General features: G+C 40.6%; 3 protein-coding genes and 2 pseudogenes across 3 annotated transcripts; 1 reads left to right on the top strand and 4 right to left on the bottom strand.

Moving 5' to 3' along the window:
- The first annotated feature begins 44,794 nt into the window (after positions 1–44,794).
- LOC137273572 (folylpolyglutamate synthase, mitochondrial-like) lies at positions 44,795–61,196 on the top strand. Its single transcript, XM_067806322.1, has 13 exons — positions 44,795–44,890; positions 48,977–49,075; positions 49,288–49,406; positions 50,255–50,369; positions 50,711–50,950; positions 51,401–51,478; positions 52,463–52,607; positions 53,076–53,168; positions 53,773–53,870; positions 54,223–54,275; positions 55,237–55,312; positions 56,052–56,118; positions 60,550–61,196. Exons 1-13 carry the CDS (start codon positions 44,795–44,797, stop codon positions 60,987–60,989), a joined length of 1,719 nt encoding a protein of 572 aa, XP_067662423.1. The 3' UTR covers positions 60,990–61,196.
- A 5,864-nt stretch (positions 61,197–67,060) lies between these two features.
- LOC137272467 (folylpolyglutamate synthase, mitochondrial-like) lies at positions 67,061–83,862 on the bottom strand (annotated as a pseudogene).
- A 7,796-nt stretch (positions 83,863–91,658) lies between these two features.
- LOC137272466 (carbohydrate sulfotransferase 11-like) lies at positions 91,659–96,662 on the bottom strand. The gene is made up of 4 exons (XM_067804845.1): positions 96,500–96,662; positions 94,857–95,068; positions 94,361–94,401; positions 91,659–92,761 (listed from the first exon to the last, which is right to left on the bottom strand). Exons 2-4 carry the CDS (start codon positions 94,930–94,932, stop codon positions 91,676–91,678), a joined length of 1,203 nt encoding a protein of 400 aa, XP_067660946.1. The 5' UTR covers positions 94,933–95,068; positions 96,500–96,662; the 3' UTR covers positions 91,659–91,675.
- A 4,860-nt stretch (positions 96,663–101,522) lies between these two features.
- Positions 101,523–103,524, bottom strand: LOC137272465 (phospholipase A and acyltransferase 3-like; annotated as a pseudogene).
- Positions 103,525–115,039: 11,515 nt separating this feature from the next.
- On the bottom strand, positions 115,040–121,568 carry LOC137272464 (phospholipase A and acyltransferase 3-like). Its single transcript, XM_067804843.1, has 4 exons — positions 121,428–121,568; positions 121,101–121,268; positions 120,697–120,826; positions 115,040–115,153 (listed from the first exon to the last, which is right to left on the bottom strand). Exons 1-4 carry the CDS (start codon positions 121,541–121,543, stop codon positions 115,040–115,042), a joined length of 528 nt encoding a protein of 175 aa, XP_067660944.1. The 5' UTR covers positions 121,544–121,568.
- Between the last annotated feature and the right edge of the window lie 22,611 nt (positions 121,569–144,179).

Here is a 144,179-nt window from a genome sequence, read left to right as displayed (position 1 = left end):
TTTCCTATTGTGACAAACAACCACTTTTTCGAAATTCAAGTGGTCTTTGCCGTCCACGAATTCCGCTTTTGTGTTTACCGACTTATGTCGTAGGTACACAGACGAATCGGATGTCAGGATCATTAACAATAACATGGCTGTCGCACAGAGCAAAGATGAAAATGTTGGACTTCCTTGTTACCGAAAACGAAATGAAACGATCATGATTTGCAAGTATCACAGATTCAAGACAGATAAGGTTGAAATACACTGATTTACATGGTGCTTCGAGCCATGTATGTATAGTATAAATTATCTATAAGGAAGCGCACAAAAAATGCATTACTATCAAAAAGTCTATTAGCAGTGCTAACGGAACTTTTGAGCCCGATGCCTGAATGTTATTATTGCAGTTTGAGTGGGATAGGATTGACATTTGCCACTTTGCTGTCATAATATTATTGATGTGATTCAAAATCACAATGTCTCGCCTTTTCGACAATAGCTTTCCCAGCACTTTATATATTGGAGGCATATGTCCTTACTTTAACTTCCTATTGATGCAGTAAAAGACTTATTATCCCTTACGATTTGTCAGAAATCGAAAATTGAAGCTTCCAGGGGAACAGCTTCCTAACAGACAACACTTGGAGTGTAAACAATTGCTCCGTACATCAAACACTGTCCCACGCGATGTTTTCGGCATTTGCCGAGCTAGGTTGATTCCCAAAATGTGCGATGCATATTTGTTAAGAGCGCTAAGGGGATATAACTCTATGGGAAATAATGATCGGCCGGTAGAGGGCATGAGAATCGATTTAGTGCAACGTTGCATTGAGTCATTCGAACGTTTTCATTTAACATTGTGATCTAAGTGCGTTCTGACATGGCAGCTTCCTTGGGGGCTGATTAGTATTTTTGAGAGAAATGTATTATTTATTTTTAACGAAACATGGTGTGATGCATTGCAAAGTTCTTTGTATCCAGTTAGGGTCCACGCAGCAAGCAAATGTACTGTAAGTTGTTGGTGATGTATAGCCCGTAAGTATATTGTTCTCTCCAAATAGTGATATTAGTTTCAACTGTCCACACTAGTTTTAATTGTAACTGTGATATTCTAGTTGTTTTACTGCCCCTTGACGACAGGTGTTTATGATGCATACATATTTCATTTCAATATCAAACGTGTTCCTGTCACGATATGGCTGAAATATTGTCGATGTGACGTTAAATATTAACTCACCCACACATTGCAAGCATTTGTTTTCTGTAAAGGGCTCTAGTCTGAATTCGAACCCACGTATCTCACAGAATGAAACTTGTCACTGTTTCAAGCTCAATTACTGAACGTTTTGAACAATTAGTGAGACACATGGTGTATGTTCTTCGCCCCCATGCTCTTTTGCAGGTGGAGATATGGATAGCATAACAAAGAAGGACTATTCACAGGTGAAACTGTTCGTGTTTTTAGCACAAGCGTAGGATGCGCTCGTAAAATATTGGAGACTGATTCCTTTCTGATACAAAACGTGCAGGAAGCACTTGCTGGGAAGAAGTCATGTTTAAGGCACAATGAGCTTAATATTACGGGCTATGATATATGGTTTACGTACAAAGGCTAATTTTGTCATATTTGCCAACATTTGAATGGACGATGTAAACCCACCTATGGTCCATGCACGTAGAGAAATAACGTAAAGCTTCATGGAGGTAATCTACCTTCAACTGTCGGCGACCTTTTCTGCTTATTTCTCGAGTGGATGAGTCTAGTTTACGCTGCTTTCAGGAATGTTCCCGCAATAATGCCTGTAATGGGCTTCATACATTATACCCATGTATGATACCGAACCTGGGTCTTCGACGTGATGAGCGAACGCTTCAACCACGAGGCTGAATTACAAAGTTTGATGTACCCGAGATACGTATGGAATACGTATAAGATGAGAGTCTCTCATTATTGCAAAAACAGTATGTAACACCGCTTCTGTGAAGACTTCTTTGAATCATAACTGAACACCAAATACCACACCAGGGGTATTTAAAACACGTTTGCCTAAAAGCAAACAAACAATCAAACAAAAAACAAACGAAAAAACAAAGACAGGCAATCTGCAGTACCAAATGATTCCTATGCATCAGTCGTCAGGACACCCTCCGAGATCTTGTCAAAACTAAATTCGGTAATATCCCATTTTTACCACTGAGTGTGGAATCAAACAGATTTGACTTGGGTTACACACGATACCCCTCAAGTTCTTATACCCGAAGAACAGTCTACTCAGACTTCAGAGTCATGTGTAAACAGTCAGATGTTAACCAAAGTTTAGAATGAAGTACAATCAGAATCACAGTCTACTCAGAAGACCCGTTCAGAAACAGCTTCCAAGACAGTGGTAAAATATACAGTCAAACCAAGGACGGAAAATGTGAAAAGAGGTGGCGGAACCTCTTAGGGGTCAAGAAAACCGAATACAGTTATCTAACAAATATGGTTCACTCGCGTTTTTGTATGTGTCAGAAAACATCCATCTCAGGGCACATTGTCTCCCTCGAAGAAATTGAGGGGCAGATCCCCAATGAACCGCCTAACAGATAGGTCATTTAGTAATATCGTGAGGTGCAACTGTAGAGGTCTCAGAACAAATTTTAATGAATTACGGCTTTTGGTCCATGATCTAACACCATCGGCGTTCCGTCTGCAAGAAACGTATCTGAAACAGACAGATAATTTCAGTTTACGTCAGTTTGAAGCGTATCATTATTTTGCCGCACCAGGTGATAGGGCCACTGGAGGTTCTACTATCCTTATACAAGGGGCAGTTATTCACAGCCCTATTACACTTAACACTAATCTCCCAGCTGTTGCAATGCGAATGACTCTGGAAGTAGCATTTGCATTATGCTCTCTGTTATTCCGATTTCTTTAACACTTCAACGGACAGAACTCAAATCACTCTGTGATCAACTGCCGAAGCCCTGTGTTTTGGGGTGACTTAAACGGCCACAACCCACTGTGGGGCAGTATTGCACTAATGCCGAAGGCAAAATACTCGAAGATTTTATTTCCAATAACGACCTGTGCATATTTAATGATGATATTCAAGCAGCTATCTGAATTCTGCAACTCGCACTTATTCGTCTCTAGATTTGTCTCTTGCTGATTCTAAACTCATGAGTGAATTTGACTGTTCTGTTCGTAATGGCCTTTGTGGAAGTGACCACTTGCCAACCATCCTTTTAGAAATTACTTCATCCAATTCTCCATCGTTCATCAGGAGGAACATTTCGAAGGCTGACTGGTCTTCAAACTATTTGTACATCAAACTGCGTCCTGAGTGTTTCAATTATATAACTGATCACATTAAAACTTCTGCTAACGTTTTAAATGGAATAGCTGATGAGTGTATACCAAAGTCCTCTACGAGTCCACATGTACGAAAACCATGGTTTATTGCAGATTGCAGACGGCCAGAAAAGCGAGGAAAAAGGGCAGAGCAATAATCCAACTGCCCGTAACATCAATAAATTTAAAATACTCAATGCAAAGGCCCGCAAACAAAACAAACGACAATCTTGGAGAAATTATGTCTCCAAAATTAATTCACGCACCCCGATGTCCAATGTATGGAACAAAGAATTAAAGGTAAAGATTCATAATCTGTCGTTCGCCATCTCAAAGATGGTAATAATAAATCTAAAAAAGCAAGTAATATTGGCGATACTCTTGCCGAAAATTCATCATCGGCAAATTATGTCCCTGAGTTTCAGACTTATCCGGAACAAGAGGAAAAAACAAAACTTAATTTCGAATCAAATAATGATGAAGATTATAATGAAGTATTTTCACTGCATGAGCTACGCACTGCTCTTGAGCAAGCTGATGACTCTGCAACGGGTGAGGATGATATACATTACCAGCTTCTGAAACACTTATGGCACTTTTAAATATATTTGACCAAATATGAACTTCTAGAAAATTTCCTCCATGGCGTAATGCCATTGTAGTTCCAATACCAAAACCTGGTAAGGATCATATACATCCGTCGAATTATAGACCGATATCTCTCGCCAGCTGTGTCTGTAAAACCATGGAACGTATGGTGAATAATAGATTGACATGGTATGTTCAAACCGGTAACCTTATAACAAATATCCTAAGTTGTTTCAGGAAAAATCGTAGTACCATTGATCATTTACGTTTAGAATCCTTTGTTTAAAATGCTTTAGTAAATAAACGACTTGCTCTATCGATCTTCTTTGGACTTGAGAAAGCTTATGATACGACCTGGAAGCATGACATTTTCAAGTATTTACATGAATTGGGTTTGAAAGGCCGTTTGCCTCTTTTTTATTGCACAGGTTTTGAAAGACAGGCAGTTTCAAGTCCGAGTGGGTTCAACCCTATCTGATCTTTACAATCAGGATCAGTGTGTCCCTCAAGGCAGTAGTTTGTCTGGCACTTTATTTAGTATTAATATCAACAGTTTATCCAAGATTGATTCAATCGACGGATCACTTTTTGTAGACGATTTAAGTATTTCCTGTCGTGATAAAAATGTGCGTACTATAAGTTGTGTTTACATAAAACAAATAAATGGTGTCTTGAAAACGGCCTTACATTCTCTAAGTCAAAATTACACTTTTGTAGAAACTATAAGCCACATACTGACCCTGAACTGACTTTAAACGGCAGCCCCATCAAAGTTTGTAAAGGAGGCCAATTATTCTTTAATTTTCGATTCTCATTTAAACGTCTTATCACACATTAAGTCGCATAAACTAAATGCCTGAAGGAACTAGATTTGTTAAAGGTTGTTTCAAATGCAAGTGGGCAGGGGTTCAAACTACCCTCCTTCACTTGAACAGATCATTGATACGAAGTTGCTTATGACTCCATTGCATATGGTGGAGCCTGCAAAATCAACGTTAAACTTTTAGAATCTGTCCACCACCAAGGTCGAAGACTTTGTCATGGCTCCTTTCGAACTTCACCTGTTGACAGTCTGTACGTATACGTCGAGGCTAAACCATCTCTAGCGCCGTATAAAATTAGCTTTACAATACCAAACAAAACTGTATTCCGATGAGTCAAACCTTGCATATAACTGTGTCTTCAATCCCCTTTTTGGGGATTTATACAACAAGAAATCTTCTCTTATTCCCCGTTTTGGGCCGTTTTCTTCAGTCGGCATTGAGCTGGAAAATATATCTTTTCGTCATCTTCTTTCTTCTCTTTGGCAATTGGTTAGGCCACAATTTGACCTAACATAACAACATTTTAAAAGTCAGAAACTAATGAATTACGATATAAACAAGAATATAATCAATTAAAAAGTAAATATAGCAATTACAAATCCTTATTTACAGATGGTTCCAAGAACGGTGGTGCAGTGCCTTGCATTGTGCTACCGTCATTGGATCCAGAACGATATCTTGTAGATTACCGGATAACGCCATACTAACGGCTCTGTAATATATTCAAGGACAGCTGGACATAACAGTATATAATCTGTTCAGACTCTCGTTCTTCCCTTCAAGCTATAAAAAGACTTATAATGTAAACATCCACTTTTCACAGAAATTATTGAATTGTATAATGATCTTGCTACTCGCCAGTGGTCTTTTGTTGGTTACCCAGCCACGTCATGTTAAACAATGGCTGATTTTGCTACTAAGGCAGCGCTCAACTAATCTGTGACACCACTTTTTGTTCCATACACAGGTTATAAAACTACAATTAGATCTTGTATCTGAAACAAAAGAAGTGGGACTCTCAAGTAGGTATTAACAAATTACATGCTATAAAACCCTATATTGGCTACACATACTTGGGTTGTCAGTCCAGATACAAAGAGATCATCATCCGACGATGGTACACACGTGAATATTTTCCTTAAAGGTGGAGATCCTCCTTTTTGTGTCCCTGATGATGACATAATAACGGTCACGCATGTCCTGCTTGACTGCATTGAATATTCCATCTCAAGGGATAACTATTTCAAATCACGAACATTGAAGGATCTTTTAAGTAATAACAGTTCTCATTTAATTATTGCATTTTTAAGAGAATTAAATTTGTTGAATGAATTCTAAATAGACATAATACTTAATGTTAGGAAAGTTTATAGTATATAGAAGTGACCATAGAGGGAGTGCCTAATCAGTTATTTAGCCATGGAATGACAGCATGCCAGCAGTGGTATAAAGAAGTAAACAGCAAAGCTGCCAGCGATCAAACAAAACTCAATAGTCGACAACGTGGTTAGTGACATGGATCTATACTCCGTTAATATCGGCGATTACTTATACACAAAGTACGCGTTATGGTCGGATTTGAGATCGACGGATGATAACACCTTACACGGTCGTCGCATTGAAAATGAAAGCGAGGGTATAACAATTCAAATAACGAAGAAGGCTCAACATTCTGGTAAATTAAAATTATATTTATGGACTCGCAACTTAATATAGACAATGGAAGATTCATGCAAGCTATCTACTGACCTGCGGTCGGTTTTTTAACAAAACTTCAGTTGGGGTATTCCCCACTATTAATTTACCATCTACTCCACACTGCGCTATAATATGTGGGCAGACAGGTTGTGGTAAGACAGTTTTCGTACTGGATTTGTTGGAGGGGTACTATAAATGCATATTTGATAAAATAGTTATATTATAGTCGACTATAAACATGGACAAGACTTACAAGAATAGATCTTGGGTAATGACAGACACAGACGTGCATAAAGTCGACCCGGGTCACAAGAGTGTTTAAAATTTGTTCACAACTAAGTTAAAGGAATACCGACGTTGTTCATACTGGATGACTGTAGCACTAAAAGAGAGATACCAAAAAAGAGAGACATGCTATCGTACCTTGCATTTTCAGGCCGACATGCAAATCACAATATCTGGGTGCTGGCACAAAAATTCAACTCGGTGTTGAAAGATTTGAGGGAGCAGGCGCGATGGGTAGCATTATTTCACTGCAAGGACAGGGATTTGTTCGAGGAGTGTTTGAGAGAGAACGATGTGATGAGTAAAACAGAACGGGAACGGGTGAAGAAACAGCTCACTGAAAGTAAACACGCCAAGCTAGTGTTGAAAACCGACCAACCAGTGGATTACCAAGTAATTGCCTGGCGGTGACATGTGGTTAGTTTCGTTTAGTAAATTTTAGTAATGCTTTAGTAAATTTTAGTAATGCCCGGCCTTTATTTAGATTTATAAGATTTTAGTAAATGTTAGTAAAGGCCTGCAGCCGGCCTTTCCTTTTTAATAATACTTTAGTAATTTTTAGTACTTTTTAGTAATTTTTAGTAATGTTTTAGTAATTTATAGTAATGTTTTAGCAAATTTTAGTAACGTTGTAGTAAATTTTAGTAACTTCTAGTATACATGTCGGTTTTTGAAGTTCTAGTCGCATGTAACCTAACCTTTATCTCTGTGTATTAAGTGTATGTTGGTTATTATTTTATGAAAATAAAAACTAGATTACTATATTATGAAATGGAGTGTGATGAATTACTAGAACAGATGTTAGTTTCAGATGGACAAAAGAACAACAAACAGCGAGACAGACTGGTAACACTAGTCGTGGGTTTTAAGGGAAAACAATATTTAGGTGACAACATCACTGCTGATAAAATTCAGAAAATGTCAGATGAGGAAATCAATAAATTATACACTAGGTATTTGGCGCAACTCGGGGCCGAGATGACAAAGGTTATAGGTTCTACTATTACCCGGATATATACCGGCATAGCGTCACACTTTTTACCAATCCCACCAGAATGTCAACTAAATTGTGGGAGGACTTAGAGAAGGACCCGTTTATCGATAATGCCTTGAGCTCTATCAGTTGTGTTTTGTATCACAAATATGGTATGTATCTAGCCCCGATGACTGCAGCAATCATCACGGCAAAACATTGTAAGTGTAATAGGATCAATTTCTTGTACAGAAAATGATTTTGGAAGAGGCTAAAACCTATCACCGCAACCTCTCCATGTGCTGGATAGACTACAAAAAGGCATACGACTCTGTCCCTCACGAATGGATTCTGAAGTCTCTTCAGTGTATTGACCTCCCTGAGCGACTACTTGATTTACTCAAGTCTTTAATGAGTTGCTGGTCGACTCAACTTGAGATGTACTCGCAAGGAGAGGTGCAGACATCGGAATCTATTCCAATCAGAAGGGGAATATTTCAGGGGGATTCCTTCAGTCCATTGCTTTTTTGTCTGTCTCTAAATCCTTTGAGTTTCCTGCTCAACGGGGAGGAAGGGTACCATCCCGGACCTCCTCAGCACAGATCCCCAACACCTCTCACTCATCTCCTCTATATGGATGACATCGAGCTCCTTGCCAAAGGAGAGACCAATTTGAAAGAACAGGTTCTCCTTGTCGAGTCCTTCTCTAATGATATTGGCATGGCATTTGGACTCGACAAATGTAATACTCTTCATCTGAAACGTGGCAAGGTAACTAATGATGGATCGGTCAAGGTACAAGGGGGAGGAGTTATTGAGCATCTTGTGGAAGATCAGGCCTATACCTATCTTGGAATGCAAGTTCGAGACAAGCTCCAGAATGCCCTGATTCAAGACAAACTTCGGGCCGAGTATAAATCTCGTTTAAAGAAAATCTGGAGTTCAGAGCTAAATGCTCGAAACAAAGTCAAAGCCACCAAAACTTTTGCTGTGCCAGTCCTCTCCTACTCCTTTGGAGTAGTTGATTGGACAAAACAAGACATCCAGAGTCTTGACCACCTGACCAGAAGGATCGTGTCTGATAACAGAGCACACCACCCTCGTTCCTCTCTTAATCGTTTATATATGCCAATCAATTCGTGATGTGGAAGCTCTTCATGACAGAATTTTGTTGTGTACTTTTGCACATATTTATTTGTCAGATGATTCTCTGGTGATGCACGTCAAGATTCATGATGAAAGCAAGGAATTCCACAGCTACTTTAAGCGTGCCAAGGTTGTTGGACACAATTTGAAATTTGAAGTTGATTTTGTTGATGGTGATGTACTGCTGGACGGTACAGTGATGGGAGTAAACCAAGTGAAGTCTTTCACCAAGTCTGCCCAGAGTCGGTCCTTTGTGGAGAAGCTGTCTGAGAAGCCATTGCATCGTGTGTATATGCAGTGTGTGGAACAGAACAGCAATCCATGCGACTCCTTCGCCTGGATGAAGTCGGCTGGTCTTAAATGTGAAACTGAGGGCTTCCTTTTTGCTGCTCAGGACCAGTCACTTCCCACTCGCAATCGCCAGAATGTGATTCTTAAAGAAAATATCAATATGAAATGTCGTCTTTGCAATCACTTTACAGAGACTGTCCAACACCTTGTCAGTGGATGCCCTTCCTTGGCACAAACAGCATATCTTAAAAGACATGATGGCATGGCTCGCTGCTTTTATTATCGTCTCTGCCATGCCTGTGGCTTTGACTCTGAGGTCCATCCATGGTACGACCCTGAACATGTCCAGGGCGTCCTGGAAAATGATGCTTTCAAACTTCTATGGAATAGGCCAATATACAGCCTGAGACGAATTCCAGCAAACAAACCTGATCTTGTCCTTTTTGATAAAGCCAATGAAATTATTTATATCATAGAATTTTCTGTCCCTTTTGACAGCAATGTGATAGGCAAGATTCAGGAAAAGCATGATAAATATGCGGACCTCGCCTTTGAAATGTCTCGATTGCATTCCAAGTACACTGTCGTCAGGCTCCCCATTGTTCTCGGTGCCCTTGGTTTGGTACCTCCTGATCTGTTAGCACAGATGAGGAGAGTGCCCGGGTTCTCCACCGGGAGCACAGCCCTTCTGACAATCTGGGTAATGCAGAAGGCTGCAGTGTTGGGGAGCCTTCATATTCTCCGAAAAGTTCTTGGTGGGTTCGACTAGACAGTGTTTCCTAGGAGAAGTCCCATTCGCTGTCTGGGCTGCGTGTAGAGGGGGCGAGGGCCCTGAGCTGATGATGAGCTTGACCAGCCTGACTGTGCCAGGATCACCCGAACCCTCTCTGCTGCATTTCAATTTTTAATCTGTAAAAAAATAATAATAAGGGACTGATGATGTACGCCTCTCCGTGGTGGGCCTAGATAGGGGAATTTTATTCCCTGAACTGAACGTACATCACCCAGTTAGGGCTGACCCCCCGAAGCTGGTTTTCTTACTGGGTTACAGGAAGACAAGAAGAATTCAATCTGTCACTTCCGCAGCCCAGTCAGCCTTCCTCCGGTAATGCCACAAACCATACTGGAGATGGGACTTGCCCCAGGGGAAGGCACAGAACCCGACCAAGAATATCTTGGTCAAACCATCTTAAATCCACACTACTAGAGTGTGCGACAGCGACAGGATGGCCTGAAAATCCACGAATTAACGGCAAGTCGCTGAAGCTGCATTGGGACAATGCCATGCCCATGTATGCTTACCTGACTGAGCAAAATCTCCGAGATCAACTCCGGCGGCTAAAACATCTTATGCCCCGTGAGCCAGTTCAACCCACAACTGGTGCCCGTCAGGAACCTTTGCAAGAGCAAAATGCTCAAGTGGCAGCAGACCCAAAACTTCTGATGGACGTCCGCGTCAACCTCTTTCCTCTTCCTGGTGGAAACTCTTCCGAGAAAGAGCCAATTGGCCCCGAAAGTTTGGACCCTCACTCTTCCTCTTCTTCAGTTGCAGACCTTACCGAAAATTCTGTGTACATTTTGTTTACATCTATTTATGAGGAAATTTGTGATTTACCTTTAGAGAAACGGAGGCCAGTTAAACAACTAAACGTGTCTTTTCCCAAAAATGAAATTGATTTACTAAATGAAATTATCTCTTCAAAACTTCCTGCGGACTGTTCATTACATGAAGTAAATTGTTGTGTCTATGCTGCCGCTCGAACCTTGGAGGAACTTCACACAGTTTCCAAAGAAAAGTCCTCTAATACTAAAATCAATAAACCAAGAAAAAACCGGTTGCAAGTCAAGTTAACAGAAACTAGGAAATATATTTCCTGGATAGAGCTGTGCCTGAAATTAAGGTCATCAGGGAATCCCATGTCTAAACGACAAAAGGCAAATTGGCGAAAAATAAAATTACAGTACAAGACAACAAAAGAAAAGGTACTTCTCCAAATAGTCGATTCCCTTAAGGCAAAAATAAAAATTTGGACTGAAAGAAAGAAAAAATGGGAAAAGAGAAACAAATTTATCAAACAAAATAAGCTTTTCAAAAATAATGAAAAGCAATTTTACAGGCAACTCAAGACAAGTGGTGTTGATGAGCATGATAAACGGCCTCCCATGGCTGCCAGTGAAAGGTTCTGGAAACAGTTGTGGTCTGTACCCGGCAACTGTAACCTGGAGGCACCATGGGTCAGTGATTATGACCACGCAATGCATGAGAAAGTAACTAGGTCATTTGTCTGTTACATCTCACCAGATTGCCTGAAGACTGTTATAAAGAAGTCCAAATCTAATACAGCTCCAGGGCCTGATGGCATTCGAAACCGGTATTAGAAACTGTTTCCCTGTGTCCAAGCACCACTCCTTCACTGCTTCAATTCTCTTGTGGATACAGGTGATGTTCCTCCATGGTTCTGCAAAGGTCGCACAATACTCCTTCCCAAAAAAGGAGACTTGACTGATCCCAAAAACTTCCGCCCTATCACATGTCTAAATACTCAATATAAATTATTCACAGGGTGTTTGTCAAACCTCGTGTCATGTTACTGCTCTTCCAATCAGATAATTTACAGAGAGCAGAAGGGGCGAGAAAGGGATGTTGGGGGTGCAAGGATCAACTTCTTGTACAGAAAATGATTTTGGAAGAGGCTAAAACATACCACCGCAACCTCTCCATGTGCTGGATAGACTACAAAAAGGCATACGACTCTGTCCCTCACGAATGGATTCTGAAGTCTCTTCAGTGTATTGACCTCCCTGAGCGACTACTTGATTTTTTCAAGTCTTTAATGAGTTGCTGGTCGACTCAACTTGAGATGTACTCGCAAGGAGAGGTGCAGACATCGGAATCTATTCCAATCAGAAGGGGAATATTTCAGGGGGATTCCTTCAGTCCATTGCTTTTTTGTCTGTCTCTAAATCCTTTGAGTTTCCTGCTCAACGGGGAGGAAGGGTACCATCCCGGACCTCATCAGCACAGATCCCCAACACCTCTCACTCATCTCCTCTATATGGATGACATCGAGCTCCTTGCCAAAGGAGAGACCAATTTGAAAGAACAGGTACTCCTTGTCGAGTCCTTCTCTAATGATATTGGCATGACATTTGGACTCGACAAATGTAATACTCTTCATCTGAAACGTGGCAAGGTAACTAATGATGGATCGGTCAAGGTACAAGGGGGAGGAGTTATTGAGCATCTTGTGGAAGATCAGGCCTATACCTATCTTGGAATGCAAGTTCGAGACAAGCTCCAGAATGCCCTGATTCAAGATAAACTTCGGGCCGAGTATAAATCTCGTTTAAAGAAAATCTGGAGTTCAGAGCTAAATGCTCGAAACAAAGTCAAAGCCACCAAAACTTTTGCTGTGCCAGTCCTCTCCTACTCCTTTGGCGTAGTTGATTGGACAAAACAAGACATCCAGAGTCTTGACCACCTGACCAGAAGGATCGTGTCTGATAACAGAGTACACCACCCTCGTTCCTCTCTTAATCGTTTATATATGCCAATCAATTCGGGATGTGGAAGCTCTTCATGACAGAATTTTGTTGTGTACTTTTGCACATATTTATTTGTCAGATGATTCTCTGGTGATGCACGTCAAGATTCATGATGAAAGCAAGGAATTCCACAGCTACTTTAAGCGTGCCAAGGTTGTTGGACACAATTTGAAATTTGAAGTTGATTTTGTTGATGGTGATGTACTGCTGGACGGTACAGTGATGGGAGTAAACCAGGTGAAGTCTTTCACCAAGTCTGCCCAGAGTCGGTCCTTTGTGGAGAAGCTGTCTGAGAAGCCATTGCATCGTGTGTAGATGCAGTGTGTGGAACAGAACAGCAATCCAAGCGACTCCTTCGCCTGGATGAAGTCGGCTGGTCTTAAATGTGAAACTGAGGGCTTCCTTTTTGCTGCTCAGGACCAGTCACTTCCCACTCGCAATCGCCAGAATGTGATTCTTAAAGAAAATATCAATATGAAATGTCGTCTTTGCAATCACTTTACAGAGACTGTCCAACACCTTGTCAGTGGATGCCCTTCCTTGGCACAAACAGCATATCTTAAAAGACATGATGGCATGGCTCGCTGCTTTTATTATCGTCTCTGCCATGCCTGTGGCTTTGACTCTGAGGTCCATCCATGGTACGACCCTGAACATGTCCAGGGCGTCCTGGAAAATGATGCTTTCAAACTTCTCTGGAATAGGCCAATATACAGCCTGAGACGAATTCCAGCAAACAAACCTGATCTTGTCCTTTTTGATAAAGCCAATGAAATTATTTATATCATAGAATTTTCTGTCCCTTTTGACAGCAATGTGATTGGCAAGATTCAGGAAAAGCATGATAAATATGCGGACCTTGCCTTTGAAATGTCTCGATTGCATTCCAAGTACTCTGTCGTCAGGCTCCCCATTGTTCTCGGTGCCCTTGGTTTGGTACCTCCTGATCTGTTAGCGCAGATGAGGAGAGTGCCCGGGTTCTCCACCGGGAGCACAGCACTTCTGACAATCTGGGTAATGCAGAAGGCTGCAGTGTTGGGGAGCCTTCATATTCTCCGAAAAGTTCTTGGTGGGTTCGACTAGACAGTGTTTCCTAGGAGAAGTCCCATTCGCTGTCTGGGCTGCGTGTAGAGGGGGTGAGGGCCCTGAGCTGATGATGAGCTTGACCAGCCTGACTGTGCCAGGATCACCCAAACCCTCTCTGCTGCATTTCAGTCTTACTCTGTAAAATAATAATAATATACAAGAGATAACCAAAGAAGAAACGCCGAAACCGAGTCCTGTGGACAGTCCCCAGGAACCAGTGACACAAGTCACCAAGAAGAAGAGTAGTATAGGGAATGGGGGTTCTGGACCACTTTCACAAAAAGTCTCTACAACGCCTTATTTAGTAAATAAGGCGTTGGTGGGGCCCTTAGCTCTTGTTATTATTACCCCTACTACAAAAAAGTTGGCGGTAATTACTGTGCCTTGGTAGGAGGTAACACTGTGCCGTACGGTACGATCAATAATTCTTCTCTTACAAACCCCCTACCCGGCCCATCCCTCAAGTAGTATAAGTTAGGTTCGTCGGCTTTCATATCCACTTTATCTATGTTGTAAGTTTTGACTGACCATATAGGATCGGTGGCCCGCTTACGGCTATCACCCTCGTGTTGCCCCGGCTGGTATAGATACCTCACTAGAGCCCTATCTGGTATCTGTTTCTCCTTCCCACGCAATGGAGCGGCCGACTCTGCAACTATTGATTTTAGTTTGATAGCGTCTGCCGGTTTCTTACCGGTGAGACGGGTGACTTCATGGTTGATTGCCGACACCACCTTGGGTAACCTCGTGACCCATTCAGTCGATCGTTTTCCAGGGGTGGTCATCTCCCTAGCATACTGATAGCCGAACAAGCGCTCAGCCAAAGTCCTATTAAATCTCTCAACTATGGCTTGGCTGCGATGGGCTCCGGCCGTGCCACGCCTGACCTTTGTATCGTGTTTGGTTAGCAGTTGTGACACGGCACCCATGAACTCCCGTCCGGGGTCAACTTGCAGCTCTGTTGGCCACGTCAGTGGGCTGCGTTTGTATATGAGTTCAAATCCTCTGGCTACCTGGGCCGAATCTTTCGTGGTCAAGGGTTCGACTTCCTTGTAACGACTGGCTACGTCCACTACGGTTAAGGCATACTTGTACCTCTTATCGTGGGGTAGGGAACAGTAGGTCTGCCTGGTGAACGCTATTAGGTATGTTAATACCGAACCTCCTTCTAGGCACGTAGCGTGGTGCCGGTAAATAGATCTGCCACAGGGCTTGTTTTTCAAGCCACGCTTTGGCTTCCTCCGGGGGTACTCGCGCTAGTTTAGCTAGCTTATCTACTGCGTTAGCTCCTTTCCAGTACCCACGCGGGCTGTAGTAAATAGCCTCAAATTTTTTCATGTCCATACGCGTATGTGTTTATCCCATCAATAGCTATCCAACGTTTCGTGTCCATAGGCGACAGGGACGTCTTGTTTATAGTCAGTCCGTATATCTTATGCCCATCACTTCTAAGTGTGTTCATTTTATGTCTAAAGGTACAGGTCTTGAACAGGGCTTCCTTGAATCTGGCGTGTTTGATGTGTTGTTTCACCACATACTTCTTAACCCCCTTAGCCTTCCGGATCTCACTATTGTCGGCTTTCAGTATGGAGTACATCTTAGGTCTCAAACCTATGTACTCGGCTATGGGCGTGCCAGCACACTCGTCCTTCATCTTACCTAGGACCTTTTTATTTACCGTGCTGTGTAGGGTATGGGTCTTAGGGTAGTCGCTGGTGTCGTATAAATCGAGGTGTTTTTTCATGTCCTCGTACACGTCCTCGGTTCGAATCTCCATCAGCAGGGAATCCGTGTCAGTGTACAGTACTTCACACCTGTCGCCGTACTGTTTCTTGAGCTCGTTGTAGTAAAAGTCGTACATCAGGTGTTTGGATAAATCGAGGATGCTCATCCCCACGTAAACAGGCCGGTTGAATTTTATGTGGCTTTTCTTCATGTGTATGGCAACCAGGTTGTCTGTAAATATTTTATTACGGTTGAATGCCGGACTGGCTATCAATTTCCTGAGCTTGTCTTCCTCACTAGATCGAACCAGCTTCACGGTCACGCGTTTCCTCAGGTTTTCCATAGTCTTACCAAACACCGAGTTATTCATGAGCTTGTAGAGATTTTTCTCAAAATCACTGGTGGCTTTTTTTCGTAGGTCTGTGTTCATTCTGATGTAGGGCTCCATCCATGGGCTCTGGTCGAACATGAGCACCCTGTGTATTTTGGTCAGCCTCATACCCAACGACAGGTACAGCTGTAGGTTGCGATAGTGAACGATGTACTTGGTCTTATTCATTAAGTTAGGCACGAGTTTTTCAACGTCTGTCACACGCCCACCTGACAAGTTATGTTGGTACTCAGACATCCAGTCTGTGTTAACCCTCATACGTTCGGGTGCAAGGGGATAGCTGTTGTGCGATGTGTGTAATTCATTGGGATACTCTAAGTCAACTTCGAGGATATACCCTTTGTTCGAATCTGGTGCAACCTCCATAACATCAACGTGGGGTACCCATTCGAATCCCCCTGTAGGTAGATACTGACTCATGGCCCAGCCGTACAGGTTGTTTGCGTCGAGGTAGAGAATGTGATTGGTTGGTTTGTTAGGATCGTAACCTTTCACGTATTGATTATTTGCTTTCGCGTATCGTTTGGATGCCATGGAAATCCCACCTCGCAAGCCTTTCTCAATGAATAGGTGTATGTCGTAATCTGTTAGCAATTCCAAATTAACTCCGGTCTTTTTAAGCAAGGCGTCCCACGACAGACCTGGGCTGGTGTAATACCATGCAGGGTCGAGTTTATACTGCTTTAAACACGTCCGCCTAAACGTTTCAAACACGTCGGCTAACAGTAGTACATCTGTCCTCAAGTACAGGTCGTGATAATCACCCAGGTTCTTACAACCCAGTTTATTCCATACGTTAGTCGCGTGTGAGTAATCATCTCGTGAGACGGACGCCTCATTCAGCTTGCTATAAAAGCAGTCAATAGGGGGTAGTCTGGTCTCGGTGAACTTGGCCCAACTATCCATGTACTCATAGGGGTACACACCCTTCCTCATAAGCAGGGGTCTAGTCTCGGCGTCTGTGTATCGATCGGTGATAGGGAAGGTATTGTTGGCCTTGACCAGACTGTCGAGTGATGATAGGAGGAACTGAAACGAGTCAATGAACCTAAGTCCGTTTAAGCTGAAGGAGATGTATCTCTCCATGTTGTTGGGGATGCACGTTATATTACCATCGATTTTCGCGATGGCCTGCATAATCAAGTGTGAGTCGTACCCTCTCAAGTTGTGAAAGACAACGGGGATGTTTATTGTCTTAGGGTTGATTTTAAGCTTGAGGTTGCACGCGCTGTGAGCGGCGCCTCTATACTTACCAGTTACGTGGCAGTGATCTCTCACCGAATCACCGTTAAGTGGTGAGTCGGACACGTGACAGTTAGTGCTACTAGCGTGAGCTAGCCTGTCGACTCGGGTCATACGCATGGGAGCGATTCTATACAATGCATTCCTAATAATTTTTTCTTCCTCCTGCAAACACTTTAGAAACCTTTCAGCCGCGTCAGGGCCCCTATACACTACCGGAGCTTTCGTTTCCCCGTCACAACGGACGACAATGTATCCAAACGAACAGGCTTTATGCTCTTGTGTCTTGTGGGTGAAGCTACCACTGGGGGAATCCCCACCCACAACTAAGGCTTCGAAGTCGGCGTATATGATATAAGGCACAGACATTTGGTTCTTGTGGTTACTGAATTTTAGGATATTTTCACCTTCCTTAGGCATGTCGACTCGTATGGCCGTCTGCCCCACACCTTGACAATCATCCCGGTGGGATTCTAATAAATCAGCTCGGGTGAAGCCATGTAGGCATCGTTCACAGAAGTGGGTCTTTTCTCTGTGTGCCGATTGGTCTCACAACAGCCTGCTAAAGTGTTTTATCCACGTGTAGTGATACTTATCACCTCGCTGGATCATGAATATATTGATAACTTGGCAATCCTTCACCGGGCTGACCCTGTGTACTATTGTTGTGTTACCTTCGTGCCCAAAGACATTTATAGCCAGATTATTCTGTTTTTCTACTTTAGTGATCTGGGATATGGGGGTGGGTTCATCTATACCATCCCAGTTGAGCCCATCGTCTTGGGGATAGCTAGAAAGCCTATCTGAATGAGTGTCAGCTGGAAATAAGGCTGACCTGATAGCTAACCTCAGGCAATCGTTTCCTCTATTCTTAACGTTTACTATGGCATGTTTGTTCCTATAGTAGGGAGGCAAGGCTAGGTATGACCCGCCTCTGAACGGCACGTAGTTAGCTATGTCTAGATAGACATTATCGATTTTATCTACAGCCCACCCGGACCCCAAGTGTGTGTAGCGTTCTAGGTATTCTCGTATCTGCTGAAAACTGGTATCGATTGATGCGTCAATGGTCTCTGCATGTGTGATGACCTCTTGTTTACCTCGGAAGTAAGGCTGAACATACTCATCCTGCTTATCGAGCGACATTTTCACTGTGATCTGAAACTTGATACTTCCTAGGTTATTTAGTTCCTGGTTGACCTTATCAGCTATCAGAGGCTTGATATCTGTAATGTCTATGTTTCTATCAACGCGCATGCGCCAACCTCTCAAATAATTGCCTACGGCGTGCTCAGTGCGCACGAACTGTAGGTCAATAGCTCTATTCTGTCGTAATAATTCTAAAAGCTGTGGTTTCCTCATACGGGAATACCCGCCTAAACCCAAATCGTGTGCCTCGGCTTTCAATTGTTTTACAGTGGGACGTGCTACGGGGGCATGTGATAACAATGCGGTTAACCCGGCTCTCCCCAGGTTTGAATAACCCGTGTGTCCAAGCTGTTTTGCTTGAGCTTTTAATTGTTTTACCGTAGGAGGGGCTTCTAAACCTAGTAATCTCAACAATGCTGACTTCCGCATTCGAGAATACCCGATGACACCTCTTTGTTTTGCGACCCTCTTCAGCTCGCATACAGTAGTCATTGTGTTTACACCTAAGAGAACTAATGTCTAATTGGTTCACAGTAACCTTATTAAAAAAATATTTCAATCCAGAAGAGGCCAAACTCGGGCAGCCGGGTCCAATTCTAGTAATTCTGTCAAATCGTCCCACGTACCTGGTAAAATATATAGTGTGGCTGTTTCAATCCAGCACTCGCCTTGGTTATAGTATTCACTTAGACTTGAAAAACGTTCTATATGGTATTGAGTCGCGATATCCCGCTCCCATTCGAAGGGGCGAGTATACTTTAATCCATACCACGTCCAATATTATCTTAAATCTGAAGCTTCCCCATAAGGCCAGTTCATATTTGAATATGTTTTTAACTAGAGATGCGATCACACTTTCCGCAGACATAGCTATACGTAGGTGTGTATAATCTCTAATTGGATTTTATCTTGAGCAGTCGCCTACGTTCTTTTATGTAGCCTTTTTTATTCTCGTAGATGAGTTGATGTCTGACTACGTTCGCTCCGTGAGCTTTACATAGACAGTAGTGCCCTTTAACCCCGATACCACACACAGAACACGTGTAGTTAGGACTTCCCATATGGAAACAACAGAACCCCTGATTCCTGCATTTCCTACCACAGGCCTCGGTCTTCCCCATAAGTATGTATTCGCATCGGTATGGAGCGGGTCTCATGTTTACTTATATAGGTATTTTAGTTTAATTGCTTCGCAACCAACGCAGTAGTTGCTATACCCAACACTATGAAGACCAGTTCACGATTCATTTGCCCCTTGGATGGTGTGTAGTACTGAGCGAGTGTGGGTTTATTGAGCGGTTCCAATCATTTACCAGTTAGTAGGTAGTATTCTTTCATTGCTTCATCGACATCGTTGAATGTTTGAACGGCATGGTTTTCACGCGTGAGTTGTTCGTTAATAAAATCGATCCTCTGGAGACGTTTTTTAGAGTACTCGGCCTGTGCTCTTTGTAATTTCTCAGTAGCGAGATCGTGCCGCTTCCTTTCTTCCTGTATTGCGTGATCATCTCGTAGTTTCGAGAAGAGGAAATTACTCCCGGAAAATGCCAGGGCATTCACTAACGCCCCACCGGCCATCATAGCTATCGTGGCCATCCCTATATTTATTTCATTATATTATCAGGTATTATTCCTTGTTTTACTAGGATGTCTTTTGTGGCCATCGCCATACCAAGGTTCATTATGAGCATACCCATATCCTGCAGGTTGAAATCTAGCTTGATAGTTGGTTGTTTAAGCACCATTTTAGTCAACCGAGCGTACCCTACGGCTAGACTGGCGACCACTGTGGCGTGGTATGCGTCGTTGACGAACGTTTTCCCCTCAGACATTATGTATATGATATAAAAATATTTAAATTATAACATGATATGCGGGTCTACCGTGGGGGTGGGGGGCTCACTGTTGGGTGGTGGCTCACTGTGGGAGGGTACCCCCATGTATAACCACGAGATAGCCAAGGCAGCAGTTACGCCTACAGCCAACAACAGTCGGGTTGGGTTGGTCACTTTATGTTGGTTACACCACCGTTTTTTACCGGCAGCTACTCTCTTAGGATTCTTCTGCCTGGTTACTATTGGGGGTACCCCCACTGGGGTCACTTCCCTCACTGGTTCCTGTGAAGGGGTCTCCACCGTCACCTCGGGACTCACTGTTTCCACTGGGGTTTCCTGTGCAGCATCCATCTATACTATTATTATTATTCTTTCTCTCAAATTGACAATGTTTTGCCGTGATAATCGCCGCCGTCACTGGAGCCAACAACATGCCATATTTGTGGTACAGCTCGCAGCTGATAGAGCTCACGGCGTGTTCGATAAAAGGGTCTTTATCTAGGTCCTCCCACAGGTAAAGTCGGCGCTCTGGTGGAATGGGAAGGAAGTATGACACAATACCGGTGTATATCTGGGTCATAGCCGATCCTATTGTCTTTGTCATTTCTGCTCCGAGCCGGGACTCGTATCTAGCGTACAGCTTATCGATTTCTTCGGCTGACATTTTATGAATTTTATCCGGAGTGTAGTCTCCAAAGTAATGTTTGGCTTTGCCACCAACAGCCAACGCCACCAGTTTCTCTCGCTTGGGGGAATCCCCCACAGTGGGGGTACCCCCCAACTGTTCGAGCAATTCCTCACACTCCATCTTATAATATAATAAGTAAGATTTAGCTTTAACTATATAATACCCGATGCAGACAAAACACAGAGAAATGAAGGTTAAGTTGCACACGACAAATACTTCGAATATCATAGCTATATGCTTAGCTTTGCTTAGCTTTGCTTAGCTTTGCTTAGCTTTGCTTAGCTTTAGCATACTATATATGCTACTGGTTGGTCGGTTTTTAGTACGAGCTTAGCGTGTTTAGTTTCAGCGAGCTGTTTCTTGACCCGTTCCCGTTCTAATTTGCTCATCACATCGTTCTCTCTCAAACACTCCTCGAACGAATCCCTGTCCTTACAGTGAAATAAGGCCACCCATCGCGTCTGCTCCCTGAGGTCTTTCAACACCGAGTTGAACTTCTGCGTTAGCACCCAGACGCTGTGATTTGCATGCCGGCCGGAGAAGGCCAGGTACGATAGCATGTCTCTCTTTTTTGTTATCTCGCGATTAGCGCTGCAGTCGTCCAGTATGAACAGCGTCGGTTCCCCTTTAAATTTCTCGTGAAGAGCTTTCAACCAGTCCTGCAGGCGTGTTCCAGGGTCGATTTTGTGTACGTCCGGGTCCGTCATCACCCAAGGTCGCGCGTACGTTTTATTCATGCTCAGAGTAGGGCACATGATAACGATGTTATCGAACACATCCTTGTAGTAACCCTCCAACATATCCAACACGAAAACGGTCTTCCCACAGCCAGTCTGCCCGCATATGATAGCGCAGTGTGGGTCAGTGGGTAACCCCAGGGGGGTGTGGGGGTCTCCCCCATCAGTAGATGGCTTGCACGAATCTCCCATTGTCTATATTAAGTTGCGCGTCCATAATAACGTACAGATATAATTTCAACTTACCAGCGGTTTGAGCCTTCTTAGTAATCTGGATGGTTATCCCTTCGCTGCCGTTATCTATACGGTGCCCGCTGCCGTGCAGTTTATCATCATCCGTGGATCGCATGTCCAACCATAGGGCGTACTTGGTGGTCAGGTATTCACCGATCTGCACGGAGCCGAGGTCCAGGTCCTTTGTTATATAATTCCCCACTGGTAGCTTTTTTATCTCATCCCACTGCTGGTGTGGTCTCATACCATGACTGAACAGCTGGTTGGGCACGCCCTCGATGGTCACTTCCACCTTTTCAATCTCGGGGTTGAAAAACTTCTCGCTGTCCCTCCGGAATGGCTCGTAATCCTCCACGGGGACGACCAGGATACCTTTCATCGATCGCGCCGGCACGTTCAGGTTGATATTTCACACAGTGTCGCTCTTATCTCGCACGACTGATCTATGCCTCATTACGCGATCGTACAGGATAGCCATCTTCCCAGAGTACTGGCTTCGAACCTGCCTGGCCAGCTCCGGGCTAGTGACCATGTCGAACTCCAGAGAGATGTTGTCTGTGGCATAACTGGCCTCATCACCGTTCGGCGTACGCACTACTTTGCTATAGTCGTTAAACGTGAGCTCGTATTCGAGCCTATCACCCAGCGCGGCCTGGTAAAACGGCGCGTGTCCCGTGAGCAACTCGAAGTCGAGCGGCACGCAGAATCGATTCCCGTATGCTAGAGCGATGGCCTTTTCACCGTCCGATAACTTGTCTTGCTGGTCTTGCGTGAAGACATACCCTATGCGCGCCCGGGTTGATTTGCTGATACCCTGGTACACATCATTGACTCGTTCTCCCTCGCTTTTCCAGAGATCCCTGTAGCAGTGAAACACGTCGCTGTCGTCGATGCTCAGCACCTCGTTACCGCTGATCTTGACGGTCGTTTTCTTGATGATGGCTCGACCCACGTTCCGCACTAGCTCGCGTTTGTCGTTGTCGGAGGTCAACGTGATATTGAACGCCAGTCGAACAGTGCCTGGTACAATGAGGTCATTCTCACCAAGGTTTGGAAATCTAACCAGCAGAGTTTTATTCTGGTCTATCTTGCTGGGATTGTTGGTGATGGTCACCGACTGACGCACGGCTCTGGCTCCTAATGGCTCTCTCAATCTTCTGAAAGGATCTAATTTTCTGCCGTACATTGTTATACATAAATAAAATATATTTTAATACTAAATAATGGATGAAGACATACCTATGAATGAGATGTGGGACGATAGTGCCCAGGCATCCGATGTGCAGGAGACCTCATTTACTAGTTCGCCATTGAGCCAAGAACTTTTGGAAACAACTGTAAATGATTATTACGAAAGTTTAAGAAGAGATAAAAACTACGTTGAACCACAGGGTCGAGACTATAATAATTTTTTGATTGATAAAAAGGGTGTTCTACGCCTTAAGTCTAACAAAAAGATTGACATCTTTAACACGCGCACTAAAGAACCACTGGCCTTGTCAACTCTAGCCAGACGCTATGGTGTCAAATTTATCCGTGAAGATCTAAACATGCATAATTACGGTGGTGCAATACCTAAGGCCGTTGTTGAAGATCTGCAAGCTACCAGATCCCACCTCACCACTAGAGATGAAATGACACCACAGCGTGCTACAGAAGCCTCGGACAGCATAGAAAAACTTTTGAGCACCTACTGGGACAAACCGTTACCGGGATTTGACTTTCCGGTAAGGGAACTGCGCGGCTTAGACGAAGCCGTGAAACGCGTGCGTGGAGAACTCGTGAACAACATGGGGAAACTGAAATCGACGAGCACATCGCTAGGGAAAAAACCAAACTCAACGAAACTGAAAACGATGATATGAAGCGTCGTATCAATGAACGACTACGCGACTTAGAAGACGAGAGACGTACACGATTGGAATCCGCTTCCTCGAATCGTGAACAGCTTCGATCACAGATCAGTCGCATTCGGGAAACAATCGATAGAATACTGAACGAGGATACAACTTTAGCCAACAGGATTCGGATATTGTTCCGGGAGCAAGGGATCACCATCGCCAGCATTCTGACTGCATTGGGTTTCATCATATCAACCCTGGTGGTGTCACTAACGGGGGGAACCCCTGTGGGGCCTGCCGGCGGCGGAACTCCAAGTGGCGGTGGTGGTGTTAAAGACTGGATAAAAAAACTCGGGGAAGGCCTAGCTAAACTGGCTGGTAAAGCCGCCGAAGCCCTTCCCGGCATCCTGGGTAGCATCGTCTCATGGTTGTTGAGCGCTCTGTCTAAAACTGCCATGTGGCTCAGTCAAAACCTGTGGGCAGCCATCGTCGCCGTGGCGGGTCTGGTGTACGTAGCGGCTAAAAAATCTTTAACCAAATAAGTCCCAAAGCTACCCCACCAACCACCAGGGCCGTTTTACTATCAATATGCTGCTGAGCCTGAATATGAGAGTGTGTGGGGGGTACCTCCACATGAACTTTAGACTCCGGGGGTGACGTCACTATACCCGTTTCACGTGGTGGGATGTGTGGGATATAGGTGGTGTTAATATCGGGGTTGATACCCAACTTTTGATCCTTCGTGGCTATGACTATTTTGTTGTTATAACCCACCACTTTTTTTACTCTCAGTTGCATATCACTCGGAGCCATGTACAACCCCACGCCGAACACGTAATTGACTTTCGATCTGGCGTATTCTAACACGTTTTGGTAGCGTTCGATGGCCCGCGGGAGATCAACTGGAGAATTGATAGCATCCTCAACGTTGGAAACGAACTGTAACTGAGCGTCGTAAGCAGTTCCCTTACCGAGGATGTTGGAACGCGTCATAGACTGCGCACCCAATAGCGCCCACACGTACATTCGAATCGAGTCGTTCAACCTGACTACCCCGGCACGAGTGAATCCTTTCGACTTGTCCAACATAAACATTTTCCACCCGTCTGCGGTTGACTGCTCCACTTTCTGGATTGTGAAAGCAACACCACCTTCAAAGTCCATACGATCATCCCTCCATTCATTACTCGACAAAGCAAAGTCCTGCCTAAGTATACCTCGTTTCACTAAATCATCACTTGCATCTTTCACTGGTTTCGGTCCATATTTGGTAGGTTTAGGAACAATATCATCTAATGCATGGAAAAAATTCTCAGTACTAAACATTTTTCGTTTCATAAAGTTTGTTAGTAAATCTTTCTTAAATGCTTTTACTGAGAGCCCATCGCTGTAAGGAATACCCAACCCGTGGTTCAGCCCCGGTAAACGCCAATCCGTCTTAGGGTTTATTTCGAATTCATTGCAAATACGTTCGTAGACCCGTCTATCATATGGGTTCTTTGTTGCGTCCCACGCTTTGTCCTGTGGGAGGGGGGCACTGATCTCTTTAAGGATACGTCTGACCTGGTAGTACACGTGGAACTTGAACACAGACTGACTCAGCGGTCCACGTCGAGTGTCGGTCAATGTCACACCACACCCAGTTGTAGCGCACCACACAGCAAAGTTTAATTGATTCTGCCAGAACTGCATAGGGTTGTTGAACCAAGCGTGGACTGCCTTGATGTTAGTCACCGAAAGCTTATACTTATCGAACACATCTAAAAGCTGGGCATTGAAATACAACTCAGGAGCAACCACGATCTTCATCGGGCAGAAATCTACGTCCAGTTTAGGGTAAAATAACATTTTAAAACTCTTATATAATAAGTATATATACTCTAACCTGTACATAACACTTCCAGGAATAACGAGCGGTGAGGCCGTTCAGCTGACGCACGCGATCGATAACACGTCAGGTCAACTCGAAGTCGCACTCTGCGATATCACCTACCTACCGCAATGGACTAACATCAACGTCAGCAACAATAAGCTGTTCGTCAGTGGAACTCGCAGCCAGATAACTGACGGCTACTACAGCGTGTGCTCTCTAAACGACGAGGTCTTCAAACCCCTTGGAGCCGAACTCAAGATGAACGACTCAAACGGTACAGTGGTGTTAATCAACAATGGAAGAAACCCCTTGAGGCTCGGCCGACCATTAGCGAGGATACTCGGTATGTCTCCTGACGAGATAAAACCAACAACAACCGTCACAGGCACGAAGTTACCCGACCTAGTACCGTACCGAGAGCTGTACATTCATCTCGGTCAGGTGAGCACAACGTACAACATTCAAGGAGGTCACCCTTCCACTATACTGAGAGCAGTGCCGGTGAAAACTGAGAAATACAACGACGGTAGAACCGAGTCGTTTTCACCACGGCAGTATATGAAATTAATCCAGGGCAACATACCTGAGCTGACAATATCGGTGTTAGATATAAATCATAATCCTGTAAATATAGGATACCTCAGCTTAACGCTTCATGTAAAATGACCAGCGCACAAGGACCAGGAGTGAAAAAATGCGTCAATATCGGGATCTCCGACCTAGGAGACACACGCGGTTTCGATGCTCCCGGAGTAGATGGTACATCGTACGCCTTGCAACTGAAAAACAACATTTACAAACACGTTGAAATCCCCTCCGGTGGAGCCCTAAGTGATATGATAGATACCACAAGAGCAACAGTAAACACTAAGTACTCCCTTGTCAACACCGGTGATAATAACTGGATAATATACCCATCGTTCGGGGGTAAACTGTTCGACTTAGACGATGTTGAGAGCACTACCATCGCCCGAAACAAGCCATATATGCTCGTCTTCACCGAAGATGACAAGTGGGTGTTGTTACCCGATAACGATGACTGGTTTCTCAATATTAGACTCGTCTCTCCCTACGTATTCACGGATAACAAAGACAACCACCTAAACAAAGTCGTGAACAATGGAACCATACTCGTGGCTTACGTCCCAACTCAGAGACGTAGCATAGTCATCAGCCCACTCGACACTATGGCAGCTCATATGCTATCGAGTAAACCAATCATACAAAACGTGAAATTGCAGTTGGTGTCTGAATTCGGAGGCGTGGTCAGTATACTAGAGAGTCTGCCGGCAAACTCAACACTGATCATCAAAGTCTACCTAGGGGAACCATCGGGGAATAATATCGAGATCGTGAAGGGGATCAAACTCGGGTGGATGAAACGACACCAGTATCAAGTTTGTAACGTTTACGTGCGGGTGGGTACCGACTCCAACACCAGTCTGCAGGGGGTCAACGTGATCGTGGAAAACAAGATATCACTAACCAATATCTTCCTACCTGCCAACATACACTTCATGGGTATGAAGTTCACCCCTGAATTATTATCAAAAAACCAGTTGGAAATTATATCGTAATAGTATAATAATGACCAGTCATCGCCCCAACACCACGCTTAACGACCTGGGAGATACAGAGGGATTCGATCAGCCTGGTGAGGAAGATGAATTATACATCCTACACTTCAAAGACAACGTGTACAGACGGGTGCCGTTACCAGATTTAAAAGAGCCCAAATGGCTGATCAACATAACACTCGCCTCACCTTATGTCACAATAGGTGAAAATGGGTATGTCACTAAGATTAGTAACAACGGCATCTTGCCTGGGGATTTCATTCCAGAGGATCATCACTTTGGATCTCCGATACGTTTTATTACCGAAAAAAAATGGTTACGTTCTATATTTGGTAATAAATTAACATTTAGCAGTAATTACGGCTTAATCCAGGCGTCTCTTGATAGAATATACTCCCCTTTCATACTCATCATAGAAGTCGTCTTTACGTATTTTGACCAGGTAAACTCCTCAAAAGGACGCCAAATTTTACCCGGGTTGGTAATACACTGGTATACCGAACACTTAGACCAATATTGTCGTATTGTTATACAACAGGATTCCCCCACGGGTTCTATAAACCGCTTAATAAGCCTCAGTGGGGTTTTTATTACAACAGAAAAGTCTATTAGCCTCTCACATATTATCATTGGTAATGATCTATCCCTTGTAGGCTTAAAATACATTGATAGACTTTTAACTGAAACCCAATTAAAATATCTTTCATAATATATATTATAGGATGGGTCTGTACCCAGTCGTAGAGGAAGTAGCGAAGACGTTGGAAACCGTAGATGGGTTCCGCTTGAGGCAGTTATGCGATGTGAAACGGCAACTAGAACAAGACCGTGACACGCGGAAAGCACTATGTAAGAAGTACAATAGAGCTTTCAATATCGTAGACGGGGCTGACACTGCCCTTATGGCAACCAGCATGGGACTAGGGGCTGCAGACGTTGGGTTGTTAACCACCATCGTGGCTGCACCTATAGTGCTAGGTTTTGAAATAACAGCTGGGATAGCGGGGGTGTTAGGGTTGGCGCTTAAGTTGGTATCACGCAGACTGCATCGTAAGGCATTGAAACACGACGAGATCAGGGTTCTGGCCGAAGCAAAGCTGAACACAGTGAGTGAGCTTATTTCCACGGCACTCTCTGATAGTAAGATCTCAGAAGAGGAGTTTAGTTCAATCCTCTCTGAACTCAAAAAATATAATGGAATGAAACAAGATATTCGATCCAAGTCTCGTAAGTCTGCTATCAGCGAGGACGAGAAAAAAAAGTACATAGCACAGGGAATACAAAAAGCCCAGCAAGCCTTTATTATGAACACCAAAGAGATCGTAGGCGGTTCACGTTAAACTGCTTCATTGATATAAACGTGTATTGATCGTACCGTACGGCACAGTAATTACCGCCAACTTTTTTGTAGTAGGGGTAATAGTAGCAAGAGCTAAGGGGCCCACCAACGTCTTATTTAGTAAATAAGGCGTTGTAGAGACTTTTTGTGAAAGTGGTCCAGAACCCCCATTCCCTATACTACTAGAAGAACCAGAAAAGAGTTGAAGCTGGTAGGACAAAATGGCTTAGCAAGGCATAATAAACAAAATTCCACGTGGAGTCCTGCGGAGTAGGGATACCCCACATCCCTGTGGATAGCCGTAGGTGCCGTAGTAGCCACTGCTACTGTTTCATTATATATGTGGTGGGGAAAACCTCACCCACCACAACCAGTTGCGGACAAGCCGAGGGGTTGTGGGGTCCTGCGGACAGCCGACAGCAAGTCCCTCAATCGACCCTCATATTATGTCATAATTAAAATTATATATTTTTCTTAATACATATTATGTCTGAGGGAAAAACATTCGTTATCGATGCATACCACGCATTAGTGGTTTCTGGTTTAACAGTAGGATACGTTCGGTTGACTAAAATGATCATAAAACAACTGACTATAAAGCTCGACTTCGACTTACAAGATATTTTTATGCTTACTATGAATATTGATATGGCTATGGCCATCAAGGACGTTTTGGTAAAGCAAGGTATTATACCTGAAAATATTTTGAAGTAATATATATCATATGGCTTCGGTAGCAATGATAGCTGGTGGGGCCTTCGTGAATGCACTAGCATTTCCTGGAGTAATTTTCAAAATTTGGAGGGTCAAACGTGGCTGAGGTAGAAGCGGAACAAAAACGACACAATATAACCATAGAAAAACCACAGGCCTCACAGGCTGAATACGCTATGAGACGAATGAAGAGACTAGATTTTATCAGTACTCAAATGCAACGCGAAAAACACTCCGTTAGAACTTTCAAGGACGTTGATGAAGCTATGAAAGAATACTACGTGTTAACTGGTAATAACCCAATGATTTCTCAGCATTACACTCCTTCAAAGGGGCAGAAAGATTGTGAGTTGGTATTCGTGCTACTGTAGGGTAGGAGCTACAGTGATAATCGTTAAACAATTAGACCAATTACACAAAATATTATACATAAAAATGAGGACAGCACCGTATACTTGTCAGTGGGTACTTATGGGGAAAACTGATATTTGTGGTGAAGGAAACAAAGTTGAGGGTTGTTGTTTCCATCGTAAGGGTTATACTAACTATACGTTTTCTGTGGGTGGTATAGGAGTTAAAGGTCATTACCGATTATGTAAAGCTCATTGCGCGGATAAGAAACGATTTCAGCTTATTTATGAGAAGAAAAATGACTACATCAGCGAAATTAAATGTTGGTTAAAGATAAATGCATATTTTTTCATCCCTGTGGTATAATTTGTAATTCCTCTTGGACGAATCGTCTGCGTGGTCCATTTTGTAAGAAGTCCAGTTTAGGTTCCCTGTCTTTGATATCCACTCTATCGATATTGCACGAATTCATAGACCATATAGGATCTGTAGCACGTTTACGGGTGCCTCCCTCGTATTCACCTAAATATCTAAATATCTAACAATCACGCGATTTGGAATTTTGTTTTCTTTGTGGGGGGAGCCCCGATGGGGTGCTGCTTCCTCTGATATAATGGATTTCATACGGATTGCGTCTACAGGTCTCTTATCAAGTAGTCTAGTTACTTCATGATTCATAAAGTCAACACGAGGAAGTCGTACTACCCATTCGGTGTTTCTATGTTGGGGATCCTCTAAATCATGTGAATATTGATGTGCAAACAATCGATAATTTTTTAATAGCGTCTGCTCCTTTCCAATACCCTCACGGGCTGTAGTAAATTTTCTCCATTGTATATATGTTTTTTTTAAATATTTAGTGGGGATACACCCCCAGAGATCAAGGAGTGGTCATAAGCGTAGGTATTAATACCATCAGAAGCTATCCATCGTTTTGTATCCATTGGTGATAGAGACGTCCTGTTTAAAGTTAATCCGTATATCGTATGCCCATCACTACGAAGTGTATTCATTTGCTGTTTAAACGTTTTCTTCTCAAAAAGAACCTGTTTGTATAAGGTATGCTTAATATGTCGGGTTTTTTTCTTTTTCACACCTTTAGCCTGCCTTATTTCAGCATCGTCTGCTTTCTTGATAGAATACATTTTAGGTCTCAATCCCACGTATTCAGTGATTGGTGTGCTCGCACATTCATCCTTCATCTTTCCTAAAAGCTTTTTGTTGACTTGACTGTACATAGGATGGTCTCTCGGGTAGTCACTGGTATCATACAGGTTTATATTGGTATTCATATCCTCATACATAGCCTCTGTTTGAATCTCCATTAATAATGAATTGGTATCCATGTACAACACTTCACATCTGTTTCCACACTGCTTCTTTAGCATGTTATAGGAAAAGTCGTACATCATACGTTTAGATAAGTCTAGAATACTCATACCTATGTAAACAGGGCGATTAAGTTTTATATGGCTCTTTTTCATATGTACAGCTGCCAAGTCATCATCAAAAATAGTACTTCTGTTGTATGCAGGGCTGGCTATCAGTTTCCTGAGCTTGTCTTCCTCACTTGCTCGGACTAGATTGACATTAACTCGTTTTCTTAAATTCTCCATTGTTTTTCCAAATACAGAGTTGTTCATGAGTTTGTATAGGTTTTTCTCAAAGTAGCTATCTTTCTCAGATCTCTGTTCATTCTAATACAGGGTTCCGTCCATGGGCTCTGATCAAACTTAAGTACCCTATGTACTTTAGTAAGCTTCATACCAAGTGATAAATGCAGTTGTAAGCTATGGTAGTGAACAATATACTTTGTTTTTTTCATCAAATTAGGTACACGTTTTTCTACATTTGCTAGTGGACCATTCATCAAGTTATGTTGATACTCAGACATCCAGTCTTGGTTAACTCTCAACCTTTCAGAAGCTAGGGGGTAGCTGTTGTGAGATCTATGTAGTTCCTCCAGGTATTCTAAGTCCACTTCGAGTATATAACCCTTGTTCGAATCTGGTGTAATGCTCATGACATCCATCTGCTGGTCAGTCAACCATTCAAATCCACCTGTACGTAGATATTGACTCATAGACCAGCCATAGAGGTTGTTCGCATCGAGGTATAGAAGGTGGTTTGAAGGTTTATTAGGGTTGTATCCTGTTACATACTTGTTATCAGCTTTAGGATAACGTTTTGATACCATGGAAATACCACCACGTAATCCTTTCTCAATAAACAGATGCATGTCGTAATCAGTAAATAATTCTAATTCAATACCGGTTTTCTTCAGTAAAGCATCCCACGAGAGTCCTGGACTTGAATAATACCATGATGGATCCAGCTCATATTGTTTCAAACACATTTTTCTAAATATCTCAAAAACATCAGCTAACAATAACACATCTGTTTTCAAATATAAATCATGGTAATCACCCATATTTTTACAGTTTAGTTTTTCCTATACCTTTTTGGCGTGTTCATAATCATCTTGTGAAACAGACGCATCAGAAAGCTTACTGTAGAATGGGTGAATCGGAGGTAATTAAACTTAAAATTTCATTAAACTTAGACCAGTCATCCATGTATTCATATGGGTATATCCCCTTACATAACAGCAAAGCTCTAGTTTCCTCCCCTGTGTACCAATTAGTTATAGCCAAGTCGGTAGGGTTATTTGCCTTAACCAAACTGTCTAGAGAAGACAACAGAAACTGAACACTATCTACGAATCTCAGCCTGTTTAGTGAAAAGGATATATATCTTTCCTAGTTGTTTGGAATACATGATATGTTACCTTTGACTTTTGAAATGGCTTGCATAATCAAATGTGAATCATACCCATGTAAATTGTGGAATACCACTGGAATGTGAATAAGTTTCGGACTATTCTTAGCTTCAAATTACATTCATTGTGAGCAGCACCTCTGTATTTACCAGTAATGTGACAGTGATCTGTAACCGACTTCCCATTCAGAGGTTTACAACATACATGACAATGTGTGCTTTCATTGTGTGTTTTCCTATCTTCTTGTGTCATACGCATTGGAATTTTGTTGTATAATATTTTCGTGATCTTTTTCTCTTCTTGCTGTAAACATTTCAGAAATTCTTCACCTGCACCAGGGCCTCTATAAATAATGGGAGGATTAGTTTGGCCATTGCAATGAACGACCACATAACCGAATGGACATGCTTCTTGCACCTGTACACTTTGTGTGAAACTTTGATCAGGGGATTGGGCAACCATATCAGTTGGTTTAATGATAGCTTCGAAGTCAGGATAAATAATATACGGTACTGGCATTTTATTTTTGTTGTTAGTAAATTATTATTTTCTTTTGGCATATCTACCTGTATGGCTGTCTCCCCTAAACCTAAGCAACCATCCCTGTGTGAATCGAGTAGATCTGACCTAGAAAACCTGTGAAGGCACCTTTCACAAAAGTGTTTCTTTCCTTCTTGTTTCGACTGATTATACAACAATTGGCTAAAATTCTTTATCCATGCATAGTGATATTTTTCACCTTCTTGTACCATAAATATGTTAATTATTTTACAATCATCCTTATACATTAAAGGACTTATCCTGTGTACTACTACGTTTTTACCTTCGTGTCCGAATATGTTTATAGCTAAGTCTGGATTTTGTTTTTCTATTTTTAGGACCTGAGAGATAGGGGTTGGTTCATCCATACCTTCCCAACTGACACCATCATCTTCTGGGTAACTAGAAAGTCTGTCAGAATTTTGGGGGGCTGGAAATTTAGCAGATCTTATAGCTGTCCTCATACAATTATCACCAGGGTTTTTAACGTTAACCATAGCATGTTTTTTCTTGAAATACTCAGGCAATGGTAAGTAGTTTCCACCTCTCAATGGTACATGGTTTGCTATATCCAGGTAAACCATGTTAATCTTATCAACAACCCAACCAGACCCCCAGTTAGTATGACATTCTAGTGTTTCTCGAATGTTTTCAAATGATCTGTCTATAGAAGAGTTGATAGTGTCAGGTTGAGTTGACACTTCTTGATTGTCTCTGAAATAAACATTCGTGTGTTCAGTTGCTTCATTTGCCTGTTGTTTTTCAAGTGCCATCTTTAATGTGAGTTGAAATTTAATTCCTCTTAAATCTTTTCATTTCTTTACTTTTTCAAATACCAATTGTTTTAAATCTTCAACATCTATATTTTGAATTTCCATCTTCCAAACTCTCAAATATTTTTCTACAGCATGCTCAGTAGGCGTGAATTGTAATTCTATAGGTTTTTGCTCCAGCAGTAATTCAATGAGCTCAGATTTCCTCATACGAGAATAACCCCACATTCCTTGTTCACGAGCTTGTTTTATGAGCTCTTTCACAGTAGTTGTTTTTTGATACTTTAAACCTAACAAATCTAATAACTTATTCTCATGCGAGAATATCCTTTAAGGCCACGTTCACGTGCTTGTTTTTTTTTCAATTCATTCACTATAAACGTTGCATGCACAGTGATTATATTATATGTGAATCAGTTCTCTAAATGGTTGATTGTGTAATCGGATACTATAAGCTTGTAGGTCTCAGCGCACACAGTTCAGCTGTGTATTGTTCGTAACCTATACATTCACATTTAGACTTTTATGTTTTTAATTAGTACACCAAGACAACACATGTAGACGATTTTATTACCGCATGTGAAAAAGCAATTGAAAATCATACTTTATCCGACTTGTTAACGTTTGATGGGATAGGACAATAACAAGGAATGATACAATTTATGTAAAAAATTATTTTAACAAGAAACTACTCAGACTTAGGTTAAAAAATGAAATTCAAGCAAACAGAATTGTACCTAAAAAATGGCAGGCCTTGTGGTTTGACTATTTCAATAACACAAACACACACAATTCCAGATTCAGATGAAAACCCACAAGAATCTTCATTATTTAAAGCTATTTAATATATTTCTAGGGTAATTAAAAAAGAAATTACAAAAACGTGATAGATAAAACTTTATATCTTCCACACAAAGAAAAAGATACTGATTTACCACAGAATGGAATAAAAATTTATAATTTACAACTTTTCACACAAATTCAAACAACTGTTAAAAATGGCACCCCTTTAGATACTCCTATTTTAAGAATTAAAATACATGAATTACATAATTCATCTCAATTTCCTGATGGGTAAAATTATAAGATAAAAGTAAACCAATCATTATAAATAATAAAATATCTGGTTATTATCCATTAAGGGAAAATTACAAAGACCCTGATCAGAATAATATTCATAGACTTCTTGTTGAAGGGTCAAAATATTCAGGGGTGGCTGATGTTAGCTCTTTATGTGTTAATGGTACTGGTACTTCACTTACATTACGTTAAATTACAAACTGCGATTGTAGAAAAGGGTAAAGATAAACATAAAGATAATTTAGATGAATTACTAAATGATGTAACAGAAGAGAAGGTCACTGATAATGAATATTTAAATTGATCTTATATACATTATGTGTTATGTGGTTTGGTCCAGAACCACTCATAGTGTGTTTTTATCACTAATCGTAAACTTTTACATGGAAGATGAAAAGTGGTTGTGTTATGGTGTTTATAAATTAATATGGGTGAGGGAAGGATAGGTTATTATATTATGGATAATATAGGTTGAGCCAGAACAACCATTGTGTATACTTCTACTTTTAATAGAAATTATTGAGCTTTCTATTGACCTCGTCTTCTGTTTGTTACCAAGCCATGTTGGTATCTCTGGTAACACTCTGTCTGACCTTGCTGCGAAAGCAGCACTCAATAAATATGTGACACCACTTCTTATTCCCTACACTGATTATAAAGCTACCATTAGATCTTACATCCGTGATCTGATGCAGATGAAGTGGGACACCCAGGTAGGTATCAATAAATTACATGCAATAAAACCATATGTCGGTTACACCTACGTGGGTTATTGGTCCAGATATGAACCTGTCATTATATGATGGTGTCGTATTGACCACACCAGATGTACGCATGAATATGTTTTGAAAGGCGAGGATCCTCTGTTCTGCATGCCTTGTGATCAACTAATCACGGCCAAGCACGTCTTGCTTGACTGTGTTGAATATTCCATCACAAGTTACAAGTATTTCAAATCAAGAACTATGAAGGACGTTTATAGTAACGTAAGTTCATATTTAATTATTGCATTTTTTAAAAAGAATTAGATTTGTTGTCTGACTTATAAATAAGTATTTTATGATTGGAAGTTGAATTAGTAACTAAGATTGTTAGTGGCTGTATCCTCGAAGGGGGTTTGAAGTACCGTAAAATTATTGTCCTCCTGAGAGGGTAACTAAGTCCCAAAACATTTGAGGTCAAATTTATTCTTCCATTTTTTGTAGCCGTAGTATTTCTGTCATTTTAATTTGTGTCCAATCTTGCATACAATCACCAGCAGCTGAGGGGATGGTGTAAATCCAGTTAGGGATCATGCAGGTAGCAGAAGTAGCTAAGTCCCCACGGCCTCTAGTATGGTGATCTACCTTCAGTTGTTGGCGATCTATAGCCGGTTTTTATATTGTATTGTCTGAATAGTGATGTTAGTTTGAACTTTTCACGCAAGTGTTATTTTTTATTGTTATATTCTAATTGTTTTATTGTCCTTTTTCGACAGGTTTTTATCATATACATCAATTCCTTTTTTCAAGAATTTTCTCGTCACGATAGGGCTGCAATATCGCCGATGTGACGTTAAATATTAATTCACTCACTCTGTCCACAAATGACACACAATACCGTGACTGGTCTGAAAAGACATGATTACGGATAAGAAGTGGCTGTTTTGGAGGTGACGATGCTGAAGCACAGGGCCACGGTATGGACGTTGACAGTTCAGTCCGATGTCGAATGATGTGTGGATCCTTCTTCCATGGCTATGAATCGTTGCTGCTGTCGCTGTTGCTGTTGCCGTTCTGAAGCAATCTGGAAGGTGCGCCAGTCTCATCTGTCGATCTTGTGTGGCCGTTGTAGCAGCACTTCGTCCTGGCCGAAGTCGGTCGGCAACCCTCCCTGTAATCTGGTGACGAATGACAAGACCACTCATGGTGGACTGGACCACATTAAGGCGCCTAGCAACAGCATGTTGTGAAATACCGTCTCCAATGATTCCCAGAGCATTGCGATTGGCTGCAGATTCAGCCGAAGTGCACGTGCATTTACATTATCAGCATTGTCTTGCGCTGTTTAACGAATGATCAAAAAAGAGTTTTACTGTTTCTGGAACCATGCAGTGGACTTGCACTGGAACAACTGTTCCTAATCAAGTCTTGAACAATCATCTGCATTATTAGTACTTCTCACTTATGTTACAAAAATGACCGAAAAGAGAACAGTGTGCGTTTTCATTTCTGGTCAATATAGTTCAATAAAAAAAACAATGTAATGATTCCACTTATAGATTACATTATACACGAACCGCCACTTTCACAGGGATGCACCTTTCCTGTCTGTTCCTCAAGCCTGCAGAGTTTATTCACATATTGTCTTACGTAAGACAACGGTTGAAGTCTGTTTGTGACTGACAGAGAGTCATCAGTTTTCTACATTAATGTGCACATCACAATCGTCATCAAAATAATCATGCACATTGACTAAATTGTCTTCTTCTGTTTTTGTACAGAATACGTGTGTTAAGCATTCTGTATGGGGCTTTATACTATCAATTTGTATGGGTTCCATTTCGTGAGGTAATGATGTTGTGTCTAGGAATCACTGCCAGGTAATCGCTAAAATGTTATGTAGACTGGAGAACTGCACATGATGCACACAAATTAATTCGTTATGAATATTTAGTTCCAAGGTTGTTAATCTTGATATTTTACTCATATTTGTCTATAAAATGACTTTCATTGCAAATGATATCTATGCTATTGGTATGTTTATTGAAATAAATTCTAAAGTTGTAACATGATATGTGTTGATTTAGAAAATTAGAGTGTTTAATACCGCAAACTAAACATGTAATTCCCATTTCATCGTTTTATAACACGTATCATTGCTGAAACAAATCACAGACTCAAAAGCCATAACGTTTCTCAGAAGCCATAAAGTTTATATATATATATCCCTTGAAAGTAAGCATTGGCGCATGCATTGCGAATATAGGTGTAGATGTTAAGATGTTAATCTGCTGTCCGACAAGAGGAAGAACAGATATCCATGTGTTTCCCTGTGATTCAAAGCAAATTGTTTTGGGATTATTTTTCAAGCAATTATCAAACCGATTGTTCTGACAACCTGACCATCCGATTCTGATGGGCTGCTACAGACCATTTAAGGAGACAAGTGAGACAATATGTATATATATACTCGCCCGTTGAAGATTACACTGTTTGATAAATCTACAATGTGAAAACTTAATGTGTAATAACTAGTTAATGTGTAATAACTGTGCCCTCATATCACAAAGGTATTAGACCTTGCTTGTCACGTGGAACGTGAGAGTTTTCACACTGGAGGCAGTTTGTGTTGGAGAGTAATACATAGAATACTAAACTTGCTTCCATGAAATACCCTTTTTGAAAAACCTTTAAAGATTTAGCACGGCGTACTGAAGATCAGTTCGATCCCGGATCGTCATGGGCCAGACACAATATAAAAACCGGCTGTAGATCGCCAGCAACTGAAGGTAAATCACAACACAAAAGACTAGAGGAGAAGAATTTTACACCCGGCCTAAACTGTAACTGCTTTCACACTCACTTTTGGTTTTTGTATGAACGATTTCCCCATTTCGAAAATGAATACTGTTAAAATACGAACGTTTGTCAAAAGCATTTTAAGAACATAGACCATTATGTAAAATATGTACAATGTTATTGGTGTCTTAAATGTTACCTTTTTAATATTTTCATACGGTTCAAAGCTGACGAGAGTTAGCTAACAAGATCACTAGAGAGTGAATGAGAGAGAGCAAAATAGAGACATAAAGAGATTCATATTAATATATTAATGCATATACCAATAAGCAATAGTCTCCATGTAAATATTTGAATATAATTTATTGAGCATATATGTGCCATATGTTCTATATTAATGCATATGATTGGTGTTTGAATAAGGTTTCAAATTACCGTCACACGTGGGCATTACAAACAAACACTTTTCTGCATTACCGTAACCTCAAAACATGATATACAGAGATTATATATCCCTGTGGGGATAACCTCAATACATGATATATAGAGATTATATATCCCGGTAGGGATTTAGGGTTGGAAAGGATTTCCAGACGCCTGTATTAGTCGTAAAATGCGATCTAAGCAATACGGTGGAGTGACTGAGTGAGTTAGGTTTCACACCATTGTGGCAATATTCCAGCAATACCCTGGCTGGGGACACATATTATGGGGAATCGAACCCGTGACGCTTTAACCGTTAGACTAAATCACCGCCCTAATCCGATTGAGAGCTAAATGGGTGAAATCACAGCGCGTCATGTAGTGTGTTACTGTGTTTTTGAAGCTAGCATCCTGGAAAGTGTTTGCGTGTTGCTTGTTCGTTGCTCAACACCGCTCTGTTCCAGCTCTTTAGCGGATTATGGAACAAACACTGATATACATGATGAGCACATTGTTTACTCACTTGACCTAACACTGACCACACGCAAGTAATAAAAAGTTTTAAAAAAAAGTTTTAAAGACAGTTTAATACAATCCATTCAAATTTATATTTACAGATGAATTCCTATGATGGTGCATTTGCTGGTTCTACTTCATCAGATACAGTCCAATATCTTCTCGATTAACAAATAATGGCTGCATTTTCACAGCCGAAACAACCGCCATATGAACAGCGCTTACATATGTGACTATATATAAGCAAAATATGGGGCGGCGGGGTAACCTAATGGTTAAAACGTTGGCACGTCATGCCGAAGGTCCAGTAGTACAATGCGTGAAGACCAGTTCTGCTGTCCCCTGGCGTGGTATTGCTGGAATAATGCTAAAAACGGCGTTCACCCAACCCACTCACTCACTAACTATAAACCATTATGATCAACCATTGTGAGGGCGGTCAGTAATTAATCGATCTTAGCAACTGAGATACGATGGCATATGTCAGTCAAATGACCGATCCTGATCACCCGATCCCGTTTGTCGCCCCTTGCGAGAAGCATGGAGAGCAATTCTAACCCAGATCTTCATGGTTTGGTAGACTGTTTTTATGGCGGCAGTATGAGCAATGTTCTATTCAACACGGCTACGATGACATATGTCAACCAAATCAGCGAGCTTAATCACCCGAAGCAGTTATTCGCCTGTTGCAAACATGGGTTGCTACAGACCAGTTCGAACCCACATCTAAAGGTGTAACATTTCACTGTATGAGATAGACGTGTATAACGATATATCATGTTCAATGTCACATGTTGCAGGGGAAGAGGACCACGTTGCGGAATCTGATCCCATGAGTCGGAACAGGATTTCAAGATTCAACACATTCCAATCGAAAATACATTATGTGGCTTGTTCATCCGCCTCAAATACCCCATCATAATAATACATTGTTTATACAAATACGCAATCTGTGATTGCATTCTAATGTAGTTTATGACGTATGTACATAGAACTTGTTCTTGTATAAATGCATATTATTGGTGTTTCAATAACGTATCAAATTACCTCTACCACACGTGTGCAATACAGTTGTGTTTGTTCTGTTTGTTGAGTCACGCCACACTCGGCAATATTCCACCTATACGATTTCATGATAGTGCGTTAATGTACCCTATAGTTTCCGTGTGTGCAATTGGTCTTCGACAATCCATGCTTATCGTAAAAGCGACAAACAGGGTCGAGTGGTCAGACTCGCTGACTTGGCTGACAACCAGTCATCCCATTTGTGTAGATGGATGCTCATACTGTTGATCACTGGATTGTTTGGTCCATTCTTGATTATGTACTGTCGCAATGCTGAGATTCACTTTGTGCATGCTCTTGTCATGTATTACTCTTGTCGGCTACCAGAGAATGAAGTGTTCAGATATTTATGATCCTAGTGTAATTTAAAGCAGCTCGAAATACAGACTTTAATTTATGTAAGGTGTTAAGTTCTGATTTTAGTATGTATGACCAAATCAATAGAGGCTACACATGCCACTAGTGGTTGCTGACGTTGGAGCTTAGAAAGATTAATAGTTGTCAACTTATTCGGTGAAGATGCCTTGTTGTAATTGTGGGGCGAGGTTCTGACTCTTGTTCCTCCAAGCGTACACACAGCGTGCTAGCTGTCAAATAACCAGCAACTGAAAGACTGTAAATTAAATAGAATGATTAATAGTTGTCAAGGTATTCGGTGAAGATGCCTTGTTGTAATTGTGGGGCGAGGTTCTGGCTCTTGTTCCCCCAAGCTGTTAAATAACCAGCAACTGAAAGACTGTAACATAAATAGACTGATGATGGTTTAACCTAGCATGTAAATAAATGTAAAACTGTTTAATCTACAAAGACAATACCGTAAATCAGGCTATAGGTCGCCAACAACTGAAGGTAGATCACCTTACAAGGGACTTATATTGATGATTCTTTGGGCTGAATTTATATTGATAAATGCTCGTTTTATCTATTGGTATATTTTGAGAATATGAACAGATATACACAAAGACAACAAAGGTTGTTATATCAGACAACAAACACGTGTCCTTGCAACATTCCGTCACCTTTTGAGTGAGTGAGGAAGTATGATTGTACGCCACTTTAGCAATATCAGCAATATCATGGCGGGGCACACCAGAAATGGGCATCACACATTGTTCCCATGTGGGGAATCGAACCAGGATCTTCGACTTGACGAGCGAACGCTTTAACCACAAGGCTTTCCCATTCAATTTGACCATCACATTTCGAGGGAGGTAGGCTAGTCTAATGGTTAATGTGTCCGTTCGTCTCGCCGAAGACACGGGTTCGATTCCTCACATGGGAACAATGTGTGAAGCCCATTTCTGGTGTCCCCACCGTGACATTGCTGGCATATTACCCCAGCGACATAAAACCGTCACTCATACCAATACACCATATCTAGAGTAAGCAAATGCGATGCCATGACATATGTCAACCAAGTCAGATAGCCTGGCTACCGATCTTGTTAGTTGCCTCTTCCAACAAGCATGGGTTGCTGAGGGCCAATAGTAACCCGGATCTTGTTAATGAGTTACTACCTAGGTAATGTCTCTTTTAACAATATGATTAAAACGTTTTAGATGCACAGGAGACCAAATGCAAATGAGTAGTGTTAAACAGTGCCATAATGACAGCAGACTATTGGTTTACTGGTTTTATGTATTATATTTATGAGCAGAATTAAAGAGAGGTAGGTCATGCTTGTGTTTGTGAAGTGGAGTTGTGGAGGCCTTGGAGTTTAAACCGTGAATGGTAATTATTTTTTGTTATTATTTTATATATACATTGAATTTATATGGGCAGTTACAGAGATTGCCATGTCCCAAGTAACATTGTCCACAGCATCATGCAGAATCCTACATGCCTTAGTCAAGTACCTTTTGAGAAAGAATCGTGTGACATGTACAACAGCTTCGTCGAAAGACAATTTGAGAACGTACCACAGTGGCAGGTTGAAGACTGACAGTGATCCTGAAGTTTCAATCTCTAATTCGCGCTCATTAAAAACACATACCGTGACTTTCAAATGTCTGGTAATGGTCAGGCCAGAGATTTGTAGATGCCCGGGCAAAAGTCTTTGGCATCCTCAGCGGTCAATGCCTGGAACAGACAACCACCAGACCTCCGTGACTTGGGAGAGCTTTCTGCGTTCTGCTCAGATTTCAAAACCCACCTCTTCAGACTCAGTTTCGCCAAATGATCTTTTATTGTAATGCTCTTTGAGCATGCACAATGACTTCATATATGCGCCATATAAATAACTATAATTATTATCAGGATGTACTTTTATCAGATTTCACATAATATCAAGAACAATATATTAGGTTCTAAGTATGTCCGCACACACACACAGCTGCTGCAGTTATAGGATTTCACTTGGTCCGGTCTACAAGAAGGCGCAGTTTGCAAATAGAACTGGTTTGTGTATGTGCGCTAGTCGCCGGAAATCTGGTACCAGAAGTAAACTGGGCCCTGTCTCGCATATCGCATATAGTACCAGCAGTAGCCCCTGACGAGATTTTACATGCTCTACTGGCTTGACTAATGGATACTTATGTAAACCTGTAATACATTTCAGAGCAACAGAATGGTTTATTAACTATGCTCCATATCATGTTTGCCTGCTTAGTTCTGATGAAATATAAACTTGAAAAAAGGATGGTGTAGTATATTTCAGGAATTATGTCGTCTAATGATAAATCCCATTAGCATGAAGTCAGAGTACTGGGGAATGTATGTGGTATGGCAGTTTGCCCACTGACATGCATGGAAGGGTATACGTAGTCTCAGAGGCAACTAGAATTGGCGATGTTAAGGCTGTTGAACCCTTACATGTGAACCCTTTATGAGCAACCTTCGGTGTAAACACTTGGCTGTGTCCCATACAATGTTAACCTTGCAATACATACGGATCTTACTGAAATTAGCCACTATATCAATGTAACACATGTCAACCACCTATAATATGATATATGTTCATTAAAACCTAATGGAATCAGAACGGAATCACTACACGATAGGCTAAGGAGGAAGTAATCTGTAAAGAGAGCAATGGACACTGATACACTCATATCACAGCCGGTCCTGTACATATGTCACGATGGAGTGCTAATGTGGGGGGTTCCTGTTTCAGAACATAACACTTTACCAATGAGATCAAGTAGTGACGACGCGTAAGATATCCTACCACTGTGTAAAACATGACAGAGAATGCTACAGATGTGTACAAATGCGCTGGTGAAACATGTTTAGTTTGTGTGACTGTTGTTTAACGCCGCTCTCAGCAACATCCCAGCTGTGTGACGGTGGTCTGGAAACATTTCTGTCTGGACTTGAGAATGGAGTGACTTATACCATGAACAGTGATCCAGCGATCAAACAGCATGAGCACCGAACTGCGATGGGATACGATGGCATGTCAGCAAACACGTCCGCGAGCATGACAACCGCTCCTGTTATCCGCCTCTTATGACATCCATGGGTTGCTCAGATTAGTCTTGAGCGTGTTTTGAGCCATGTGTGCGAGTTGCATGTGTGAAATTGAAAGTTCACAACAGACGCTTGAAGATTACCTGGATGTTCAACCAAGGAGTGGTCCCTTCTCGTAAAAAACGCGAAAAGTGACAACACAATAATGATCGTTTGTGAAAGAGCTTATTTTGTCCGGGTGTCCAAAATTACGTGAAAAATTATCAGAGTTGGTCAGTTTCATGTGACTGTCCAAAAATTTGGTTTTATTGCCTTTAATAGATTTTGTGTTAGTGAGTAATTCATCAGTTTCAAGAGAAATCAAGTTCAAACCTTTCCAAAACGTACGCGTACCAATTCCGAGTATGAAGTTTTCAACCTGTACTGTGACTTATTTCAACTGTGCGGGTCAGTTAGTTATATATAAAGGACACTTCCTGCCATAGATTCTGTATTTTACAGACCACAGTCTTACACAGTCGTCTGCATGCATAAAGTATTTGGTCAAATGGTTCGTGGGGATTTTAGTATCAGTAAAAATCCATGGTCATGGTTGTGGGCTCGTTTGGGGGCAGTCGTAATTAAGGATTTAAAATAAAAGGCTATATACATTTCATCATGAAAATCATACGAGCAAATGGGCACAAATACATGCAAAGGCAAGTGACCATATCATCTCAGTGCTATATGTGTATAACATAAGGAATAATCAACAACCACATAAAGCTTGTCACTGATGTGTCAGTATTCTCAGTTTAACGCTTTTCTAATTTTGAAACCCTTAGAAATTTTATCATTGTAACATAGTCGTCATCATTCCACTGGCTACGTGTAACCAGTGTTTTGGTCATTTGGGACTGTTCTTGTCATACAATAAGTTACCCCTGTCTCGAAAACATAGTTTATGGTTCGGACTGAAACACGAACTAACAATTTGATACGGCCCAATCACGAGCCCTCTTCTTATTCATAATAAAAAATAATAACATTTATTACACAAGTGGCATGAAAACCTTACACCAACCATACAAATATAGTTGAAATGTCACACTAACTTAACCGTCTCCACTGAGCTATATCGTTTCCTTCCCAGCTCATTTCCTATTGATCATGACTTAAGTCCATTTCCATTTATAAATGTGTCATACAGTATAAAATGATGACAGTTTATCCTACAGACCTTCAGAAGCTGTGAGCTTAGGACGAAGAAAGGACGATGATCAGAACTCCGATGTGTAGGAGATGGATTGAAGCATGTGCAGTATGGACGAAACCTGGAAAACAGATTAGACATTATTCAGCGTCATACGAAGTGAGTCACTGAATTAAGCCTCGCTCACACATCATCCTTGTTTTTTCTTGTTGTGTCTTTTTTTTCCTCTTTAGGTTTATATGTACCATGTCACATTAACGCACTGCATTGCACTATATGCACGATTAAGTGGTTTTCAGGGAAAGGGAATCAGAACTGAGCGTGTTCCAGTCATTGTCAAGCCCATATTCTTCCATTGTAAGTTGTTTGATTACTTTAGGGGTACATAAGTCTTGATAACACTGTCAGTATACTTAAACTAATTTTATTGGAGAGTGGATATATGATATTTTAGTGTATGTCTAGATTTGTCTGAATTGCTGACAGCTTCAGGGATGATGTAAATCCAGCAAGGGTTCATGCAGGAAGCAAATGTTGCCATGGGTTCTGGTATGGTGACCCAAGTTCAGGTGTTACCTGCCTGTAGCCTGTTTGTACATTGTACTGTCATCTGTTGTCTTAATGTTTTAGTTTTGATAAGTATTAAAATCATATATGTGATAAAACTATTTTTTACTGTTCCTCGTTGAGAGGTTTTTCGAGTTCACCTTTAATTACTATGAATCTATAACCTGATATAGTCATAGTATGCCCAGTATGCTCAAAAATACTGCTTATGTGACTTGAAATTTTAACTTACTAACGCCGAAAACAACACGTGCGTTAAAAGTCAGTTTCTGTATAAAGTTGCATTTAAGTTCGTGTCGTGCACCACGCCTACGCAAAAGAGGATGGCGTATATTGCGATGCAACACATCGTTTCATTGTGACACATTACGTATTTGGCAACATTTGTCGAATTTATTTCATGAAAATAGGGACAACAGTGAAAAAGTGACAATTTACGACCGAATAACTCTTAGTTACTAATGCCCAGCTAACGATAAAGATATAATTTATTTCTTCATTTTTTCGACATTCTTTCGAAATGTATGGGCCGCTGAGGAGCAATTCTAAATAAGATCTATTTCCGGGTTTAGCCAGGTTGAATCCATGAGCATACCGGTTGGAACTGGTATCCGAAACAGCAGACTAACGAGATCTGGTGGTCAGGTTCGCTGACTTGGTTGACACATGCCATCGTATCGCATTTGCGTAGACGGGTACTCATGCTGTTGATCATCTGATCGTCTGGTCCAGACTTGATCATTTACATACCGCCGCCATATAGCTGGGATATTGCTGAGTGTGACGTAAACGACAATCAACCCACGAAACGAATGTGGTATTGACCGAGATACTTGATTCTATATGAAAGTGATACTGTAGCAAGCAAACTAGCAGAAAGTTAACAAATATACTCAATGCGTACTAATACATGAAACGTTTTACAGTGTGATAGTATATTTATTGCTACAATGTAGGGTTGTAATTGAACAGCAAATTACCAACAGATGTCATCTGTATAAATGCATTCACGAACAGCGAATCATTACTTGTCATTGTACTGTACGTCAGATTTCAGAGAACAAACATAATATAACATACCTCGGATCCAGTGATAGTGTCAAAAGACTAAACGTCAAACTATGACTACTGTTATTGTGTGCTGTTTCCGTACATAGTAAGCTCTTTCGTTTTAGCTTAGGGTAAATCGCGTGCCTTCCAGTGGTTACTTGAAGGGGAGGAGAGTGTGTGTGTGTGTGTGTGTGTGTGTGTGTGTGGGGGGGGGGGGGGGGGGGGGTTGTAGCGTAGTGGTTAAAACGTTCGCGCGTTACGCCGAAGACCCAGGTTCGATGCCCCACATGGGTACAATATGTGAAGCCCATGGAAAGATGTGTGAGACCAAACTCACTCACTGACTCGTTCTTTTTCACTTACCTTTGTGTTTCGCTACTTTCAGTTATATTGTTATTAGATTTGGACTTGGTCTGTGATCCACACTGGTCGTAAACAGTCACTGGGCAAACGTTTACGATTTTGCCCTTATTATTACTATTTCGGCCTGAACAATACAATGAAACGAACTCGCTACATATCGACAGAAACTGAAGGCTGACCACAATACTAGAAACCATGAAGACTTTCAGTACTTTGGCTAACTGCAAATCACAAATATTCTACGATTAGATTCTGACAGACTTTAACATAACCTGAATCTTTACACATAAGGTGTAATTATGGTGGTTTCATAATCAGTGAATAGTATCAGAATGGTGTCATTGACTTGCATCAGAAACGGCCATTGCGTTACCAGAAATTCCAACATGGCTAGGTAATCACCACAGGACATTGTTGTGTTGGTCACGAGCATGATTACTATTGGTACGGTTAATACACTGGGCAAAAGGCATACGGAATTCCCCTTGGAACAATCAAATATAACACAGACACTTCTACAATATTCAATAATATAGTGAGGAAACAATGACCAAGTTAAATTAATAACAATACATATTTCTAGTACAACGCAACTGATTCACAAATCTAAGGTAATGGATCACAAATATGAAATATAAACTCACGAGAGTGTTGCCATTTACAATGAAAGCTTGTTTACAAAGTCAGTGGTCAGGCAGACTGTGTGAAATGATGATGATGCACTGATGTAGACGAAGGCAGATAAACGAAGTAGGCCGACGACGAGGCATATGTGCACAATTCCATTATATTCTGAGTGAAGTCCCTGTGTTAGTCCATGTCGCTGAACACAACAACTAGCCTTTATATATAAGACACGCAGTCTAGAACACTCGAGAGAAATAAGACTGCAGCCATTCCTTTAGAACTTTCTTGAACAGGCGGTAAACAATGACATCTCATAAAGCAAGGGTTCAGTTTTTTGTGACAAGAATAATAGTGTTACGTTTCTTTTGCTGCTCAGTATATATCTAAATTACTTCGATTACAAGTAGATATTTACGGTTACGTTTTGGATGGGTACATATTTAACAACGTGTTCGTAATAAGGCGGCAGCTTTACCCGTGAAATAGTTCTGGTAATCGAGAAGACATTGTTCTGGATCCAGCGACAGAGGCGCAAGTAAACAGCGCCACCATCCTTATACCCATCTGTAAGTGAAGATATATATGTGCTATATTTACTCTATATTTACATTTTTGTTCATACGGTAATGCAGGGGATTCTGACTCCTGGAATGAGGTTATTGTTGGATCTACCCGTGGAAGAACTTGGAGTAGAGAACCTGCGAGAAGGAGGCATATTTGCAATATAATAGCATACTCAAAAGAAAGAAATTATACATGTTGTTTTGAAGCGTATTTACTCAGTCCATATAACTGGTCCACCATACAGTGTGACTAGCATGATCATTGGTAACGACTTGGAAACGGCGACCCATGGGAAAGGAGATGCCGAAATCTGACATGAGGAATGTTTTGATACTCTTGCTGAAGTGCTGTGTGCAGTTCTTGTAGTGTCTGAGGTAGCAGATTACGACGGCGCAAGCGTTGAACAAGAGTACTCCATAGATGTCCAATGGGGGACAAATCGGATGATCGCTCAAGGTAACACCTGACCGTTGTTATGCTGGAGGCAGTCCTGTCAAACACGTCCAACATGATGTCGAGCATTGCCATGCTCCCAAGACCAAACCGTTGACGTTGATAAAGGGAAAAAGTGACGTCGAACTGGTCTTCTGGCAAAAAATGTCTGGCCTCCCACAGTTTAAGTTATATTTGTCGGTCGCGCCATTTGGAACCACAACTGGTTATACGCTTTCCACTGGTAATCTGGTACCTTAAATACGTCGTGACAACGTATCGCAAAGGGAGCTGGGAACCAGCTTCAAGCTGTTATCATTGGAAATCTAAATAGCTCACATATCCACACAACTCTAGGCGTTGGCATTTTACCTAGGCGTTGGTATTTGTTAAAACTGTTTAATTTGCAGAGGGTGCTAGAGGTCTCGGATTAAGTCATTCAAACGTACAGGTAATACTTGGTTAGTTTCTACTCGGTCTCCGAACCATAATTCCCTTCTCTTTTTAGCAACTTAAAGGGAAGGCGCATTAAAGATGGTGTTAAAGATTAAATAGATTTCTACTAACTGCATCGGAATGAATGAGAAATGAATGCCTGAATCTGTGAATAATTTATACTTGGTCGGGTGGATGACATTTCAGGAAACCATGAAAACTTGGCATGGTCTGCATACACCAGGCTTCAACTACCTAGCAAACATCCGTCACATGAAGAGGTATATGAAGCGGATGGGACACAACGTAAGAAGTTTTATTTATAAACTATACCACTCGGATACTGCTGGGCTGGTTTCTAATGATCTCCTTATGCAGAAGATACGTAACGAGGTCAAATTTATCCTTTAAATCTAATAAACGTTGACAGAGGTAGCGGTGTCCACCCTCAGATCTATATTACTGCATATTTCACAAATGAATAGAACTGGTGATGGTCTGGTCTTACCTTCCAACAGATATCCGATCTTTCCAAACTGAACGTACTACACATCACTGGCACAAAAGGCAAAGGTTCAACAAGCGCATTTTGTGAAAACATTCTTCGTCGGCACGGCTACAAAACTGGCGTATATAGGTAAGAGTAACTCAGATCATGACAAATAAGTGTTTCACAAGAAACCGTTTAATGACTATCATAATTTTCACTGTTGCATCATTAGTGGTTGGCCATTACACGAACTGGGGGCAGCTTATACTTTGTCGTTTTGTTGGTTTTTTTTACCAATATATTAAATTTTAATTGACGACCTGGTGAACCGAAGAACTGATCTAGTCCGGCCATCTTTGCTATGATTTCAGTGGACAAATTTTGAGCATTTCATCAGTAATACTAATAACAGACTTCGTATCTACTACGTTACAAAGGCATACCGAATCTCTGGGGTTTTGTTTTTGATATTCGTGATACTGTTTTACTTTAAACATTAACCTTAAAGTTGATTTATATGTACGTGCACCATTGTATTGTAACCTTTTTGCCTGAAAGGGACTTTACACATTCTGCCAATGTGGGTGATCGAACCCGGACCTTCAGCATCAAACATTGAAGAGGTCTCCTTAAAGGGTGCTACGTATTTGTCTAAAACATCTTTGGTAGGTAAGCAGCTTGTCGAAAGAGGCTGATCCTTCAATTTCAACCTAGCAGTTCAGGCGTGGATCTACCTACAATAGTGTCAAGACGGCTGCACAGATGTTGGTAGTCAGGATCCAATGAAGGTATGCTGATGCCTATGGTGGTCAAGCATCAAATGGTTGAAAGAAATTAAGGCAGTCCTTACAAATACAAATCAATGAATGATCCCTTCTATATTAGGATGGATTATCGCATTATGTCAAAAGAGTGGAAGCCTGTGAGGTGAGATACGTGAGGTAAGAAACATGCTGCGGTCTTGAAACACTATTTTTATCTTCTCTCATTCACAGTTCTCCTCATCTGATCAGCATCACTGAGAGGTTCCTGTGTGACGGAAAACCTATCGAGACGAACCTGTTCAAGGACCACTTCTGGGACATCTACAACAAACTCTTCAGATTAAGGGTACATATAATCTATAAACAGAGAACGTTTGTTACCAGCAACTGGGATTTTGACACGGGGGCAAGAACTTACGTATACCAAGACTATCTTTCTGTAATAGTTTAACAAATGTCCTGCTCTTCGCAGACCTGGACTCCCCTTGCATCTGGTTCAAATTAAACGACCTTTACGGAATTGATGTTGATTTTGTTGTGAACTGCAACCAATTGTTTCGTTTACACTCTATATACTCGTGTTCATTATTACTTTTGACGGAATGATACCGCGTTAATTGTAGGCAACCCATGATGATCTGAAAATAATCCACGAGAATATCACAAAAGCCAGTGCATTTTTTACAGGACTCAGAAGACGATATGCCACATGCATTTGCATTTCTGACTCTGCTGGCTTTCGATCTCTTCCTTGCACAAGGAGTTGATGCTCTGATTCTTGAAGTTGGAATAGGAGGTCAATATGACTGCACCAACATTGTTGAAAGACCAGCTGTGTGCGGAATTACCTCGCTGCATGTGGACCATGTCGAATACCTGGGAAACACTTTAGAATCCGTGGCGTGGCACAAGGGAGGTGTGTTTAAAGTAAGTTTCTGAATTGAAAAGATTAAATTCATTCGTGGGATTTGAATAATCAATGACCAATTGTAAAATATATTTGAATGAATGTCTCAAATCAGAATGACTTTTGTTTCACCACTGTCTGGAAAAATACTGTTGTTGCGTTTGATGAGGCAAATCACTGCAGCTAGTTAATTTTAATTTTGTTGCCTGAGGGTGGCGTAGTCTAGTGGCACATGCGTTCGCTCGTCACGCAGAATGTCCTTGTTCTATTCTCATGTGAGGCTAATTCCTGGTCAAGAAGTATTGCTAAGAGTGCATAAAGCGAACCAAATATACTCTCTCATTTTGTCGACTCACAACTATCGATTCCAATGTCATGCTTTTCAAAAGCATTGTCTCATGAGCTTTTGTTCAAACCATTAAACTGGTTATTGTAAGTGATTGTCAAGGCTATGATTAAGTATATTTCAGCCAGGAGCACCTGCAGTGACAGTTCTTCAAGACCCATTTGTGATGAAAGTCCTAGAAAACAGAGCTGAAGAAATAGGGGTAATACATGCAAAATGTTAAACATTTTGAGTGGATGAAGAGTGAAAAAGTATTTTTCCCCAATTTGCGAATGATGGTGGGGTAGCCTAGTGGCAAAATTGTTCGCTTGTCACGGCAAGACCCGGTATGCCTTCCCAACACGTGTACAATGTGGAAAGCTCATTTCTGGTGTGTCCCCGTCGTAATATCGCTGTTGGATGTATTTGCCAAAAGCGTTGTACGCCTCAGACTTAGACTGGATCAACAGTACAGGTAATATATGCTCAATAGTTCGGTAATGATATTTAAGATTATTTCTCCTTCATCCGATGGTAACGTTGATAGTGTGTATTTCATAAGAAAATGGTGTCCATTTTTGGCATGGCGTCATATACGGTGATCGAAGTCTCTGTAAATTCGGACAAGACCAAGCAACACACACATTCACATGGTGAAGGAAATAATCAATCGTTAGACCACTATCACCTCCACTAAAATCCACCCAGAACGGAAGACATATAGTGAAAGTGGTTTCCTGTAAATGAGCTTTTTGTGTTTAGTGTTTAGGTTATAAAGTCATTGCCACGTTTACCATACATGTCATAATGTTCAACATTTTCATACAGTGTTAATTACCACCAGTAACCGTCAGATATACCTAATTTCGCAGGTGAACTTAAAAGTAAGGAGACATGTAAGACCGCGTCAACTGCTTCATATTTAGATCTATGCCTAAACATTCAAAGGGACAAAAAGACAATGTTGCATGACAAAATTGACAACTTTCCAAGATTCCACTTCCTTTTCATTCCGACCAATACTCCAGTAGCTCATACACAGTACACGTGATACACAACACACGTGATACACAATGCACATGATACACAATACACGTGAATCTGAATCGTAATTCTACTCTGCTTTCAGTATAGCTTCCGTACGAAGTTTGAAAGGCTTTTGTCGCCCCTATATGCATCATATCACCCGTTTCGTTTCATAAACTAGACTACATTATATGAAGCTCCGCCACTAGCTGCCTATGATGGTGGACTTGAACCAATCAGATTGGGGATTCCTGGTCACGTGCAGCAGGTCAACGCCTCCCTGGCACTACAGATGTGTAACATATGGCTGGAGGCTCAAAGGAACGGTAATATGATGTACAAGAATGTGCTGGAACGTACTCCGTCGAGCTGCTATGAAGAAATGGGCCATTTAATACTCGAATGTTATTATGATTGAGACTTTTGTTGCCGCTTAAAGACAAACATTATTAATTCAATGGGGAGATAATCAATATTGACTTTAAGCATGAAACTGATTTTGAAAGACGTTAGTCTTTTCCACTTTGTGCGCTACGTCCTACAGCCATATTTAAGTAAGGTGATGTTTGCAGTGACGAAATATGTTTACTCGCATATGTGTTGTGGAAAGTATACCCACAGACAATGCTTTCAGGAACATACAAAACAACCTTCATGGTATATTTTACATTATTGTGAACCCGGTTTCAGACGTTGGTAGATATTTTCAGAGCTATTTCGATGCATTAACTGTATCATATTTGTTTTGATATTCCTGGGTTTGGAATTAATGTTGGTGTGTGGTTCATACACAGGGTTTCGCAGGACAGCAGTGGATGAAACATCGACCATTAAGAGCCAAAGTGCAAAGGCACAGGGATTCACCTTGACTGACGGCATGAAGAATGATAAGAATATTTACTGTTTTTGTTTCGTTCTCTCATGAATGTTAGTAAATTGTATATACAGAAACTTACATGCAAGGAGATACGAACAAACCAGAAAAATATGACGTCCATATTTGATGTATTGACGTACATGAGAGGTTAGAGCATTCAATCGTCACGCCGAAGACCACGTTTCGATTTTCCATGTGATTACAGTGTGTGGAAGCTGCCGTGATATTGCTGGAATGTTGCCACGAAACATACATGGATACAAAATCATGTTGCGGTAGATTCTCTGAATACTAGACTGTGTAACTAATGGTTAATAACTCAGTCCACCTCAATTAATCACTACTTACAAAAAAGAGAACTGCATACAACAATTCAACAATTGAACGCAATGAATGGAAACCTATCCTAATATCGACCAATAAAGAAACATTTCTCGGCCAGTAGTATAAATTCATTGCATTTGTTAAAACATATTTTCTGTAGGATATCTATTCACTTGCAAAATGTGAGTATGATAGTATGCGAAAATATTTAAACAGATACTGTTTTTGAAGGCATACAGTCATTTTAGTATGACATTTTTAATACATGAGCCATTTTGTTTTCTTATCAAGTTTGGCCCAAACAAGTCTTCCTGGACGGGCCCATGTAATCTCCCGGCCCGGAGTGACCTACTACATGGACACGGCCCACACTGACCTCAGCATCCAGGTATTCATGCAGCCAACTCTCTGTCCGTCATAAACACACGTTAAGATACGGGTATATTTTCCAAATGTAAAAACTAACTACTCACTGAAACTTGATATACAAGAATTTCCTTCCTCAACCGTGATTCTTCTTGAACACCACCCTCAGTTATATTCTAACTTAAGTCGGAAAAAGATCAGTCTGGACCAAATAATCTGGCGTCTGACATCATGAGCATTGACGTGCACAAATGAGATATGATATGAATCAACAAAGTCATCGAAAAGGGCCACCCGATCCCTTTACTCACCTTTTTTGCATAGGTTGCTGAAAATCAGTTCTAACTTACGTTATTTCCATTCCTTCATGACAGCATTTGGCTGAGTGGTTCAACCGAAAGGCTGACGAAGAACTGTTAACACTGAAGTAAGTTACATGTACCTGTACTGTTTATTTGTAGTGTCTTTTTGAAGAAATTAGTACAGTGTCGATAATTGTCATCATGACGTAATGTGACATAGTCATATTCAAAAGGATTTTATAACACTATATAAAAATAAAGGCACAATGCCAGACTTTTCGACAAAGTTTTGATCTATACTATATGTACTGGAGCACATACACTGACTATAGCTTCCTAGTGGTGCACCCAAAAGACTTATTATCCCTTACGACTTTCCTGAAATCTTTAATCGAGACTTCGGGGCGAATAGCTTCAAAACGGAGAATACTTAGCATCTATGGAATGTAATAGATTGCTCCGTACATCGAACACTGTCGCTGAAATGAAAACTGAAGGGTGAGTTATAGGGTACTCGTAAAGAAGGTTCCAGGAACTCTATGGGGATCACTGGAAATATTTTTGGTCTGTAGAGGAAGCGACAGTCGTTTTAATGCTACGTTAATGTATTCGAAATTTCAAAGCTTATATTGTAAACTTCATGCGTAATCGTTATTCAGTACATTATAGTTAAAATGCTAGCTTCCCCTGAAAGCTGGTAGCTATTGTCATTGACAGATATGTAATATTGACTTTTTGAGAAATGTGGTGTCATAGTGTGTCTTACATACGTTATCCTCACTCGATATAGTGTTTGTGGGAGTGTTCCGCCTCCGCCCACCATGTTTCAAGTTCAAATTCACAACTCATTCAATACTTTTTGGCTATTCAGGTCCATTTGTAGAATGTGTAATGAAATACATAACGTATTTCTGTTTGTTATTCGAAACGGAAATATATGAAAGGGCAGAGAATTTATGTCTTATTTTTAATGTTGATATCTTTTGGTGTTATAAGTGCATTTGTTTTCATGGTACATTCATATATGGGCGGAGATTTTCAATAAATATTTACAAAAATTAATGCAAAACCCGTTAATGATCACAGAGGACGTGTTGCACGACTCTTGATTTACTATGGATCGGAAGGAAGGGATCAATGCAAGCATTTATCAATATTGCAGGTAAGTGAATGCTTTTTAGTCACAGAATTCCAAACGGCCGTACACTGTCCAGGTGGGATATACATCTTTGCGAGGGAGAATATATCATTTCTACCCCGCCCCGTGGAAAAAGCATGCACGGCAGTCTGTGAACCCTGAAGCAGTAGTTCGAATCGACTAGTCAATACCATGTTGGTAACATATTTGATTGAGTTTCAATTTGTTTTATTTTTTATTTACATAATGGGGAATTTAAATATTCTGAAATCAATAGTAGGTCTTGCATTAGGATTCGGGGTATATGGGGTTTTATGCGTCCCTCGTTAGAATTTATCTAACAGGGGACGGATAAAAGCCCGTATACAGCTCATCACAAGACCACAACAACTTAAATTTGTAAAATATAAATAAACTTAAAATCAGTATATAAAAAGGAGAAAAGACAGCACAATCAACCAGAACAACACTGATATAAACTAGCTTGTAATTCTGAAACAATATAATTATCAGTCTTATCACCATACGGATAACCATGAGAATATCACTTCAGCCTTTGGGATATTGTTATTTAAAAACAACTTTATCCAAACTTTTGTAATAATTCTATTACTTTTACAAAAAGTTCATAAATGACAGAAATGTCTCCATAAAGCCATCTGCAGTTCAGAAATAGTCAGTCTTTACGAACTAAGTCAATTTCAATTTCTAAGCAGTGTTAAAACTGACATACTTACTGACATTGTATTTTCTTGTTTTCCAGAAAAGACTCCGACTGGATGCTGTTATCTTTTCGGCCTACGCCAGTCCCACTGAAGACTGCTCTATAGGTACTATTCATCTTACAAACAGACACATTATTCGCATTTTACATCGCACAAACTTTCAAACTGCCTGTTTGTGGTGGCTGAATGTGATGACTTTTGGATTTTTTTGATACCCTGATTCCCCATCCCTGTTCCCCCAACATGCGCTATGAAGTTGTATGCTTCATTAATCACCCAGGTACTTCTTGCGCCTCACCAACCTCTAAAGCATTTACGTCTATGTCGAATCTAGATCACTAACCTCCAGAAGATGGAGGGACATGGTGGGCGAGCTGGCTAAGGCGCCACTCTAGTCATCCAGCGAGGTTTCGGTTTCGGGATCGAGCCCATCTGTGACCGGGTGTAACAACCTTGGAGTCAACTTTGTGTGAGGACTCTTTCAGTGTTGTCACAACCCCTAGTGTACAGTACACAGCCCTGTGCACCTAAATGAACCCACGAATCTGTTGGTATATGACCAGATGGTGGCCACATGAACACGTGCATACACCTAGTTGCGGGTACAGCAACGTGCAGTAAACTTGGACAAAGTGCTGTGACTATGTGTCCCAGTCCACCCAGCTGTCAATTTGGAACCTCGTTAGGATGAGAGAGCTACAATAAACTCGGTGAGCCTGGTGGCAGTAAGAGTTGTATACTCCCCATGCAAGTTGAGATTGAAATACGATGTGCTGTTGAGATTGGCATCCAGTGATCGAGGGAAAAATACCAGCGCCTTGAGCATGCACTAGTGCGTGGATATGTGCGCTATATAAATATCCTATCTATCTATCTATCTATCTATCTATCTATCTATCTATCTATCTAAGATCCGGATTGGAATTGGTCTTCAGTAACGCATGCTTGCTGTAAGAGGTAACTAACGGGATCGGGTGGTCAGGCTTGGTGCGTGGTTATCCCAGGTGTGAAGATCGATGTTCGTGATATTGATTAGTGGATTGTCTGGCCCAGACTCGATTATTTACAAGCCGCCGTCAAATATCTGGTATATTTCCAACACCGACGTAAGACTAAACTAAGTTACTCGAGATCAAAATATTTAAAACACAATATCTTTCATCTAAAGCAGTGTGCGACATATATTTACCGAATTTTGCTAACTAGCTATGCCTGACTAGCCCACAAAAGAGTTCACTAGCCCAAATGTTGAATGTAGAAACTAAGCAAAGGATTTAAACATACCATAATTTATCAGACAAACATTTTGAAATTCAATGATTTAAAAGTGACTTATCAAGTCCGAGAGAGATATATATTTTAAAGAATTGTCCCCTGAAACTGCACTAACGCATCGGGCTAGTGACTGTGGAGCTTTACTGGTCGGAATGGATTTTTACTAGCCACGGTCCAGCGGGCCAATAGCTACTTCAGACACTGATCTGAAGTGAGTACCCATAGTAAAGACATACATCTTAACAGTACATTCATTTGTATAAAACAGAAGTGGCCTAAATAAGGACTGGCACAAGCTTTGAAGTGATAACAAAAAACATTTGAGAAAAAGTTTCGCGTCACTGGCAAAATACCAAAACGGTGTATAGATATTTAAACACACATGGTTCCTAGAAAACACCACAAAACTGAAACATATATACTTGAGTTTTGTTGCGTTGGACAGGACATTGCTCTTCAAGGCTCCATGTGGTTTCGTCACTATTTGTAAGGCATTTTACATGATAATTGTTATCTTACCAGGTGGAACAGAAAGGTGTTCAGTTTTTTAGAAAAAGAGAGCAAAGGTAGCAAACCGATTTACAAGGTGTTGGATTATATGAACCGTACACCCTCTGCTCTCCGCAGATTGAAAATCCGCGGATTGAAAAAGAACATTGTCCTAAAAATTGTGAGAAATAAACCAACAACCAATAAGCAAAACCTTGCACAAAAAGGTAGACATCCAATGTTTGACATTCTTTTGACATCAGAGTCATCAGAGTCATCAGAGATGTTATTCGCCGGCTATTTGCTAGAAATGAACACCTGTCCAGAAGAAAGTTAAAACCAATCCTTGCAGGGGATCACGACATTAATTTTTCTAGGTTTATGCTAAGCAAACTACTGCTCAAATGTGGATGCAAGTACAAGAAGGAAGGAAAGCAGAAACTTGTAATATGTGAGAGTTCTGATATTGTGCAGATAAGGTGCAACTATCTGAGAGACATTAAGCACGCAAGAGAGGATGGGTTCGAAACTATATATCTGGATGAGACCTGGGTCATTGTAAACCATACTGCTGCCAGACAGTGGCTAGCCACTGATCCCAGTAATGGTAAGAAAATACCAACAGGCAGAGGTGAACGTTTAATCGTTCTTCATGCTGGTTCCCACCGTGGATTCCCACCTGAGTGTGATCTGGTATTGAGATCAAAGAGCACAGATTGTAGGGACTATCATACAGAAATGAACTCAACGGTGTTCACACAGTATGTTGAGGAACAATTGTTACCAGCTCTACCTCACAAAAGTCTTTATGGCATGGACAATGCTCCGTATCAAAACGTTCGAGATCCAAACTTCAAATACAAAGACGTCAGATATGCAGCAATGGCTAACAAATAACAATATACAGTTTTCAACTAAGGCCTCTAAACCACAGTTCTACTCTTTGATTAACACTAACAAACCTCCACCCACATATATACACGGCGTCTTGAGATTACCACCGTGCCACTGTGATCTCAACCCAATCTCAACTTATCTGGGGAGACCTTAAAATCAATTATTCAAGTTGAATGATATTAAGCACATTGTCAACACTGCTATATATGACATTGACACTGCACGTTGGATGTGTTGAACATGTCAAGAAGGTGGAGAAAGAGTACTGGCTCAAATATGGCTTGAAGGAGTTATCATTCGTCTGGACATCGGTGACTCCTCTTTGGAAGAATTGGATAAACTTGATGAAGTTTAATTCTGTTATTATATTTACAGATAATGATAGTATCCAGTCAGATATGCTCACAGAAATATACATTCTTTTACCAATGACAGCGCTGACTAATTCCAACGGCCTATAGTGTAACCATTCTCTTCCCACAGAGGTTACTTGTCATATCTTATATACTTGAACCTCTGTTCTAATACGGCTCTGTCATGGCGCGAGTGTTCAAGTTTCGTGATTGGTTGCCATCTGATTTAGTTGTGCAATCAGCGACGTTCTTTCAAAAGTAATCATTCGTAAGGCCTCGGTAATTTCCTTATGCATCGGGAAAACTAGAACCTCTTCCGAAAACACGAGGCGCAAATGCTTCTTCCAGACAGAGCACATCCATGAAATGGCGATTCAATGGCGTCTCCATCGCTCTCGTTGACAACAGACAAGCTAGCTATTAAACTTGTGTGCCACATCAACACAATTCGCCAACTTGCTTAGGTTAGTCGAGCTGGATGTAAGTCGATGTATCACGCATTCTGAGTGGATAGAAAGAAGAGACATACTTCGAGTTGCGATTATTTGCCCCTAGAGGATTTGATGAGAACCAGCAAATATGGCTGTTTTAGAACAGAGATACGTGGGAAGATATGACAAGTAACCACTGTGGGAAGACAATGAAGTGTAAGAATGAAACACTCAGTTCACATAGAATTATCAGGAAAATATAGATATTAATTATCTATATGCTTAAAGCTACTAGAAATGCATTACTTCATTTGGAATGCGAACGACATCAAAACATAACACTTTTGTATTCGTTATATATTTTCTTCAATGAGTGTGCATAATTGTGTCCGAGGAAACGGGGCTTCAAAAGTTGTTGAGTTCTAACCATAGGGTGTCCGATTGATGATGTAGTGTAAATATACTATCTGTGTGCTTTAGGTGCATTGCCACTTAGGTACTGCATAAACTAGTGACATTAAACATTACAAATTTAAAGATTTTAACCTAAAGGATAATTCTCACTTATGGGTTTTGTGGTTCATGTAGAACAACTCAGAGAAACAACCTCCGTATGATGGTTAACAGTTGGCACCGACCTTACCCTATTCACGACCTGTTACACCTTTGCATACCTGTCACTTGCAGAGCTGACCTACACTGACAAACGTTGACCTTTCTCACCCAACACTGCCGCTGTTACAGGTCATTGGCTCCCCTCCTCTGCAAGCTGTCTGCTCTCTGCTGTTTATTTTGTTGACAGTTAGGTAGACACATTCGTTCATACAAATGCATAAAATAGGCGATTTACAATGTGATTAGGTTGTCTGGCAAAACATCCACTTGCAAAGTTTGAGATCGATTGGATCATTGGATGAAGAGTTATTTACAACAAAAACCCGAGTTCACACGAATTTCATTCCAAACTTATGGTCGGGATTGGGTACTCGGTTGTCAGCGAATTTTAAGAAATCATGGTGTCAATCACTGGAGCCTGTGCTCCATTCTATTTACAGATAACAACTCGGTGTCACTGCATTGTGTCATTTCAGATTACATCTATAATAATGTCTCCAAAGAAGAGCAGTTTCAGAGCGTTCTATCTCTCAAGAAATTCTGGGACGGCTCCAATTCTTCCACAAAAGACAACATGCCAACAGAAGGTAAACAGGCTGGTCATTCATGTGCGTCATTTACAGCAAGAAGTTTCCCAGAGGCTCTCATAGCAGCAACAGGTGGGCGTGACCTCAGCATACGTGGCATACGTGATTATATCTCTCAGCAACAATCTGGCAAATATCGCATGACGTCTTCCGGCGATCACTACAGAGATGAGAGTGCCACGTGGGTATCAACGAAAGATGGTGTGTGTCTTGATTATCCAAAATTACCAGAACATGTTAATGATGCTGATCATGTTCAGATTTTGCTTGCTGGGGGTTTCAAGATAATTGGACATGGTCTGTGGTATCTTCAAGCCGATCTGTTCTGAACGAAAAAGAACATTGTGTGATAGAATCTCCGCCTGTCACTGTAAATAATTAACTTGTGACGTCTTAGATTACCACGTTCTGTTTACCTAAGAGAATAAGGAACAATGCTGAAACACCTTGACAATACATTCCCTATATGTTATGGGCTTAAACCTGTATCCAGGTGGTCATATCTTTAATGTAATACAAACTTGTTTTTCTCGCCATTTTTTGTTACGTGTCCTGCTTTGGAAAAAAATGCAAACATTTTGGGATTCCTGTTAAAAGTGGGTCAGCGGTAACGCATGCGTCGCGTTCCACGATGAAGATAGAGTTTGGGGGACGAGTTCATTGAGTTCTGGCGTCCCATCGGCAATGTGTCAGCCGTATCATGACTAAAACTAGCTCTAAATTCAAAATAAGAATATGTCATTTTTAAAACTCTGTCCACGAAAATACAGTACAATTACTAGATTTGTTCAAACTAGAACAATGACAAATAGACGATAAGCGATAAAAAGTGGCAAGTGGTCACCAGCAGCGGAAATTAGGTACCATTCCACTAGGAGCCGAAGAGACAGCAAATGATATTGACTATGTATCTAAATGCTATGAACATTTCACGAATTAATACAATGGTACCTATGGAAATTCTGTGATTGAAGTGGCTTACATATCCTCTCAAGGGGACAGTAATTTCACAGTACTTCGATCCCTGTCAAGGGTACCCCCATTAGAGATCACAGTAGATGTTCACGAGTTACCTGTCTATAAAATATCGCTATGTACATCAAAACGTATTATTCAAATCAGTTTCTTTTCAACAAAGAAAACAATAACTGATGATGTTTAACAGATCATTCATAGTGATTTGAAATAGCTATCTCTTGAGATGTACAAATTATTACAGTTGTAGTTGTGCACGATGGCATTGCCCAGCTCGCTGCTGTATAAAAAAGAACATATAACCATTGATTTTCCCCATTTACTCATTCTGACCTGATATTATTTAATTTTCGGACATTCACTTCAAGCCAACTTCGTGTGTCACTCATTGTTTACTAACCACTACGAATGGATAGTGTGGACAGTGAAGTGAGTGAGGTACAAAGTGAATTGGTTAATATTTCACATCACATCCGCAGTATTTCATCCATTCGATGATGAGAACAATCTACCAATTAAACCGCAAGAAATATATACCATATAAACCTGTCGTCGAAGGACAGTAAAATACAAGAATATCAAAGATTTGGCTTAAAAGTTGTATGTTGTGATACAATTTATTACTGATCGCCGGAAGATCGTTATACCAAGGTGAGATTGAAAGTTATGAGAAGTATCGACAATAAAACCTAAAACAAAACAAAGTGTTTTATAACCAGTAAAACATGCATACAGTATCGAAGTAAAACAGTAAATGAACAGCGGTGGATATTAAATTATAATATCCAAAACCGGTACCTTAATTCTGTGCATTGATTGATCTAAACTTCAACGCATTGTTCGAAGATAATAAAGTTTGTGATAAGTAACGTTTTAAAAAATTACTTTTTTAGTATTGGAAGATTATAAATACCGTAACATTTGATATGCAGTCAATATAGCAATTTGATGTTTTCAAGTTTGCATTTAACGTTGCATGGTGAGTGAGTTAATATTTAACGTCACATCAGCAATATCTCAGCCATATCTTGACGAGAACATTTACCATTTAAATGGAATGTATGCATATGTTAAAATCTGTCGACAAAGATATACATGTAAAACATTTTAGCTAGAAGGGACGGCACAATATAAAAAAGACTATAGACCGCCATCATCTGAAGGTAGATCGCCACACTAGGGACCATGGGGACTTACAGTGCCTTTGCTACCTGCATGGACCCCAGTTGTATTTACACCATCCCTTCAGTCGCTGACGATTGTAAGAACCTTTAGCGAAAATTAAAATAACAAAAATATTACGTTTAAAAATCCTGGTAAGTTTAAATTTACCTTGAATGTTTCAGAACGTACCACCTAACGTTACAGGGAATATCGATGACTAATCTCCATGATAGGATCTTGGTGAGAATTAGTCGATATTAACCAATACGTATCGTAGGCGATTAAAGGGGTCGGGTGGTCAGGCTACGTTTCCAATTTCGTAGTTCGATGGTCATGATGTTGATCACTAGGTTATCTTCTTTAGACTCGATTATTTACTGGCCGGAAGATGGAATATCGCTGTGTGTGGTGTTAAACGACAGCAGCACCTAAACTGACCACGTAAATGTCCATTACAATCAGTGATGTGATCTACCTCTAGTTGCCCGTGTCTTACAGCCTTTCTTTTATGTTATGAAAAGGAATTCTTCATTTTTGCTTTTTAACCATCCTCCATAATCCACAGGGAACACCTTCCGAAAAATCCCACTACAAGTGGAGATCTATCGAAAGGTATGCCGTGGCGGTTATCTGGGATGTGTTTAATTTGGTTTTTAATTTGATGAACTTGTGTAAGTAAAATGCTTGGTCTCATTGCAACATTGTGCAAAATGGAGTTAACAATTCTGTGATAAAATTATACAAACATGAATTGCGCAACCAATGTCACTCATAAGGGATAAAACCATTTCTGTTATTGAGACGTGCATATATTCTTCGAGGGGACATTCTCAGACAGCCATACAGCGCGCAACTGTAAGTTCTAGACCATGCTTCAGCCTGCTAATAGTGGAGTGCGGGAGTATGACGTTACTCCTCTTTTAGCACTATTCCAGCAATCTCACTGCGGGGTCTAATACTGAAGATTTATTGGAGCATATACTCTTGTGATTAGCACGGATGTTTTTACCTTGACTTATAGTTTGAGTAAACTTGTGTATGACTATACAACTTGATCTCGTTGCAACATTGTTGAATAAATACCTATGTACATTCTCAAACGGCATGGTCTTATGTAGAGTTCCTTTTTGGATGTTCTGATCTGTCTCCATGGCCACCAGGCTAGTCAGAACACAACAAATTACATCATGCCTGTTGTGAGAGCTGATTTAATTCAGCTGGAATCCGTTGGTCAAGCTTGGTCAATAAGAAGAGAATGTGTGCATGTCAAACTAGACTTCACAGCGTGGAACTGAATAAAGAAGACACAGGTATAACTTACCCAGAATGGATTATTACAGAACACCATGATTTGAAATACACGTGTGGAATTATCTTTCGTGTTAAATGACAAATTAACAAATCAGCAGAAACCTACAAACAAGACAACGGTCTGCCTACAGAGTATTCTTTGTGGCTGGCATAACGCGCAGCTGGGGTTTAGGTTTGACTGTAATGACCGCAGGTAGAAACAAGATCCAGATTTGGAAACTTGTGCACTGTATGGTAAACTGAGAATGATCCCTCAAAGAATTCCCGCACATCTCTAGCCTCAAATTGTGTTTTATTTTAATTCTTTCATAAATGAAAAAATATATCTAGATTTCATGTGAACTTCGATTTTGAGATCGAACAACCTGTTTAATGTTCGAGTCAAAACATTGATTACACAACAGTCGCTTCCTGTTGACTGGGTTTCGTCCTATTGCGCAACTTTCTACAATAACCAGTCCAGAATTTTGAAAGTGCTTCAACTGGATATATAAATATTAATCAGCATTTGATATACATAATCACTTTTATATTGCATCACTACGCTCCATCAAATCCTTGCAAACGAGCGCTCTATCATACAGCGTGCTCTGAGAAACGGAAATCATTGAAATGTCCAAAAGAGGCACGCCCACTTGATATTATATCAGTCACATTGTATCTTACACAAATACACGAGATAAGCACAAAGAACAAATTCCCCTTACAGCAAGCACATACAAACGATCGAAAGTATGAGAACGATAATCTGAGGTGACAAGGTGTGTGTTTACGACCTCATCATATAAGGTCAAGTGCGGTGGGGTAGCCTAGTGGTTAAAGCGTTCGCCCGCCACGCAGAAGACCCGGGTTCGATTCCCCACATGGGTACAATGTATGAAGCCCATTATCTGGTGTCCCCAGCCGTGATATTGCTGGAATATTGCTAAAAAGCGGCGTAAAACTACACTCACTCACTCACTCAATAAGGTCAATCTGTGCCCTCTCAGTTAAGGGCGTGATGTCTAAACCTCACCATAAAATACAGAGTATGATTTTTAGACATTTCAATTACAATGTAACCAAGAATATAAGCAACTAAAACTGTCTATAATGCAAATAAGTCCTCATGTACTGTCACTGGGCCCAGAACAATATCTTCTGGATTGCTTGAACACAGCTCAATTTTCATGAGCCATATTTACATCCTTAAACTATATTATTAAACATTCAAGATATAAACATCATATAATTCATTCCGACTCCCGTTCGTACCTTCTATTATTAATCTCTATTGGCAACATCGAACATTTATATCGCAATAGTTGAATAATACCGTGAGCTTGGTACTGACCCAAACGGCATCGTCCTCTCTGGTACTTCAGTGGCAAAAAATAATAATCAGTTGTAAATATCATTTTCGTATGAAACAACGAAAAATGTGTAACCATAGTTGATGGCTGAACCTGTTTGTATTGGCTGAAACGTAGATCATTGTCTGAACTGGTTCATGAGACTCATGCTTCGGTTTGATGGCACTGACGTGGTAAGTCCAAATATTATTGGACAGACGTCAATCAACAGTGTCACCGCGTACAAAATGTATATGTTCACTGAGAACAACAAGAATATGCAAATGACAGACAGCGCCACGTTAAACAACTACTTATCTGAGGCATGCAGGCAGCCTTGGTGTTGTGGCTACCTCGAGTTATACCTAACTGGGGTGTGCAAATAGCCCTAGTGTGTTGGCAACCTCTTGCTGAGTTCTACCGAACAGATGCACACAAAGGCGGAAGCCGATAGTTGTAATCTTGGCACCTATGATAGCCTAACTCGCAGTATAAGATCCCACTATATCCTTACTTATTACAGCAAATGGTCGAACCTTGCAAAAATGAAACTACTGTTTTCCTTAGAGGATTATTAAATTATTAAGAATATTTCAACATTTATAAGAACTATCAATAACACCATAAATGGATAACACACTAACATACTCATTGTTGCCAAGATCATAACAATTTATCATTTATATGATGACTTTATTTGTACTGTTCCTGTACCACCAATAGTGATCTGTCGGAATAAACATTGAATTGAATTGAAATGCTAACTGATGTGTGCAAATAACCATAATGTGATGCCTAGCCGCTGCTAGTTCTCTCTAACTCCAGCATGCAAAAGCCCTGATCTGTTGGAAAGACCTACTGACGTCTACTTATCTGAAATATGCACAAAGCCATCTTGGTTGCCTAATGCTGAGTTCTACTTAACTGAAACTTGCAAATTCTCCTTATAGTGTCTGTTGCTTTACAGATACAACGATCGAAAGTATTAGAACGATAACCTGAGGTGAGAAGTAGTGGTAAAACTGTACTATTCTTTCTGTCTGTTGTTTACATCGTGCAGGTCATCCACTAAAAGTTGACACCCTTTGATTCGTTTTGGCATAAAGATTGCTCACAACGGTTTTGAACCACAAAATATAATATGACGAGATATGTGTTTGAAGACTGTTTTGCACCACATTTTCTTCATGAAGTTTTTGACAAAGTTCTGAGCGATCTTCATGCTTATACGAATCAAAGGGTGTCAACTTTTAGTGGATGAACTGCACGAAGTTTTCAGCAGTTACCACTGGTGAAATCAGACTTTGCACCAATGCCTCCCTTTTACAAATACTGGATCTTATCCCAGGATGTAATTTGGTCTACATGCATCGTCAGTAAAGTGACAAGTGCAAACCATCACCACTCCAATTGCTTTATAAGCAAGACAGGGTTGTGTGATTGCCTAATGGTTTAAGATTCACGTGGACACAATGTGTGAAGCCATGATACTACGGGACTGGTGCTAAAAGCGGCATAAACCTATATACGATCAATCACTCGCTTACTATAAGCAAAAAATGTGTTAATTAAAATTAATTTTAGGCATGACACTTAGCAATGATAGCAAGAACTTGGAATGGTATCCCCACGGGGATATGTCAACTGGAATGCGTTTATGCATCGTACCACCATACAGATTAAAGTGAAGGTGCTGCAAAGGTTTTTTTATGCAATGTTTCTTGTTTACGCCCACAATGCAGGTACATAGTTGGTATTCCAGAACAGAGGCACATACTTCAATCGCTTTTCACCATTTTTCAATCAGAACAGATCGGCTTGAAGATACCACAGACCATGTCCAATTATCTTGAAACCTCCAGCAAGCAGAATCTGAACGTGATCAGCGTTTTTGACCTGTTTTGGTAATTTTGGAATATCAAGACACACACCATCTTTCGTTGATACCCACGTGACACTCTCATCTCTGTAGTGATCGCCAGAAGACGTCATGCGATATTTGCCAGATTGTTGCTGAGAGATATAATCACGTATGCCACGTATGCTGAGGTCACGCCCACCTGTTGCTGCTATGAGAGCCTCTGGGAAACTTCTTGCCGTAAATGACGCACATGAATGACCAGCCTGTTTACCTTCTGTTGGCACGTTGTCTTCTTCTGTATCGGAGTTCTCCCAGAATTTCTTGAGAGATAGAACGCTCTGAAACTGTTTCTCTTTGGAGATATTATCATAGATGTAATCTGAAAAGACATCATTCAATGACATAATCCAGTAATTCGAATGACCTTGTTACAGCTAAGTTATTTAAGGATTTCTTAAAATGACTCACCAGATTAGTAATCTGTTCATGCAGTAGTTAATACATGTTTGTTGTAGTGATTTTACGGACCGAATGAAAGTATTTGTTACAAATGTTTCACGACATATCATGCTCTGCGTTGTATAATCCGCCGTTCATAACCTCAACAACTGTATCTCAAGGTATCTGCATGCCTACATATTTATCTTACCGATAGAGCAGTCTTCAGTTGGGCTGGCGAACGGCGTAAAGATAACAGCATCCAGTGAGAGTCTATTCTAATAGAATATCAGTGAGTATGTTAGTTATATGTATGTATAGTGAGTGCATTCTGTCATGTAAATTGCTAAGCGTTAGCTTATCATGGCACAGGTCACACGTGTTGAAAGCCAAACGTACTGTCATGGTCCAGGATCCGAATCAGCCTGAAGTTTGGGATTCGATCCTTGTCGAACAGTCCTTACGTACACATCAGGCGTTCTTCTGTCATGTTAACTGATGAACGCATCGATGATCTTATAGTTTATCACTTCAGGAACATTGTATGATATAGGTTCCATGCCATTTGTCAACCCACTGCTATAACTGAGTTAAGAGAGTCTCGGCTGATTAAGTGAAAGTGTGCCATGTCCACCTGTGCACACGGATTCGGGGGTTTATCGGAACTGTGGACATGCATGCGTGGATGATTGTTTGAACCAGATTCGATTCTTTACAGATCAATGTCATGTACATTATAAATAACACGATATGTATAGTACAATTCGCACGATTCACATAATGTGGCGTACATGTTATGTAATAACAAAACACTTTTCTCATTCGTCTGATTAATGTTCCTTCATCAGAAATATTTGGACAAATGGTACCAGGAGACTAAACGACACATTCCTGTTGATAGTTAACAATTTCCTCATTCGACGTGACAGTTCTTAGCGTTGGTAGAAACCATACAATGCCGACACACTGATTATGTCAGAGATTATGTCAGAACGGCCATGTTGTGCTGCCTCGAAACGTGAAAACGTCCATGGACGACATTATTTTCTGAAATATGTATATGATTTTGAACGTGTCGTAATAACCTTCACCGTGTAAAACGCCTTAAAGAATAATAAGTTTCGTTCACCCATAACTTGTGATACCGCACCACGCCATCCCTGCGTCTCCCCGACGTTGAATAACGTAAGCGTCGTTAAGAACCCTCTCGTCTTTAATGCCGGCGTTCTTATCTGCCTGTGGTTGTATATATGCAGGCTTACCTTCAATATTGACAAATGTTTGCATTGATCCCTTCCGTTAGCTCCGTAGAACATCATGACTCTAGCAACGCTTCCTCTGCAATGCGAATTGATAATCTGTGATGTGCGACTGAAGGATCTAAGCATATATGCACGCGCATATGACATGAATACATTGTATACTATTCAAAAAAAGAAACGCATAGGCAGTATGTTTTATTTCAAAAGAAAGTGTGTACTGTCCGTATCATAATATTGACAAAATATCCTTCAATATTTGATACTGGTACATCTAGTGTACATTTGACATCCATGAGCAGGACATCAGTAAAAAATGTTGACTTTAATCAACTGTTTTTGGAAAAATCAGGAAAACATCGGCGCAACGCAACATGGGCGTTTTTGCACGTGCATGTTGAGCATGGAAATCACACTCTAAACGGCTATAAAACGACAGAGGCTTTTGGAAAATGACATTCGTTTAGAAGACTTTGGAAGAACTTTCAACATGCCACGTCTTGATGCTGCAAGCAGAAACATCGCCATCGGACGACTGCAGGCCGGAGAGTCACAATCTTCTGTTGGCAGATGTCTGAACGTTAGTCAGAGCACCATTTCACGGCTTGTCACCCGATTCTACCAGACTGGTTCAGCGAATGACCGTCGGCGATCAGGTAGACCACGAGTGACCACATCAGCTCAGGATCGCTACATCCGGGTCCTTCACTTACGTGATCGCACATCTACGGGTGAAGGCACTGCAGCCAGGATACCAGGACTGAGGAGGATATCGGGACAAACGGTGCGGAACAGGTGGAGGGAACATGAACTTCGAGCCAGAAGATCAGGCAACGTCCTACGCGGTGTTCACCGCGCCAATCGACTCCGTTGGTGTAACAACGTAATGAGGTGGGACTTACGCAACTGGCGCAGAGTTTGGTTCAGCGATGAGTCCATGTTCTTGCTGCTGCGGGAGAAACAGAGTTTACAGGCGTGTCAATGAACGTTATGCTCCCAGCTGCGTACGTCAAGTGGACCGATTTGCCGTGGGAGGCGTCATGATGTGGGCAGAGATATCCTACACTGATCGTACGGATCTGGTCCATGTTCAGGAGAATTTGACAGCAGTTCGCTAAAGAGACACAATCCTGCAACCACACCTCCTGCCTGCCATTAACGTCCAACGTGAATTTTTTTCAGCGGGATAACGCCTACCCGCATACTGCACGTGTTACGAGGGATTTTTTTGCAGCCAACAATGTGAATGTGCTCCCTTGGCCCTCTCGATCACCTGATCTCAACCCTATTGAGCACCTATGGGATGAGCTGGATCGACGTCTCCGTCAGCGTCAACAACAACCTCAAACGTTGCAAGCACTTGCTGCATGTCTGCAGGAGGAGTGGCAAAGGATCCCCCAGACGGTTATCCAAAGACTCATTCAGTCCAAGACTCGGTGTGTGAGAATTGTCATTCGTGCACGTGGTGGCCATAACAGATACTGACTTTCCCTTTAACACCGACGAATAACGTAAAGGCCTAAACACATCTTCTTGATCGCTTTTTCTAAACAATGAACACCCCGATGCAAGTGTAAAAACTATTTCTTGAAAGATCCTTTTTCACATTGTTATTTATGATTGAATACACAACATTTTCTTTCTTTTTTTTTCTTTTTTTTTTTTCTTTTTTTTTAATAGTATACTTTTCAAAAACAACCGACCTTATTTTCCACTTTGTTTCGGTAAATCTGGATTTAAACACCATTGGGGACAAGTTACATACTTACACATCTCCTGTCCTTTGAGACGTATTTGATGTATCACAGATAAAACATTCCCATAGATTTCATTACACCACTTATAAATATACACTCACTATAGACAGAGGTGAATAACAATTCCTTAATGGCGACAAAACACACTGCTGGAATACTTTTGGCATTTCTATACAAACTTCATAACAGGATTGTTCAGTGGTTTGTGAACGAGACTAAATGATACGTGGATGGCTGGCATCAAAGTCAGATGAACAAATAATCTGTACACCCATATTCGGTGGCATTGTCCAGCAGGTGACTTACTTCAGATTTGACTGTTCTTCAGCAGCTTTTTGGCTGAACCACTCCGCAAGGCGCTGTAATAAATTAATAGAAATACACCAGAGAGTGAGTTCGGTTTTACGCCGCACTGGTACGCACGTGAACAGGTATAAAGTTAATCATGTCCTACCAACACTCTGCAAGAAGATGCGGGTTGGGCAAGGTCTTCAGCAATTGGAGCTTGACATAAGACACGACCAACAGGATCGGGTCGTTAGGCATGATAATTTGGTTGATACATGCCATAGTACTCTAGTTGTGTACACTGATGCGCATGTTGTCAAAAACTGGACTGTATGAACTAGGTTTGATTACTTACAGTTATATGACTGGAGTATTTGCTGAGTGCAGCATTGAACATTAAACAAACATACGTTCGCAAAGTTATTTGTCTTTCGACAGACCTCTAGATAAGGCGCGTATTAGCGTATTTTACTCAATAAAAACACATTTACTCAAATAATTACAAATCTGTGAGTACAAAAAAACGCATAAATCACTCAAAACCCATTAGGTCTATAATACTTTGTATATTTTACTCAATTAATTAATTTGGATTGCGTATGATAATTCGTCGTCCTGCCCAAACTCTACAACAGTAAATGTAAAGCGATGCCTATATATACACACACTATCATAGCGGTAGCCACTGTCCTGAGTTTACTAGAGTAGTAACATGACTTACATGTTGCGTGTATATAGGTGAGAGAATTTATTTATGTATTTATAAGTCCTAATTACCAGATAAAGAGAAGGAGTTCTGTGTAAAAGTTCTCAATTCCATAAACAAGTGGGAGTATGCAAAATGCTAGGTACTCCTAAAAATAGCATTTAATCATACTTAAACAGACGTGGGAGTAAATACCCAATTACCTGAAAAATATCTGGAGCGCCGTTTCGAAACCTCAAAACTCTGAATAATTATTTTGTAGCGATTAAGCTGCAATTTCCTACAACTTTCAACCATAACCAGGCAGTAGCTAGGTGCCATACTTGCCATGCAGGTTAATGGATAATGAATATGTATCATGCATTTGGTACTAAATATTTATCTCAATATTTATTTATAAGGATTCAAAGGTAGGAAATGCTGGGATGTAAATGAGGATTAATAGACTATTATGTGATGCCAGAGTATTTGGCATCCTATTTGAATATGACTGCCCAGGTTTGCCTTCTCGACGTCAACAAGTAAACACCACACTTACAATGATTCAGTTACACAGACCAACTGAAGGCTGCACTTATCCAGAGTTTTTAAACGTCGAAGAGCAAACACCCCACGAGCACCAAACGCCCAACCACACGCTTTATGAAGAGGACACGTAAAAACCCAGAGTCAGATCACATGATCGGGTGATCACTTTGAGCGTCGATCTATGCAGCTGGGATACGATGATGTCGACCGAACTACCCGATCCTATTGGTCACCTTCTACGACAATCTTGGGTTGCTGAAGATCAACGCATGTAACCTGCATTTTACGGGGTGGTAATACAATTGTTTATCTGCCAGTTAACCAGAACGTATAATCAGTATTCGCTCTCAGTTATTGCACCCAACATCCAAAAGACCGACCAACATCATAACCAACAATTGTTTAACACAACCCGAAACAAAACTATGAGAAACGAGCTAGTCTGCTTAGCGCGCGATACAAAGCAATTAAACAAGAAATTAACATTTGATCCAAAGCACCTCTCACAACCATCTTCTAACCATGTATCACCACCGCAGTTTGTTGCATTACATAATCTCTTCAGTTAACCACAACGTATACTCGGAATTGTCTCTAATGAAACAAATAATTATTAATGAACAAATAATGACGAAGGCTGCATGCATACCTGGATGCTGAGGTCAGTGTGGGCCGTGTCCAGGTAGTAGGTCACTCCAGGTCGGGAGATCACATGTGCCCTTCCGGGGAGATTCGTCTGGGCCAAACTTAGAAAAGGAAGCAAATATCAGGTGCACACACACAAGTTGATTTGGCATTAAAATGACTGAGTGCACCTAACGCTTTAGGTTATGATGCCTACAACTACTTCTGTTGGTATGAAATCTTTATTCTAGTATTAATGGTATTTGATTGGCTGATCAGAAAATACGTCCTTGTGTTGGCGTTTTCAAGGTGCACTTTGTTCTGTGACTGTAGCCGAATGGTGTCGTTTGTATACCTATATACCTATGGTGTTAATGAGTACATGATCAGTCTGTGGAATATGGAATATGAGACTGTTAAGAAAAAGCAATAAAAAGATCTTATTTTAGTGTTTGTCTGTTATGTACAAAATGTTGAAGCCAATTAGAGTTTTGTGTAGTTTGTAAGCATGATGACCCGTGAAGGTCCCGAGGTAGAACAGGCCTTCAGCAACCTATGCTGAAGCGACTAACGGGATCGGGTGGTCAGGCTCGCTGACTTGGTTGACACATGTCATCGGTTCCCAGTTGTGCTGATCGATGGCCATGTTGTTGATCACTGGATTGTCTGGTCCAGATTCGATTATGTACAGACCGACGCCATATAGCTGGAATATTGCTGAGTGTGGCGTAAAAATAAACTCACTCACTCACTCACTTATAAGCATGATACAAGCTCTCCAACTGATAACATGTATAGATGACAAAAATATTTCTACTTATCATTTATCATGCTGTCAGTCAGTTTAAATCCTTGAGCCTTTTGTGACCTTTCTCGCCCTTTCTCCATGGCAGAGGAGTTGGCTTCATCGCTAGATGGCTTTTCCACCCCTGTTACATGACGTACATGCCATTATTGAAGCATGCAAAAACATTTTTGTTGGGTTACTAGATTATGAAAGTATTATGTCTAATTAGGTCTAAAACGTGTTTGCAGACCCGTGAAAATCCGAGTGATCTTCAGTAACCTATCGCAAAACCTATCGTATCCCAATTGCGTTGATCATTGGATTGTGTTATCCAAACTCGATTTACATTCTGCCGCTATATAGCTGGAATACTGAACATCGAGTGCGGCGTGAGACTTAACTCACTCAGAAAACGTTTTGCACATTGATTTTGCTACTGTAAAATGGAGTCCATCTTAAAGCTCCCGTAACATGAATGTGTGACTACAACATAGAACCTTACAAAGAATGTTCTTACAGTAATTATTTCTGTTATTTAATGAAACACCATGCCCTTGCCTCGTGACGTTTATCCAATCATATATGGGATGGTGGTACAAACAATTATGATTAATCAATTCATCATACTGAAGTTTTGAAATAGACATAAAATGAACGCTTACCTTTAATGAGAAGCTTGCATTTCTATTGCTGTTATTGAATTGTAAGGCTAAATAAAGGAGTGAAATGTTTCTCGGGCATCTGAGTTCTGTAAGAACGAGTGTGACTGAATTCATCAACACATTCTAAACTTCCAAAGCTGTATCTCTGAGAGATATCCCTCGTCACACTTTTGGCTATCAAAATTAAGATACGTTTCTACCACCCTAAAAAAAATAAGCCCGAGGAAGATTTATTTTTTTTATGCGGCCTAATCAGTTTGCATTGACAGACAAAATCCGCCTGCTTCGTCCACAACAGATTTAGAGTATCTAACTGACCAACCTGACTAACTGAGACAACTTCATAAATTATTCAAATTAAGTTACACCTTATTACCTCGCCCTCGACCTTCCAGCCATATGTTACACATCTGAAGAGCAAGGGACGCATTGACCTGCTGCACGTGACCAGGAATGCCTAACCTGATTGGCTCAGGTCCGCCATCGTATGCAGCCAATGGCGGGGCTTCATATAAGTTAGTCTAGTTAATAAAACAAAAGGGCTGATATAATGCAAATACAATTCTGGAAACACTGAAAGCGAGTGTTTGTAAATGCAAGAGAGAAAAGGGACAATCTTTTGAACGGACAGGGACTTTTTACATTCACATACTGATTAAAAACATCTGAGAAAATACACATTTTGTGTTCACTATTTGTGTACCACTCAGCTTAAAGGAAATATGAAGATGAGGGTGAGTGAGTTTTACGCCGATTTTAGCACTATTTGAGTAATATCAGGGAGGAGAACACCTCAAATGAGTTTCACACATTGTACCCATGTGGGGAATCTAACCTGGGTCATAGGCATGGCAAGCGAACACTTTCACCGCTTGCTTATCCCATCATCCCCTGTCAGTAAGGAAAACAGATGCATTACCCCTATTTCTTCAGCTCTGTCTTCAAGAACTTTCATTACACGTGGGTCTTGAGGCACTGTCACTGCTGGTGCTCCTGGCTGAAATTATGACGCCGGCAGTTATGTAATGGGTCCTAGTGAAAATGGCCACACGTCAAAATGGCCACAAAACTTCCAAGTCAAAATGGTCACAGAAAAGTCAAAATTGCCACAAACCCATAGTCAAAATGGCCGTACCAAAAAGTCAAAATGGCCACAAAATTCCAAGTCAAAATGATCACAGAAAAGTCAAAATGACCACAAACCCCTAGACAAAATGACCATACCTAAACGTCAGAATGGCCACACACTATTTTTTTTGTTTTTCAATGCTCATGACGTTTGTATGTATACAGTAATAAAGAACTACTACAATAAATTGCCATTATTTACTACATGATATATATTATCATTTCATATATTTGAGAACAGGAGAATACCTTTTGGACATAGGTTTATCCATTAGACTCATCAGTAGAGGTTTCCCCTTCTGTGAGCCTGTCTCTTCCACCGCAGTCTCAAAGTATCAATTATACATATGGAAATTAATTAAGCAACACCAAATTCAAAGACACATAAAAACTTAACAAAGTTTAACGAAGTAATTTTGATGATTGATTATTCAATTTTGATGTATTGACATACAGCATGAGCTTTTCATGGGTTGATATGACGCGCGTGAAGCTTGCACAGCGCACGTGCATTGCTTTAACCTCAACTTTCGAAAAATGCACTTTTTCCCTGGGGTGTTTACAAGCGCAGGTTGTCGATTGCATTCGGTTTTTCATTCATTTCAATGTCATGGCACGTAGGAAATTATCAGAGGCCACTCGTTGGCAAATAATCGGCATGAGGAATGCTGGTATGTCTCTAAGACAAATCGGGACTCAAATCGGACGACATCATTCCATAATTTCAAAACTTTTGAAAAAATACCGGGCCACTAATGAAGTTAAAGACCTGCCTAGACCAGGAAGACCCAGGAAGACCACATTCCGGGAGGACAGAGCTTTACTGAGACTTGTACGGCGCAGGTCCTTCGACTCGAGCTCTCGGTTGAGACAGGAGTGGCTTCCAGGGAGACCCATCTCGAACAGGACTGTTCGGAATCGTCTGAAAGCTGCAGGATACCGGGCAAGGAGGCCAATCAAGCGACCCAGACTGTCTCCAGCCCATAAGGCAGCCCGACTGGCCTGGTGTAATGACCGTTTGCACTGGAACATTGCCTCTTGGAGGAAGGTCCATTTCTCAGATGAGAGCCGGTTCTTGCTGCACATGGTGGACGGTCGTACTCGGGTCTGGAGGCAGAGGAACACAGCAATGGCTCCACGGAACATCCAGGAGACTGTGGCCTTTGGGGGAGGTTCCGTTATGGTATGGGGGTGCATTTCCATGAACTGCAAGTTGGATATCATTACCATCCGTGGCAACCTTAACGGTGTTCGTTACCAACAGGAGGTTCTTGACAGGGCTGTGGTACCTCATTTTGAGAACCATCCTCTGGCAACGAGACCCATATTTATGGACGACAATGCTAGACCTCACAGGGCGCATGCTGTAAATGATTTTTTGCGGCAAAATGCAATTGACAGAATTCCATGGCCTGCCATGAGCCCTGACCTCAACCCCATTGAACATTTGTGGGACTTTATTGGCCGTCGTGTGAGGCAGAGAGACCCACCAGTCCATAATCTCAACGAATTGACGGCTGCCCTGCATGAGGAGTGGAACAGGATCCCCCAGAATCAAATCCGGAGACTCATCCAAGGAATGAGGAGGCGTCTGGAATCGGTGGTGCGTGCGCAGGGAGGACACACTAGATATTGATGAAAGTCGGTGTGCAGACTCTCAGATGACTGTTCTTTCTTTCCATGTGACATTTGTGTTAATACACCTGACAACAACGTCTGTGGATGAATAGTAAATTGTGTCCATTTTTTCATGAATTTAAGACAGTTTTAAGAATTTGGATTTCGTTGCAATAAAGCAAAGTCTTGATACTTTTTCCCTTTAAGTTGTTTGTCAGAGATCGTCTGTTGAATAAAAAAGTGTCAAACTATATCAACCCGGCATATTTTGATTGTCAGAACACTTCAAAGTTGCTCCAATAGAAAAAATTGGGGTGTTGCTTGATTAATTTCCAGGTGTATAGAAAAGTACCTCAATAATAAACACCTAGTTTTGTGTGACATAACTTCTTTTGTCAGTTTTACACTTTGATGTCAAATAATACAGATGATATGGGTATTGAAAAATAATAAAATAATATGTGGCCAATTTTTACCTTTTTCTGTGGCCATTTTGACTTTTTGGTATGGCTATTTTGACTAGGGGTTGTGGCCATTTTGACTTTTTTGTGTGGTCATTTTGACTAGGGTCAGTGTGGCCATTTTGTCGTGTGGCCATTTTGACCTATTCCCTGTGTAATTATGTCTTTTCATAGTATAAACATACCTTTATTGATTTACCTTTGACGAATCAATGGCTTTGCAAGTCCATTCATCTGGAATGGCCTGTCTGTTTATCTACTAAAATAATGTGGTGGTATTTTCTTTGCCTTTTGTGTATTCCAGATACTAGTATATAACAGCAGTTATAGCTGGAATACTGCTGACTGAAGCGTTACACCGCACACAAATACTAAAGTGGACTTACCAACAGATTTTTTTTTATTTGCAAATATAAGCAGTTTCAGTTACCAAAATTTAATTATATTCCAATCAGAACTTTAAACACGCCTTAATTGTGTCAGGCCACGGATTCTGAAGTGTTCTATACTGAAATATACCACATAGTAGCCTTGCCAATCAGTTATACTAGCCAGTTTAATGGTTTGAGCAAAGATTATTTATTTGTGCTTTGCTAACGATACAATGTTTCTGAAAAGCCTGACATTGGAATTGACAGTTGTGAGTCGCTTTGCACATGTCATCACCCTCACGTGCCAAAAGACCCAGGATCTTCCACGTGACGGGCGAACGCTCAAACCAATAGTCAGCCTAACTCCTTCTCGAAAGAAAAAGCTGGGCTGGTTTGAATGATGTGCCTCGTCAAATACAAAAACAAAATATTTAACAGACAGTCGTGAAACCAAAGACATGTACATTTGGGATATCCAAGCACATTTCACAATTGGTCACTGATTATTCAAATATATGATCCGTCATTTCCTCGGATGTATTCAATCCTTTAAATTCAGAAACTTACTTTAAACACACCTCCCTTGTGCCAGGCCACGGATTCTAAAGTGTTTCCCAGGTATTCGACATGGTCCACGTGCAGCGAGGTAATTCCGCACACAACTGGTCTTTCAACAATGTTGTGCAGTCGTATTGACCTCCTATTCCAACTTCAAGAATCAGAGCATCAACTCCTTGTGCAAGGAAGAGATCGAAAGCCAGCAGAGTCAGAAATGCAAATGCATGTGGCATATCGTCTTCTGAGTCCTGTAAAAATGAACTGGTTTTCGTGATATTATGTATTTCTCGTGGATTATTTCCAGACCATCATGGGTTGCCTGCAATGAACACGGTATCATTCCTTGAAAAGTACTAATCAACACGCATATATAGAGGCCCGAAACCAGCAGAGTCAGAAAGGCAACTGCATCTGGCATATCATCTCCTTAGTCCTGTGAAGAGGGAAATAATCTGACAGTAAGTAAATATTTCATTGGAGCTCTACGTTGAGCTTGATTATTTGCAGACCACCGTGACGTGTCTACAATGAATGTAGAATCATTCCATTTTTCATGATATCTTTCTGAGTAATACAATGAAGAAATATCAATATACCCTTAATTTGTCGAGTTTGTTGTAGATGTCCCAGAAGTGGTCCTTGAATACGTTGGTCCCAATAGGTTTGCCGTCACACAGAAATCTTTCAGTGATGCTTACCAGATGAGGGGAACTATGTGGGACAAAAGACAAATATTGAACAATGCAAAAATACACACACCCATCCTCCTGCATCCGTGGTTTTGTTCATAGTTGCCGAAAGAGCTCTTGGTAACCTAAAGGTTAAAGCGTCGAATCGTCACGAGTAAGGCAGGGGTCCCATCCTGCAAATGGGTACAATGAACATTTTCTGGTGTCCTCCGCCATGATGTTGCTGGAATATTGCTAGGGCGGTGTAAAACTAAAGTCACTCACTCTTATGGGCAGAAACGATCTTGATGGCAAACGTTAAGGTATATTGCTGGAATGTTGTTGATCTCCACGCATGTTCCGGGGCAGAATATGCCTTTTTCCGTAAAGGGAGCGCTCACTTGGCTTACACATGTTATCGTACCCCAGTAGCACAGAACGATCCTAATGATGTTGGTCATTTGATCATTAGATTCTCTGGAGATATATATGTATACACACACACATACGCACGCACGCACACAAACAAACACACACACACACACACATACATACATACATACATACAACTTACCTGTATACGCCAGTCTTGTAACCATTGTGACGAAGAATGTTTTCACAAAACGCGCTTGTTGACCCTTTTCCTTTTGTGCCAGTGATGTGGAGGACGTTTAGTTTAGAAAGGTCAGACCCCTATAGGAAGCCAGACCAGACCCCTTAATATCAACCACTTTCATTCGTATCAGATCAGTAACAATCATTGCAATCACTAAACAGTGGTGGGAAGACACAATTCAGAAAACATGTTCACTTTAATCAGTCGTGGTTCAGATGAATACATATTTTCAAGCAAGCATATGCAACAGCCACATGCATGCTGGCTATGATATCCGTCAGGATTCGAGCTGGATCGTAAGAAGTGCTGATTTGATTGATACATGTCATCGTATCCCAGTTGTGCAGCTCGAAGTTCATGCTTCGAATCACTGGACTGCCTGGTTGAGACGTTATGATTTAGAGACCGCCGCTACATACCAGCAGTATTACCGAGTCCGGCGCAAATACATGAAACCAACCAAAATACATCAGTATCATGATTTCAACAAATGTCCATCCCAATCCCCTTTGAACTTCCTTGGCAGACGTGATCATGTCTCGCGACGACATTTTAAAAAGCGTCAGTCTGAGACAGATTTTGCAGACACCCACATCATATTGTACAAGGAAGAGTCACGGGGTAGTACTTCCGGGTCAACATACTGACACCCTTTGTTGTCTCGTTGGCAAAGCGAGTGGGTGGACGTTTGGTTTCTAATTTCCAAATACGTTTATGATTATCACACATCTATAACTGGTAACTAATATATTTTACAGTTTTGGAAATTTTAGTAGTTGTATTTTAGTAGTGTCCTTATTGAATATATTTCTTTGATATGAACTCTTTCGACATGAACGTAGTAGTATGTGTGTCATTTGATGAAAAATAGATATCTTACATTGTGTCCCATCCGCTTCAGGTACTTATTCATGTGACGGATGTTTGCGAGGTAGTTGAAGCTTGGTGTATGCAGACCATGCCAAGTTTTCATGGTTTCCTGAAACATAAACAAACAAGCCATGTATGATCCTTTCTCAGACATTCGTAGGTTTCTTATGTATTTGGACAGCTTATCAATTCTAGTCCAGAGTGATTTAATCATTCGCCATTTTTTAATCTTTATTAAAAGTTCGTTCTTCGTTTTTAGTGGGGGGCTGGGTAGCCTAGGCCGGGATGAAAGCGTTCGCTCTTCACGTCAATGGCCAGGATTCGATTCCTCGCATGGGTACAATGTGTGAAGCCCATTTACGGTGTCCATCATCGTGACATTTCCGGAATATTTTGAAAGCGGCATAAAAATCAACTCACTCACTCATTTCCTTAAAGGACGGTCTCTTTTCCTATAAATACCAATGGAACATTTAACCATAAGGCTGGGATATAATGGGAATTATGTGCAATAAGGCACTAAAAACAAACTGTGCAACACAGATTGGACCTGTCAGTTTCGTTTTCGGATCATGTTTTATTCGTCTGTTTGTTTAAAACCGCATTCAGCAATACTTCGTTTGCCCTTTTTTTTGTTGAGACAACGAGGTGTAAAGGTCAAGGATAGAAACAGAAAATGACACGTAATACGACATTATGAGAATCTGAAAAAACTCACATCGTATGATACAGAGTGATGTCGGATCTGTTGTCCTAGTGCATCCCCAAGAGCACGCGTTTTAAACCATGGAGCATGCATCAACGTTCTCATCATTTTCTCTCTTCGTCGTTACCTCCCACCTAATGACTGTTTTAGGGATAAACAATCATCATTTTATAATGTTCATGGGATGTTTACAAATGTTTTTTTTAGATTTGATTAATTAATTAAAACTTACAAGGCACGAAATAATGGGACCTATCGACAATAATTTAGTTACTGCGGGAAAAAGATATTTGATTACTGGGTATCAAATTCTAATTACCCTAGCGTTATGATTATTATGGTTGCTAATCATAAAATATTTTTACAATCATGTGTGAAGGTGTGTTTCTTGATCAAATTACTAATTCACTTCAGCTGATGTTTTACATACCCCAGCGAAAAAAAACACAGCACAGAAATGCTTTTGTTTCCAGAAGAGGGCAATATGTGAGAACATTTACCAGCGATCCCGACCACCAGTGTAATTTGACATCAAAGCCACAGGCCGAGTTGCGGTTTGATTGGTTTGTCGGTTGTTGTTTAACACCGCACTCAGCAATATTGCAGCAATATGGCGGCAGTCTGGCGAAACGAAACAATTCACTGATCAACAGCATGAGCATCGATATGCGCAGTGGGGATACGGTGACAGGTGTCCACCAAGTCAGCGAACTCCAATGCTGTTAGTCTTCTTTTATGACAAGTATGGTTCGCTTAAATCTTACTTTTATATGTGAAGTTGAATGTGAGTATCTGCATTTGGGGAGTCTTGGCTTTGAGCCTTTTCATATTTAGAAAGTTCACTCGTGAGCTTTATAGATTCATCGCACATAAAAACGGTATTCCAAGGACTCGGACGATGAGCGCCTTGCACCATACATACATTCCGTCATCTATCTTGCACAATGCATACATTCCCAATCTACCTTAATCAATACATATATTCCGCTATCTTCCTTGCACCAAACATACATTTCGTCATCTGTCTTACACCAAACATACATTTCACCATTTTCCTTACACAATACATACATTCCTCCATCTATCTTGCACAATGCATACATTCTCCCATCTACCCTAAGCTTACATAATACATAGTACATTCCGCCATCTATCTTATACAATACAGGCATTCCGCCATCTATCTTGCACAATGCATACATTCTCCCATCTACCTTACAGAATACATACATTCCGCCATCTACCTTACACCAAACATACATTCCGCCATCTACTTTACACCAAACATAATTTCCACCATCTACTTTACACCAAACATACATTCTACAATCTATCCTACACAATACATACATTCCGCCATCTACCTTATACAATATATACATTCCGCCATCAATCTTTCACAATACATACATTCCGCCATCTACCTTACACAATACATGCATTCCGCCATCTACCTTATACAATATATACATTCCGTCATCTATCTTGCACAATACATACATTCCGCCATCTACCTTACACAATATATACATTCTGTCATCTACCTTACACAATACATACTTTCCCCATCTACCTTAACCTTACATGATACATACATTCCGTCATCTACCTTACACAATACATACATTCCGCCATCTATCTTGTACAATACATACATTCCGCCATCAACCTTACACATTTCATACATTTCGCCACGTATCTTGCGAAACTTCCCTTTTCAAACGATTTCAGAAAATGCATGAAACTTCGAATGAAGTTGAAATGTTTATGTTAGGCTATACCTCCTACATATGTATTTATTATAAATATTCAAATTAGATCTCTTTGTTCAAAACATATTTCTTCTTTTGAAACTGAAAATGCATGTTCTGTTGGAGACAGCCGCTTGTAATGTTATAAAGAGCTGTCATTATGTTGCATGATAAATTTTAAACTACAACACCAACGCAAATGCCAGGTCCTGAATGGAATTAATCTGAGAACTTCTGACACCACAGAATATGGCCCGATCACAGCTAATTCCCACTATTGAAGTAAGTGAGTTTAGTTTTATGCCAGTTTTAGCAATATTTCAGCAATATCACAGCTTGCGACACCGGAAATTGGCTTCACACATTTTATCCTTGTGTGGAATCGAACCCGGGCCAAGGGAGAGCAAACGTCTTAACCACTGGGCTGCACCACCGCCCACTGTGAGAAAACAATGGATGTAATGCCATGGTCAGGTGTTTCTGCAAGCTGGTCAACAACAGACCAAGAAGGGATGAGATAGATTGACAGCTACAACAGGACCAGAATCTACTGGTAACGCAAGTTCAACTGGAAACAAGTTTTGCAATTAGTGTGTCGGCATTGTCTTGCCTGTATCAACGAACGCTTTAACCATTAGGCAACCCCTCCATCCCTTATTACTTAGAAACAGTCAACATATTACTTGGATGGCATACCTCATCCTAACCTGCCTTCCGATATGTGTAGAACGTCTTCCTCGTTACACAATCTCCTTCCAGTAGAGTCACAGTCAGCCGAGAGCTATCTACGTGAAGTATGCAATGATGTGCCATATGATATTGCATAATTATGTAAAACTCCCTAGTGCAGTATGTTTTACTGAATACATATCAACTCAGCATCATCGTTGCGTCTGTGGTTGCGGTGTTACATGTGGATCTTCACTATGGCCATTGAACAGTTTCTGTTTGTTGGTTGGATGGTTGTTTAACGCCGCAGCAATGTTTCACATTATTTATTCGGAAATACCTCCCCATACATAACAATGACATGAGTTTATTTATATTGTACAACTTTAAATATTTCGACATTGTTTGTCAATACAATGACGACGAAGTCGTAAACATGCTGCCCTACAGAAAGTGTCTGATTTTTTTCGTTCCTCTGGAATAATCGTCGTCCTTGTGACATTGCCTCATTTTTGTTGTTTGTTAAATTATCGCAGCACTCAGCAATTGTTCAGCTGTTATATGCCCGTCTGTAAATAATCGAGTCTGGACCAGACAATGCAGGGATTTACATCATGTGCATTGATCTAGGCAGTTAGGATACGATGACATTTGTCACCCAGTCCTGTTAGTCGGCTCTGAGGACAAGCATGGGCTACTGAAGCCAACTTTAGTCGAGATGTTAATATATACATCGAAACGTAGCATATTGCAACGAAGAACATAAATGTTTTCCTCTTCTAAATGCTTGCAACGAAAACACAAGCGGATCTCAATGGGAAAACACAAGCAACATACATCACAGTAAAAATTTCTAAATCGAGAATTGACACGGTAATAAAGACAATAACAACTTTGCGATGCGGGATAACAGATAGCATTTACCTCTTCATGTTAAGGATAACAATTTTCGAGAATTACGTGAATTGTATAATTCGGGAAAGCTAATCTGTCATCAGCACTCGTTAGTTATTGTCTAAATATTGTGTAACAATGTTTCATATTGTATCATATTTACACTTGTACTAGACTACTATTTTTTTCTTTTTCATTACTTTGAATTTGTATGATTACCCTTGATTGTACTGCCACCATGTACCTGGAATGTTGCTGAGAGCTGTGATAAACAACACACGCACACACACACACACACACACACACACACACACACACACACACTTCCTTTAATGGACTGATTTAACGCCCACAGGTCCAACTCTTGTCTTGGATCTGCTACATGCCATTGTAATGGTTATAGCCACAAAAATACGAACTGTGACAATGAGCTTAAGTGCGCATAGTTTTCTGGACCACATGTTGCTACATTGCAAAAAATGAATTAAGAGATGAAACTGCCAATTAAGACGTACTCTGCTGCAGTAACTCGCTCCATAGTGACACCTCCTCTGACGTATCAGACTGAAGAAAAAATATTATTGAGTCAGCTACAGTTGTACAACCGACTTTTCCTGTAACTCAGTTTATATCTTGATGTCAGACCGAGAAACAGCCTGAGCCAAAATCACAAACGACTGACAAACATCTTGCCAGTCAATCGACAAATATGAAAAGAAAACAATTTGATAGAAAATCAACTCCGACCTTCAACTCCAGAGGTTCCTCTAGAAAACTCTTTCGGACCTTTAATCGTGAAGGTTGCCTTGTCCTCACAGAAAATCAGGACTTTATCCTCTACACATTTACCTGAAAGAACTGAAGATCATTGAAGAGTAACATCAATTGATCAACCTATTTCCACAGGATTTTAAATCAGCATTATGTCTTTGAGACAAATTTGAAAAATTAGGTACCTTAATCCGAGACAGTACCGTGATTACCACTCCTCTTCTTATCCACGACATAATACTTCCATTTTGGTACGATGGGGTATATTACGTAGCAATCTTCAGACCTTTCGCCTGACCCTGCACGTTGCGTTGACACTGTGCAGCTTCCATATCCTTCACTCCTCTGATGTTCGACAGTCATATCGTCAAAACCTTTATACACGACTTTCAAAACCCTGGGCGAAATCAACGGGACAAAATTCACTTTGGGGAAGTGTCCACACTAATAAGTTAACAAAGGTGAAATCCCCGAGGAATTCATTTCCGATAATAATTGTCACCTCACACATAAATGTCGTTTCCTGGCAAAGCGTTCTTCTGTTATTTTCAAGGTACCCCTCCTACAAGGGAAGTACATTGCAACGTACCCCGCTGCCAATGGCGACTCATTCGGTACTTCGTGCTAGTACTTCTCGAATAACATTGAAGCACGGAAATTACCGATACTTAGCGAGTGCAAATCAATTGAAGGCAGAAACACCAAAATTTGTTTTTCTTGTGTCGATTGCAAAATCGGAAAGATTCGCCTTGCATTCCAATCAATGAATTGTGACAAAACGTTCAAATGTAGTCCTTGTGAATATCAAGCACTGGAATTACACCGCGGCGATTTTACCTTTTCCGCGGGAGAAACTGCGAAGTGCAAGATTTGAATCGTTTGATTCACACAAGTTTGCTGAAGTGTACGACATGATACCCATGCTTCAAACAGTTCAAAATTACCATTGAGGTTTTTGGTAAATTAAATACGTTGATCGTAGGTCTTTCGTGGGCCATGGGTTGATGTACCTTTGATGTTTGTGTATGTTCGAGCTCAACACATTACCCCCGCGCCAAAACAACCAACCAAGTAACTGAGTAACAGTAGTAACTGAGATTGTTAATGGCTGTATACTCAAAGTGAGCGAGTGAGTGAGTGAGTGAGTGAGTTAATATTTAACGTCACATCGGCAATATCTGTCATATCGTGACGAGAATATTGAAATGAAATATATGCATGTGGTAAAATCTCTCAACGAAGGACAGTAAAACAACTAGAATATCACAATTTCAATTAAAATTAGCATGGAAAGTTAAAACTAATATCACTATTTAGACAATACAATATAAAAACAGACTATAGATCGCCAACAATAGAAGGTAGGTCATCACACTAGGGACCATGGGGACATACAGTACCTCTGCTACCTACATGGACCCTAGTTGGATTTACACCATCCCTTCAGCTGCTGGCGATTTTACGAAATTAAAATCACACGAATACTACGATTAAACTCCTGGTAGACTTAAATTTACTGTGAATGTTTGCGGACTTACCTACCCTCTGAGGAGGACAATAATTTTACTATATTTCAACCCCCTTTGAGGGTACAGCCACCAACAATTCAAGTTACTAATTCAAACTACCAATCATTAAAATACATCTATTTACAGATCATACTATTCAAAATTCAACCAAAACATTATTTTCTTTTAAAAAACCTATAATTAAATGAAAATCTCATGTAATTTATCCACCTGGGTGTCCCACTTCTTTTACATCAGATCACGGATATAAGATCGAATGGTGGCTTTGTAATCACTATAAGGAATATGAAGTGGTGTCAAAGATTTGTTGAGTGCTGCTTTAGCAGCAAGGTCAGCCAGTGTGTTACCAGAGATTCCTACATGGCTGGGTAACCAACAGAAGACGATGGCATATTGGCCAGTGGCAAGATCATTATACAATTCAATAATTTCTATTAAAAGTGGATGTTTACAAGAAATAGTTTTAATAACCTGAAGGCAAGAAAGAGAGTCGGAATAGATTATTATTGTTTACGTTTAGGGTGTCTTTCGATATATTTAAGAGCTGTTAATATGGCGTTAGCTTCAGCTGTAAAAATAGAAGTATTATCGGGTAATCTAAAAGATATTGTTCTGGATCCAATGACAGTGGCGCCACCGTCCTTGCACCCATCTGTAAATAAGGATTTATAATTGCTATATTTATGTTTCAATTGATTATATTCTTGTTTATACTATAATTCATTCGTTTCTGATTTTTTAAAAGTAGCTAATGTTAGGTCAGCTTGTGGCCTAACCATCTGCCAAGGAGGAGAGGAAAGAAGACGGAAAGGAGCTATATTGTCCAGCTCAATACCACGAGCAGCAGCAATAAATGGCTTAATTTTGAGACCAAGAGACTGGACAAGGGAAGACCTTTTGTTATACAAATCCTCATAGAGAGGATTAAAGACACAATTAAATGCTGGATTAGACTCATTAGAAGCTAATTTTGCAATGTATTGTAAAGATAGTTTTATACACCGTTGGTTGAGAGAAAGCTCGTCAGCTTCAACGTATAGACTGTCGATAGGAGAGGTTCTAAAAGAACCGAGACAAAGTCTTAGACCTTGATGATGAACAGAATCTAATACCTTTAAGTTGCTGTTGCAGGCTCCACCATATACGATGGAGCCATAATCAAGTTTAGAACGGACAAATGATCGATATAGATGGAGGAGGGCAGCTTGATCACCTTCCCATTTAGAATTTGATACCACTTTCAACAGATCAAGTGTTTTCAGGCATTTAGTTTTCAGAGTTTTAATATGACGCAGAAACGTTAGGTTTGAGTCAAAAATTAATCCCGAGAATTTGGCTTCCTTGACAACTTTAATGGGAGTGCCATCTAGAGATAGTCCAGGGTCTTTATGTGGTTTGTATTTACGACAAAAATGTGTGCAATTAGTTTTCGATGTAGAAAATTTAAAGCCGTTTTCAAGACACCATTTATTTATTTTGTTTAAACACAACTGCAACTGCCGCTCTATGGTGTTCATATTTTTACCACGACAAGAAATATTAAAATCATCCACAAATAACGATCCATCAATTGAATCTTTTAAAACTTTTGATAAACTATTTATTTTATACTTAAAAGTGTGACTGACAAAATACTGCCTTTTGATCCTGATTGTAATGATCAGACACTGTAGAACCCATGCGGACGTGAAATTGTCTGTTATTTAAAAATTTGCCTATGAATTCAGGCAAACGACCTCGTAAACCGAAATCATGGAAATCTCTCAAAATGCCATATTTCCAGGTTGTGTCGTATGCCTTCTCGAGATCAAAAAAGATAGACACAGCGTGTTGTTTATTAATCAGCGCGTTTTTCACAAATGATTCCAAACGCACTAAGTGATCGACAGTACTTCTGTTTTAACAGAATCATAACATATATACAATGTGGTTTCTGTAGCATAACTTTCTGAAAGTTCAGATCTCTTTACCAGTTTTTTGGCCTCAGAAAAAGAGATATTTTGTGTGAATTTTATTTTATTGATCTCCATTTGCTCTTTCCAAATTGGACACTGTTCAAAAAATGAAGAATGGTCGCCTGAGCAATTGGTGCATTTTTTATAATCACTGTCACAATCTTCTGTTGTGTGTGTCTTCTCACCACAGTAAGCACACACAACAGACAATGTGCAAGTATTCACACCGTGTCCATATTTCTGACATTTGAAACACTTTAGCGGGTTGGGGATGTAGGTATCAACTGGAATGTTACAGTAGCCTGCCTACACTGATTTGGGAGCATTAGGACATGAAAAAGTAAACAGATAGGTGTTCGTTTTGATGGTTTCATTGTTTCTCCGAGTTGAAAAGCGTTTGACTTAGAGTACACTTTGATCCTTCATTTCAGATCCTATATCAAGTTCCGACACATCATCAAACAATCGGTCTCGATCTCTAACGATACTTTTGCTTGAGTTCAAGGTTTTGTCTGCAGAGACCGTGACCGGAATGCCCACGAAAGATTTGATGTTCAGCAAATTAGTTGCTTGTTGCTTTTTCCCGCACTCTTCTAGTAGGCCACATGAACGTAAGCGTCTTATGTTCTTCACGTCCCCTACAATACCTTGAATACCCTTAGATACAGCAAAGGGGTTCACTTTCAAGGGTGTCTTGTCAGGAGTCTCAATCACAATGAAACGCGGCCAATACTCAATCGATGCAGACGGTCTATGGTCAGTATCAACAGGGTCAATATCAAGTGGACGATATTTTTGTTGTTTTTTTGTTGGGTTTTCATAAGCCATGGTTAGATGGTTAGTGTATTTTTTTCATCATCCCACCTCCCCACCCACCACGGAGTATCACAAGGACAATGCTAAAGTAAACGGGCCTCCAGCTTACAGCACCAAGGATACTCGGATGATATACTCCAGCAGAAGAATTAAAACATTAATAATTCTACCAGATTGGCCCATGAGCCACCGCCTTCTGGGCATAAGACTCAAGGCAAAAACATGAACTAGTAAAATTTGAAATTCACAGAAGATCCAAATATCGGTCAAGAGCTAATAATAAACATATTGCAATTCACACAATTTTGTGCAACATTACATACAGTAATGCTCAGGGCTTGGCGTGACCAGCCGATTGGTTGAACCGGGCCCATTCAACCTCCCGTCTAGGTGAAGCCAGGGCCGAAGTGGTGTGTTGAGCAATAGGAACACTGGTCCTGATCCCATTGCCCTCAGCCACCAGGATCCCCTCCTCCACCGACACAGGGCCTCAACCCACGGCAAACGGGTTGGTGGACCAAATATCCCCCCGGGTCCACTACGGGGGTGTATACTCAAAGTACTGTAATATTATTGTCCTCCGAGAGGATCCGTAAGTACCAAAACATTCAAAATACATTTTAACTTACCACTTTTTAATCTTAAAACATGTGTGTTTTTTATGTATGACTAGAAATGGTAACATCTGAAGTGATGGTGTGGACCTATCTACGGTCTATGCAGGAAGCAAATGTACTATCAGTCCCCATGGTCCCTCATTTGGTGATCTACCTTCAGCTGTTAGCTATGAATAGCCTGTTTTATAGTGTGTTGTTTTCTGTAGGTAAAATATTTAAATTCATAATAGTTTAATTTCATGACTGTGATATTCTAGTCTTTGTACGGCTCTTCGTTGACTGGCTAATCATAATTTACTTGTAGTTATGGAAAAATTCGAACTTGATTTAGTCACGATCTGGCTAAAATATTCCCGATGTTACTGTAGTTTGTCTTTCCCCTGTGTCTGAATGTAACTTTGTACCGAATAACATTGTACCGAATAACATATAAGTTATCATTATGTGTGTGTCTATAGATATAGATATATACATACATGCACGCATACATACATACATGCACGCATACATACATACACACACACACACACACACACACATACATACATACATACATGTGTATATCTATAGATATACATATATACCTATACATACATACATACATACATACATACATACATACATACATACATACATACATACATTCTACAGTGGATATTACATCTAATTAGCATAAACACATTATTGCGGCATTTTGCAATATTCCAGCAGCATCAAGGCGAGTGACACCAGATTGGGCTACGTCCATGCAGTGAGTGACTAAGTGGGTTGGGTGCTACGCTGGGGGAACACCAGAAATGAACTCCATAAATTGTACCAGTGTGGGTATTTGACCTCGCGCCTTCGGCATGACGAGCAGATGATTGAAGGCAACTCCATGCAACTCATTCCGATTTTGATGCCTGACAAACTAGTCTCAATATTTTAGACATCAGTGTTGACAGACAATTTGACAAGCCATGTAAAATTCTAGTTCGATCCATTGTCTGTCTGTAGAAATATTATGAGAGTAAACCCAGGTAGGGAGATGACCAACTGTGTATTATAAATAGGTGATATAAGTAATGGTATATACTGATATAAACTGTAATTCCTAACGTTTTCCTCCTTCAGAGCCGATCTGTGAAGATCCAAGTTAGAAATGGTATTCAACCTACCATGATTATCATTAGAGGCGACTGACTTGGTTGACACGTCATCTTATCCCGAAAGCTGTTCATGACGTTACCACAAGGATGGGTTGCTGAACACTGCAATTCTAACCCGGATCTTCACCTTTGTTCATATGGATAATCAACAAACATAGATGCTGTCATTATTTAAACATCTATTGAAAGACATCCTTTGGGTAAAGGTCGTATCCAAATGTCACCAACTCCCTTTCATAAATTCGCTCTATTGCCAAAAGTGTATCTCTTCTTATTGAGCCAAATGCATGCATTTTCCATTTACGTTTGGTCTTCGCTATTTGACTAAATGTTCGATTGCTTCGCCGATACTCATTTGTTAAATCTCTTGTGAATGTCAGTTTGGGCATAGGTAGCTTGGATTTTAACCTCTCTACGGATGAACCGGTCAGGTATCCATTCATCTGAAAAGTATCTAAGAGTCTCTTAACACAGTGGACAAAGCATGGCTTAAAGTCTCGTTCAAAGAGTAGGAAATTATAATTTATCAGCATGTGCATCTCCTCCAGAACATGGTCTGTCTGCTCCTGAACTGGAACAAAGTCACTTAAACCAAGGAGCTGAAGTATATATTTACTGTCCTGATCAAACGTTTCCAGTTTACCAACAAAGTCAGGCTTAAACCTGCATGGATTGCAGTGATGCAGAACGGTTCCAAAATGGTCATCCATCTCACCCTGAGTTTCGTTGTCCCAGTGCACAATAAGATCCAAGAAATCTTGGAATGACACATTGCTGTAATCCTTTTGACAAAAATCGAATGGATTCTTGACATGGTGCCCCTTTCTTCTCAGAATCATAGCACCAAAGGTCTTCAGGAAATATTTATCAAGGACAAGAAATTTGTCTAGAAACAAGGACCAGAGTCTTGTATATGGTTCTCTAACGAACATAAACCGTGTTGTCTTGAAGATCAAATTTCTGTCATCATGTAGATTATATAACTTGAGTTTTCTTTGGCTGAAGTGAACATCGTATTTGCTTACGGTGAATGGGTTGAAGCGGGTGATGTTGTATCCTGGGTTGTAATACCTGAGGAAGTGGAACACCCGCAGCCAAAATGTTGAAGCGATTTTGTGACTCTGGCAGTAGGAGACCATTGATCTGGGGTCTATGACGACACTTGTTGCCGACCCAGAAGGGTCGTACTGACAGTGTTTAGCGATGAGCTCATGTCTGGTTCTCTGTTGCTCTTTCATGGATGGAGGAAGTGGATACTTTGGTTCCTGCGGGAGATGTGGATTATCAGGTAAATGGTATGAAGATCAAATTTGCAGACATCATATTTACACATCCGTGCCCTTTGGGTCCGAAATAAAACATATTGGTACAGTAAACCATCACCGCTTTAGTTCATGACAGGTGAGGCTTAGGCAGTTTAGTCATGAGTAAGTGAGTATAATTTTTATTGTTTTTAGCTATATTCCAGGAATATCACGATGGCGGATCAGAAACGGGCTTCACACATTGTACCCATGTTGGGAATCGAACCCGGGTCTTCAGCGTCGCGATTGCACGCTTAGGCTACCCCATCGCTCCAGTTTAGTGATGAGGCTGATTGAGCGTCCTCGTCGCGTAAATATGATTCGAGTATTCCTCAGTTCCCAGCATTTGCATCAAACAGTCTCTTACTGATTGAAATGCTTCCTTGGAGTGCATGGGCAAGCATGTTCCAAATCAAAACTTTATTATCACTCCCATCCGGAATTACCTTCTCGACACAATGACGTCAGACGTTACTTCTTGTCAAAGTGACCCACTGCTTCAAAATACACATACTCAGGATCCATACTGATAGTTCATTTTTCGGATATTTTTGTGAAGCACTGAGTCGACTGATACATTACCCATGGAAATTGAAAAAAGTCATTTGACCACAAGCGTTTCACTGGGCATGGACTGCGATCCTTCATAGAGAAAGGGATGGGCACTGGCAATCAAATATTATCCTTCGTTTAGGAAAGGATATGCACATGCCATATCTCCTAAGAAATCATCATCTTTGCATTAGGGAGAATTCATTTCAACGTCTTCTTCTGAAGAGGGAATAAGCTACGAGATTTAGCCAACGCCCAACACCTTGTTTACTTCAAGAGGGCCTTACCTTTAACTGCAACTATCCATGCTTATGAGTGAATGAATTTGGTTTTACGCCGCTTTTAGTAAGATTTCAGAAATATCAGGGCGGGGTATTATACATGTACCCATGTGAGGAATCGAACCAGGGCCTTCGGCGTGACAAGCGAACGGCTTAACCACTAGGCTAACCCTCCGTCCTCCATGATGAATAGTTTGTATGGATCATAGATTTGCACTTTTCTGCTCCATCGAGCATAATGAAACGTCATACGTTTTTCTCCCAACTTTCTTATGTGAATAATATTTCAAGCAGTTATACTACGATGAATTTAATCATAAAGATAATAAGTGTGAGTCATTTGTTAGCAAATGTGGAAACATGTTGGAAATATGATTACTTTCAAGTAACCTCGGAGTGGGTATGAGGAACACGACTATATGTCCCTTACCAAACTGATCTCTCGGGCAAAGAAAGTGTAAATAGGAATGGAGAAAAAATATAATAACAGATGTTACTAGGCTGAAAGCATTCGCCGAAAAATTGCACAATGATGATACAGAAAACACTGTACTGTGATATCCGTATCGAATGCATTACAATAGAGTAAGTGTTTCTTGGTTTACTAAATTATTCTGTATGCTTTACCTATTTGCCAAATAACATCAGATGGGAATTTTTATCACTCGAGATGCTTCACATACAAAGCAAAGTAAAGTATGAACAAAACTGTTTCATTTGATGTTACCTTGTTCGTGAAATCCATGCTTCTTGGACTTAGGTTAGGATCTGAAACAGGTTTGGCATACGACCTTGGTTAACGTTATCATTGCAGTGACGATAATATTAAGAGGATACGAAGGATCACTGGCCTGCCTGGTCTTGGCTTGGTTATTTACAGATTGTCTCCATAAACTTGGAATATCATTGAATGATTCGTTAGGAAACAAACAAATGAAAAGGAAGCGCTTTTGATCTGAAGTATGCATGGAAGACCAGAGATAATAACACGGGTTCAATCAAACAAAAGGTCGGCATGTCATAGAACAACCAAGGTAAGGAATTCTGAAGAGCAAATAGTGACACTGAGGCACACATCCCTCCGTCTTCCTTTTAAGCCGTAGTAATCAGGTTGAGTTGAACCTTGTATCAGTGGCTCGTGGAACAACAAAGGCACGCAATCCGTGGCAGAAAATAACACATTTTTCTGTTTTAGAACACCTGATTTTGACAGGGTTACCTACTGTAGATATACAGAAGTAAACAAGGAACCACCGAAACCATCGCAACAATGGCCAGGATTAGTTTCCAGGTCCTCATCTTTCAAAACGTCGGCAACAGAGTGAGTGAGTGTTGTTTGTCGGCGCTTTAAATCGTTTTCCGGCACATGGATAGGAATGGAACACGAGTCTCCGTCATGGTGAACACTTAATCCGCATGGCCCTCCCAACGTTCTCTGTAATGAAAAATACTTGGATAACTACGATGTTCAAAGAGAAGTATGCTATTTTGCGATAGTCATGCTGGAAGTAGGGTAAAAATATAAAATCGGACGCCAACTTCTTTCGTTAAAATATGTTATAAGACTTGCATTACGGAACGAAAATATATTCTTCCTAACAATGTCCCAGCCCTTTCCCTCAGGTCCATGTGTCTTTGCGATGATTAAAAATTATATATACAGATTTGTTTTAATTTGAGGTCGCCCTCAAAATGCTTCCCATATTGCTGAGGGCAGCGTAAAATTATAATTACTCACACTCTCACTCACTCACTTACAGTCTCATCTCACTCACTGAACCTGTCACCCGCTCTCACTGACTCTGACTCAACTCTATCTCACTAACCCGCTCACTCAATCGTGAATCTGTCTCTCGCACTCACAGACTCACTCACAGACTCACCACTTGTTGTCGAGCCGTGAAGGTCCGGGGTAGAGCAGGCCTTCAGCAACCCATGCTTCCCATAAAATTCGACTAAGCCTGTCTTCAGAGGCGACTAAAGGGATCGGGTGATCAGGCTCGCTGACGTAGCTGACACATGTCATCGGTTCCCATTTGCGCTGTCGATGCTCATGCTGTTGATCACAGGATTGTCTGGTGTAGACTCGACTATTTACAGACCGCCGCCATATAGCTGGAATATTGCTGAGCGCAGCGTTAAATACTACGCTCACTCACTCACTCACCACTGTCTCATAATACTCACTGAATCTGTCTCTCTCTCTCACTGACTCAGTGACTGACTCGAGCATTTTCTCACTGAATCTGTCTCACTCACTTACTCCCTCAGTCACTGGCTGACTGACTCACTCCACCTATCCACTTACCAATGATCCACTGTCTCAATCGCTGCATGTCGGACACCATCTCTGATTGACGCACTCAACCCACGCACCCACCCACTGTCTCACACAATCACCCAGCAAACCACCTATTTTCTCAATCACTCACTCGCTGCAAATATACCAGCACAACAGTCTGTAAAATGGGAGGAGGCACAGTGTTAGTAAGGTATCTGTGTAAACACTGACGGTAAGTTTGTTATAAGGGGACAGTTCGAACATGTGACTTAAGACAACATATTTGTCTGGACAACAAGGTTTCCATTCATATGCGGTTATCATGTCAACAGCGTTTCAATCAACCAAGCATGCACAAACGTGTCCGCATTGTGAAAAAATATACTGAAGGGGAAACGCGCGTCTTAATTCAACCAACTGCGGTAACCTAATACATCTATGTCCCATACAGGTCGACCGTGACTCTAAGGCTACTCCTTGAACGCTGCACGGGACGCTTTCAGTGTGTAAACAAAAAGGGCTTACCAAGAAGATACAACTCGCTTGCTATGCTTGTACACCACAGCTAAACATAAACCGTCTCACCTTAAGGTGACTTCGCATGGACATAACTAACACAAGCAAGGTCAGATATTTCACAGGTGGCCATGTCCATCGTGCCAAGGTCCAGACCTCCAAGTTACCTCCCCGTGAAGCTGGCGACGGCAATATGGGTCGTCCTACTTGACACTGCTGTTAGAATGTGTCTACGTATCGGGACAGCGACAAGCAGAATGGGGTCAGACTTTTCACCTGCGTGTGAGGTAGCTGGGACGTTAACGCGACAAATGTCATCCCAGCTAGACATGGAGGCTTATCAGCTACTGTATCAACGAAGGATTTACTCAACGGTTGCGTTGATTAGTCTAGCCGTGTCTCGAGATACAGGAGGCTTCGATTATAACGAATATGTTTACAACGAACTGACTCATACAATGAATTGTACTTTGATCTTTGTCACAGGCAGTATACATTAGTTGAAATGTGTATAAAGACTTACGGTTTTAATGAACAAAGAATTGGAGGCATTTCAGTTCGTTATAAGCGAAGTTTCTATGACATGCTCGGTTTATTATGCCCTTAAGATGGGCTGGCCAGGACTTAAATCGGGCTACCGAAATGCGTTTAAGGAAGTATTCTTATAACGAATTAAAATCAGTGGGCCTGTCGTATTCGTAATAACCGTAGTTCAATGTACGGCAAGCAGTATTCCGGCGTGGATTTCCCCGTCAGAAATATTTGTCAGGCTCGGCCTACCGATATGCGAACAACGACGTACTGTTATGACGCGCTAAAATTAACATTTTTCTGTACGGCACGTGATAATCCGAGGTAGATTCACCCGTAAGAAATAATGACCCGAAGGCCAGACTCGGGCAACTGAAATTTGTATAACGAATTACGGTAATGACGAACTAAAATTAGTTCGAGTTTGTTAAAACTGTAGTTAACCCGTAAGAAATATTCGCAAGTAGTCAGAATCGGGTTACTGAAATACGTATAACGAGTTACTGTTATAACTATGCTTCGTTCAACATCGTCAAGCGTTCCGGTCAGTATTTCCCGGCGACGTGGACAGGTCAGATGGTCAGACTCGGGCCACGTACACACAATATGTTGACAGACACAGCAGTTTCAGAAAACTCATTAACTTTGATTAAATTTGAAATTATATTTGAAATGTTGGTGTTAGGTTTATAAGCCCCATATATTTTTATTGTAAACACTGAAATTACATCCATTTGTTCTAAACGGTTGTTTCCTTCACTCTCTTATTTATTGAAATTGAAAAAGGCATGGTCTGCTAGAGACAGCCGCTGGTCATTAGTGGACAGCTGTCATCATGCTGCAATTGTATGTTAAACGCCAGCGCATAGCATTGAATGGAATGTAATTTGGTCACTTGAAACACCACAGTATATGGCCAGATCCCAGAAAATTCCCACGAGTGGAGTAGTTTTATGCCTTTTTAGCAATATCGAAGCAACATCACGACGGGAGACACCAGAAATGCCGTTCACGCATTGTACCCATGTGGGGACTCGAACCCGAACCAATAGGCTACACATCACTACCACCACTAGACACAGTATGCTGGCTGAGATCTAACATTGGTTTAAATTAAGAAGGAATATGACTGCTTGGTTTGTCATGGAAATGCACTTATAGCACTGATCTAAGATGGTTACAATGCAGAATTATTCACAATATTCTACCTACAAAACAGCTTTTGTTTAAGATCAAGTATACAGACTCACCCATTTGTAGTGTTTGTGAATCTGAATCTGAATCTGGGCCAGAACATCCAATGGTTAACAACATGAGCCATTGGGATACGATGACATGTGTCAAGCAGGTCAACGAGCCTGACCACCGTTAGTCGCCTCTTACGTCAAGCATGGGTTGCTACGTCCTAAGAAGCAGAAGCAATTTATTCTAAATTTTCTGTTTGAATGCTTATGTCGTTCGATTTATGATTGAACTGTAGTATCTGTCCTCCTGATTCTCCTTCGCTTAATGAAATGAGAAAAATCACTTCTAATTTTAATAAAAACTACCAAATATGTTCTCATCGCTACATGGATGCATTATTGTCGGGGTGATGTAAAAGTTGAACTCACTCACTCACTAATTCCCAGTAACTACTGCTTTAGTCGATCGCAATCACGTTAATCCGAAATGTACCCTTACGTGTGGATTAACAGTAGGTGTAGTGACGTCCTATCAGACAACCTTACACCCAGAAAGTAGCACAGACTTCTCTTTAGGTCAAGGATAAACTAGCGTGGGAGGTTTGGCGTACAGTGTGAGTGAGAAGAAATAAGTCATAGACCAAAGGGCTATTCCAAACACCGAGTCGAGAACAATGTTCTGAAAGTATCCGATACCGCTGAAATGAAAGAAGTACCAGGAGCAACTGAACATCGGTATATGTAATATTCCTGAGTGTGGCGGTAAACTACCAACCAATCTGCCAACGAAGATCGAGCATGCTTGTAGTAAAATTATAGCTTAGACATATTCGAGAAACTTGGGTGCACGAAAGAACATGACAAATGATGCTGGTCACATATAATACTGAATACGTTTTCAGCAATTAACTCGATGGAAATCATTGAATAAAGCGAAAGAAAACTCGTTTTCCACAAAGTTATGTTCCAACAGATCCCATTAAGTTCAGGAAGCGAACGTAAAATATATCTTATGTTTTGCTTGTTGCTTAACCGTGCAGCTCTGTGAAAGAAAACTCGTTTTCCACAAAGTTATGTTCCAACACATCCAATTCAGTTCAGGATGCGAACGTAAAATATATCTTATGTTTTGTTTGTTGCTTAACTATGCAGCTCTGTGAAAGCGATGTCTATTCAAAAATAGTCTGGACATGACAATCCAGTGATCGGGATCATCAGATCAACTGACATTTTTCGGATATGATGGCATGCATCAATAACGTCAGCGAGTCTGACCAAACGTCTCACCACAAGAATGTGTTGCTGAAGACCAATAAATTCTAAACTGGATCTTCACGGGTGTTCGCAGGTCTTATCAATATGAAAATCAGACAGTGGTACTGAGAGGTATACTCTTTATGCAATTATTCAATACATTCATCGTGATATTGTGACATTCATAGCGATACTGTGTATTTCATTGTTAAACAGTTTTACATAGTTTTTCTTTATATTTAACAGGAGGTAAGTTGAGGCTTTGATTGGTTGGTAGGTTAACGCCATTCTCAGCAATATTCCAACAATTTATATGGTGGCTGTCTGTATATAATCAATTCTGAATCGGACAATCCAGTGATCAGCAGCATGAGCATCGAACTATGCAGTTGGAATATGATGGCATGTGTCAGCCAAGTCAGCAAGACTTACCACCCGGTCCTGTTAGTTGACAAGCATGGTTTCTGAAGGTTGAGGTGTTTGTAGTCGAACGTGATCGGTCATCATGTAGAAATCATGCACTACCAGAGCATGGGATGAAATATTCTGAAGGTTGTACATGGGTGTGTTTTGGTGTGTGCATCTGTCATCCCTACTTAAAGACCAGCGGTGGCATAAATACAGTACTTTCACCCTTGATATTCTTCCTGATGTGGACACTTGACCATGGATTGCTGTTAGGTGGCCAATACCAGACGATCGAGGGAAACATGTACTAGGGTGCGTTCATATGTGCCCTTTATGAATATCCTATACTAATGAAAAAGTATGAAAACAAAACATTTAGGAGTTATCTTTTCACTTTGCTTTAAATTATGACGCAGGTATCAACTCACCTTTCCTCCGTGTTTTTTTTTTCAATTTGTTTGGATCTCTCAGCTAGTTCTCAATTTCTTGATAAATCTTTACAAAAAAATAAATATGGCCACAAGCAAGATTGGTCTACTATTAGGTTATGTTACTATGCTATAGTTGAATAATACTTTTCCACGCTTAAAGATCGTGAACCCTGCTGTAATGTTTGTCAAGATCTGGGAAATTGACTTTAATGATAAACGTTGCTAGGCGTTGCCATATTGTTCGATATGAAAGGTTTTGTAATATTTATGTGACTGAATGTATAGAAGCTGATGTATGTAAGTGTATTCCATTTTAAGACATAAGTATAATCCTGTATATATCTGGAAACATTCTTCTATTTATAAGTTTCATGTACTATCAAGTTGTGGTAGACTAAAATCCTGAATACCTTAGCACAATTTGATTAAGAAGTTTTGTAAAGGTAATTACCATTATCATTTAGGTGAAATTTTACATTAGCCTGTGGCCTTTATACGAATAAACTTTGAATTGAATTGAATGTCAACTCAGACTGCCAGCGTGATCTCATTGTTTAATACTACAATATGCCCAGTTAGATCAATACCTTTGGAGTGTTGACTTCACTATACCCCTTTCCTTTCATATGGTTTTAAGACCGTGTCAGTGAAATCAGATGCCTCGCTGATAAATATTTTTGTCGCCCCATAACATCATCATAATATGCAAGCTGTAACTTTAGTGCGTGTCTACGCAGTTTCAGTTCTGGACGAGAGCCATGCTCTTTATCGCCTTCATCTCATTGCCAAACGCCCGGAGATGCACGATTCTGCAGCCAGATTTACCACGTGAAGAAACAGGTGCGTCCCAATAACCCCATGTGTTGAGGTCAATACATTGGCCACCCAATGAAAAAAGTATCCGGCCCGTGAAGATCCACGTTAGAATTGCATACTAAGGCGTTTAAGCCGCAATGAAAGTTGCATACTTCAACCCTAGTGCCGCATCTAATGCCACCTATTTGGAAATAGGTGTGAAACAAAAGACTAAATATTGAAACATGTGGTCAGTTTAATTACTTGATGTACATTTTCAAAAAACACACACAATAATTCTACACTAAATCACTCAATTATAAACGTCAGATGATTCAGCTTTCTTGCAATGCTATAGAAAGTGTGTGTTAATCTACGGAATCTAATGTGATGTTGTATAATCTGACACCAGTGGCAAATCCAGCTGCACGGAATCAGTAAGGCTTTGTAAAGAATCTTCCTGAAGACATCGACCCTTCCAAGTTCCTCTCATTTACTCTTTTCTCGTAGCCAGTCGAAGAACCGTTCAGCCGCTTTCACCGTCAAATCTATACCATCTTTCACCTACAAAGACACAAATGTACCTTAACAATGAACTCACCTTACCCAACTAAAATTGTTTACAAATTTTGTTATAATCTTACATTTTTCTTTGGGAACTTTTGAATCAAAATCCGTTGGTGTCTCAACAGTATGATATTTGATACGCATTACAACTGAAGTTGAAATCGTTTCGGAATGTAAAATGTAACATTTTACTTATTTACGTATTGTTGGCTACGTTTCATATTTTTGAAAGTATTTCGTTTACAGATTGTATGATCAGATGGTGTGGCCAACATTTACTAATGCTGCTGGGATGAAGAGATATACTTCGAATAGCATGATCCTTTCATGTCTGACTTCCTGATATAAATGGGTGAAATGTGTTTGAACTTGACAAATGATACTTACACACATATTTATAATACAGTCAAGAGAGGGCGAATGTGTTGTCGTTGGACCCCACCACCCTCATATAACGTAATTCTAGTAAACCGAACAGCACATGTCACATCTACTTTGGAAAGGAAGGAACTGATTCCCACCTGGTCACTTATTTCTATGTCGTAGCAGCACCACGACACGAAGTGCTCACAGTTGCTGGCAAGCAGATTATATCCCTTTCTGGCTGGCTCTTGGCTCTCTTCACGATCTCAGGTTTACTGAAGGGTCTGAAAAGTGGATAAAATGTATCTCCCTTTTCACTCTATGTTTCCTGCATTCCGATGGTACAGTTCCCAGAACAATGATATAGGTTTAATATGGGAAAAGTAATAGTCTACAAAAGAACAATAACATTCTGGCCCAAACTGGTAACAGCAAACGTTAGTCTATTTCAAACAGAACAAATGAGGTCGCCTCCCTTACCGGTAAATATTAAAACTTGAAATGTCCATGGTAGCTGTTTATATATCTGGCGTTTTTTAAGGAATCTATTTCTGTCCATGATTTGGTGGTTTAAAAGAGACCAAAGCAGATAGAATTGAAAGTTAGTCAATTTCTTCAACAGGATCGAATGGTCAGGCTCGCTGACTTGGTTGGCACATGTCATCCATCCCAATTGCGTAGATTGGTGTTAATGCTGTTGATCACTGGATTATCCGGTCCAGACTCGATTATCTACAGACAGCCGCCAAATAGCTGGAATATTGCTGAATGACTAGACAAGTACTTCATTCTTTCATTCGTCTTACTTTAGTCTGTAGTTCGCGTCTTTTGAGTTGTTTCTGTACATCTTGCAGTTCTTAGCAACATCCTTGATTTTATCTTTACGGACAACGGCTTTTTCCGTCTTGCTAAAGCTCTCGCCATCAGGGCTGGCCAGGTGAATCACGTAACCGTCACCTGACAACAAATTAACGTATTACAGGTTCTGTCTCATTCAACACTGTAGGGAACCATTTCATGTTATTTAGGGATCAGAATTGCCCTGTTTAGGATGTGACTGGGCGGCTGCAATGCACAGATGATGGGAGAGAATGGATTCTGATCTTTGAATATTATTGAACTATTAGAGAGTATAGCTCATGGATCCATTAGTTCTGATCAGTGGATGTTACTGCGCGATTACAATGTTATTATCCGATAGCTGATGAAAACGAATGGATTCTGATGTGTGAATGTGGATTACAGTGTAGACCAAATGGGATGCATTGATTGCAAATGTGGAGCTGGGAGGAAGAATGGATTTTCTTGTTTTTTTTTTCAGTGTTACTGATTACGTGAATTACCATGAAGTCTTTCACAGTACTTAATCTATTTAAAGGGGACAATAAAGGAAATGCCAATCTCTAATGCATTTTTCTTCAAAGTATCAAGGAGAACCAGTGAATATTTGCCTACCAATGTACACGCCCCAGTGAGAATAGAACACCCTCTCAAACTCCACCTGGTCACCGGGCTCCAGGCTTGACAACACGGCGTCGTTGTGCTCTTGGGCCGTTGCCATCGTTCCCACCGTTGCCATGGTAGTAGTCAGTGGCCAAGTGGCCTGGAAATGTCACGCTGTAAACCCAAAGGTAAAATAAATACTGAACAGCAAAAGAAACGCAAGCATCAAAAAGTTAAATGTATTCATTTAAAATAAGCGTTCATGTGTAAGCATTTATGTGTTCATGATGAAGAGACAAAAAAAAAAAGACTTGCGTTTCTTTTTCTGTTCAGTATATGATGATGATTTGTTTAGTCACATGAAGTTTCATTGACTTCAGGGGTCTATGAATTTCGATCGACTCTGTTTCATCATCAAACATGTCCCGGCAGCCAAACAAACCATTTCTGATAACATATTTGACAGACACACAGTCAGCAACCTATGTTAGTTCGTTATAAGAGTTGGTTCATAAGATTTTTAACCAACAGTAAGTGGCCGGGAGAAAATAGTTCGTTATAAACGGAGTTCACTTTTCAATGTATTCGCCTTCACTAAAGCCATCGAGTTTGATCATGCTCTATATTGTCGAGACTACAAAGCCATCAGACAGTTGAGAACCAATGTCATCAGATACAAATAACACAGCAAACGGTATAGTGAGTTACACGAAATGATCTTTTAATAAATGAATAAATAAATAAATAAATAAATAAATAAATAAACAAACATCAAGTCACAGTTAACGAATCTCATTGGATTCACAGGGTCAAACAAGCACTTTAATGTATTGCACAAATTGTGATTTTCGCTTTAAAGAAATGCTCTATGGTTTGAGTTAACTTTTTGTCTTGGTCAGTGGGTTTTTAGGTTCTACAAAATCGTACGTCGATGTCATTCATATTGTATGGGCGCTTTCGTGACGAATAATTGTAAACAACTGTAACACAGTTGTAACAATTTCATGTTGTATTTACAGAACCGAGTCAAATCCGGAATTACCGAGTGTACTGAAAACAAAAGACATTGCTTGTAATGCAATTCCCGATACGTTTCTTCTTTTCGTACTTGCTTTATGCTACTCAGTAATGAGAGATCGAAGAAAGCAGAAATGACCAGAAGTGCGACAGAAATTAATATATTTCACATCACCTGTGAGTAGTGAACTACAAACAAGGTGACAATGAACATGTACGTAACCTTGTATATTGTGTGAGTACATTAAAGCTAATTTCTGTCTGAAAAGTTAATGTACGATATTATGGATAAGACAAATCTTGTCATTAATCATTTATATCCTTATCGACGACATGCCCTGTGATCCGGTCCTACTACATGGCGCTTTAACGTGATACGAAGTTTAGAGTTAACCGAACTGTCGTTTTACAGATTTTCATATCAGATCAGAAAAAAAAAAACAAATGTCATCAGACACTAGATAGTAAGATTGAGTTCAGTTTTACGCCGCCTTTAGCAATAATCGAACAATATATCCCCACTACGGGGACTACCAGAAGTGAGTCAGTGAATCAAAATATGAGATCACATACTCTGCCCATGTAAGGAATCGACCCCCTGACGAAGTCAGTAACAGGACCTACGCAGTTTTTTAAGACAAGGTTTACCGTTGTTATATAGCTGGAACATTGATAAAAGCGGCGTAAAGCTAAATTCACCCACTCACTGAAGAAACACATTTATAAACGATAAGCACATGCCAGTTGTGGTATGATGTTCCACTTGCACGAAGGAGTGAGTCACAAACGTACACATCCTGGTTTACAAATTTACTAACATGTAATTACAAACTTACCGATACAGATGTACCTGCGAACAAGGGCGAAACGTAAACTTTCAGACACTTACTCACAGACTTACAGACACTAAATGACGAATTTACAAATATTTTGATCGCAAACCTTGAATTATGTGTTCTTACAATATGTAATATAATTTATATACAATAACATGTTATTGATATGTGCACGATCACATCCGACAGAGGAACTAAACAAACACTTACAGTACACTCCTTGCCTCTCGTGGCTTCTACTCAACGTCTTGTGTCATCGTATCCCTTTCAAATGGACAAGCTGGGATCGAGGGCCAGGTATCATTGTTGAGGAAAAGTTTGGTATGTGAAAACATTATAAATGTAATGTTATCGAAGGCTCGTGGGTGTCCGAGAGAGAGACAAGACGCCAGTGGCACTAGTAACCAGTAGCGATACTCCCATCAATCAGAGAGTGGATTCTACCGGTTCAATTGCTGAAAGCCCTACAAAACCCTCTTATGGATGATTGATTATCTCCAAATGGCTAACACGCATGTGTTTGATGAGGAATTGTATATAATATGTTTACACACACTGCTTGATTGAGCATCAACTGCAAGAAGGAAAACTTGGAATTATAAATTTCGTTAAGATCCGTTTCAAGGGGAGCAACCAGAAATCAAGCAAATGATGGCTCACAGATTCCTAAAGACGGGCCATTAGGACATCGTTACCTCTATAGTGTAGGGATACATTCAATAGGCAGATCCATGAATTTTCAAAGGTGTCCGCCAAAGCAAACCTTTACCTTACATGTGGTCTTTAGTCATTTTCAAAAGGGGTCTTCGAGCCTCCTGAACACACACGTACGCGCGCGCGCGCGCACACACACACACACACACACACACATGCACGCACACACACACACACACTAATTGATGACACGAATGTGCATCTGACTGCATTTCACGTTCAGAATATTTCACCATTTGCCAGAGACTAGACATGGTGGTGGATTTTAAGAGCTATGTCTTCGTGTAGGGTTACACACAAACACGCCGCCGAAATTTGAAACCTGCCTTCGGTGCCATGAGCGAACGTTTTAACCACTAGACTACCCTATCGTTTCACATGACGATATACTTACATAAATGACTCTTGGTTAGGTTTCATAATCGTAAAAATTAACAGTTCATCGTGAAGTTATGTGGGAGTGGTGTAATATGCTCAATGTATAATGACTATTGCCCTGCCATATTGCGGTGTCTGTCATCATGCTAGCATAGAGGTTCTAGTGTCGTGTTACATATGGTCCAGTACCTCCATCATTTAACTTTAAATCAATACGACATAAATCATAAGCTTGAAAATACAAACATATTCTCTGAATTCTGTTTTTGTAATTATTGTATTCCACATCACAAAATACACCACCATTCTCCTTCCTATCACTGAGGCCTTCATACTAATCCCCTGCCAGCTAAATCTCGCCCCAGCTGGCCTTTCTCTTACACAGTGTCATGTCATCCTGACATCGAAATTCCGATAAATCGCTGGCGCGAACTGTCGGATAACAAACGTCTCTAGTAGTAGGTAGAAAGCTGCACAATAGTAACTCTATTTGCCATACACTTGTCTGTCTGTCAACCTGACACAAACAGCGTGACCTCCATTGTTAATTTGCATACACAGTCTTAAAACGATCAACTGTAAAGTGAACAAACTGGTTCATCAAAAAAGGAAGTTGTGTGGTCATTTATGTGCTCAACTTATGACAGAGGAATAACTTGTGTTAAAGAAACAGATACAAATAATATGTTATGATAAATATATATGTCCACCGAACTGCCTAAGGTGGTCTCAAAACAGCCTCTAATACATGAAAGCGAAGGACCCTTTCAACATTCATAAGAAATCAAAGAAAGTAAGAAAGTACCATCAGCTGAACCTATATCATCCTTACCCCAAGGGACCAGTGAACAACGTGTTTATCTTAGGAACACCTCACAGTTAATTTTGAATTCTTTGAAGCAGGGGTAAAATCGTTTAGTAGTATAGGGAAAAATTGCGCCCTTGGGCCGGACCTTATCTCGTACACCCAATATTACTATCGAGTAGCATGCAAAGGTTGGTCTCTTCCAGATGCTTCAGCTGGAAGTGTTCCTGAGGCGTTTACTCTATGTCTTTATTTTTCCACAAAACGCATTTCTTGCTGTCGATAAAGTGATTGATAGCGCCGTACTGCAAGCTGAGTTGTCCACATCAAAATGACCAGGAGCATTGAGAGGGAAATGAGGCAATCTGTGCTGTGGTGGTTGTGTCTGTTCTTGGGTACCCGACACCAGTTATCAGTGAGAATGACAAATGTTGCCCAAAGAGGGTTGAAATTAGTGGGCGGGCAGATGTAAATGAAATCCACTATTTTGGCATGTTCTATAGACACGAGAAAGAAATGGAAATACAGTTCCAGAAACAGGAAAGGAATCTCGAATCATAGAAGGTATGGCCTGATCACTCCAGGATTTGTTTCTCTCGGTCGAGAGGAAGGGGAGGAACACTTTGGCCAAGATGGAAGGTGTCTTTGGGTCTGTACTATTTCAGATTTTCATATATCTGGCTTGCAAAATGTAGTATTTCCTTCTTGCTTCCCAAATAGACAAAAGGCCTGATCAGATATCGACATAGGCTTTGTACGGTAGCGTGGTACTTGGCATTGTCTTATGTCTGCATACCAGCATGTCTCTAATTCAGGATGAACTTTTGTCATTGGGTTGCAAGAAGGTAGTACTAATCACCCAGTGGGCAATGGGACCGTATTGAAAAGTACGATCATCAAACGTACACAGCAATCGGTGTGCTAACATGCTCGTCCTTCTTCTTGCCAAGCATATTTTAGTTGGCAGTGTAGTGCATTGGGTGGTCTTTGGGATAGTTGCTGGTGTCTGGATCAGAAGGGAATACGTGTCCATGTACAGCACTTCGCACACATCACCGTACTAAAAATCGTACATGATCGTGAGGTGTTTGGAGAGGTTGAGGATGCTCATCCCCACGTAAAGGGGCTGGTTGAAAATGATGTGGGTTTTTTTTCATGTGCAGCACCACCAGGTCGTCATCAAATATTTGACTAAAAGTTTGACTTCCTTAGTGGATCTCAAGAGCTTGATGTTGATGTGTTTTCTTAAGTTCTCAATGAATTTACCGAACACCGAGTTATTCAAGAGCTTGTAGAGGTTTTTCTTGAAATGAATGGTGGCCTGCTTTTGCAAGTCCGTGTTCAATCAGATATAAGGCTTCATCCAAAGGCTTTGAAATTGAGCGCTCGGTGACAGTGACAGGTACAACTGCAGGTTGCAATAGTGAACAATGTATTGTTCCTCAAGTTCAGCACGAGGTTTTCGACACTGGCTGACTTGCTGTTTCCCATTATTATGTTGGTAGTTGGACATCCAGTCCTCAAGTAGGGAGATACTGACTCATGGCCCAGCTGTACTGGTTGTTGACGTGGAGTCAGAGGAGGAGGCCTGTCTTGACGAACAAGTGCATGTCAGCTTTCTTGAGCAGGGCATCCAGAGAGACTGGGAGAGGATAAATACCACACAGGTTCCAGACAGTACTGAATATTTCGAAAATGTTGGCCAGCTTTCATGAGACCATCTAGAGATGACATCAGGAACTGAAAGTTGTCTTTGAAATTCAGACCGTCTAGAGAGAAAGAGATGTACTTTTCCATGTTGTTGGTGATATGATATTTTGTCATTGGTTTGAGGGTTCTGAGCTTCAGGTTGCAGGCGTTGCCAGAGTCATGACATTGATCTCTCACAGCATCCCCGTTCAGGGATTCGTCACACATGTGGCATTTCATGGCCTCCTCGTGAGTCTGGTAGTCTGACATGATGCACTGGGGGACGACAATGGCAGTATTTTCCTGAGGGCCTTCTCAACATGTTGCAAACTCACGAGAAATTCTCAGTGGCTGCCTTTCAGTCACATTGAACAACCATGTACCTGAAGCCGCAGGCTTCATGCTTTTGCGTTTTATGTGTGAAACGTTTGATGGGGGATGGTATGGCGGTGTCGACGTTTTTGACGAGGGCTTTGAAGTCGACGTAGATGGTGTAAGGCACGAACATCTGATGTTTGTGGTTGACGAATTTCCAGGTTTTGTCATTGTCGTTGGACATGTTGATTTGGACAGCCATCGGTAATACGCCTCACCAGTCCTCCCAGGTGCAATTCCAGAAAATCGTCTCATGTGAAAGTATGCAGGCAAAAGTATTTCTTTTCCTTGTGATTCGAATGTTTTTTATCTATGCGTAGTGGTACTTTGTCGGCTCACTGGATCACGAATACATTGATCGTCTTGCATTTTCATCATCTACCTGAGAGCTTATCCTGTGCACGATCGTTGCGTTTCCTTCGTGTCTGAATACGTTGACGATGATGTAGTCGCTCTGTTTTTCGATTATGGCAAACTGGGAGACGGGAGTGGATTCATTGATGCCGTCCCAGTTGAGCACGTTGTCTTCAGGACAGCTTGAAAGTCTGTCCTAATGCGAGTTGGTTGGAAACAGCGTGGATCGAATCATCACCCTTCCACAATTATTGTCTTTGTTATTTACGTTGACCATGGCTTGCTTTTCATGTAGTAAGGTGGCAGGTTCATATGAGTACGACCCACCTCTTAAAGGTACGTACTTGGCCACGTCCAGGTAGATCGTGTTGATCCTGTCCACGGCCCAACCTGAACCCTGTGCTTGTAGCATTCCATGGAGTCTAGTATTTTCACAAACGAGGTGTCCATGGATGTGTTGACAGACTCGACTTTTTGCTTGCTGCTGAAGTAGGGTTGGGTGTGTGGGTCTGAGGTCATTGACTTTCATGTTTTTGTCGACGTCCATCCTTCATTCTCTCAGATACTTACCTATGGAATGTCCGGTCAGTGCAAACTCCAGTTCCACCAGTTGGTGTTCCTTCATCAGTTCAATTAGCCAAGCTTAGTCCATACTCTTGGAAAGATATGTTCACCTGCAAATTAAAATGTCTAATAGATTGTGCAAAGTATGTCTCGCTGATTTATATCAGCAACCTTGCCAATACATTGGATAGCTAAACTATCAGATCGATAAAAAGTATAGAAAAGCTCAATTGTTTCCAACATCATTCTTCGATGTATGCAAAAATATTTTGCACGCAAATTAGATTTTGATTCTCAAAAACTGTTTACATTTGATAAGGTAGTCTTTTTGCATGTGCAGTTGACGAAACATTTTTAAATGGATATCAGGTGCAGGCCACAATATTTGGTGACATATTTCCTGCCGCAGATCTAGGTTTTGCAGAGCAGCATAAACTTGCATTCGCTCCTCGATCCATAGTTATACACATATGAAAATGGTTTAGTCGCTACAAAACCCAGCACCAGATAGATCAGCTCCTGCTCTTGCCTCAGAGGCTTGTAATTCTGAGATAGGGTGGATGCGTCGCTGAGACGTTTGAGTCATTTCCCTGTGAGCAGGGAGTATTCTTGCATGGTGTAGTTGACGTTTTCGAGGGTTTCATGGCTTGGTTTTCATGCACAAGTCAGGTGTTGATGAAATTGATTCTCCGAACTCAGTCTGCGCGACCTGCAGTTTTCCACGGCTTTGTCGTGACGTTTCTGTTCGGCTTCCACTTCAGACGACGTTCACAATCGGTGAAAAGGTAATTGCTGCCAGAAAAGGCCAGAGCATTGACAAATGCACCGCCCAGCATCATCGCGATTGTGACCATGTCGTATATACGCGTACGATGTAGTTTACTTCAATATGTTTTCCAGAATGATGCCTTGCTTAATGCATGTCTTTGGTGACTGCTGCCAGTCCCAAGTCGTACACGAGCATGCCCGCGTCTTGTGGATTGAAGTGGGTGCTGGTTGTTTTGATGATGATTTTGTTCAAAGCACTTAGCCGATGGCCAGCAAAGTGATCACAGGGATGTAGTGCGCGTCGTTGACGAACGTTTTTCCGTCGGTTGTCAACATATTTTTTAAAACATGACATGATGGTTTACTGCTAATTGATTTTTGGTTGGTATCGGCAGTGCTTGTGGTGTTGCCATCGTCGTCTGATTGTGCAGAAATGTGGTTGCTGCAATGACCGCCGCCGTCATCCAGGCTGCTATCGCGTAGGGGATCCACAGACAATGAGTTTTTTTGTTTTCTTTGCTGTTTGACTAACAAGCCTTGTGACGGACGGCTACTTTTGGGGGAAGATTCTTCTTTTTTCCGGTTGCAGTACCAATGGCTTCTTCTTCCTTCGTCGTCTGTTGTTGAGATAAGCTTTGTCAATTTGGGCCGATGTGGTCTGGCGTCATCATCTTGGAATTGAAAATACATGACAACGATTCTAGCCAATGGAGCCACGACAGGACGCACAATTTCGTCAACGTATCGCTGAGCAGTCAAGGATCTATTAACGATGACCAGACCTGAGCGCCTGTCATGTATAACCCTATCCCACACCGTGACACTACTACCGTCATATCTATCATGGTCAATAGTTGCTTCTCTGGCATACCGCTCACCGCCACGGCGCCAACAACATTTTCTGCTATCTGTGAATTTGAGGCAAAATCTTGACTAATCTGAGAAAATGGTGTAACTCCAATGGCGCAAAAACCTATGCCATTCTTCGGCGCCTGTGGTGAGCTATAAGGGTAACACCCTTGAAAACCCGCCTTGCTTTCAGACGGGCTTGATAGCGCCAGTTTTTAGCGTTAAGTTTGAAATTCGTCACCCAGTGAGTGCAAGGAATTCCCTACTGAAGACAGGTGCTGATTTGAACCAATTGCGTAGGGTCATTAATGTAATGAGACGATCCTGTCGTGGTGTCGTTGATTTTGGTCTACCACGCCCAGGTCTCACTGCAACCCCACCTGCTTGACGGTACCTGTCCACAGACGTGACATTACGCTTTTTCATTTACCCAATGTTCGGGGAACTTGACACAATGAAGTCCACATCAAACATCCTCAAAATACTCCATTTTGTTTGTTCATTTTTCATTTTTCAGCATGTGTTCAACTCTATTGTAATACTGATTGTGAGTTCTCCAATATGTTTACAAAGGTTACCTTCTCTGTGCACATGGAACACATGTGGAATTTCACTCTCATTGGATGTTGCGTTCGGGTGCAACGCTACTGTAACGTACCTTTCATCTCAACGTTTACTGCATTCAGTCTCTTAGTTCCCTTATTGTTTGTCAGTAGTAGATATATAGAGACAGAGAGAGACTCCTGTTGCATGCTATGTGTTAATCTACAAGCCGATCGAATCCTCAATCTCGATGTTACTTCTCCTGATTACTAGCATGGTTCGAACCCGGTATATTCTCCAAGAATGTGGATGCTCCCCATGTAAGACAAAACACTCAGGTCGGATGAAACAGGACGAAAAGAGACAAAACTTCTACATTTATTCATGCCACGGATTATTCCCAGGAGGGTAGCCAAGTGGTTAAAGCGTCTGCTCTTCACGCTGAGGACACGTGTTCGATTCCCAAAATGGGTAATACGTGTGAAAAACACAATTCTAGTGTCCCCCGCCGTGATACTTCTAGAATATTGCTAAAGCTTAATACCATACTCACTCACACACTATTCACAGGAACGTGAAAGAAGTTCATTGTTGTTTATGCAAGCATACAGACAGGTGATGAACGTTCGGGAAACGGTGTTGACACAACTGAACCTTTTGCGGCCACGAGACGGACCATATGTATTTCGTGACATTTACAAAATATGTTCTCTTCATTAAAGCCGTTAAATGTGTTCTGAAGGTGGCGAGCTACATTGCTTCCTATATCCCCGTAACTAGTCAGTCTTCCAGACAACCCTCAAGTGACGGGAGTTTTTGCATATACTCTACTACACACACCATCTCTCCCGTTCTGTAAAATACGATATCGAAATTCAGATCTCAGGAATATCCCTGGTTTCAGGGACCAACACAACGAACACAAACATGATGTTTACACATTTACTTCATGCAAACAGGGTACACACAATTGTTAGAAAAGAAAGTTTTCATGCATTGAAGATACAGAATAATGAAAAATATTTGCTGAATCGCATCACAAGCTGAATATACTGAATTGGTCAGCATTTGTACAAAACAGGTTTACTAATGGTAATGTATATACTTTCAAAAACCGTTGCTGTGACGGCCAACAAAATTATAATGTATAATTCGAACATGTTGAACAAATTTTAGTAAAACAATTACTGCGAAGAAGCATGTGAAGTTTCAGTTCCACTAGTCCAAAGGATTCGGATGGCAGAATGTACGTGAAGAACAAAAACAAGCAGAAGATGACCTAACATCACTTACTGTCACAATACGTACAGCTGAACAAGCAGAAACACAATGTCAACTATTTACAGATTACAAATTAAAAAAATGATTTTCTAGGTGTAAATGTCAAACAAATATTCATTGACAAATTCTGTACTTCAGCAGAATTTTCATTTGTTAACAATATGGGTCGGTTTCAACAAAACGTTACACTACGACATTCGTTGACCTATGATAAACTATCGAGCTCAGGTTGCACAGAGACGAACACTTTGTTGATCGGGACTATAGTCATTGATATTTCATATGGATGGGTATAATAAAAGATGTTAAATGTTTCTTTCTAGTGATAGAGCCACCACATTGCTGTGCCATCTACAACATCAGGTGAGTTCGATGGTGGGGACACGCTCTTGTCACTGTTTGTTGTTCGCTGTGGACATGCATCCACAGAAATGAAACGAGAACAAATTACAGTTTACTTAGGGGATACCTGATATGTCATACAACTAAGTGTGTCAAATCATCAAGCAGATAAGTGGTGGTGGGGTAGCCTTGTGGTTAACGCGTTCGCTCGTCACACCGAAGGCCCGGTTTCAAATCCCGACATGGGTGTAATGTGTGAAACCCATTCCTGGTGTGCCCGGTAGTGATATTTCTGGAATATTGTCTCATACAATTGGCATGAAACTCAACATACTCCTTCAAGCATATTACTATCGAAAATATTAATATCAGCTGAAATCAAACCATGACATCTGACGCCAGAGAGAAAGACTGATGTATCACCATGGAATGTATTCTGAAAAACAATACAATCATTGGCTTTCTGGAGAAATTAAGTAATACCCATATGTCCTGAAAGCGCCCAAAATATATTAAATATATTATGCTATTTAACATGAACTTCTATTCATTGTTCTAATCATTGTATTAATTACAGATATTTAGGCCATGGTGTCATTCCTCTTTCAACGATTGCTTTTCAGTTCTAACAGTTAAGCTAATTATGAAACTATAGCTACCACTGGGGATATATGTCCCACATTAGTGAACAAGGTTCTACGTTGGACACATTACGGTTCAATGCATTTTGTCAAGTCTTCTTTGGTATGTAACCCTGCACGATTTAGCTCTACTATGACGGCATGTAAATAGTGACCGATGTTGTGAGCACCGTTACAAGTGCATTGTGGCACGGAATACGCAAAGAAACCGATTTTTATCACCCGATTCGTTAAACTCACTAGATATGATGGTCATGATATGTGGTTGTACATGTTAAGCAGATGTTGTTGGAATAGAAGCATGCTTTAGATGGAATAAGAGATATCGTTCGCAGCCTTGACAAGTTCAATGAAAACGTTAGTAAGGTACGCGAGTCTCCATGCGGAACGTAGTGGAATCCAGTAGGCCTACTTGTTGTCACTATGATGCTTTCGTCAGACTAATCCATAACTGTGTTATCGTGGAAACTGAACACATCAGTATTCAGACTGCCTTTTCCTTTGCTTCTCTCCACCACTTCCTAGCCAGACAACCAATCCCGCCAACGCAACGCCACCACCAACGGCAAGTGCAGTCCAGAAACCGTCAACCTGAAGGAATTGAAAAAGATTAAGCATTTCACGCTTTCTACAGCCATAATGTGTTTCCCAAACCTCAGAGAAAAGTACTTTAACCCTACGTTTTTTTCCAAGAAGAAGCCTAAGAAATACAATTACTTTAACTAGATTACCTCGCCATCCCTGTTAAGGACGGACTTGTGGGCCTTGAATAGGTTATTTGGAAATATATATGTTGTAATGGCGAAAACATATAGGTGAAAATAATGCTTCATCCAGAAGCAAACATCGTTGCATGCAAAGGTAAATTCTTAGTGATCAGTTTTATATCACTTTTACCACTATTCTACCATTTTGCTATGGAATCTGTTTCGCAACATAGATGAAAGTGGTCTTCCCTCATGTTAAAGTTTTATATCACGGTGTGGCAAAAGCAGCTGGTACAAAACCTCACTGACCTAGCCACCAGGAGACGACACTGTTATTCTTAGATGTGGAGTGAGTGAGTGAGTGAGTGAGTGAGTGAGTGAGTGAGTGAGTTAACATTTAACGTCACATTGGCAATATTTCAGCCATATCGTGACGAGAACAAAACACTGAAATGGAATATATGTGTGTTATAAAACCTGTCGACAAAGGACAGTAAAACAACTACAGTATCACAATATGGATTAAACCTAGCATGGAAAGTTAAAACTAATATCAATATTCAGACAATACAATATAAAAACAGGCTACAGATCGCCAACAACAGAAGGTAGATCACCATACTAGGGACCATGGGGACTTACAGTACCTTTGCTACCTGCATGAACCCTAGTTGGATTTACACCATCCCTTCAGCTGCTGACGAGTGTACCGTATGCTAGCCAAAATGAAAACAACAGGAATACTACGATTAAAAGCCTGGTAGACTTAAATTTACTATGAATGTTTTTGGGCTTACGTACCCTCTCAGGAGGACAATAATTTTACAATACTTCAACCCCCTTTGAGGGTACAGCCACTAACAATTCTTGTTACGATTCCAAACTACCAATTATTAAAATACATCTTTTTACAGAAACATATTGCTCAAAATTCAATCAAAAAAATCAATTTCTTTTAAACAACCAATAATTCAATGAAAACTAACGCTGGTAAAAAGGTCCTTCATTGTTTTATCTGTAAAATACATATCCCTTGTGATGGAGAATTCAACACAGTCAAGCAGAATATGCACCATATGTAAAACTGCACCATTCACCCCAAAGCATTGGTTCCGCACAGTAGATGATGTCCTAGCTCTCCTGGACGACAACCAAGATCCAGAGGCCCTGCTGCAACACTTGAATTCCCAACACCCAAGAATTCAGTTTACAATGGAAGAAGAGACACACCAACAGCTTCCCTTCCTGGACATTCTTCTCCACCGACGCCAACAATCCATTGCCACCAATGTTTACCGTAAACCAACACATACGGATCAGTATATTCATCACCAGTCCAACCATCATCCCCAGATCAAGAAAGGCATAGTAGCTACCCTGGCACGAAGAGCAAAAGCGGTTTGCAGCCCAGACAGCCTCCACAGCGACTTAAAACACCTGAAATCAACCTTCCAAGACCTTAACGAGTACCCACCCCATCTAGTCAGCAACACCATCACTAAGACCCTGAAAGAAACTCCCAAGTCAACTAGACCAGAACCTTCCCCCATCAGAATTAACATACCATACCATGGCCAGATAAGTCATCGCATCAGCCGTCTCATCAAGAAAACAACAGGAATAGACGTCACCTTCCGTAGCGACACCAACCTGAAAACGCTACTATCAGCTAATGGACGTGGGCCAACACACCTAAATGCAACAACCCAGCAGGATGCATCTACCAGATCCAATGCAGTTGTAAAGAGACATATATTGGTGAAACTGGTCGACCATTGGCTATCAGGTTAAAAGAACACAAAACATCAGTTCAAAATTTGGATCAGAAGTCTGCTGTATGTGAACACATCATGCACAACCCCAATCACAACACCAGGACATTAGTTAGGAACGCCAATGACTTAAAAAGACGGAAGCTCCTAGAAGCCATTGCAATCAAGCGGAACAATCCGTCAATCAACAGAGACGGAGGTGTTTACTTACCCAATGCATGGAACCACCTTATGCTCAGTGACTAATCTTTATCCAAACATCTTTACCTGTAACTCGTTAACCTAATCAACACAAGCCTGCACACCAATCAGTTGAAGCCTGTACATAATTTGAAGCCTGTACATCTATCAATCGAAGCCTGTACATCAATTAATAGAAACCTGTATATCTTGTTACCCATTGTTATCAGTCTACTGTTCTATGTATATATACTGCAACCCTTTAGTTTTACCCTCACTTCACCTGAAGAAGAGACTAGAATCTGTCTCGAAACGTTGTGGCCTTGAATAATAAAGAAGTTGAACCATAAAGCACTTTTAGCTTTTAATACAACAGGAAAATGGTTACTTCCACAGAGGTCATCGTGGACTGACCATTCAAATTCATTTAGTAGTTCTCAATATGTCAATGACGAGTCAAGAGCAGAATAGGTCCCTGTACCAGGGTGTAAATATGTGTTGGAACTATCATTATAAATACATAAATCATTGTCAGAACAAAAGTCCTCCAACAACTTACCTTTATTGTTTGTAGTTACACTACCCCAGAGTGGGTTATGCCCATTTGAATCTCCCATTATAATACAGGGCTTCGGGAGTTGGTCATATTGAGCTTGAAGATCAGTTTTGGCAAACGTCGAAGATGGCGAAATATAAAGAGAGCATAGCGTAAACGCTACATGTAAAGTAATTCTCACAGCAACAGCCTGCATATTAGTATTAAGTGAAACAGGGCTTTCAAAAACGTTTTGTCTGACTAGAACGGATGACCCGCCAGTGGCTCTATCACCCGGAGGTGAAAAACAATGATATGCATTAAAATGACGAAGGTCAAACGTATCTGTTTTAGATATGTCTCCTGGAGACATATCGCTGAACGTGTAAAATCGTGGACTAATAGCTGTAATTCATGTAAATTAGTCCTCAATCCTCTGCAGTTCCACTGTACAATATTATTGGAATAAACTATCTTTGGGGGAGATTTATTGGGGATCTACCCCGCATTCTTTTGGAGGGCGACAAGCTATGTGCCCTAGAATGAACGTTTTCAGAAACGACCATGTCTTCATGAGACCCATATTTATTAAACAATTGAATTTTATTTTGTGACCCCTTAGGAGCTCTGCCACTTTGTTGTTTTGAACCATCAGACTTAGGCTTGGGTTTAGTTTTAACAATTTGTTGTCTATCAGCTGTTGAATGAGACTCAGAGCGTGGCTGTGAAGATGCCTTATGATCAGAGGACTTTTATGTAGTAGGAAGTAATTCCTCAGTCTGGGATGACATAGCAGGGTATAAAACCTGTGGGAAGTCGGACCTGACCCAAGTCAAGGTAGTTTGGCATCCTGTGGATGATTTTGTTGTTTTAGAGCTGTATTCAGATGATGATTTTGCTACTGTAGCATAACTTTCCGGAAGGTCAGATCTCTTCACCAGTTTCTTTGCCTCAGAAAAAGAGATATTTTGGGTGAACTTTATTTTGTTAGTCGCCATTTGCTCTTTCCATATTGGACACTGTTTTGACGAAGATACCTTTTCTTCTCACCACAGTGAGCACACACAACAGACAATGTGCAGGTAGATACACCGTGTCCATATTTCTGGCATTTAAAACACCTGAGCTTGTTGGGGATGTAGGTTTCAACTTGGATATTGCAGTAACCTGCCTTCACTGATTTGGGAGCATTTGGCGATGAAAAAGAAAACAGATAGGTATTCGTTTGGAATGTTTCATTGTTTTTTTCGGGTGGAAAAGCGCTTCACATACAGCACACCTTGGTCTTTCATTTCGCATGCTATATCAAGTTCGGACATGTCAGCAAACAATCGATCGCGATCTCTGACGATAACTTTACTTGTGTTCAAGGTCTTGTGAGCAGAGACCGTGACCGGAATGCCCACAAAAGATTCAATGCTCATCAGATTGGTTGCTTGCTGTTTCTTGCCACACTCAATTAGCAGTGCACCCGAACGTAAGCGTCTAATGTTCTTAACATCCCCAGCAATACCTTGAATACCCTTAGATACTGCGAAAGGGTTCAGCTTTAAAGGTGTCTTGTCCGGAGTCTCAATAACAAGGAAACGTGGTGAATACTCAATCGACAGAGACGGTGAATGGTCAGTATCAACAGGATCAATTTCAAGTGGACGTTTTGGTTTTTTTTGTTAGGTATTTCATAAGCCATGGTTGGTGTCATATGGTTCATCATCCGAGCTCCCCACCCACCACGGAGTATCACAAAAACAAGCGGGCCTCCAGCTTACAGCACCAAGGATACCCGGATGATATACTCCAGCAGAAGAATTAAAACATTAATAATTCCACCAGATTGGCCCATGAGCCACCCCCTTCTGGGCATAAGACTCTAGGCAAAAACATGAACTAGTAAAATTGAAATTGAGAAGATCCAAACTCGGCCAATACCTAATATATACATATTACAATTCTCAACATTTTGTGCAACATTACATACAGTAATGCTCAGGGCTTGGCGTGACCAACCTATTGGTTGAACCGGGCCCATTCAACCTCCCGTCTGGGTGAAGTCAGGACCGAAGTGGTGTGTTGAGCAACGGGAACACTGGTCCTGCTCCCATTGCCCTCAACCACCAGGATCCCCTCCTCCACCGACACAGTGCCGCAACCCACGGCAAACGGGTTGGTGGACCAAATAACCACCCACCACCCACCCCCCCCCGGGTCCACTACGGGGGTGTCGGCGAGCTCTTAGCGTTACCCAGCACGCACCTCGAGGAGGTGGCTCGCCACGGGTGCCCTTAGATGTGGAAGCTTAATACTTCAAAATCGACTTCAGATGTTCCTTCGCAACAATACCTTTCAGAATTAGTCACCAGTAAATAGGTCAATTGTGTATATGACAAAAGCAACATAAATATTTTTGTCTGATCAGATCTAAAAGTAATTCAAACGTCGATCATCTAGTAATGGGGTTGAGTTTTAGGCCTCTATTTGCAATATTCCAGCAATTGTACGGCGAGGGACACCAGAAATGTATCTCACACAATGTACCCATGTGGAAATCGAACTCGGGTTTTCACCGTGACGAGAAAACGCTTTATCTGCTAGGCTACCCCACCGCCTCGTCAATTTTCTTGTCCAATTTGCAGAGACTGACAAATGAACCTGTCAAAGGTGTCCTAAAATTTCATGGACTGTTTAGGTTTTTCAGATATTCATGGGTCATATTTCGTTTTAGTTTTCAATTTCCGTTTCCTTTGTCCATTCCGAGTGCTACTTTTGTTTGTTGTGATCCGGCCATTTTCGAACCATGTGCTCTGACCCTCCACGAACCGATCCTTTTTGTGTGTATTGTGTATGTGCGTCAGTTCAGAGGAATAAAGCAGCTGTTTAAACGAATCACAATCGAATAGTGCCTTCTGTTCAAGATAAAAGGAACAGTTGGAAACTACAAACCTGGTCACTCTCTTCTTTGTCATACCGGCACCATGAAGCGAAGTGTTCACAGTTCTTATAAAATATGTTATATCCAACTTCTCCAACTCTGGATAAAGCTCTTTGCACTATTCTATGAGGTTCATATGGTCTGGAATAGGCAGAGAATAACAATATGATCATTTGAAATTTAATTCCTTGGTATTAATGGAGACGATAAAAAAAGGGTATCAACAAATTCATAAAAAAACATTGTCCAGGATTTCAAAACTCACCGTTGTTCGATGGTTCGTATTGGGAATAACATATACTCCAGACAGTATCAGTTATTGGTTTATCGAATGCATGATCGACTATATCCATGTAACACTATCTTACAGCTAGAAAGAAGTTGAGTTCTGATGTGAACAACGAACAAAACTCACTTTATTTTTGTGTCCTTTGAGTTGTTTATGTGCACTTTGCTCTCTCCAGCAACTGGCCAAAACTTATCTATGCGAACGATGCCTTTGCCAAACTCTACTCCACTTATTGCAAATGAGTAATTCTGATCAGATGCCCCTTGATCGTCGACGCATTTCAGAAACTGACTACTTACACCTTGGCAACAACATTCCGTAATCAATTGTGTCTGGACCAACACTTGCATGGATCGATGTTCATTTTTTAAATCACTGGATTGTCTGGTCGATCCGTGAGTATTTTTACAATATTGCTTACTCAAAAAAGAAAATGTCCTGCAAAAACAAGACTTACCAATGTACACAGCCCAGTGATCGTACAGTCCCCGTTCAAACTGCAACCTGTCACCTGGTTCCAAGTTGTCAAATACTGTCTGGTTGTGCCTCTTTAGTTCAAGGGACGACATCTTCTTTACTCTTTAACTATACAGTTGATGAACAAATACGTATTGTTCTGAAACACCAAGAGAAAATGCAGGATAATATTCTTCTCGCACTAACATGCAAATGCAATGTCATAGTCGAGGAGAACCCCAACGACTAAAAGATGAATTAGTCCATTAAGATCAATGAACTGCTGGAGCATTACAAAGTCAAATAACAAAAAAGCGAAACTGCAACTGATTTGATAAAAATTATTGCAAATATTGTTAATAATACCCAGTTTGATTGACCCTCCAACGCATTCCCTTTGCCTTATCACCTTACACCTAGAAGGAAAATTCCACTTTAAAATGCCTACGTGTACGTAAATGAAAATTCATTTCTGCGTGTGACAGCTAGTTATAATCACTTTAGGCTCATAGAGATTGATAGTACGTTTCTTTGGGAGAAAACCGGGACCTTCGAAGTCTGTTGTACAGATATATATTGGGAACATGAACATTAGCTTCCAAATCGTAACCTTGCACTGCGTCACATTTACCAGGAGATATATACTTCAGTATCACCTTAACACTATTCACTGAACAGCCGAATGTTGCATCGTGTTGTAACTGTAAAAATGCATCTTGCTGTAATAATGTTGCAATGTGATATCGTGCTGCAAAAGTGATGTAACGTTACATCATGATATAATAGTGGTGTAATGTTGCATCATGCTGTATTAATGTTGTATTGTTGCTGTATTACAGTGTATCATCGTGCTGTAATAGTGTTGTAATGATAATAATAAATAATAATAATGCTGGATATGTGTTAAGCGCCAGTGTACACATATTCATGCAAGCTCATGACGCATTAAAATCATGACACATTAGATTTGGATCGACAGAGAGTTCCAAAAGAGAGACGCAACGTGCTGAAAAGTGGTCTTTCCAGAAGAGGAGAGCCGAGCTTGGGGTAGTTTTAGGAGCTGTTGCTCCTAGGAAGAAAACGTCCTGGAAGGCACATACTTGAGGAGAGATGAGAGATACGAAGGACCGAGGTTGTTGAGACACTTAAAAACTGTGCATGGAACTTTAAAGTCTGCTTGGTACTGAACAGGAAGCTAGTGTGAAGATTTTTATCACAGGGGTTGTATGATCATATTTCGACCTTATTGGTGTAATTCTGACGGCTGTATTTTGCACTTCGTGGAGTTTCTGCATGTGGTCTTTGGGCAATCCAGTGAGAAAGCAGTTATCAAGGCTGGAAGAAACAAAACACCCGACCAGGATATGTGCACACTCTTTAGTGATGTATTTTCGGATGGTACCAATGGAATGAATGTGAAAATAGGAAAAGCCATGGGAATATCAGACAGTAGCTGTACTCCAAGATATTCAACTTGTCGTGACGGGGAGATACATGCAGAAGCAAACTTCACTTGTTCAACATCTACATTGTCAATGTGCTGTTTTCTTCCGACAACAATACCTCAGTTTTATCTTCATTTAACTTTAGTTTTCTTTCGGTTATCTATGACTTTATTTCAGTAGTACAGTTTTCTATGGAATCCGAGAAGGGACATTGTCGCGTTGTCGCATTGTCACGTTGCGCCCTCTCAAAAACAAGCAAAATGAGGTGAAAATTAATCAAAGCGCGACAATGCGACAATGCGACAACGCGACATTTCGCCCATTTGTCGCATTGTCGCGATGTCGCGTGTCGCGTTTTGAGTAACATTTTCTCTGTTCCTCCAAAGTGCGACACGCGACAATGCGACAACGCCACAATGTCCCTTCTCGGATTCCATAGAAAACTGTACTACTGAAATAAAGTCATACATAACCGAAAGAAAACTAAAGTTAAATGAAGATAAAAATGCGAAGGTCAAAATATGTCGTGTTGTCGCATTGTCGCCCTATCTAAGATGTGTGAAGAAAAAACTAAGCATTTACTAAAACGCGACAATGCGACATATTGAAATGTCGCATTGTCGCATTGTCGCGTTGTCGCCCTTTTCGATTACCGGTGCGCATGCGTAGAAAGTCAATTATAGTACGCATGCTCAGGAAAAGTTAAAATGTTCGAAATGGCAGTTGGGCTGCTTTTCTTGAACTTAATGCAAATCTTCATTGTTGGTTTGAAAATTATTTCATATATAAATGTATTTACCCAATGAAGTGTGTTTTAGCAGCAAGACAATTATTTGCGCAACTTTTCATTGTAATCACTGCACACGGTTGCCCTGTCATTCAAGGCGGGGCATTTGCTGTGTAGAGTTAGTCTTTTAATCACACCAGGCAACTATTATCATAAGTTCGAATCCCAGCACCATACACATTAATCACTTTGAACATTTCGCCGATATCCAGATGACAGGTTGTGAGAAACTGAAATATTGTTAAGATTCAAGCCACATCGGCAGAAACATCAGGTCATGTCCTCGAATGAGTCACTATGTTCCATAATGTAGTTCCAGTCACAGTTTCATGGTACAGCCTTGTCCGACGCTGATGAATTTGTTCAAGATCTGCCTCTGTTCAGCCAGCAGTGGATGGATACCGAGTAGAATGAGATATCACGTAACTACCCGACACGTCAAAGACTGTTTAGGTCGGCTTTGAACGTGATAATGGGAAAACGCCATACAAATGGACTGTTATCATTGTGATATACTATCCCAAGAAATAAACGCATAGACGAGAAATCTGTTGAGAAAAGTTTATAACTCGTCCATAAATAGACTTTAGTGCATGAATTTTATGTCAGTAATGAGTGCATGTGCTTTAGAAGAAGGTAATGTCTATAAAACATATAATATACTTCTAGACAGGGAAGACGTTGATGACGACGTAGCACGACCTTGACGTCGGGTTTTCTGGTTCTCAAACGAATCTCTTTCAGCCTGTTCCGTACAGTTTGACCTGACATCCTCTGAAGCCCAGGTGCCCTGGCTGTTGTGCTCTCACCCGTGGGAGTACCATCACGCAACAGCAGTACCCGCATGTACCTATTTGAGCTGCAGTGGTAACTCTAGGTCTGCCTGAAAAGGGGCGGTGATTTCTTACATCTGTTTGGTTGCAACGAGCTGCAAGTCATTATATCTTGCTCAGACTAACATTCAGACGCCTGGCAACAGAAGAGTTGTGAAAATACAAATCGCCTATGCGTTTCTTTTGGAGAGATGGTTTATTAGAAACGATGAAATAGCTTGGTAGTGTTGCGTACCCTTGAAGTGCCAGAAACCAAGTCTCCCTCCCTCCCTCCTCCTACTCTGCGACGCTCCAATCCATTCCACACCACACCTTCCCTCTCCCCTCCTCCTCCTTCACTCCTCCGGCGCTCCATTCTACTCCACTCCACCCTAGCCCACTCCTCTCCGCTTCGCTCCACACCACTCCTCACTCCTCCGCCGCTGCACTCTCTCAAGGTTTGGGAAGCTTCGCAAATTGGCAAGGTATTTCAATACAATAATGTGTTGTCATGTCTGTTTTTAGTTCTATTTGAATCCTGTCTTATTAACCCTGCATATGAGATAATTCACAATATATCTCATACTTTTCTCATATGGATACTTGATCAAGCGATACTTATGTACTTGTATCGTTTCAAACATGCACCTACTGAACCATAATATTCTTCAGCAAAATGGACAGTTTGAATACGGCATTCCATTAACCACGCACCCTTAACCCACACACTAACACGGCAACATGGATGTTCATTTATCATTGTTCTGACTTCGAATCACGGGTATCTCAGCTCTTAAAAAGCATATGAAAATATTCATGCTTGTGATAGTTTTTGGATTCCGCCGTAACTAATACAACGCGACACGCGACAATGCGACAACGCGACATTTTCACGAAATGTCGCGTTGTCGCATTGTCGCGCGTCGCGCTTTGCTAAAAGATTGATCACAGTATGGATTATAACATATTGACTAAAACGCGACACACGACAATGCGACAACGCGACATTTTCACGAAATGTCGCGTTGTCGCATTGTCGCGCGTCGCACTTTGTTAAAAGATTGATCACAGTATGGATTATAACATATTGACTAAAACGCGACACGTGACAATGCGACAACGCGACATTTTCACGAAATGTCACGTTGTCGCATTGTCGCGCGTCGCGCTTTGTTGAAATTTTGACCAATGTATGTGTTGTAGCTTAATGACTAAAACGCGACAATGCGACAACGCGACATTTCGTCAAAATGTCGCATTGTCGCATTGTCGCGTGTCGCGTTTTAGTTAGACTAACAACTAGTCTCTGAAATGAACATATTTTACTGAAAAACGTTCATAGGTAAAAAAATAATATAATGAAATGGAGTCCTGAGACTTTCTTCATTTTCAGGACATTTTATTGCCCCCAACAATACCCTACCCAGCCGGACCCCTACTCCCTCTCAGTGTGGTGTGGGCAGCTCTGGGGAAGTATCAACTGTAGCAAACACATAGCTCAGGGTTAGCATCTCTTGAGACTAATGATATGGCTGGAAAACTGGATGTATCCAAAACTCCAACAAAGATATCAAATATAATTTTTCTATCAAATCAAAATATTCTGTCTGCAATATATACGGCAGTTTGAAATCACATGGTACAGGAGAAAACTGTTTATTGGGAGTAGTAAGAGAGAGCCATCCATGTCTTTGATTGAAATGTTTTACAAGTAACAGTGAACAGAAAATGTTCAACACACACAGCGTGTAGAAAATGTTCACGAGGCCACAATTCTTTGTGCCGTCTTGTAAAACCCTTTGAAAAGACTGCCATCGATTTGTTCCTGTCCTGTGGAACTGAAGTCGCAAACCTACTGAGATAAAAAAAAACAGTCTGTTGTACAGATGCTGAAGCAAATATATCCAAGAAAGCCCATGCAAGTCTAGAAAATGTGGCAAGTCTAGATTCCCTTAGCTTCTGAAAGTGAAGAAGGTCTCAGTCTCCATTTTATTAGGTCTTCAGACTGAAAGTCTGGAAGGCCTACTGTTATTATCCGAATAATTTTCTTTTTCTTCTTATTATTATTATTTGTACGAATTTTGTACCAGCTCTCCTGACCTAACCACAGGATGGATTTCGATCAAACTTTCAGGGATGATAGCCTGTATGCTGAAATTGATACAATGGAAAAAAATTGTTCCGTCCTCCGGTAAGGGCAGACAACCCAAAATGTAAAAATCTTTCACCCTGAATATCTAGGAACCTATAAGAGATAAATTAACCAAAGGACAAGGTATGATAGAGGCCCTTATTGGCCCACAACATGTCATGATTATCAAAATTTTACAACACGATAATTTTAGCATAAAAGGAGCTAAATTAATTGTTGAAGTTACCTCCAATTGCATTTTTATGTTTCTAGTGTTGTTAGTTTTCCTCTTTGAAGACCTCAAAGTTAATATATTTTACAATATCTTATAGAAACCTACATTGTCTGATTTTCAGAGTGATAGAAAAGTGTGAGCAAAAGCGTGACCCATCCCAATTTTTTCACCACATATGAAGCGAGTAAATTAGAATGTACACCTAAAAAATTGTGGTGGGTCACACTTTTGCTCACATCAAAATCTTTAAAAAAGTACATTTTTTCGGTTTATGAAATTGCCCCATACAACATCTCAAAAAATAAACATTGACATAAACTAACATCTTTAAAAACAATCCATGACATTTACACATCTGTGCCATGATACACTATATTTTGAATGGTTTTTGTGCTCTAAAATACACACATAAAACATCGTTATTAAAATTTTCAATATCATATTAGGCACTCACAAGGCAGATTTATGAGAGGTAAACATTGTGTTTGGTTGATGATCTCTGCTAGAAAAGTAAGAATATGTCTGAAGATTTTCAAAATATGATCAAGCAGTACTGTAAAGGTGAAAATCTTTGTTATTATGTAAGAATTTGATCATAGTTTTTCTATCATCTGTGTATCAGACACCTTTGAGTCACCTGTCACTGTCAAAATAACACTGTCATTCAACAGGATTGCCATGTATACATATAAACATATGCATTTTCCAAGAACTTATGTACCTTGATGTTTCCAATGACATATTAGATTTCATTTAACCAAAATGACTACACTTAACTGCTGTATGAAAAAGATGTTTTAGCTAGAATAAGAACATTGTATCAAGGTCTAGCAGGTGATGAACACAAGCAGACGTCAAGTCATACATAGTTGTAAAGTGTAATATATAAGCTTAAATTCACAGTGGGAGGCAAAGGAATATGTAGCCTAATGGTTGCAATAGTGGACTGTAGGTTTCTTTTGTTATCAGACATGCAGGTTCAAATCCATGTAACTTTTCTTACTTTTTTTCAAAGTTGGTTTATCAAGCCTACATTGTTTAACTAAACTGTTTCACATCAAATCCAAATATTGTAATTTTTTTCTTAAGTTTGGTAATCTATGTTACAACACTGGTGAAACAAGCTTTAATTAACATCATGTAAATCTTTTCTTAAGACACTGACCATTCACCTTTTCAAGTCGGTCTAGTTGCCCAAATATTTTGTTCCCAATATTTTAAATTCATATTTTATACATTTTGATCTACTTTAGGTTTATACACTTTTGAATACTGCAGTTCTTGAGAGTGAATCAGATATTGAGATTAATGACTGTATGAATGAAGAGTAATAATGTATGTTTTATATCTTTAAAGTGGATAAGTTGTGAATAATTACTCTGTGAAGTCTTTTGAATGCTGACTTTAACATGTGCATAGTGTTAATATGAACCTATACTGACAAAGAAATTTCACACGAAATGGGCACCTTTGAGGTCAAGACCTGTGATTTTTAGTGCAAAATGGTTGGCTATTGTAATAACATATGATGATTGAGATGGTAACTGTATATTTGCTAAAACTGGTGGTAAATGCTGACTCCACTTACTTGTTAGAATGAAGCTGTGCCCAAAATGTAGTTTCACCCAAAACAGGCCCATGTGATTCTTAGTGCAACATGATTGCTATCATGCTTACATGTTGTAAAATTGACCCATGGATTACATTTGCAAAGATTGCTGTGAGTAATGACTGAGTTTTGGGGACACAATTGGCAAGTAATTGAATTAACAATGTTTTGCAACCCTAATTGGGCCCCTTGAAGTTAAAACATTATTACTGACATTGACATGTTTTTCAGCATGACTAATTGTCGTAAAACTGCTGTAATATGTATGTAAATAAAATAACAGCTGTAAATAAGCCATTATGGCACAATGATATTTCAGACTTGTTATTTTTCATGGGAACTGATAAAACCCATTTTGGGCCCCTCTGCAGAAAAATTACACCTCACAACATATATAATATAGCATTTTTATGCAAAGCTAACTTGTCTCTAAACAAATAACATGTTTTCAGCCAATTCTGTTAGTGGGCCAAAAACCACCCTTATCATACCTTGTCCTTTTCACACAAGGTAGACAACATCATTCTCCATCGACTCAAAGCACAGTGGAAGTTGGCCGCCGTGACAGATTTTCCGCTATTTTGAAAAAAACTGAAATTTTCGCCGATTTTCGCGTTTTGCCAGTGCCTGTCTTTGAAAATCTTCTTCGCCAGAACGGCATATATCACAATCACCATTTGTTACTCCATTAGAAAGCTCATACCCTGGAAAGCTTAATTTGCTCAAGGCATCGTGATATCTTACATAGCTTCGGAGTTATCGCCCTTGAAAGTTGGTCAAATTTTCAAAGGGTTCATTAAAATGTCATAACTCTGCGAAAACACACTGGATTTCATCGTTCATGGTACCAAACTGTAGCTAATTGAACGGCGAACATCTTTGCTTCACATTATGGTTATGTGAAAAATCAATACTTACGTCACAATTACGACGGAAAGAAAATTTGTACATTTCCAGCCTGAATCAACTCAAGTTTTAACAAAATGTTCCCGTCCGGCTGTGACAGGCAGATATCTATTTTTAACGCCGCTTTGGCACACTCAAATTAGAACTCGAGTTTCCCTTCACCTGCATTACAATGGGTTAACAAGGAATGGTCACAGAAATACATGAGCGTTAAGGAAATAGTCGATTGTGTAAAAGTCAGTGAGTTGAGTTTTACGCCGCACTCAACATTATTCCAGCTAGTGATCAACAGCATGAGCATCGATCTGCGCAATGTGGAACCTATTAGTTTGTATATTGCTTTGCGCCGCGCTCAGCAGTATTAGTGGTATGGAAATGTCAGGTTCTAATCTTTCCACTAGTTTGAATATTGCTTTACGCCACATTCAGTCGTATTCCTGCGTTACACTGGCATAGCAGTGAGTGTTCACAGAAATACATGAGGATTAAGGAAATAGTCGATTTTGTTACAGTGAGTGAGTTGAATTTTACGCCGCACTCAGTACTATTCCACCTATATGCCTGTGGTCTCTAAATGATCGAATCTGGACCAGACAATCCAGTGATCAACGGCATGAGCATCGACCTACCCAATTTGGAACCTATGACCTACAAACAAAACAGTTAGTGTATGGGAAATGTCAGGTTGTAATCTTTCCAGTACTTTGTATATCTGACTTTGCCATCCAGTTTCTGTTTCTGCAGTTTCTGAATTATGTGGTCGTGTCAGCAGTGTTGACTCAGTGCCAAATAAATGTAAAAATTACCGCAGTGGACGGTCCTCCTCCTCGGAGGGTGTATGGAGGAAGTCTGAAGACCGTCAGTATTGCCCTTGAGGCAATCCTAGTTATGTTATTCTTATTTTTTTACTGAGACCTTTTCCCAGTAAAATATGTTCATTTGAGAGAGTTAGTATAGTTATTAGTATACCGATGACATTGTGAGTTGAGGGAGGAATTCCAGGAAGGAAGATCAGGAAATTTGAATAAAACCCGACACATGTTGCCTCGCGGTGAGAGGACAGGGCACGAGGTCTTAGCCAAGTGTGGGGCGATGGGGGAGCTGTAGGGGAGCCTCCCCATGAATTTATACTAAACACCAGTGACAGCTAGAGATCAACTGATAATTACTAGCCATATACTGGCTATGAATTCAGCAGATTGGTACAGACCCTGAAGCTATGAAAATCTAGACTTGCCACATTTTCTAGACTTGCTTGGGCTCTCTTGAATATATATACCTCAGGGTCTGTACGACAGACTACGTTTTACTTAATATCTTATAATTCACACTGTAGTCAATATTTTAACAAAACGCGACGCGCGACAATGCGACAATGCGACATTTCATCAAAATGTCGCGTTGTCGCATTGTCGCGTGTCGCGTTTTAGTTAATATCTTATAATACATACTGCAGTCAATATTTTAACAAAGCGCGACGCGCGGTAGTGCGTGAATACGACATTTCATCAAAATTTTATTAGTTACGGCGGAATGTAAAAACAAATATGACAAGCATGATTATTTTTCGACATAGGTTCAGATAGCCAGGGATCGACATCAGAATAATGATAAATGAATGTACGTCTAGTCGTGAAGTCCAGAGTGGTTGAGTGTCGTTGCTTAACGGAATGGTTCTATTCAGACTGACCCTTTTGCTGAATTTGTTTTTTTTTTTGATATAACAGCCGTAGGTTTAAAACGATACAAGTACATGTATATCGCTGGATCTGGTATCCGTATGAAAAAATTATGAGGCATATTGTGAATCAGGCTATGTGCAGGATTAATAATATAGGATTCAAACAGAAATGAAAACGGGCATCACTATACATCATTGTAATGAAATACCGTGCTATTTATACCAATAAACCTTGGGTGAGTGGAGTGGAGCGGCGAGAAGAGTATGAGGAGTGAGGGAGGGAAAGCTGGTTTCTGGCACTACAAGTGTACGCAACTCTACCAAGTGATGTCATTGTTTCTAATATCCTACTGCTAACAGTCCATTTGTAAGGCGTTTTCCCATTATCACGTTCAAAGTCGACCAAAACTGTCATTGAGGTGACGGATGATTAAGTGATATCTAATTCTACTTGGTATCCATCCACTGCTGGCTGAACAGAGGCAGATCCCAGACAAATACATCAGCGTCGGACAGGACTGTACCACGAAACTGTCAGGAGCCACATTATGGAACATAGTGACCCATTCGAGGACATCACCTGATGAATTTGCCGATGTGGCTTGAATTTTAACAATATCTTAGTTTTTCACAACCTGTAATCACAACCTGTCATCGAAATCTCCAAAGTGATTAATGTGTATGGTGCTTGTATTCGAACGTATGGTAATAACTATCTGGTGTGACTAATAAGAGACTAACTGCTCAGCAAATTGCCCCGCCTTGAATGACAGGGGTACAGTGTTCCGTGATTACAATGAATAGTTGGGCTACTAATTCGTTTTGCTGCTAGAACACACTTGACTGGCTAAATACATTTGCAACATGTAAAACAATAAAGAAAGATTTGCGTTAAGTTCAAGAAGAGAAGGCCCATTGCCATTTCGAGCACTACTTCATTTTAAAAACCATTGGAGGTAACGAAAGACCAGTGAAGTATGGAATAGAGTATAACATTTTCTGCGCATGCGTAGATTAAATGACTTTCTACACATGCGCATCGGTAACAAAAAGGGCGACACCGCAACAATGCGACATACATTTTGTCGCATTGTCGCGTTTCAGTTAATTTGTTAAATGCATACTATGGTCAATATTTTAATAAAGCGCGACACGCGACAGTGCGACATTTTGATGAAATGTCGCGTCGTCGCTTTGTCGCGTGTCGCGTTTTAGTGAATTCTTACATATCTTAGATAGGGCGACAATGCGACAACGCGACATATTTTGACCTTGAAAAGTGTCGCTATGTCGCGTGTCGCACGTTGGAGGAACAGAGTAAATGTTATTCGGAACGCGACATGCGACATCGCGACAATGCGACAAACAGGCGAAATGTCGCGTTGTCGCATCGTCGCGCTTTGGTTAATTTTCACCTCATTTTGCTTGTTTTTGAGAGGGCGACAACGCGACAATGAGACAACGCGACAATGTCCCTTCTCGGATTCCATAGTTTTCAGCTTGTTGTAGGGTAAACAACATTGATTCAGTGTTAACTTCATTAGTTGTACATCGTCTGCATAAGAGAAATGAGGAGTCTCAAAACTTGTCAGTTATGGTTTTGAGTCAGTTTACGTATAAGAGAAACAGCACAGGTCCCAACACTGATCATTGTGGTATTCCACACGAGAGCACTGTCTTCTCTGAAAACTGTCCTGAGACATATGTACAGACTGCCGCCTGATATAAAGATAAGACGCAAACCAAGAGAGCGTTGTTCCAATGATACCAACTTGATGCTGTAGAATATCAAGGAGTTTGGAATGGTCAACCGTCTCGAACTCTGCTCTGAGATCTAAAAACGTTGCCATGTCACCAGGACCCACTAGACATCCGAGATCATTGACAACTCACAGGAGTAAGATCCCAGTTGAATGTTGTGGAGGTTGTAATTGCACGTTTCTTCTTGTGACGAAGGATTGCAACAGGTCCATACTAACCCGGTGATAACCGAACCTAAAAATCTCGTTTAACGTTAGACCACAGAAACATCACTGAAATGGACAATCCTGCGATTGTTCTTGAGCTCTGTGTCCGACGTCCGCGTTTGCCATTACACTAACTCTAACAGCCGAGACATGAAAGGCGGATCTTATCAGAAACATGTGATGGACATACAGCCAAAAGTCTTTACCATCTTTTAACAACACTCTTATAACGCAAAATCAAGATGGTAACGGACATCAGCGTAGAATTTTTGTAATTTTTAAGTATCTCTAGTTTTTACTACAATCGTCAGCAGTTGAAGGAGTGATGTAACTCTATCTGGGTTCCATGTAGATAGCAAAGGTACAGTAAGTCCCCAGGGTACCCATGGTCTCCAATATAGCGAAACAATTTCTGTTGTTGGAGATCTATAGCCCATGTTTTGTTGTAATGTTGTCTCCAGTGATGTATTTTTATGAAAACGTTCTAGTTTTAAATTAAGGGCTGTGATAGTCCTTTGATGACAGGTTTTTACGTTCTACATTTGTTGATTTATAGTGATATACATTGAATTGTTCTTGTCGTGATACGGCTGCAGTATTGCCGATGTGATGCTAAATATTAACTCAATCACTCATCGGACATCATCCGTTGCTGCCTGAGGTCGTTTGGGAGTTCACAGGCAGCAGATTTTTAAATGTTTTCTGTAACAATTTACCGCGAGTAAACTGACAGCAAATGCAGGACATACACAAGGGCAGTTGTAGGTCCTTCTGTAAGATTGGACAGCAATAACGTGTTGTAGTGTTGTTATGTTGGTCGTCATGATGTCACAGTGTTGTTATGTCGATCATCACGATTCTGTAGTGTTGTTATGTTGGTGGTCATGATGTCATAGTATTGCTATGTCGGTCATCACGATGCTGTTGTGTTGTTATGTTGGTGGTCATGATGTCATAGTTTTGCAATGTCGGTCATCACGATGCTGTAGTGTTTCTATGTTGGCCGCCATGATGTCATAGTGTTGCTATGTCGGTCATCACGATGTTGTAGTTTTGTTATGTTAGTCGTCATGATGTCTAGTGTTGTTATGAGGGTAGTCATGGCGCCGTACTGTTGTTTACTCAGTCATCATGATGTCATAGTGTTATGTCGGTCGTAATGACGTCACAGTGTTATGTCATTCATCATGATGTCATAGTATTATGTGGGACGTCACGATGTGGTAGTTTTGTTACGTGGGTGGTCATGATGTCATAGTGTTGTTATGTTGGTGGTCATGGTGTTGTATTGTGGTTTACTCAGTCGTAATGATGTCACAGTGTCATTACAGTCATCATGATGTCATAGTATTATGTAGGACGTCATGATGTGGGAGTTTTGTTGTGTGGGTAGTCATGATGTCATAGCGTTATATCGGTCATCATGATGCCATAGTGTTGTTATTTGGTGGTTATTGTGTTGTACTGTGGTTTACTCTGTCGTCATGATGTCACACTGTTATGTCACAACGATAACAAACAGCAACTCGGCGGAAGGTTGAATACGACATCCAGCTGATTCATTTCACTGATTAACTAATGGGCGAGTTGGTATTTGACCTACATGCCGCAGATAAATTTATAAGGTGCGTTTATGTGAATTTCATTACAATGGACCTCCTCTTTTCTACTTCAGATTGAAGAGCATTGAAGACCTTAAATATTTTCTTATTTCACAGACTAAAGGACACGCTGAACCAATTAATGATGGCACTTTACAACACTGACTGATCAAAGACGGTTCACGGTGTATCCTCCCATTTAACGATACAAACCTTTCAGCTGAATGTAAGCTAGGTAATTATAGTTTGCCTCAGATAGATATTGGAGCATTTCATGCAGAATGATTTGCAAACAATAATCGTTTTCATTATTTATTGATGATGTCAATGAGATATCAAAACAATTATAGTATGCATAAACTTAATAAAGGAAATCACTGAACAAAGATGTTTTAATCACATTAATAAAGTCATAAATAGAACACGAGTATTTCAAGAATCACCATCACAGAAATATCATAGCAGCCTGATTTTGGTATCAGGAAATGATGTCTCAGTGGTCCTCAAATCAGTCTGTATTCTTGTTGGGGCCAAGGGACGGATCAAGTCAAACCGTCATGTATACCTTGTGACATGTCCATAAGGTACCAGAACGTGAACAAGTGGATATGATACATAACCAGCCCTGGCATGGATGATGCAGACTTGATTCTACATCCTCAGGCAGGTATTACATGTTTCATCCAAGAGAATCTCAGCAAACTGCGGGACTGTTCGAGGGTGGAGAAAGCAGACAGGTTGTCTTCGTCACAATCTGTGTCTCTGTCCATCTTTCTTTCAGTCCTACTTCAGAACGTGAATTGGGTAGTGAAGATAGGAGCTTATGGCAATGTCTGCACAGGGAAGTACTACTGCTTGAGAAGGATGGAAACGCAAGAATCTTGCCTTTATTTTTTCCTCCAATCGCCTGCCACAACAGGTATGCATCTGTGCTGTCTTGTCTCTTCATCGTTTTCTCACTATTCTCAGAAACTCGATTTTACCCGTGTCTAAGGCAGGATGGTTCTGCTCGGTCTGCCTTTTGAAGTAGTCTTCAGCAGTGGTACACATCTGTCAGCACGGATCTTTACAACATATCTTTTTATATCTTTTTTATTTCATTTCATTTTTATCATTATTTTATACGTACCTTCTAGTTGTGACAATGTGCTATATAATACTTGCAAGCCAAATCAAGAAATATACCGGCACTTACCTTCCTCGACTTTGAGATCCCTAATGCACCCACGTCAGCTGCTTCTCGTGACTATGAGTTATCTCTGTTCCTAGCGTTAGGTCATCTCCGTATCAAATTTCCGAGAAATCACGGTGTTGAACCGAGCTATCTCATGTTGAAATCCCTCGTTAATAGGTTGACTACAGGCCAACAATTATTCTTTGGGGACCAGATCTAAAATATCACGCTTCCCTTTTGTAACTCGTTTACCGATGGTGAGTCATAAGATATAGAGTGGTAGTTTGGACATTTGGGATGGGTTAATATAATTAACATGGGGTGTTGGTGTGTTCTTGGCTATGCGCATAACACATCCCGCAGGTTGGTGTGGTCTGCCTGGTATGTGCAGCCTATGCAGTCTTATAAAAGTAGTAGCTTCATAGCACTCCTTGTCTTTAGTCCATTGGTCCGCCAGAGGTGAGGGCATTTATTTCAGTTGTTTGAGTCCTGTTAATCCGGACCAAGTAGATAGGGTTTTTGTGTTAGCCACAGGAAATTAATATATTTATTTGTTTTTGGACAATGGCTCGGAACACAGAGCCATGTCTTGTAAGGAGTTAGATTATGTTAATAGGTATAGGTTAGGCTAAGTGGATGGGTATAAATTAGGTTAGGTTGTCAGGCTAGACTAGGTTTAGGTTTTTGTAAATAAATTACTGAGTTTCTTTATTCTATCTGCTATGTTTCTACAGGAACAAGGCCTGATTCATACTACTACTTTAACATCGCCACATAGATAGAATATACAACTCAAGGTCGTAAACCATACAATAGTCAACTTCTACTGTCACTGGGCAGAGACGCCTATTACAATAGTGTTGAACGTTTGAAGTGTTGCTTTTGAATGGACATTTATCCAGGATTCCTCATGGTGTCATAACAAGAGTATCGTAAAAAACTAAAAGTGACTGACGAATCCCATGCCACAATACATCAGGTCTTTGGTAGTGGTAAGAGGCAGGAGTCCTCTGTAAAATTGTCACAGAAAGATAACTGGTTACGAGTACACTGGGCCGATGTAATCATACTGTGTAAAGTGTAATGACAACAGAAGTTAACAGCTATGGATTAGTTCTATTGTTGCGAGTTTATGGCTGAACGTGCGTCTCATTGAAAACTCACTGTAAACTTCAAACTTTCTATATGATTGGGAATTTTCGCGAAATATATTCCGGAATACAAAATATGTGCCCTTAATATCTACTTCAATCTACCAAAGAGCCAATCAGTTTTTATATTAATTATAGTTTTAGGTGTTGTGAGTCGTTGTCGCCTCTTTTACATAGACGCTCTTATGCACTCGTGATATCGAAGTTACGATAAATTAAAGTCCCCAAGCTGGTTCGAGAGTACATGAACACAAACAACACTATAACATGTATACACATTTATTATATATATATATATATCTGCATAAAGTTAATAGCGTTATGTCTTGAAAAGAAAACTTGTCACAAGACTTACTTAAATATTTAAAAAACTGGCCCCAGTTCCTCGAAACAAACTGAAGTCTAAGTTTCGACTTAAGTTTTACATTTTACTCACATTTGAGTAAACACGGGAAAATGAACTTCCCAGAATGAACTGAAATCGACATTTAACTCAAACACAGTAGACACATTGAGTTTGGATGATAGATTGAATAAGTTTGAATGGACTTTTTTATTTCAAAAATACAATTAAGTTAAAATTCAGCTGTTTCATTTTGTCGAACTCATTTCGAAATTTCAGTAAAAACTGAAGTTTGTTTCGAGAAATCGGGCCATGATTGACGCGATTAGTACACCCAACTAAACAAGAACAAATTCATTCCATCTCCGTTTGCATAAGCAGACACAGAAATTGACGTGAATAAATTTGTCAAACTGTTTGCTGTGACAGCCAAGCAACATTCCAGCACCTTAAATAAATTTTCCAGCACCTTAAACAAATTGATCAGGGAGTGAGGATCATGACAGGTATCTGATTCATTAGGCCAAATACGTTTTAGAAAACAATGTTCAGCACACCACAAGGAACAAGCAGGAGACGACTAAAGGTCACTTTCTTAAAGGTACAATCAACCATAACACATGACACATCTGTAATATTGTGTTGTGAGTGAGTGCATTTAGTTTTACGCCGCACTCAGCAATATTACAGCTATATGGCGGCGGTCTGTAAATAATCGAGTCTGGACCAGACAATCCAGTGATCAACAACATGAGCATCGATCTGCGCAATTGGGAACCGATGACATGTGTCAACCAAGTCAGCGAGCCTGACCACCCGATCCCGTTAGTCGCCTCTTACGACAAGCTGAGTCACCTTTTATGGCAAGCATGGGTTGCTGAAGGCCCATTCTACCCCGGGACCTTCAATAATAATATTGTGTTATTGATATTCCATGCTTCTGTTTGTGTCTAGGCTCTTATCAACAGTTTAACGGGAGTTCAGTGGTGCATTGGTCTGGTCTTGAGTGTGTTGGCTGCTGATGGAAAGAAATGAGTGAGTTAAGTGAGTTAATGTTTAACGTCACATCGGCAATGTCTCAGCCATATCGTGACGAGAGCATTTAATTCTGAAATGGAATATATGTATAGTATAAAAACCCGTCAACGAAGGACAGTAAAACAACTAGAATATCACAATATCAGTTTAAAACTAGCATGGAAAGTTAAAAAAATATCACTATTCGGACAATACAATATAAAATCAGGCTATAGATTGCCAACAACTGAAGGTAGATCACCATACTAGGGACCATGGGGCCTTACAGTACCTTTGCTACCTGCATGGACCGTAGTCGGATTTACATCATCCCCTCAGCTGTTAACAATTTAGACACATCTAGCCAAAAATTAAAAATACACATATGCTACGATTAAAACCAGTGGAAGTCTAAACCTACAGGAAATGTTTTGGGACTTACGTACCCTCTCAGGAGGACAAAAATTTCAACCCCCTTTGAGGGTACAGCCATCAACAATTCAAGTTACTAATCCAAACTTCCAATAATTAAAATACATCTATTTACACAACAAGTTTTCAAAATTCAACTAAAAAATCAATGTCTTTTAAAAAACCAATAATTAAATGAGATCTAACGCTGGTAAAAAGATCCTTAATTGTTTTAACTGTATAATACTTATCCCTTGTGATGGAGAATTCAACACAGTCAAGCAGGATATGCCGGACCGTGACTCTCTCATCACAAGGGATACAAAACGGAGGATCCTCACCTTTCAATAGGTACGCATGTGTATATCGTGTATGGCCAATAGACATCGTCTTAAAATAACCTCTTCAAATCTGGACTGACAGCCCAAGTAGGTGTAACCAATATACGGTTTTATTTCATGTAATTTATTTATACCTACTTGGGTGTCCCACTTCTTTTGCATCAGATCACGGATGTAGATTCTAATGCTTGCTTTGTAATCAGAGTATGGAATAAGAAGTGGTGTCACAGATTTGTTGAGTGCTGCCTTGGCAGCAAAATCGGCCATTGTGTTACCAGAAATGCCTACGTGGCTGGGTAACCAACAAAAGACGATGTCGTATTGGCCAGTAGCAAGATTATTATACAATTCAATAATATCAATTAAAAGTGGATGTTTACATGATAAATTTTTAATCGCCTGAAGACAAGAAAGAGAGTCTGAATAGATTATATATTGTTTACGTTTAGGGTGTCTTTGAAAATATTTAAGTGCTGTTAATATGGCGTTAGCTTCAGCTGTAAAAATAGAACTATTATCTGGTAATCTAGAAGATATTGTTCTGGATCCAATGACAGTGGCACAAGCCACTGCGCCACCGTCCTTGGACCCATCTGTAAATAAGGATTTATAATTGCTATATTTATGTTTTAATTGATTATATTCTTGCTTATACTGTAAATCATTAGTCTCTGATTTTTTAAATGATGTCAATGTTAGGTCTACTTGAGGCTTGACCAACTGCCAAGGAGGAGAAGAAAGAAGACGGGAGGGAGCTATGTTTTCCAACTGAATGCCAGCAGCAGAAAGAAAGGGTTTAATACTATGTCCGAGAGGCGGGACAAGAGAAGACTTTTTGTTGTATATATCCTCATAAAGGGGATTGAAAACACAGTTATATGCAGGGTTAGAATGATTAGAGTATAATTTAGTAATGTACTGTAAAGCTAACTTTATACGGCGCTGCTCAAGAGAAGGTTCATCAGCCTCAACATAGAGACTGTCAATGGGTGAAGTTCTAAAGGACCCAAGACAAAGTCTCAGACCCTGATGATGGACAGGATCAAGAAGTTTAAGATTGCTTTTGCAGGCTCCACCATATACGATGGATCCATAATCAAGTTTACAACGGACAAGTGATCGATATAGATGGAGGAGGGTAGCTTGATCACCTTCCCATTTAGAATTTGATACCACTTTCAACAGATCAAGTGCTTTCAGGCATTTAGTTTTCAGAGATTTAATATGAGGCAGAAACGTAAGGTGTGAGTCAAAAATTAATCCCAAGAACTTGGCTTCCTTGACTCCTTGATGGGAGTGCCATCTAGAGATAGTTCAGGGTCTTTATGTGGTTTGTACTTACGACAAAAATGTATGCAATTAGTTTTCGATTTAGAAAATTTAAAGCCGTTTTCAAGACACCATTTATTTATTTTGTTTAAACACAACTGCAACTGCCGCTCTATGGTATGCATATTTTTACCACGACAAGAAATATTAAAATCATCCACAAATAAGGATCCATCAATGGAATCGTTTAAAACTTTAGATAAACTGTTTATCTTTATACTAAAAAGTGTGACTGACAAAATACTGCCTTGTGGAACACCCTGATCCTGATTGTAATGATCAGACAGGGTAGAACCCACACGGACTTGAAATTGCCTGTTATTTAAAAATTTGCCTATGAAATGAGGCAAACGACCACGCAAACCGAAATCATGTAGATCTCTCAGAATGCCATACTTCCAGGTTGTGTCATATGCCTTCTCAAGATCAAAAAACATAGACACAGCATGTTGCTTAATAATCAGCGCGTTTTTCACAAAAGATTCTAAACGCAATAAGTGATCGACAGTACTTCTGTTTCTACGGAAACCACATTGTATATCTGTGATAAGGTTATTTGTTTCCAAGTACCAAACAAGTCGATTATTTATCATGCGTTCCATGGTCTTGCAAACACAGCTAGTTAATGAAATCGGACGATAACTGGATGGATCCGTATGATCACGTCCAGGTTTAAGTATTGGTACCAATATAGCATCACGCCATGAAGAAGGAAATTTCCCGGTTGTCCAAATATCATCAAATATTGATAAGAGCGTCTCTAAACAGGATTCTGGTTCATGAATAGAAAATGTTTCATTATAATCTTCCCCATTATCAGAATTGAAATTAATAGTTTTCTTTTCTTCTTGTTTTTGATACTGCTGGAATTGATGGAACATAATTAGAAGAGGAAGAGTGTTTAGCGAGGGTTTCACCCAGTTTATTCGCAATATCTGATTTATCTGTAAGTAACTGATCTCCATGTTTAAGATGATGGACTGTAGATTTAGTACCCTTACCTTTAATTTTCTGGACTATGTTCCATACCTTGGACATGGGTGTCCGAGAATGTATTTTGGATACATAATTTTGCCAAGATTGGCGTTTGTTCTGTCTAAAAGTACGCCGTGCTTTAGCATTTAAAATTTTAAATTTATTTAAATTATGCACCATAGGATGGCGACGGAAATAATGTTCTGCTTTTTTCCTTGCCTTCCTAGCTTGTTTGCATTCATCGCTGAACCATGGTTTTCGAATATGTGGAACTGCAGAGGACTTTGGTATACACTCATCAGCTATGGAATTCAGTTCCTCAGAAAAACATTTAATAGCATCAGGAACGTCAATAAAACGTTCGGGTTTAAGTTTTTCAGCACACAGTGTTTCATATAATGCCCAGTTAGCCTTTTTAAAATTCCGTCTTGATGATGGAGGAACATCGGATGGAGTTACAGCTTTTAATATAGTAGGAAAATGGTCACTTCCACAGAGGTCATCGTGGACTGACCATTCGAATTCATTCAGTAGTTCTGAATTTGTAAGTGACAAGTCGAGAGCAGAATAGGTCCCTGTACCAGGATGTAAATATGTGTTGGAACCATCATTATAAATACACAAATCATTGTCAGAACAAAAGTCCTCCAACAGTTTACCTTTAGTGTTTATAGTTACACTACCCCAGAGTGGGTTGTGCCCATTTAAGTCTCCCATTATAATACAGGGCTTCGGGAGCTGATCATATAGAGCTTGAAGATCAGTTTTGGCAAACATTGAAGACGGTGAAATATGAAGAGAGCATACCGTAAACGCTACATGTAAAGTAATTCTCACTGCAACAGCCTGCATGTTCGTATTAAGTGAAACAGGGCTTTGAACAACGTTTTGTCTGACTAGAATGGATGATCCGCCAGTGGCCCGATCACCCGGAGGTGAAAAACAATGATATGCATTAAAATGACGAAGGTCAAATGTATCTGTTTGTTTTAAATATGTCTCCTGGAGACATATCGCTGAAGGTGTAAAATCTTGGACTAATAGCTGTAATTCATGTAAATTAGTCCTCAATCCTCTGCAGTTCCACTGTACAATATTATTGGAATATTGGATTGGGATTTACTGGGGATCTACCCCGCACTCTTTTGGAGGGCGACAAGATATGTGCCCTAGAATGGACGTCCATGTCTTCAAGAGACCCGTATTTATTGAACAATTGAATTTTGTTCTGTGACCCTTTAGGAGCTCTGCCACTTTGTTGTTTTGAAGCATCAGGCTTTGGCTTCGGTTTACTTTTTACCGTTTGCTGACTATCAGCTGTCGACTGAGATTTTGAGTTTGACTGAGATGATGATTTGTTATCAGAAGAAGACTCTGAGGTACTAGGAAGTGATTCCTCAGTCTGTGATGACATAGTAGGAGATAAAAGCTGTGGAGAGTCGCAATTTACCCAAGTCAAGGTAGTTTGGCAGCCTGTAGATGATTTTGTTATTTTAGATCTGGACTCAGATGGTGGTTTTGCGACTGTAGCATAACTTTCTGTAAGGTCAGATCTCTTTACCATTTTTTTTTGCTTCAGAAAAAGAGATGTTTTGGGTATGTTTTATTCTGTTTATTTCCATTTGCTCTTTCCATATTGGGCACTGTTTTGACGAAGATGAATGGTCGCCTGAGCAGTTGGTGCATTTTCTAAAGTCACTGTCACAATCTTCTGTTGTGTGTGTCTTCTCACCACAGTGAGCACACACAACAGACAATGTGCAGGTAGATACACCGTGTCCATATTTCTGGCATTTAAAACACCTGAGCGGGTTGGGGATGTATGTATCAACCTGAATATTACAGTAACCTGCCTTCACTGATTTGGGTGCATTTGGAGAGGAAAAAGTAAACAGATACGTATTCGTTTTGATGGTTTCGTTGTTTCTCCGGGTTGAAAAGCGCTTGACGTAGAGTACACCTTGATCCTTCATTTCTGATCCTATATCAAGTTCCGACATATCGTCAAACAATCGGTCTCGATCCCTAACGACACCTTTGCTTGTGTTCAGTGTTTTGTGAGCAGACACTGTGACGGGAATGCCCACGAAAGATTTGATGTTCATCAGGTTGGTGGATTGTTGTTTTTTACTACATTCAACTAACAGTGCACCCGAACGTAATCGTCTAATGTTTTTCACATCTCCAGCAATACCTTGAATACCTTTGGAGACAGCAAAGGGGTTAAGCGTTAAAGGTGTCTTGTCAGGAGTCTCAATCACAACGAAACGTGGCCAATACTCAATCAATGCAGACGGTCTATGGTCAGTATCATAAGGGTCAGTTTCAAGTAAACGTTTTGTTTTCTTGGGTGGAATTTCATAAGCCATGGTGAGTTTAATTTGGTTCATCATCCGAGCTCCCCACCCACCACGGAGTGTCACAAGGACAATGCTAAAGCAAGCGGACCTCCAGCCTGCAGCACCAAGGATACCCGGATGATATACTCTAGTAGAAGAATTAAGAAATTAATCTACCAGATTGGCCCTTGAGCCATCGCCTTCTGGCACAAGACTCTAGGCAAAGTTAATATGATCATAATATACAATACTTAAATTTACAGATTAACAATAGTGCCAAGACCAAACTTCAAAATAATTCCAAATCAGATTTCTGCAATGACACATATGTAGTCTATGCACAGGGCTTGGCATGACCAGCCGATTGGTTGAATCGGGCCCATTCAACCACCCGTCTAGGTGAAGTAAGGGCCGAAGTGGTGTGTTGGGCAAATGGAACACAGTTAAAAGCCCAACTGCCCTCAACCACCAGGATCCCGTCCTCCACCGACACGG

The sequence above is a fragment of the Haliotis asinina genome, chromosome 2 (genome assembly GCF_037392515.1).
Source record: "Haliotis asinina isolate JCU_RB_2024 chromosome 2, JCU_Hal_asi_v2, whole genome shotgun sequence".
Lineage (NCBI taxonomy): Eukaryota > Metazoa > Mollusca > Gastropoda > Lepetellida > Haliotidae > Haliotis > Haliotis asinina.
The sequence above is the reverse complement of the archived record's forward strand: the minus strand, read 5'-3'. Positions and strand labels throughout refer to the sequence as shown.

What these genes read in the sequence shown, in the direction of transcription:
- LOC137273572 (XM_067806322.1), top strand. Translation starts at nt 44,795, where the DNA reads ATGATCAGAACTCCGATGTGTAGGAGATGGATTGAAGCATGTGCAGTA. An exon ending in ACAAACTCTTCAGATTAAGG is followed by an intron (nt 50,370 to 50,710) that starts GTACATATAATC and finishes CATTTTTTACAG; the next exon opens with GACTCAGAAGACGATATGCC. An exon ending in GCTGGAGGCTCAAAGGAACG is followed by an intron (nt 52,608 to 53,075) that starts GTAATATGATGT and finishes GTTCATACACAG; the next exon opens with GGTTTCGCAGGACAGCAGTG.
- LOC137272464 (XM_067804843.1), bottom strand. Translation starts at nt 121,543, where the DNA reads ATGTCGTCCCTTGAACTAAAGAGGCACAACCAGACAGTATTTGACAAC. An exon ending in TGGGCTGTGTACATTGGTAA is followed by an intron (nt 121,269 to 121,427) that starts GTCTTGTTTTTG and finishes CCAAGGTGTAAG; the next exon opens with TAGTCAGTTTCTGAAATGCG. An exon ending in TCAAAGGACACAAAAATAAA is followed by an intron (nt 120,827 to 121,100) that starts GTGAGTTTTGTT and finishes TGCCTATTCCAG; the next exon opens with ACCATATGAACCTCATAGAA.
- LOC137272466 (XM_067804845.1), bottom strand. Translation starts at nt 94,932, where the DNA reads ATGAGGACCTGGAAACTAATCCTGGCCATTGTTGCGATGGTTTCGGTG. An exon ending in TTTACTTCTGTATATCTACA is followed by an intron (nt 94,402 to 94,856) that starts GTAGGTAACCCT and finishes AACCTGTTTCAG; the next exon opens with ATCCTAACCTAAGTCCAAGA. An exon ending in GCATGGATTTCACGAACAAG is followed by an intron (nt 92,762 to 94,360) that starts GTAACATCAAAT and finishes CATCTCCCGCAG; the next exon opens with GAACCAAAGTATCCACTTCC.